Genomic DNA, 107415 nt, shown 5'->3' with positions numbered 1-107415 from the left:
AAAAACAATACAAGAAAAGGGACAACATTGTGTCAACCAGAAACACACACGTCCTGACAGCGCCAGGATTTTAAAGTGTAAGCGACAACAGAACAGACAGACAGCCAGACAGCCCGACAAATCAATTGTGAATCCTCACACACAGCCAGGAGTAAGAACGAGCGGACACATGGGAAATGATGTGGATGCGTTGGAGCTGGGTTAAGGATGATGAGAATGTGGCATGATGCGGCAAGAGTTTTGTGTTTTGGCATGCGGGCAGAGCAAAATGAAAACATTTTTCTAATTTCCTGTCATCAATATCAAATGAAATGTTATGAACACCACACGTCAAAATAAATACCCCTCCCCCAACCCACCGATTGAGCTGTCACATTTTATATACATATATAGATAGATAGACAATTCCTTTTATTGCAAGTGTGTAAAAATAAACAACAACAAATGTCGGTTAACAAGAGTTTTAGCGTCCGCCTACAATCTTAGTCGTCGGATGGCGCGATAATGATAGCCATCGTCGAGAAGGGCAGCTGATTCCTCGCTTTGTGGCACCTCGGCCACGACCACCTCATTGTCATCGAGTGGCGGCAGATATGCCTCAACCGGAGACGCAGCTGGCGCCAAATCAGGTATAATCTCTGGTGTGGCATAATGATAGCCATCGGCTTGCAGCACGCCCGATGGCTCAGCGAGCTCTTCGTGTGTTTGCAACTCAACGGGTGCTTCGGTTTCCAGCTCGGCGGGCTCAATGGTGGTGGTGATGGGAATGGGGGTGGTGGTTGTGGTTGGTGCCGGCTCCTCAGTTGTGGTTATGTCTTCCTCCTCGTCTGGTGGCAGGTATTCGTTGCTCACTTTCAGCTGCTCGGCGGGTTCCACTGCAGGCAGGTAATCACGTGGCGGTTCCAGAACCTGTGGCAAGCTCGCGGCATGCTGCTCCACGGGTGGCAAATACTCGCGACTAGGTATCGGTGGCAACGCCACAGGTGGCAAATATTCCAGCGGCAAATGCGAGACATCGCGTCGTTGCAGCTGACGCACGGTGCCAGCAGACACATGTTCAACTGCCACAAGCAGCATCCATCCAGAGACGAGGGACTTCAAATTCAACTGCTTAGAGTTGCATAAAAAGCTGGTTGTTCAATTTGTCACAAAAGTCAAAGTCGCAATGAAATCTTACCATTTTTTCTTTAGTGTTTAGTGTTAACTGAGCTGTTGCTGTTGCTGTGCTGTTGAAGCGTTGCGTTATGTTTTGACTGTTGAAATATCATTTGCTATTTATACGAAAAATTAGCAAGAGATTGCAAGAAGCGACGCGTTCGATGCGAACACGAACACAAATCAGTCAACAGCAACAAAAACACCAACAACAACAACAGCAACTACCAACGAACTATAATCTCAATTTCACACATCGATTTAGTTGCACTCTGACGTTGGGCTTGATTTCTCTGACGTTGGGCTAATTTGGACAAGTCGAAGTTTACATACCCTTTGCAGAAATTGATTCCATCTATCAATTACCACCAATTATAGTAGACATTTCTAAAAATTAGAAATGCTAACTGAAATCGTAAGTTTTTCCAATTAAGTTAAATGAATTTCTAAACTATGTAAAATGTTTGCATATGTGAAATCTTAAAACACAAATATGTATTAATAATAGAAGTAACTAACTAACTAAATAACTAGTAAATGAAGTCATCAATAGAAAACCACAACCCGGAAATTATACATATTATTTCTAAATTTAAAAAAACTCCACTCCTATTTATAGAAAATCTCAACCATAAATTTTAGAAATTTACTTGGGGCGATTTGTTTTTCTGGGTGTACTCTTAGTTTAGCTTAGAAGCTGACAGATAGTTCATGAATATATATAATCATACTTTGTAAGTTTGATAAGTCATAAATAAATAAATAAACAATCACAAATTACCTAAACACTTAACGCCAGCATCTTCCGCAACGTTAACAAAGTTCAAACCTGTTGCAACCAGTTCGCCAGCTGCACAGATCAATCGGATCAATAATTGTTCGATGTTCGATGTTCGATTGGTGTTCGAACTCCTAATCGGCTGCTTGGTTGCTGTGAGGCTTTCAATGGCACAATGGTCATTGGCATCTTGTTGTGTGTAGTTGATAGCCACTTCATGGCATGGCAGTCTATGTTTGTCTATTTACCTTTGAGCTCTGTTTTTGTGTGTTTGTTTATGTTTGCACGAGAGCTGAAGAATATCTATTTCGCACTCAATTTAAAATATACGTCAATATTGAATTTTGTGCGGCATTCACACAATAGCGCCGGGCGCACAGAGACGAACATTCTACAAACAAAATGTGCTGTTTGAAGACCGCATCGAACTTAAGACAGTTTCAATGTCCCGCAAACAACACACAAATCATAATAATATCATTTTCAAGGTCAAATGTAATTCGTTGTCTCTTTCAAGGCTTCATCAATACAATTACAAGTTCAATGATGATGCAGCACTTCTCTCTGTCTAGCCGGGATGGAAGAGACAGTGGGTCAGAATTGTCACGACACGCTGTTGCAACATGACGAGGCAATTCAACGCTTATCACACATGCGCCACTCTGTCTGGCGCTAAGCGGCTTAAAGTAGCACCACCACAATTCAAATTCAAAAAGATGACAGCAACATACACATAAAATTAGCAATTGTTTCAAGAATGAGACAATGCAGCACATTTCAATCAAATGCAATAAACCAAGCTAAGCCGTCACGAAATCCGTTTTGCTCATCAAAATATTATTTCAGAGCACACTACCTTAAATACGCACACACACACCCACACACACACACATATATAAATCTATAAAGCGTTTTATCTGATTTCCGCAATTTTCAGCGCGTGGCAAACAAACAAACGCAAAGAAAAAATCCACAAAAAAAAGCGAAGCAAAAAAGAAAAATGAAAGCATATACCATTTTTTCAGTGCTCCAATAGCTATCCAAGCTCTTGAGTCCCAACCCACCGCCTGCCACACCCAGCACTCCCGCCTCCCTTTTCCCCCAGAGTTCCCAACATGCTCAAATTCAATGTAATTTCTTCCATTTCTTTTTTGGTTCGGTTTTTTTTTTTGCTGGATTAGCAGAAATTGAAAACGAAACTCGAGTCGAATGCGGCTTTTATTTGATGCTGCGCTAAATACAAATCATAAAAAATATTTAGTTGAGCATTTTTAACTAAACAAGCACAGCCACAAATTGATAAGGGGAGCGAAGGGCACGGGGAGAGGCAGCAGTGAATTGGGACAACAGCGAATTGGAGGCAATGTTGATTTCCAATCGAAACGAAACGAAATGAATTTTACAATAAAAATCCGGGCACAAAAATGTTTGCGCCATTGCAACTGTGACCGCGAGGATAAGCAAAAATAAAACCTATCAAAATATATACACATATATATCATATATATATACACATGCAATCAGGAGGGGGAGGCGGTTGGCGGTGATTGGAGTGGAAAGCTCAACAACGCGTGCTGTGCGCGTTGCTGGCGAAAAACTAAAAAAATTTAAATAGAAAAACAACCAACAAAATATTTTCAACAGATGGTCAACAGATAAGACTCGAAATAAAACAATCTATATATATTCATATGCAATTAAAATAAATAGTTGAGTAAACTTCAACACCTTTAATTGGTGAAACCCACAAACAAGGTGTGAAACCGGAATGGGAAACGAAATTGAATCGGAATCAACAACTAATTCAATATTTGCTTGTCGCTTAAATACCGCAACTCGAGTGTCAACCGTGAATTGGAATAGAAATTGGAACTGCATTTTTACCGATTGAAATTCAACACTAGAATTGAAAGCAAAAAAAAACAGCAGGCCTACAATAAAATGGTTTCATTTGTTGCTCAAATAACAATTTCCCAGTTCCCAAGTTCCGCAAAAAATCGTTCTCAAATTTCTAATTCATTTATCTCCATCAAAACTGCAGCGATTTTTGAATTAAGGCATGTTTTGTCATTCAATTTAATATGTCATTTATATTCAAATGTTAAATTGTTCGAATTTATTGCGAAATTCCATTTGTAGAACCCAAAAACCAAAGAAATGCAATTACTCGAGTAATTGCAGCTGGTAATTAGAATTCCAGCAGCGATTCTTTCACCAAATCGAAAATTGCTCCCTGCTGCCTTTGCCTTGTAGTCCATTTACTGCCTTTCTCATACTGAATTTTGATTTGTGTTGATTTCAGAGCATCCCATTTGCATGCAGCCCTCGTATGTTTCTAGTTGCCACACACAAGCACACGCACGCAACTGTGTGGAAATACAGTTCACAGCAAATGCTTTTCAGTTCATGCAATATGCAACAGTTGTGGGGCAACAAACAACAAACAACAACAAACAAGACCAGGCAACAAACCAGCAGCAAATTAGACGCAGTTCACGTGACTGTCACTTTAACACATTACGCTCCAATTACGAAGGTAGGCAATGGTAAGAAGGGAAGGAGGGGTGGACGGTTAGGGGCATGTGGTACGGCTTAAAGTTGCGTGTGTGTAGCGCTTTCTGCATAATAAAATCAGTCGCAGTTTGTCCTGCTGTCTTCCTCAAAGCCTTGCCACAAAGGCACACAAAATGCAATGCATACTAAGCAGAGGCACGCAGAACTTGTGTCTTCACTTATGCAACAGGCAACAGCAACAACTTGCTGCAGGACACAAAAACACACACACAAACGCACACATATGCGTAGCATCATCAACTTAGGCAAAGCAATTTACGTGCCACAGCCAGCAAGTCAAAACTTAACTCAAAAGCTAGCTACCAAATGAAAATTTAATTACAACTTAAAGGGTTTCGGGTTCTACCAAAAAAGGCAGTAAGTCTGCTCTAGTCGAGAGTGCTCGACGAGGAGATATCCTGAACACAATACAGGAAATACAATGAAAAATTATGAAAATGTAATTTGTTTCTGTGTTTCTAAATTAATATCGTGTTTAAGTTTAGAAAGATATTGCTTTAAAATTGTGCTCTTATTTTATACACATGTTGAGAACAGATTCCGATTGTGCATTTCAATCGGAAAACTTGCGGCTTCGATTCTGGTTCCCTTTCCGGCTTGACGGCCTGGTTATTGATCAAATCAAATAAAGTTGATCGATTAGAAGACTTAGATTTCAAGTTGAAAGTCTGCGACTCTTAAAGTCTTAGATATCACCGCTCTCATCCTGAAAGAAGATGGACAGACAGAATAGATCAAGTCGAGATCAAGTATATAATACTTATGGGATCGGCGCTGCTTGCTGCTGCGCCTCAATATGCTGTGCCAACACTTCCTTATACCCTTTTGACACATTTTCAATGGCTTCAGGTCATAGGAGAAAGGACTCGCCCAGCTATCCTGTGCCAAGGATTATTTATTATATTTCAGTTGCGCTGCTGATTTGCGGTGCTTCCCTTTTTTGGCCGGCCTTCGCCCATTGTCAGAGTCAATTTAATTGTCTCAATTACGCGCTAAACGCTGTCGACAAGTTTTCAGCGCACAGCCGACCAAGGACCCTAACCCAAATCAAGCCAAGGTCATTTAAGGTGGGAGCGGGGAAGTGGAGGGGCAGTAGGTGTCTCCATTGTGACATTCCGCCAAGCGCCTTTTTGGCGACTTAATAATCAAGTGACTTGGCGAAAAAGTTAACGCAATTTTGTGGCAGCTTCAAAAGTTTCCAGCAACTCTTTGGCCACCCACAGCTTGGGTGAGGCGTTGCTCATTGTTGTTGCTGTTGTTGTTGCTATTGTTGTTGCCACGAGACTCCCTAAAGCATTTACACGCACAGTTGAATGCACTTTTGTGGCGCTCATTTGAGGGCATCTTGGGAAAATTAGAAAAGCGGCGTGAAATTTTAGCCAGGTGCTGTTGCTCCCACAAACAAAGAACAAAATAAAAAACTGTAAAAATGGAATTTTGTGTAGACTTAATGTGCTGCTCTTAAATTTGAGCAAACGCATTAACTGCTCTGCTCTGCTCTACTCTGCTCTACTCTGCTACGATGTTCTATGCGGCGTATACGCAATTTACCTGCTAAATAATTAAAAAGGAAAATTTTGCAATTTTTATGCCTAGTTGAGCAGAATATTTTCACAACGCCAGATAATCAAAAGTTTCCACCTTAACCCAAGAATTGAGCAGCGCATGTAAATTTTACAGTGCTGAAGGGTTAATAGGGTTAAGGGGGGAAGGGGGGAGTTGTGCGGCTAAACAACAGCCAATTCTGTTGTGCAAATATGTGGAAACTACACAAATATTGAACGGAAATATCCTGCGGCTTCTGACTGCCCCACGCTTGACGCGCTTCACAACCAGCCAGCAACTGAGCGGACGTGTTGGGGTTTTTGGGGAGGTGAAATCGTGACCAAAATGCCATACGGAATATCAGGTTACCTATAATACCCTACATTTTGTGTGGCCACGGAATTCGCTCATTTGACTCCTTTAAGCGTGTCAAAGCATCATGGTCGAGTGGGTGTATGAGTGTGTGTTGTGGGTGTCTGTGTGCCTATGTGTGTAGGTGTGTGCTTGTGTGTGTGTATGCGTTTGTATATTAATGCTGCCAGTTGACATTTATAATTTTACACCGAAACTAATTACATTAACTTAAGAGGCAGCAACAACGCTCAATAGAATCAGTTTATGTAATGCATATGTAAGTGCTCTCAGGGTGTGCGTGTGTATGTGAGTGTGCGTGTGTGCGTGTGTATGTGTGTATGTATATTTGCCTTTGTTGCTGTATAATAACAAGAATGGCACTTGGATTGTAATTTCCAATTAAGCTCAATTTAATGCGCAGCGAGGAGAACGCAAACAAATGAAACTGAAAATGTAACTGTAACTGTAACTGGACGCGAATATAATGAAAACGAAGGAGGAGCAAATAGAAGTAGAGGGGAGCAGAGAGGAGTAGAGAGGAGCACAGAGGACAAGTGAAGCACAGGCAGCCCAAGTAGAGGAAGAGCGTCAGCAATATGGCAAAACTACAAGAAAACGGCAAGCAGCGACTTGCAATTGTCAGTCACTGCCATTTATCTATGGTATATGAGTATTTATTGTAATGTTCTTGGTCGTGTGTGTGTGTGTGTGTGTGTGTGTGTGAGTGTATGTATGTGTACGTGCGAAATAAAATATAATTACACTGCACAAATGGAGCAAGGTCAAACAGGCAATTGAAGTTGGTGCTCAAGCAGCCTGTGTGTCAGAGAGCAAACACCCCTCTTGTTATACCCTAACAGAGGGTATTTCAATATTGTTAAACCATTTTTAACAATTTGAAGAAGATTTCTTCGACTCCATAAAGTATATATACGCTTGATAAGCCTCACTAGCCTATCTGTTTCTATGCAAGGGTATATAATATTCGGCGCGCCTAAGTTTTAACTTAAATTTTATTGTAAATTACACTTGAGAGAAGCTGAACGTTTGGCAGCTGTTGGTGCTGTAGCACCCTGTGCGAGTAAACAATTATGCTGTGCGAGTCAGTAAACACCCTGTGCGAGTCAGTTGCGGAAGTTCAACGACAATAGCAGAATATATTTGTAGAAGCAGAAACAATATATATATTTCAAGTAGGAGGTTAATTAACAATGGAATGGCCTAACTACGAACGAAGAAAATAAGGAATTCCAAGTATCAAGACTAAAGTGACACTCAACTAAATTACAATTCTGATAAAGTCGACAAATCTCTCAATTTTAGGCAGTCTCAGACTGAGATAACAGACTCAAATATTACATGCTCCACACACATTCCTCACAACCACATCCTACAGGCAATTATTCAATTGAAGTGGAAAGCTGACCACTTGATTTTAAAAGGAAGACCCTTAGGCAGATAGTTGCTGAGGCGAAAGCAATTAGGCAGTTGCAGCAGTCGGGCTGACGCACCCTGTTGCTTGAGAAGTACACCCTGTAGGCAGCTATTTATTGGCATACGTCAGTTGGGAAACTAATTAAAATGACAACTGCTGCTGCTAGGCTACAGTTTTAATTGAAAGCCATTTGGCTTCTAACAACTACAACAACAAGAGCAACAACATCATCACAGAAACAAACAAATAAACAACAAACACACACAGAGTCGTCGAGTCGTGCTCCTTTCGACACTCGAAAGTCCTCTCTGTGTTTGTGTGTGTGTTGTGTCTGTGTGTTTGTTGTGCTTCTCTCTGTTTGCCATTCAAATTGAATTCGAGTCAACGCCGCACAAAACTCACTTAAGCGACAATTGTTGTTGCTGTTGTTGTTGTTATTTCATATTATACATTAAAAAGTTGCACGGCAAACGCAAAACAAATGCCGAATAATTAAAAGTAATTGAAGATGAAATAAAACTTGAAATTGAAGACGCGTCGATTTACGGCAAAAAGGAAATCCAATTAAAAAGCATAAATCGTTCAAGTTTAATCCTCCTTCCTCCTTCTCAACTCCTCCTCAGCTGCTGCTCATCTCTCATTTGATCTAATTGAAGCGGAGTCATTATCCTGTCTGTGTTCTGTTCAATGAACCCAAAAGAAAAATCGAATAAAAACAGATGGAAAACTTCTGGTGCAGCTGCAACTCGCTAAGAATTCAAATGTAAATTAAATAGTCAACCTGCCAACCTCCTCCACCCTTCAAAAGGCAACCTTCTCCACAGTTTTGCACGCAAATTGCCATTCAGCGTAAACAGGACAAAACAAACAGGCAGACAAACAAACAAACCAACAAACTGACTAAAAGCAAACAAAAATCAAATTGTTATTGTTGCTCCTTGTGGTTCCTTGTTGACCCTTGTTGGCCTGCGACCATCTTTGATTCCCGTTTCGTGTTTTATTTGTCTTTACTTATTTTCATTTTCATTTGGTTTTGGTTTCTTAGAGGCTGCAACAGCGCGTTGCAAGGTGTCTGGGGAAATTAACAGTGCCTCAGGTGCGCCACAAGACCCCTCACCCCACACCCCGCACTCCACCCCCTCCATTTCTTTTAACCTACATGCTGTCTGATTTTTAATGAAATATGACTTTGTAGCAGGGCGACACCTCGCACCTCATCCCTCTCTTCCCGTCCAGGGAGAGCCATCAAAGTCAACCGCAAGAGGAGAATATTGCGCATACGCAACGTTGAGCACAGGCAGAGTGTAGACCAAGTTAATTATAACAACTGACTGCTCAGCTAATTGGGAGTACTCTGTAAACTCTACAATGTGCCTCACAAAGGACAAGCAACCTCTGTTAGCTGTATATCTCTATATATATATATATATATATCACAAAGGATAAGCATCCTTTTTGGTTCAACATCCTTTGGGCTGTGCACTTGGCTCCTGATTTGTACGCTTAGCAATTTTAATACTCTGATAGGAAAGGTGCAGGGGTGTATTGGTTTTGTGCAACGTCCACTGGGAGTCAATAAAATCAATAATCGCCAATCGATAAGGCCTAATATAGCAAAAGCCTACATATTCAGCATTTTAAGAGGCAAAGTTATCAAACTTTAAAGGCAGATTAGAAGAAACTACCTTCAAGGATCGGTATTTTACCCACCCCGTTCTGTGGCACCTGGTAATACTTTCTATGATGTCAGAGTATTTCGCAGTCAGATAAGGCCAACTGCAACATTCTCGCTTGTTTTTTGTATGCGCTTTGAAGCTGGGTTTCACCGAAAACTGTGTATAAATAGATTAATTATTATATTGCTTATAAGCATTACATATAATTATGCACAGGACATGGCCCGTTTTTCTGGTGTCCTGCTAAGTATCCTGCCTGCCTCTAATTGCTAAGCATTCGATTTTCGTTGGGTTTTTATTTAACACGCTTGAATCTAAATTGAATTTTAAATATGCATAGACAAGAACACTTCAACTTGGGGCAGGTGGCAGGTGGCAGATGGCAGTGGCAACGAACACCTGGCAGCCGAATCAGAGGGCATGACCCCACAACAAACAAGAAACCTGAGCACTGCCATCGATTTTTGGGCCCTTCGACTCGTTGCGGCGTCTTTAAAGTTTATAAATATTTATTGCTATATTTTTGGCAGTTTACTTTTGTTGTTCCTTTTTTTTGCGGCTTCCACACTTTGCTTTCCACAGCTAAATGTGTGCTTAAGGGAGTGGGTGGGGTTGGGGTCGCACAGCTGAAGATGCATTATAAATGGTGTTTGTATTTTCAAGTGGCACTTTTCATTTACAACTAAGTTTTGGCTATTTTGCTTGCAGCTTGCTATAAAACAAATTGTAGACCGAATTTTGATAGCAACAGGAAACTTCTACGTAACCATTAACTATATATATATAGTTAATCAGCATCAACAGAAACAACGATTTAACCATGCCAGGCTGTCATTCTGCAGCTGATCGCAGAGTCAGTAAGAGCTAAAGACTTCAATTAAGGCATAAAGAAAAATTAAATAAATATCTTTCTAATTAGATGTGCATCGCAATCATCAATATTATGCGCTGTAAGAATTTCAGAAAAATCTGTTGAGTTGCACAGAAGAAAATCTGGAAGTGAATATTTCCCAGTCGAGCCCTCTCGACTCGAACATTCTTACATTTGAAGCTGTGGATTTTCTAAGATTTCCGCCATAAACCAAATTTCGTAAACATTTTTGTAAAGTGCGAAAAACCAGAAACGATTGCCGTCCTATGACATTTTTACTTTGTCAATCACATTACGCTTTAACTGACAGCTGCTGAAATGGCTTATGGATTTATGTGTCATAATGTCACTAGATGTTTGTTATGTGTATTTGTGTGTGTGTGTGGGTGTGTGTTCTCATTGCTCATTCTAGCAGCTCATCAATTTTTCAATGGCTCTGTCAAAATAAAGTGATGTCTGCCACATTAGCTGTCCGTCTGTCCATCTGATTTGAGATGTGTGTTAACAAGCCATGGCTTAATTAGAATTCCTTATTGAGGACTTTAAACGCTTGTGAGCTTAACTGTCTGACTGTTAAGTTTAATGTCCAATTAATAAACATAAGGAGCAAACGCTACATATGCGCAACGCCTGAAGTGATTGATGACAAATAAGTAAGCGTGTCCTCGTGTTCGTGTCCTTGTCGCAGCAATTTGTTGGCCTAAAAAGGATTCTCATGTCTTGCTTTGCGGCAGCTGTAAAGAAGCAATTTAAATTTCGTGAATAGATTTGCCGAATCGATATGTGGCCAAACGAAAATAAACCCTTTTCTTTCGCTGCTGCTGCGGCTGCTGCTGGTCTTCCTTTTTGCAGCCTGCCTGCCAGCCTAAAATATATAAATATTTTAACTTAATAAATGCGGCATCAAGTCGCTGGCCGACAGCAGCCTGCGGTTGCTATCTTCTACAACTCGGACAAGTGCTGAGCACACAAGCATCGACAACATTTACATAAACCGGTCCACGACGAAGGACGAAGGACTAAGCACCAAGGACGATGAGCCTTTTGTTTGGCTCGTTGCCCTTTTCTCGTTGGCGCGCCAATATTTTCAAGTTTTTGCAATGCTCGCGGCTGGTCCTCAGTCTCGGCTACTGCTTGCTATGGAAGGTGGGTGCAGGATCTCAGGTTAACCTTAAAGCAGCTAATGGTCGATGAGCCGCTGGGAGCTCCTCTAAGCTGGTGCCCTTTTATCGCCACAGAAACTACAGCAACCGCAACCTGACAAACACACAGTCAAGCGGAAAGTTTCTCTACGGGTTTGGGGAGGGCAGTTAAATGCCAAGCAAAATAGACATAAAAATCGCTTTTAAATAAAATCACAAGTCAAGAGTGGCACACAACAAAAATCAATGAGGCACACAGAATTTATAGCACAACAAATTCGAGCTGTTGTTGCTGCCTTTGCATCAGATACCCTGTAAACGAGTAGACTGGGGAAGGGTAGTAGAAATGGTTTTGGATAAGGGTATTGAAAAGTAAAAGAAGAAGTATAAATGGTCGTAAGATAAACAAAAGTGAAAGTAGAAATAGCCGAAAAAGATGTAGAAGATGTGAAGAAAGTATAAAAAGGCATTGAAGTAATTAAAAGTAGAAGTAGAAGTGGATGCAAAAGTGCCAAAAGTAAATGGAAAATGGAAGCACAATTGGGAGAAGAATAAACAGAAAAAAAGTACAAAAAGCGAAGTGTTGATTTTACAAAACAAGGAAAAGAAAAATATGAAATGTCAAAGGTTAAAGTATGCAACAGTTATTTATCGACTTTTTGAACTCTTGAACATAAACCCACATTTTAGTTATATATTTATTTTATCATTTATTGATTTGAAGCATTTCAGATATATATCTTTTGCCTTTTTCTTGCTTGGTTAATATTCCATAATCCATATTTAAAAAGGGTCCTTCGAAGGAGAAGTGGTAAGAGAAAGTAAAAGTCGAAATGGCTTTGAAACTAGCAAAAGTAAGTAAAAACAGAAGCAGAAGTGGAAGTGGAAATAGAATTGGCAGAAAAAACAGTACAAAAAACTTTGAGTTTACAAAACAAGTTGGAGAAATGGATGAAAAAGAACACTTTAAACTATGCAGAAGATAATATTGAATTCGAAGACTTGAAATTAACTAAGTTTGTTGATAGGGATATAAAATATTATACATATCAGACAGACTCTCTCTATCTATCTTTATCTACTTTACTCTATTTTTCCCTGCCTCAAATTCCATGTCTAGCAAATGTAACTTTTAAAAGTAAGTAGATGTAATCAAGAAATATGACAAAAAGCCCTCCTTCTTTGAAAAAAGGATGAAAATTATAAATTTAATCTATGCAGAAGATATTTTAGACTTATTGAACTCATAGCCTCTCTCTTTATCTCTATCTCTATATATAACGTTTATTTTCCCATTTCTCTCTCTCTCTCTCTCTTAAACTATTTCGCTTTGCATACTCATAACACCTTTCTGAAGGATATTTCCAAGTCGAGCACTCTCTGTTTGTGAACCTAGTGCAATAAATTATGCTCCTTCCCACCAAGCAACACCAATCACACAGAAACACCATACACAAGCGAGAAGGAACATAAAACACGGCACATGAGTGGTTTTCTAGGCAAAGAAAGCAGCATAAGAAATGAACAAATCTGCTCCAGGCAGGCTGCCTCCTTCGCCTGCTTTCGACTTGGCCAGCAACAAGTTGGGGTAAAAAAATGTTGCTGCTGCTGCCTTTTAGGCGCCAGTGTGCGTAGCATGTGGCAAGTTGTAGCCGCCTTTTAAGCAGCAAAGAACAGCTAACGAATGATTTAGTTGTTAGGGGCAAAATGAAATAGGTAGCTGTCAGTAATTTTAAAGATCTGTATGTTTAAAATACAGTCAAATTTTCGTTTCTTTTGTTAGCATAATTTGCATGCGTCAAATAATAGACAGTTGCAGCTGCCACGCCCAACAGCCACGCCCGTTGCCACAGCCTTGACCAAATAGTTAATTAACAATTCCAGTTTCAGTTTTCACTTTTCGAATTCAGTTTGAAATTTATAAAATTACGTATACGCCGCATTGTCTGTGTGTGTGTGTTTTAATTATATTTATGACTATTTAATGACTATGGCACGGTATTTAAATTCAGATTTCGACAGGCAGCCAGCCGCCATCATAATAAATTTAATCAATAAATAATTTCCGCAACAAGTCTCTGATTGCAATTTGATAGCTGCCCAAAGACAGGCGCAGCGCACACACAGGACTCATGAAGGATTCGAAATGCATATTTAATATATTATAATTTGTTTTCATCTCCAATGCGACAGCCGTTGACAGTTGTTGACGTGAAGCGGTGAAGTGGTGAAGGGGGAAACATACCCAACGCCAGGCCAAGCGCCCACTTCAGTTTTTTGAGTAGAGCTCTTCAGTCTCATATATATATTGCGAGGCCTATAAATAACTGAAGTACTTCCGCACAGCTTCACGTGACGCCAAAAATTAACACCTCAACGGAAAAGAAAACAGTAAGAAGGCTATAGTCGAGAGAGCTCGACTGGGAGATACCCTGGCCTCAAGTCTTTACCTATTCATAATGGAACCGATGCTTCTGAACCGATGTAGCTTTAACTTATACAGATGATCGATTTGCGACTCTCTGTTAGGGTATAAATATGTGAATTCAGCAAAATACTCTCACTCCTACTACAATACAGGCAGTTAGACCGGTAGAAGTACATGCATTATACGCATTCAAGATACCCTCTTACTACTTGGCATGCAGAGTACAGCCTGTTGGAAAGGTCAAGTAGGCCAACACTCTGCTCTACTTGACATTGCAGGCAGAAGAGAAAACAAGTGCAAGGCAAAGGCAAAGACAAAGCCAAAGAAAAAGCCAAAGCCAAAGTCAAAGACCAATTCAAATACTCGAATTAGAGGCATGAAGACAGACTCAACAGCTGACGATGAGGCCAAAGCTGTTGCTGTAAAAGACCTGACCACGCAGTTTAATCTCAAGTGGCACTCAACGCGAATAGAAAAAATAGACGCAACAGTAACAAAATAAACTAGAAACACAGAGAAAAAGCTAAAAGTGCCTTTTTTGAAGATTTTTAATTAAGCTGAAGCTAAAACTGAAGCTGACGAAGACGAAGCGTGAGCCAAAAGCTAAGGCTGAAAAAGTTTTTTGGCTATAAATTCGACGGCGGACTACAGCAAAGCCATCAAACAGTCGCAGCAACTTTTAATTGCCAGACGCCGTTAACCCAAATCCGTTAAGCAAAAAAATGGTCCGACTTCAGCGAGGATTATGGGATATATATATACATGCATTAACCTTTGTGCTCTCTACTTATTTTACCTATTTCCAGAAAATCTTCTCGCTCAGCAGTGTTTTCACCCTGTCCGCTGTGGCCAGCGTTGCTTTGGCTGCACCCCAGGATTCGTCGCAGCTGCGTCTGCGTCGCGATGTCTCCGAGCTGCTCTCGATGGATGCCAGCGTTCCCTTGGAGTATGTGCCGCCGGCAATGGATTCGCTGCTGCCAGTGGATGGAGAAGTGGAGGAGCCGAGTGCAGTGCGCGGCGAACAGGGATACGAATATCGCACTGTGCGTCGCCTGAAGCTGCGTCATCGCAATCGTCGCGATGTTTCCCATCTGCCTGCTACCCAATATCTGCCGCCGCCAAGCAACAAGTATCTGCCGCCAGGAGCAGAGGGAGCCCCAGCTACAGCTCCAGCTGCTGCTCCTGCTCCCATCGATGATACCGAGGAGGTTGTCGCTGCCGCTCTGCCCAAGGTGGCACGTGACTATCTGCCGCCAGTCAGCACTGAGGCAGCGCCCCAGCTGGAAACTGAAGCGCCAGTCGTCGTCGAGGAGGAGGAACAGCCTCAGGCAGATGTGCCCACAGCTGAGCTGCGCGACGATGGCTATCACTACAAGCAACCCATGGAGGACATGCAGTTGCAGCTCAAGCAGGCCGCTCCAGAGTATCTGCCACCCCTTGGAGATGAGGTCGTAGTCGACGGACCCGTCGATGGCGAGAGCGCTGTCCTCAACAGCGATGGCTATCAATATCGCGCCATTCGCCGTTTCAGATTCTAAACTTGGCAAACTTGGAAATCGCTTTGGTTTTGTCATTCTTTTTTGTTGAAGTTTTGTTCCTTGAATAAAGCGCATCTTTTATTGCAGCCAACAAGTTGTTTTCATTTTAAAGCTGCTCGCTTTTATATCTTCAGCACTTTATGTCCCTTTTCTATTGAAGTAGATTGTGTGGTTCAAGTTGCGTATACGCAACAATCTTTTACTTATTTTACTTTACTGCTCGGTCCACTTGTTGCACAGCTTTCCTTACAGCTTACTACACTCAGAAAGAAGTCGACCCAAATTTTAGAGAGGCTTGCCCTAAATCAACAATCCCAAAATTATGGCAATTTCTTTATATTTTTTTAATATTCTCTATTATTCATTTTAAATACGTATAAATACAAACCACTATTTTTAGAAGAATATAAGTTTATTTCATAATCTATTCTAAATTTTGCAAAAACTTACAGCGAGTGTTTTTCGTGTGTATATTCACAGCCTATGCTCACGTTGCGTATACGCAATTCGTGCAATAGGCGAATAGAGGCGTAATTTTAGTTTAGTATTTATTTTACTTACTTCGCCAACTTGTTGCTTGGTCTTATCCTATCATAAAAGGACTCTTTATTGTAGACCCAATTAGTGAAAGTTATATACGACTCTTGGCTTGATAGCTGATAGCCTTTCTACCCCATTTGTAATCCAGTAGGAAAATCGTGTTGAGCCATTTAAGTTTATTTTATATGCATATTAATGCCAACGCTAAGAGTTCGTTGCCATGGCTGCCTTTAAGGCTTAATTAATGCACTTGCGCGTTAATTCGACTCAACGGCAACAGCAACAGCAACGGCAACAACAACCACAGCAACAACCACAACAACAGCAACAACAACAGCCACAACAACAACCACAACAACAGCAACATGAAACATTAAGTGAGCACTCAAGATAAATTACTTTGGCTGATATCTCTTGCGCTTTCTATCTCTCTCTCTCTCTCTATCTCGCTCTAGCTCCTTCTGCTGCAGCTGCTAATGACAGTAAATGCTTTAAATTTCTTCGCACTATTTTAATTATGAATTCAATTGCGAGAAATTGAATTAAATTTAAAATTAAAATGCGCCGCAAGCTAAAGAGCGAAATCAATGCGAGCAATTCAATTAAACTTGCTTGTTTGCAGATTGGGAATCTCGCAACTCAATTTGTAAGCAATAAGAGCCACAAAAAGTAAATATTTATACAATCAGAAAAAGAAATAGAAGATCAAATAAAATATTTACATTGATAAAAATGCTCAGGCGTCAGAAGTGGTTTATAAGAAAAATAGTAAATGATTTTGGCAGTGAAGAGTGTCTCTGACAGCACCACTTATTGCATATTAAATAACGTGTAACATAAATTGTCAGAAAATAATAGAAATCAAAGAAACAACAAGCAGCAAAATGCAACAAGCAACAATAACAGCAATCAGACAAACATTTTTGAGCACTAGCCGGAAGGACATTTGCCAAAGCAACGACAATCTATCTGTCTGTCTGTGTGTCTGTCTGTGAGTCTGTCCGGGTGCCAGTCTGGCTGTCTGTGTTTGTCTTTAAGTGACTGCAATATTGTAAATACAAATTTAATAACATACAAGAGTCAAATGTTAACAAAATAGTGTTGTACTCAAAGAAATATTTTGAATATTAAGTAAGGACTTGCATCGCATACAATTTGATTGGAATTTATGTAAAAGTCCTTTTGGTGAACAAACTTTCTTTGACAGCTCAGCCTGAAATGTTATATGAGAAACTGCTGCATATTTGTGAAATTTAATTTCTGCATCACAGCCTCTGCTGTCACACACACACACACACACACACTCAACACACACACTCAACACACACACACAAATGTAGTACTTGAAATGAGCAAAAATCACTGCAGGCGTTAAGCACACACATTCACACACATACACATTCACACACACACACACACACACACACACACACACACACACACACACACACACACACACACACACACACACATACATATACACATACACATATACATATGCATATCTGCATGTGTGTAAGTGTTTGCTCGTCATTCAACTCATTTAAATACCCTCGCAGCGTGCAATAAAAAGAGATTTTGCAGGCACTCCCAGCTGAGCACACATCCTATATGCTTATCTCGTGACTCTCACAGCTTTCCAGTTATTTATCCGCTGGAACATCGCCTTACTATAATACTATAAGTACCATACAAATACAGCAAAGCAGATATTCTTTAAGTTGAGCTGACTACAGGATAAGAGTATTTAATCTACTGTCTGTCCAAAAAATTAAGCCAAACATTTGTGTGTATGTGTGTGTGTATGTCAGTTTGGTGAGGTCGCTTTAGAGCTCTATAAGCCATATATTTTGGAGCCAAAATATATATGATGGCTCATACAAGCTTTGTGCTTTAAAATGCGTTTACGAGACACTTCAGTGTCGCCTTTGATGGTAGTCCTTTAATCAATGTGGCATGCATACGAATGGAATACTCCTACTCCTGCACCCCTCCTCCACCTCCCTCTCCTTCTCTTCTACCTCCACCGCCTCCTCCCCCTCAGCAATCATTGCACTGTCTTTGCATGTCCTGGAATTTGGTTTTTGTCCAGCTAATTGAACGCTAAAAATACCAGCAAAATTTGTATGTTTATGAAAAGAAAAATATTTTCCATAAAACTTGAGCATTTTCCTTTCTTCCTGTTTGCTTTTAATTTTTGTGCCAGCTACAAAACTGTCAAAATTAAGCAGCTTAAATTGTTGAATTTTCAAATGGACAAAAAGTGCCGAGATAAATTTAGATTATAAATTGTATCGTGCAAATAGGAAAAACCAAAATAAATACTTTGTTGCTGTTGCTTTGTGTGTCAACAAACATTTGAAGCTAATTAAAGTGAGACACGTGTACAAAAATATGTTAGTGGCAACTAATATGTTTCATTTGGTTGGCATAGCTGACCCACAAATTGGTCAAATCCAACACCTACATAGGCAGGTACACTTAGCGAAAAGTAGTTGAGATATGAGCAGCATATTGCTGGGAAAACTATTTACTCTAGTGTCAAATCGAATCGTATTTCATTTCCGGTTGTAGTTCAGTGCAAAGGTTTCGGTTTAGCTTAGACATTGGCTCCAAATGTTTATAGTAACAAATAATTTTCTCTCAGTGTTGGTGCTGTTGCACAAGTACATAGCCCAAGTCCAACTAAAATTACACAATTTTGTGGTCATGTTAAATGAAGACTTCTGCTTTAAGGCTATTTTACCTGTAAATGAGCCGAAATCAAAAATTATTTGATTTGTTGTTGCCACTTACACACACACATGTATGTGTGTGTGTGTGTGTTTCATGAGAAAAGTTATTATTCCTGGATTTGATTGAAAATGTCTCCAACAGCTTTTGGTATTATGTGGTCACTAAAATGGCATAGCCTTACTATAATTGTGCTCCTTTAATTCGTGTAAATCTTTTCAATTTTCAGTTATGCAATTAGGTAACTGGATAACCAGGCCAGTAAGCCAAAATATTTGCTGTTCTCTTGGCTAACTTACAGTCCAGCTGACTTGGCCGAGAATGGAAGCCCAATAATTAACCAATTAGCTGAGCTGAGCAGTTCAAAGCCAAAAACTCAGATCCGGTTTACACAAGGTTCTGCGAATACAGCTCAACTTACTTCTACCTGTTTGCCGCCCTTTCGACCTTTTTCCTTTTTTATGGGCGGTGGGGGAGAGGAGTTGTGGTCTGCAGCATCCCGGAGTTATGTTTCCAAACTCCTCCCCGGAAAAAAATTGCTTATTCATAGCTGACTGCGGCCCAAATGAGCGACCATTAACTTAACTACGCCAAAACTATCCCTAAATTTTGTGTAGCTCAATGAACTTAACTCACACGACCATCTAGGTACACTGAGAGAAAAATGTAAATAGAAAAAAAAAGTGAGATAATTTTCCAATATGTTTTAATTAAATAACTTTCTGAGTCGAAACCTTAAAAAAATCTATACTATTCACATTATTCAAAAACATTCAATGTAAATCCTAACGTAAAAACAACTTTAAATATGGTTTCAGAAAAGAATTCTCTTTAGGTAAGTTTATTTGATATGATTTAGACAACATTTTCTTGGTCAAGTGTATGAGTCTGCCACAGACAGCATTCAGCGTTTGCCTATTTCAACAGTTTGATACACTTGAGAATTACAAAGTTTTGTGTAAATTTGCGCGAATCTAAATTTTTGCTGCTGATTTATGCACTGGTTTCTAGTCGGGCTGTTATTTGGGCTAATGAAAAACGCTGTCCACAAAATGGTAGCCAAAGATACAAATCTGCTTTGGGGCATATATAAACATGAACACACACAGACTCCCCCAGCACCCACGCAAACACACACAGACAGCTCTCTCCAGCTGACGTCTAAGTAACTATAAAGCACTTTGGCTTCACCCACACAGACAAGTTTAGACAGGAGGGGGGGAAAGACAACGCTCACGTGGACAGGGGAAGATAGTAGAAAGGACAAGGATGATTTTCCATCCGTCCGTTGATCCCTCTGTCCGTTTGGTTGCCAGGACAGCGCGCAGTGTTCAACTAACAACAACTGGAGAAATGAAGAGAAATAAAAAACGCATATTGCGTAAAATTCGGTGTCAAAGTTGAAGGCTGGAAGCAGGTGGAAGTCAGGTGTGTGTGTGTCTGTGTGTGCGTGTGTTGTGCGGCACTTATGAGTGGCACTTAGTCTGGTCTAATACGCATCATTAGAACATTTAACAGGAAGCACGTGACGGCTCAAAAAAAAACCAAAAAAAAGAAGAAAATTGTTGTCGTCGCGCCCCAAAAGAGAATACACGTAGTTGCCATTTTTCTGGGACACAAAAAGGATTTGTCTTGTTTCACTTTAAAGTTGAAGCAAAAACACACAGACCATAACAATTTGATAAGCTGATTAAAACTGCACTTGAGTAATCCTCTTATGGTTAACAAAGAAAAACCCTTTTCATTTTTTTTGTTGCCAATTATATTCTATTCACAAGCCATTAACAATATTCAACAGGTATTTGTTATGTTTATATATAGCCGAAAAGTTAAACGAATCAATTCTGCTTGTTATACCCTTTCAATCGTTTTGAATATGCGCGCAACCACTCTGCAGCGTTGCCACCTCTCAAACAGAGCTGCTTGACATTCACAGCGACGCTACGCCAGCGATAACAATAACAAACCGATAGCTCTGCAGCCAAAATCAAATTTGAATATAAATTTCAAACAGTTTGCTTCAATAAATAAATGCACATAATTCTTAAAATCGTTTAATTACATAGTTTATATAAAGCTAACTGTTACATCTGTATTTAGTTGTCATAAGCGGGAGTTTAATAATTAATTTATTAATTAAAGAAAGATATTTGTGTGTATGTGTGTGTTTATGTTTGTGTATTTTATATTTTTTGTTGTGACTAACCAAAATGTTCCGTGTCAGAGATGTGCTCGTTAAAAGGTAGAAAATTTACGCATTAAATCGAAGAAATACTATTGAATGTCTCCCGGCGCACCCGAAGCGAATCTCCTCGCAATCTGTGTGTCGCTTCCATTGATTTTTGGTACGAACTTTGTACATTTGAAGTTAATAAACTAAACAAGATTATCTAGTGCATTAAGTAGACAATGGCAGCGATCAAAGCGGTAAACAGCAACGAGGCACGTCCAGCCATTGCCCCCGACCGGCAATAGTACTCATCACAGTTGGCCTCCGAGATGGTTTTGTAATGCTCCAGGACCTGCGACCAATCGCACAGACCCACGTTGCACCAGTCCAGCTCCACGGCATTCTGATTGAGGAAGAAGACAACCTTCTCCTTCTCCAGCGCCTCTGTGCACTCATATTTGACGGCCACAAAATTGCCAGCAAATGGACCCAGCAAACTGGTCTTCCAACGACGACTTGTCATCGAATTGTAATTATCTGCACGCAGTGCAACATCATCCTTATTGATGCCCAGCGCCGTGAGCAGCGTCTGCAAACCCGTCGAGTGCGCAAAATAGGCGATCACATGCGGGGAGACGGGACTGCTCAGTCTTGTCAGCATATCCTGCACGGCACGACAATTGAATTTTGTGTTCTCCTCGAAGCCATAGCCCGATCCGTAATAGTATTTCAGATCCTCGGCGTATTCCAGCACAGTCACCTGCTCCGGCAGAAAGGCGCCGCACCAGACACTGGTGCGATCCACCTGCCAGGCCTGCTCATAGCGGCACATATCGTACATAAGCTCAATATCTTCCTCAGCCAAAAACGTGAAACTAAAAAAAAGAAAATGTTAAAATTACTTTGAGCTTGGTTAAATATAATCACAGTGCTGATCTCAAAATTAAACCAGTTTTCAAATGCTATGCCTTTTTCATTAAGGTTTGAGCTCTAGCTTAATTCATAATTGGAAACGGTATTCTGGCTTAAAATTCAATTTGGAATTTGCTGCTCAAAAAGTGATTGAAAGAAAAGAATGAGTTGATTTTCAGAAACCACGAAATTTGAGCCAAAAATGAGCATAGTTTGATCTCTAGATTAATGCAAAATTCAAAGCAGTAACTGACTAATACCCACCCAAGTCTTTTCGTAATATCATCCACGGTGCGATTCCAAATGGCGCTCGTGCGATACTTTTGATACTCGGAACCCTCGCCCTTGTAGTTCTTGTCCTTGAAGTCATTGCAGTAATCGTAGGGCCGCAACAGCAAATCCTGCTCGGGAATATCCGCAGCAGTTGCCACTGTGTTGTCTCCAAACAGACCCTCCGTGAAGCCTTTAAAGCTCTCTGTGGTGCGCTGGGTATCCGTGTGACGGAACTAATAGGAAGAAGAAAGTATTAATGGATCCAAGTGGAATGAGGATTAGCTTAGCAGGCTTACCAGGTAGTAGGAATCGTTGTATCTGGTGGGCAGCACTGTGGGATAGTAGTGCTGATAGACTTTGGCAGTGCCGCGCAGATCCTCGTAGCCTTGGGTGGTCAGATGCTCCTCGATATCGACTGTGATACTTGTGTTCCACTTCCACATCTGGATGGCTATCAAATCAGTCGAGCACAAAGCATTCGTCTCTGGCTTTGTGCGCAGCACACGATAGTTTTTCACAATTTGATCCCTTAGCTATAAAAAAAAGTCTATTAATATAGGCAAAATATTCAAGGATTACAGGAAGACTTACGTCCTCCAATCGAGGTGCTGCCCGGATGGTGTTTGGTGTTGGCAGTCGAGTGCCGTGCCTGTGAAAGATCCACATCTTTTTGGGCTCACAGCCGGGCACCTGGTACTGTTTGTCCATGTTGGTGCCCTTGACAATCTGATAGGCTGTCTTTGAGGTGAAGTGACGCGTCTGCTCCCGCTCCGCATCCTTGCCAAAGCAATAATCCTCCTGGCCACCAACCAGCTGCAACGCCAGCAGCGCCGTCAACAGGAGCAACAGACGCATAACTGCAAATGTGCGAAGAAAAACTTGAATATTTATATGCAAAAGGAAAGCGCATGAAAATTAAGTGGCCCAGCCCTTTATCGATATCCTTGAACTGCCATCCAAAACCAGCCGCAACGAGTGTCATATGTGGCTCGTGTTGGGATTGGGACTGGCACCGAATAGAGCGGGGAATAGGGCGGGGGAGGGAAGAGGGAGGAGGGAGACACGTGTATCGTCCAAAAAGGTGTGGCATTTAAATTGCTCGCCTGGCGTCTGCCAAGGAGTTGACTTGAGTTGACTTCAGTCAAGACAAAAGGGTGGGGCCATCAGCACTAGCGAGATTCTAGCGAAATTTTAGTCAAAGCAAATGGCAACACTCACGCACACACACACACACACACACACACACACACACACACACATATGCTATCTTGAAATTAGGCTAATGATTTTGCGACTGACAAATTGCTGCAGTTTTTCACCATTGCCCACCTATCCTTTCCTGTCTTTATTCATCATAAACGCCATCAGCCCAAATGGATCAAGATATATATGTGGCCATATAGTCGGTGTAAAGGGGGTGGAGTTGTGTTTGTTGTTTGTTGTTGCTATTTGTCATAAAAACCCATGTAATGTTTCAATTTGTAGCGCTGTTTACACGACCCGGTTCCATTCACTTTAAGACCCGCATCTAAATTGATTTATCATCAATGAGAGCAGCCCCTTTCCTCCTCCCCACCCTACTCCTCTCCCTACACCCTCACGTATTACAATCTTAATAGTGACACAATGCCAGAGACTTAATTGACAGCAACTTTTTTATGTGTAGTTTGGCATAGGTTTGTATCAGCAGGCGACGCCTTTAGCTCTTCTATCATAGCTTGTAGTTTATTCAACTCGACATTTACAACGATTTAAGAAAATGAATTTTAAGAAATTATTGGAAACTCTAAAGCCGACCAAAGGTCAAATGGAGTTGGCCAAAGCTTTGTAAGTACTTGGTCTACACTACTCTAATCATTAAATACTCCTAACTTGGCTATAATGAAATTGGGCCAAAGAACGTATCAGAAAGAAGCATCATCGATTCCATGGGCTATACATATTCATGATCAGCGTCGACAACAGAGAAGATCATAATTAGATAGATAATTCTTACTTGTTAAAACTATTTAAACTATTATGTTGACACACCCACAGCATACCCTCAGCTGCAATATTTGGTATGGCTGGTGGGTTAGGTATTATCTACTTCACCGATTGGCGAGTTATTACCGACTATATACCACTATATAACACAAAGTATCCCAAGCCGGAGAAGTCCTCGAAGTAGGCAACAGGAACAGGTGAGCTACTCTTCACAAGTTATATACCCTGTAATGTCCTATATTGAAACTGAAGTGATTTACTTGCAACGGATTTCCCCAGATGAGCGCCCCACTTTTTGTTTTAATGTTTCCTACATTTTGGCTGCTGCTGAAGGTCTTCCAAGTAGTTAAATAAACAGACGAGGAAATAAAAAAAATAATCATATCGCTGAACATGTTTCTGTATGCATTTTGGGCCCACAATGCAAAGTAAATAAATTGATGCCAATCAAAATACACAGCAACTAAAGAAACAAGACAGCAACAACGACTAAAATACAACAACTAAAATGTTGTAGCTACCAAAAATAGAAATAGAAATGATCAGATTATCTTTAGTGTGTGCAAGACTTAATACACTGTAAAGAATACTTGTGCCTCACATGGATAATGCAATTTTCTAAATCAAGAATATATATGTTATACTCTATTTATAGTTTATTTGGGGAGCGAAGGACGTAAGACGGCATAGAACACTTTTTCCATACTTAGCAAAGAAATACTTAATGCACTGCAAAGAATACCATCCCCTAACTAAGCCAACAAAAGTCTCTCGATCAAGAAATCATAGGGTATACTATATTTATACTTTATACTTTAGCTTCGGATTACCTTTGGTATGAACAAGATTAAATACACTGTAAAGAATATATAGCTAAGAGAAAATGTACATTTTATGCTATATCTACTTTAGCTGCGTATTCTCTTTGTGAAAGAAAATATTTAATGCACTATAAAAAGTCATTTTGGCAAACTAAGCCAACGAAAATCTCTAAATCAAGAATTTATGGGTTATACTATATTTATACTTTGGCAAAGGAAAGACTTAACACTCTATAAAGAATACAAATTCTCAACGAAAATCTTTTAATCATGAATATACATTGTAATTGCTATATTTATGCTTTCTGCATCAGCTGCTTTGCTTAAAATGTTTATTTGTGATTGAAAATGATTGTTGCGCCGTGTTGTGTTGCATGTTCCTCAGCAAAGCCAATAATACCCTTTGCTAAAAGTGTGAAACATCTGCTGGGCCTGCAGCCTCCTGTTGCCTGTCAGCGCAATGTTTACAAACAGTTTGCATCATCAGCTATGCTGCAATACTCTAATGGGCAACTAATAGCGCCAGTGACGTCAGCAGGGATGCTGCTCGGGCTAAGTGCTCGGCGCTGCTCAGATCTGATCTGCCTGGCAAACGCAATTAGCTATTGGCAATTACAATCGACAATCAACAGGCGGCTGTTTAACCAGCCCTTGCCATATATATATATATATATATATATATATATAGTTTTTTTTGCTACTCAAGGCCAGAGATCTATGAAGATCTCTAAAGCGATAAAGAGAGTGAGGGAGAGGCTCTTTTCAAGTGCAGCTGGAGTGGAGTGGGGCGTGCTTTGCTGCTGCTGTGTAATTGCCAATGTAATATTCGCACGCCCCAAACCCTCCCACACACCCACCCCCTCCTCAAACCCCCCTTAAGCGATTCAAGTCACGCAATTGAATGCGTCGCCTTTGTTTCTCCATGCGAAATTAAATTTCCAAATTGACTACCGCGCATTTGCTTAGCTCACTTTATGAACTACACACACACATACACATTGTGTATATATGCATTGCTATAGTTATCAAGCAAACCCACAGCCTCCATTCGCCCCTCCCCTCCACTCCCCCCTTTCGACAAGCGAGCAGCGTTCTTCCCCCTTGGACCCATTTCTTGTCACATCTATAAATCGTGTTTATTTGTATTAAAATAGCCATCGGCTGAATTTTATTGTATTTGTATACACTAGAAGCGAGTATTACGGCATGACACATACATTGTGACAGACATTATTAATTTGTTTTTATGGAATTTGGTTTAATAATAATACCTTTTCGCCTAGCTTACAGTTGTACCATATATTTAAACCAGTTTGTCAAACCGAAATGAATTTGAAATTCAGGTAAAGATTGTGAGCTGTTACAACCTGTAACAAGTTCTTTAATACGTGCTTATTTTTTCGTTTTAAGTTCCGCCTCAGAATTTCAATCACTAAAGTTGCGGAATTCTTTGAATTTTGGTTCCGGCTTAGGGTTTTAAACTAATCAGTAAAGCTTTGCAGTTCCGGAACTTATGTAAAATATCGAAAAATTCTACTGGAATAAATTACTTATTTAGCAAGATACAACTGAGATCAGATATGTTAAACATAAAATCTAATCAATATATTGGTTAGAGTATTTCATCTTCGATATTGTGTAAATAAATATGGCATTTTCGTGTCTTCTCATTGTATCCAACTAAAAGTCTGGTCAAAAACAGCTTCTGGCTTTTCGTTGATTTATGATTTAATTTATGTTTTTATTAATGCGTACGTGACATTTGCTAATTTTTCTCTTTGTTTTTGCTTAGATTTCCACTGAAAATTGTTGGCGAAAAATGCCCTCGTGCCGATTTTGCATGCGTGTGTTTTCGAGCGGAACACAAATCAAACACAGATTTTTCAACTTGGTATTTTGAAGAGGGGGGACACAGCAGTAATAGAACTAGAACTGGAACTGGAACTGCCCACTGTCCGAAAAATCCAAAAATAGAAGCAATCATAACTTAATTGATTTGTTATGGCCACACAGATTGCCCCTATTTCACTAACTCTCTCTCTCTCTCTCTCTGTCTCTGTCTCTGTCTCTCTCTCTCTCTCTCTAGAGAGAACGTTGAACTCTCGTGTTTTGTATCTGTGAAACATTACGTAAGACTTCATACAGTTAAAAGATAAGCAATTCAAGCAATTTAGCTGCCAAAAGGTGAATTGATAAACACGCGAGCAGCTGTCGGGCGTTTCAAGAGCGTTTCCATTGCGTTTTTAAACGCCAAGTGCAAAATGATCGCTGTTTAATTTACGACTGCTTGTCAAAATCATTTTAGCTAACTAAAAGCCACACAAAAAGTATGGCTTTAACTTTAACATTTTGCAGCTGAGCGCAGTGCACATTAATTAGCGGAAATATGCAAATGGATCAGGTGGCAAAAAAGGAGGGTTACTTAAAACTTACCAAAGCCCTCAATTAGCACAATGATGCCTAATATTAAATCGCGTAACTACTTACACACTTGGCAAATGATGCTATTACAAATTGAAAGCCAATCGCAATTGAATTTGTAATTGGCATACAACAATTTCGACCTAAAGTCACGTTTTTAACATAAAATACAATATTAATCTTGCTCTTGAAAATCGGCTAAGTTTTGACAGACTTATAACTAGGGCAACGTTAGACACTTCCCAGAGAATCTTTTGAGGTAATAGTCTTAACTTTAATTTAGTATTAATGTAGTATTGATCGAGAGGTAAAACCATATTCAAAACACCCTTGAAAATCTGTTGACTTTTGACTAGATTTGACTAGTTTCAGCCAATTTTATGGAGTCTTAAAAATGTACTCGAAATCAGAATGTGGACAACGATTACACTCAGGTATAAGAAGTCTGTATTATTTTGTCAAGTGCTCGTATCAATATACATCCTGATATCATAAAACCCACTGCTTTGGCATTCATCTCAAGCCAGAGACACGCGGCCGGAACAAACTTAATCGTTTTGGGTACGAGCAAAACAAATAAAATTTGTGTTAATATCGTATGCAAGACACATTGTCTCATACAGACATATAGAAGGCTGAGAAACCCTTTTAATCAACGACTGTTTGGGGAATTCTCGCGTCTCTCGCATTTTAAATTAGACAGTCGCTGGATGAGTGTCGAGACATTTTCCAACTGATCGGTTTGATCTTCGGGTCTGGCGGCATTAGACATTTAATTTATTACTTGTACACTCGTCTGCATTTATATTGATATGGGCCCCCATGAAGAAGAAGACGAATACGAAGACGAAGCAGACCCCCTCATCTCTCTCTCTCCTTCTCATTCTCTCAATCTATCTCTATCTGGCTGGCTGTCTCTGTCTATTTTAAATTATGTGAATAGCGTTGACCTTAAGGGGAATAGCCACAGATAGATAAGTAGTAGGGGCAAGGGAGGGGACGGGGAGGGGTGCAAAACACATTTCCTCACACATTTTTTGAGTGCCGCTTTGGAATTTTGTAAGAGTTCGTTTAGACACAACGGAATTTTCGTATTCATATTAAGACTACAACTTGAAATACTTTTTGGCAAACCAGCGGCGAGCGTGTGGAAAACTTAAAAAAGAAAATTCTTTAGGGAGGGGCGGCCTGAGCTTGTGCTTTTCATATTGGTTTATTTTCGAACTGCGTATTAAGTAATTTGCATTAAAAACGCCTGAAAATCGAAAGCACTACTGAAAATATTTGACATCAAACGCTATTTTTGGCATTATTCGAAAAATAAATGAAAAACTACAAAGGGGGCTGGGGCTGGGGCAGTGGCAGGCGGTACGGTTTTGGTTAAGGTTAAGTGCAGATACTGCCACTAGCGTCTAATGCCAAAATCGTTTTTGGCAGCCTCGCCAACAAAGCAACCACAAAGAAGAAGCATCCCCACGATATATTGAATAGTTTTTGACAAATTTTTCAAATCTATTTGCAACGCCTGCGTTGTGGAATATTCAAAAATTGACAAATAGGAAAACTAAGGAAACTGTTGACACATTTCCAAATAGGAAGGGAGGGTGTTAAACAAAAAATAAGAAACATATTCAAACCGGTTTCTCTTGTTGTTGAGCACCTTTCATGGCTGCAGTTGCAGTTGCAGTTGTTGGCCCAAATTCGAGTCGCGATCAGGTAGCTGAAACGCGAAGCGTTAACAACAAGCAAACACACACACACACACACACACACACATGCAAAGAGCCAGGTGTGTGTTGTGTCACATTCTTGTAGCGGTTTGCTTTCATACACATTATAATACATAGTTGAGGCTTCAATACTAGAACACTCCCACTTGTTTGTGTTTGATGTTGCCATACGACATTATTTAATGAGCCACAAAATAAACAGAAATGCGCCGAGAACTAAGAACTGAGCGTGTTTAATTAGTTAAGCTGCCCTCTATCTAAATCTTTGGGCTTGAAGTCGCGTGCGCCTCTTGGTCATTAATCTCGGCACATCTCGCACAAGTGTGGGCAACATTTCTGTCCACTATCTACCTCAGTCCCGAGTCTTGTTAACGCGATTTGTTTAATGTACTGCTTAACTTATCTGGCCCGCAAACAAAATCTATTTAATTGCTCGGAATTGTATCATGAACATTGCTGTTGACTTGTTTCTCCTATTTTTTATATTTTTCGTGGTTTGATGACATGTCACCATTGTGAATTTGTTAATTTATTTGAGTGCGAGCTAATTATTTTTATTGTGACTTTCGAGTGGCGCGTTTTAAAACGCGTGCAAAACGCGCTCGTCACAATCTGCATGTTTACCTCAGATAATTGACTCAGACAGCAGGTGGTGGTGGAGGGGGAATGGGAGACTCAAACAGCAGCTGTCATTACGTCAACCGTCAAAATAAGCGTAGCTATTCTGGCCCAATTGTCTTGGCAGATCACTGAACCCGTTAGCAGCGAATACTTTCTTGCTGGGCACAAAGTAAAAGGGTCACACGCTGTGTGGCTCAGCAAACCACAAAAGAGAAGAAAATAGATAAAGAAATATGCACGTTCCCAACTGATTAATGTTAGGCGCATTAAATTTCAGCGCTTTTCATTCATATGCAAAAAGTTGGACGCCGTCGAAAATTAGCCGGGAATTTCGCTTGAGTATTTTGTTGAGCTCATCACAAAACAACATTTTGTTGTTGTTGTTCTTTGTGTTGCTGTTTTAACGTTGTTGGTCAAATCAAATGTCGTGTCAATACGATTCTAAGGCGTATCATGTTAATTATATAACCAAAAGTATTAGAAACAGGTTTTCTCACACATTATTTGTGATTGCCGCAAAGCAATTTATTATTATTTAAAAATAAACAAAAGTTGTTGTTTGCTTTTCAGTAACAATTACAATATACAATTCCTAAGCAGTTTAATAGTTGCCTCATGGAATTATTAGACAATTAAGTGAGATATATATTCACATGTATATATATCTTAAAGATTACGACACAATTATGAACTGTTGCCAAATACTTAATTGACATATTATGTTAATGGGACATTTAAAGCGCCATAAAATCAAACACGAGTAAGTATAAACCCACACAGACCTAAATTTGATTATTTGAAATGCACTCGGGAGACGCAATGGATTTCTTAACCGATTCGCACAAGCTGCTAACGGTCAACAAGTCAAACAGGAGGCAGCGAGTCAAACAGAACCGCACGCGAACGCGTCTAAAATGAAACTGAAACAGCGAGCGGAATCCACGAACGTTTATAGCAAACGAAGAGCGGCGAGTGTGCTATACCCGTTCTACCCGCTCTACCCGCTTTGCCCGGTCTGCCTGCTCACAGGTAAAACCGAATCCGATAAAAGACGCGAGCGGTTAAGCGGTTGATAGCGGTTGTTAGCGGTTGTCACCGCAAGAGCATGTCAAAACTTTTCCAGATCCTAATAGGAGGGCAATTACATACATATAATATAATATACGCATTAATTATAATTCTTTGAGCTGATAAGTAAATAAACAATGAGGGACTTTGATGACAGTTTAGCCATACAATTAATCAGAAAGATTATTTTAGAGCCTGTCAGTTAAAACTTTCATTTGATTCCACTTAAAGAAATCAGATAACAATTCTCCGTTTCATTGTGTTATTTCTGGACGTTGAAGGACCGAATAACATCACATTCCGAGAACAAAATGGTTAATTATTATTGTAATTCGCTTGAATCAATTTAACCACTTAGTTTGACGATCAGCAAGATAATGGGAAAGTCTACTACTATAAGTAGGTAAGCTATTATTAGTATTCCAGCTAAGATCCTTTGTGGTAAATGGCATACATTGTTTTGATAAAACTTGTAATTAGAAGATCATATAAAATATCTATATTCGAGAATAGGACGCACTTGTAAAAAATAAGGAGTCTTAAGTAAGGGATCGTTAAGAGCTTGTGACCTGAGACAAATGTTGCACACACCCCGTTTAATTGGGATTTCCAACTCAAGAAGTTCTTAGAAATGGAAAATGTCAAATACTTGACAGTCTTATATAAAAATAAAAAACTTTATCGGTACTAATGACGCAAGCAACACTTAAAATGCTGAGGGCTGCTTTATTACGTAAATTATCAAAGAAACCATTATCAAATATAACTAAGAACTGATTTGTGATTTCTTCAAGTGGCTGCAAATCAAAGTGTCAACTGACAGACCCAAAAATAATCTAAATGATTAGTTGTTAGGCTCTCACATTCAATTGTTCATTTATCAGCCTAAAGAATGATAATTTATGTATGCTTTATCATATGTACATATGTAATTGACTTCCTATAAAGATCTAGACAAGATTTGACATATTTTTGCAATGGCAAGTTGCCAACCGCTTAACCGCTCGCTCGGTTTTACCTGTGAGAAGGCAGAGTGGGTTAAGCGGGTTAAAGCGCACTCGTCGCTCTTCGTTTGCTGTAAACTGTCGTCGCTTCAGTTTCATTTTAGACTCGTTCGCGTGCGGTTCTGTTTGACCCGCTGCCTCCTGTTTGACTTGTTGACCGTTGTTGACCATTAGCAGCTTGTGCGAATCGGTTAAGAAATCCATTGCTTCTCCCGAGTGCATTTCAAATAATCTAATTTAGGTCGGTGTGGGTTTATACTTACTCGTGTTTAATTTTATGTCCCATTAATAATATATATGTCAAGATAAGATATACATTTGATACATATATACATACATATACATTTGAATATATTGCTCATTTAATCGTCTAATAATTCCATGAGGCAACTATTAAACTGAATAGGACTTATGTATTTATTTATGGTACATTCGTACTTAATTGTTCTGTAATTTTAAAGAAAACCAAACAACTTTTGTTTATTTTTAAATACTTTATTTTTACTTTTGGTTATATAATTAACATGATACGCCTTAGAATCGTTTTGACACGACATTTGATTTGACCAACAACGTTAAAACAGCAACACAAAGAACAACAACAACAAAATGTTGTTTTGTGATGAGCTCAACAAAATACTCAAGCGAAATTCCCGACTAATTTTCGACGGCGTCCAACTTTTTGCATATGAATGAAAAGCGCTGAAATTTAATGCGCCTAACATTAATCAGTTGGGAACATGCATATTTCTTTATCTATTTTCTTCTCTTTTGTGGTTTGCTGAGCTACACAGCGTGTGACCCTTTTACTTTGTGCCCAGCAAGAAAGTATTCGCTGCTAACGGGTTCAGTGATCTGCCAAGACAATTGGGCCAGAATAGCTACGCTTATTTTGACGGTTGACGTAATGACAGCTGCTGTTTGAGTCTCCCATTCCCCCTCCACCACCACCTGCTGTCTGAGTCAATTATCTGAGGTAAACATGCAGATTGTGACGAGCGCGTTTTGCACGCGTTTTAAAACGCGCCACTCGAAAGTCACAATAAAAATAATTAGCTCGCACTCAAATAAATTAACAAATTCACAATGGTGACATGTCATCAAACCACGAAAAATATAAAAAATAGGAGAAACAAGTCAACAGCAATGTTCATGATACAATTCCGAGCAATTAAATAGATTTTGTTTGCGGGCCAGATAAGTTAAGCAGTACATTAAACAAATCGCGTTAACAAGACTCGGGACTGAGGTAGATAGTGGACAGAAATGTTGCCCACACTTGTGCGAGATGTGCCGAGATTAATGACCAAGAGGCGCACGCGACTTCAAGCCCAAAGATTTAGATAGAGTGCAGCTTAACTAATTAAACACGCTCAGTTCTTAGTTCTCGGCGCATTTCTGTTTATTTTGTGGCTCATTAAATAATGTCGTATGGCAACATCAAACACAAACAAGTGGGAGTGTTCTAGTATTGAAGCCTCAACTATGTATTATAATGTGTATGAAAGCAAACCGCTACAAGAATGTGACACAACACACACCTGGCTCTTTGCATGTGTGTGTGTGTGTGTGTGTGTGTGTTTGCTTGTTGTTAACGCTTCGCGTTTCAGCTACCTGATCGCGACTCGAATTTGGGCCAACAACTGCAACTGCAACTGCAGCCATGAAAAGTGCTCAACAACAAGAAGTTTTACACTATACGAACGCATAGCTGCAAAATTGCGAATTGAATATTTATATGCAAAAGGAAAGCGCACGAAAATTAAGTGGCCCAGCCCTTTATCGATATCCTTGAACTGCCATCCAAAACCAGCCGCAACGAGTGTCATATGTGGCTCGTGTTGGGATTGAGACTGACACTGACTAGAGGGGAAAGTGGGATGGGGCGAAGGAGGGAAGAGGGAGAGACGTGTAGCGTCCAAAAAGGAGTGGCATTTAAATTGCTCGCCTGGCGTCTGCCAAGGAGTTGACTTGAGTTGAGTTTGGTCAAGTCAATAAGAGGGTGGAGCCTCCAACCGAGATTCTGATGAAATTTTAGTCAAGGAAAATGGCAACACTTACGCACACAAACATATACACACACATTAATATATGTAGAGGCTGCCTCGAAGTTAGGCTAATGATTTTGTGACCGACAAATTGCTGCAGTTTTCCACCATATTTGAAATCAAATTTCAAATAATTCTAAGGCACATCATATTTATTATATAATCAAAAGTATTAGAGAACAATAATTGGCAAACGTCGGAAACAGGTTTACTCACACAGTATTTGACATTTAAAAACAATTAAAAGGTGCTAATATTTAACTAAATAAATTTTCATATTGAATTTAATGGAATTTTAAGGTAATTAAATGAGATTTATGTATATACGACACAATTGTGAACTGCTGCCAAATACTTAATTGATAAATTATGTTAATGCGACATTTAAAACGCCACAAAATCAAACACAAGTAAGTTAAAATCCGGGCAGATCTATATAGTTGATAGTTTGAAATGCGTTCGAGAGAAGCAATGGATTTCTTAACCGATTCGCACAAACCGTTAACGGCAAACAAGAGTCAGTGAGTAGAATAGAACCACACGCGAACGCTTCGAAAATGAACTAAATGAATGAAATGAAAACACATTTTATTATGCTCAGCAGAAGACGGTAAAATTCTTAAGAAAAGCAAGAGCTTGTTATTTGGATATGTGGAAACTTGTGTGAATCATAGAATAGGAGAGAGACTTACACAATCCTAAAGCCTTACTACTAATCACGATGATTATTTGAATTACTGTTGATTCCAATTCACAAATTATTGAAAATTAAATTCTTTTTTTATGCGGCTAGATACAGAACAGACAACAGTACAAGGCCAGTTGCAACGAGATGAAGTTACCTTCTTAAGCTTTTAGAGAAACGCATCATCTGGCAATTCGTTGGCGGACTCCATGGCTAAGAAGTGCTCGATTGCGAGTTTGAAATCCCAGTTGGCTTCCTCTTGGACGACACGCGTGCACCATTTGGGACGCAGTCCAGTTAACTCCTTGAATATGTGCAGCTTGTGCTCCTTGCCATCGACTGAGCTGTCTTCTTTGGATTGTAGTTGTGTTGGTTCAGCGACCACCTGGAACTTAAAGGCATCTCTCAGTTGCTTCTTGGCGGGATTCATAATGTTAAAACTCTCATTGACGATCCTCATGCGACGCGCTCGCTTTCCAACGCCCTGTTGAATGAGAGAATAAAAGACTAATAAACTTTAGCATGGAATGCGATTTAGACAAGCTACCTATCAATCTATATTACCAAGCCTACAGCATCCACTTTGAGCACAAACTGCCTGCTAAAAGCGAGCAACAATTCCGGCTCATCGCGCAGCACACCATTCACATAGATCACAGCCATATTGGGGTCATAGTGGAGCACATTCGTCTGCAGTGATACATAATCATGGGTAACCACTGGCAACTGCATGAGGACCTCCATAATATCCTGTGCACCCACATTGATGCGGCACGTGTCGCGAGAGTTTTTCAACAGATTTCTGCTATGATAATTGTATTTGTTGATGCGTTTAAACAGCTCATTCGATGGTCGGGCGCAGCGTGTAATATCATAACTGCAAGTCAATGTGAATATGGATTTATCCGAGTAGAATCTTCTCAAATGAATGCGCTTATCCAGCTGCTCGAATTCACGCAGAAAAGGATACAAGAAGAGCTCCCCGGTTAGTTCATAGGCAGCTGTATCGCATAGGTAATCTTTTTGGGGCGCCAAACCCGACCGACTGCTCAGATCCACATCATCCAGCGTGAGCAGACCCGAACATATTTCCTTCACAGCCTTGATGTACGCACTGGGCAGAGGATATTTGCGGCACATGGGATTACCATGGAGACGCAACGATTTCAACGGCACTTCTCGCAGCACATCAATATCTGCTAAATCATGGATCCAATTGTAGCCCAGATCCAGCGCCTGTAGACTGCCCAGTAGCGATAATGTGCGCAAACTATTCAGACTTATAATCCCATTACTGCCCAGTCGCAGATCCTGACAACTGCCCAGAAACTTGCGTGCCGCCATCCTCAGTATGCTTTGCAGGATCTTTGGTGAGCTGAGGAGTACAATCACATTCTCCAGGCCATCGGCCTTTTGGAACTGTTCCAAGTTGAGCACACGATTGATGGCACTGTAGCGTTTCTGCATTGCCAGCTCAATGCATTTCTTGGGCTCCACTTGGCCCTGTCTAAAGACGCAGACGCCCATCCGCAGATAGTAGGGTATCCGACGACTATGACTTAGGACGTGCTCCTCGCCATCTGCCACCAGTTGAGGTATTTCCATCATCAGATTGCAGCTGTGCACCAGATACTCAATCTGATCGTAGCAGCAACGTACCAGAAATTTATGCTCGCCATCAATATACTAAAAACATAATGATATATATGCTATTTTAATTATGTATAGACTCTTCGAAGAGTAATCTAAATGTGTCTTAATTGCATTATAATGTATAGATAGTTAAACAAGCTTAATCCAGCTCACCCTATAGTAGCAGGGATAAAATTCGCTCAATTCTGGCGACACCGAAATAAAGAAAAAGTTGAAAAAAGCCTCCTTCAAAAACTCGTGTTCCGGATCAGGTATCTACAATAGTTTGGTACAAATCATAATTATTCATATTGTTGCAAAAGAACCCAGGAGTGACGCGTACCAAAAATGCATGCCAATCATCGCTGTCTTTAAATTGGGCCAAATTGGATTTGCATCTGGCATCAACTCGGACGCCATCCGACTCCGTATCGATCTCATAGTCGAGTGGCGTGTACAACTTTCCCAGCCTCTCAAATGGAACGCCATCCTGCAAAGACTTATTAGTAGTAAAGAGTGTTCATTACTAGCAACCACAGTTTAGCTTACCACAATCTCAAAATTGCCAATTAATGGCCTCAGGCAGTTAGGATAGTTGGCCAATCGGGTTAGGGGATTTTGAGCCAGATTTATTTGCTTGGCTCGAAAACGGGCCAAGTCGGCACAAAGACGCTTTGAGGAATGTAACTGTAATTGTAACAGAGGCATTGAAATGGAGAAAAGTTTGCAGTTTTAAATAGGTGATGAACCCTCACCATATTGCCGCTGAGATCGAGCAGGCCATAGTCGACATCGCCAAAGAGTTTCAGCGGTCCCAGATCGCTAATCTGATTATTGGCCAGATTAAAGCCATTAATCGATCGACGGCGATCATCGTTGTTGTAAATGGTTGTGCACACCAGCTGCAACGTGGCCAAATTGGACAATCTGACCACAAAATTACTGAAATACGGATTTGTACCGAAATTGCTCAGATTCAGCACTCGCTGCACGCCCTGGTAATTCTCCAGATTGTCCAACAGGTGGTCAATTACCTGTTTAAAAGATTTTATTTAATAGCAAAAATAAATCTTTTAAAAATGATCTCGTCTATTATTATAATGAGCAGGCGTTACGCCCGTTGCTTTGAAATCCCGCTAATCAGTCTTAATCGTTTTGTCAGGCAGCGAAAAGAGATAACAACACTTGTATTGCTGTGAGTTTCTTGCGAAAATAAAGCAACGAAAAGAATATAGGCCACCAATCGAGTTCGTTGACGGGTGTGCTCGCTAGCTATCTCACTTGATCGCACGCGCCGAAAAGAGTTGAAGATACAGTGTCTCACATCTCAATAGGTCCAGTGTCTAGCTAGATGAGCCCAAATTCAACATTTTTGGCTTAGACGGCGGAATTATGTGTGGCGACAGTCCAATACTGAGCTGAATCCCAAAATTTTAAATAACATTTAAATCTGGAGACTGGGCCGGTGGAATTATCATGTGGGGGCAGTTCCAGATATGCCAGGACTGAACTAATCCGGACTTATGCTTGGTTGTTGTCCTGGTCGTGGTCCTGGTAGAACCGGAAAGTACGTCGGATTCCTAGCTTCTCGGCACTTTGGAGTTAATTTTCCTTTAATATATTGATATACACATTCTTGTCTATTGTTGTTTCAATGAACACCAAATTTTTGACGCCGGCTTCCGAGATAGATGCCCATACCATGACACTTCCTCCGCCGTGCTTCACTGTTGCATTTAGGTGTTTCGGATTCATCTCAGTATTGGACTGTCGCCACGCATAATTCCGTCCGTCTGAGCCAAAAATGTTGAATTTGGACTCATCTTCAAATATGAATGTGTTCCAGAACTCCAAATCCTTGTCCAAGTGGGTTTTGGCGAACGTCATCCTAGTCCCTTTATTTTTTGCGCTTATAAAGGGCTTCTTCCGTGGTACTCGGGCATTAAAGTCATGGTTGCGCAGAACCCGGCGCACAGTTTCCACACTGCACTTTTTCCCCATTTCATCCTGCACCTGTTGAGTCAGTTTTGGAGCCGATAGCTTGTGATTTTCCCTTATTTTCCTGATGATCCTCCGCTCCTCCTGTTCGGTGAAAATCTTGTTTGATGCATTTCTGCCCTTGTCCTCTATCCGATTTCCGTCGACGAAGCGCCGAAAGACGTTGAATACAGTTGTGGTGCTTAGATTTACCATTTTAGCTATTTGGCGATGTGAATATCCAATCTTGAAGTGTTCCAGGATGAGATTCCGTTGCTCAATGATAGTCCGTTTGTCCATAGTCCTTGTTGGCTGCTGGCACCCGAAATGCATGATATAACTAAACTGACTACGAAGGATAGGTCTATTTATACCGAAAATAATCAACCTGACGTAAAAAATCCGGGTTTTATGGCACCCAGGTGTCCAAAACGCCCCTGGTCCAAATTCTATGTGACCAAAAATTAAGGTACTTTTTACATAACGCGACCTAGCAAGTGGGGAAACCCCAGTTTATGGGGGTCATATAGTCATTTAGGTGGTTAATATATGTACCTACCATCGGTCTTTGGAATTTTTGAAAAATGTTGGATAATTAGTTTATGGCAAGCAATTACATTTTTTGCTAGGCGCTGTTCCAGTTTAACTGAGAGACACTGTATATGCACGTGTTTGTTGTCAGTCAGCTAGGATCAGATCGGGCTTGTGAATAAAAACATGCGCTGCTCGTTTTTTTCACTCTTCATTGCCTGGGCTTGCCATAAGAAATGAGTGCACTTGCAGATCTTATTATTATTATAGGGAAATTTGCCAATAGTTTTAGAATATATTTAACAGCTCACTCGAGTACAGCACTCTTACTTGTTTGTATTTAATTCTCTTTGATGCGGTCAAATGGTGCGTGTGCAAAGCGATCGAGTTTCGTTCGTGTCTTTGTCTTTAACGGTGCGTACTGTTTTTCTACTCCGGTTATACTGCTCATTCTGAGCGCGTGTGTGAGTGAATTACCGTTCGATGGATGTTTTTTTATGTGCAGAAATAGCTGCATTTCTAACACAGATTTAAGTATGTGTGTGAAGATAGCAGCAACACTCTCGCCTTGTTATTGACAGTCGATTTTTGCGCTCTAACCTTTGGCACAGGTCTTGGGTATTTTAACTTTTGACCAGTTTTGTGACCAACTTCATAAAAACTTCAAATTTTACCTGTGAAATTATAACAATCGGTAAAATCTGTTGCGAATTGTATTCGGCCACATTGAACCAGACGGTCAAATAAACCTTGGCACCGGTGGAGACCTGAATGCACAAGCCGCGCTTAAACAGATTGTCTACGGCAGGTGTGCAGGAGCGAGCGAGAAAGCTGTCCACAAGGTGTCCGCACTGCAAAATTCAGCATAAAATGAACAGCAAATTAACAGAGATCTCTAACAGATTAGAGAAGTCAAGTTGAACACCCACCTTATAATTGACTGGTATAAATTGTTGACCTTCGACAGCATCGAAGATGGCGTTGAGAATCAGCTGATGCGGATTCGCCGTAAAATTGAGAACACCCTCGTGATTCACACGAATCTCGAGCCAGTTGATGCCCGGACTATTTTGATAACTTTTACATTTGTAGTATTTTCGGGCATTCTGATAAAGCACTAAAATCGGTTTACAGCGATCGCCCAGCTGAATAATGCGATCCGCTGCTGCAAGCGAATAATTATTTATTATTTGTTTTTATAATTTAATGCAAACCTTACGCAGATTTCGACTCGCCGGCATTTTGGCTGTCAAACGATAACCGATCAAAACAATGAACACTGGATTAAATTATCGAGAACGATAATTTATCGAAGTGAACAAAATGTATGCTCGAATTTTGTATATTCTTAATGTATATCTTTCTTAATGGCTACAACAGAGTCTTGCTCTCTACAGCAAGTGAAAACATTTTCATTTATTTCTTTGCTGTCTTCTTCTTGGCACTGCTCTCCTTCCTGCCCTGATAGAGTCCCGTATAATACCCGGACATGTACCAAGCGGTGAGCATGGCAACAAAATCCTGTTCTGGTTCACCATCGATGCCACCGCCTGGTGTAAACATTGGCGGCACCAGTGGCATTGGTGGCATCACCAAACCCGGCGAAGGACCTGCCAAATGTCCCCGATTTGTCTGCTTTCCTTTGCCCGTCGACTTCTTGGAGGTCTTTGCACGTTGTTGCTCCTGCTCCAGCTGCTGATGCTCCTCTCCGCCTTCTGCTTGCTTGGCGCTTAAGATTTGCTCGCTACGCGCTTTGTTGCCCCAGCTGGGCAGCAGGAGCGAGAGTGGCACTTCCTGTTCATTCTCATAGCCCACGTAGCGCAGTACGCATTTCTGTGTCTGCTCATCGATGGACAGCACAGTGGCCTCGTAGTCCAGGCCATCTGTGTAAGTGGCCCTGGCAAAGTCGCCGACTTGGAACACATTCTCCTGATTCGGTTCCGATTCCGCCGCGGTTTTGCTGTTGTCCTCGCGTCGATTGGTCGCATCGGCTATGCGACGAGCGAGCGTTTCACGGGCCAAATTTACAGAATCATCGTATGCCTTAATCAGTAGGCTATCATCCCAAACATTCTTGTCCTCTGACATTTTTAAAGCCGGTTTTCGTTTCGAAATTTGCGAAAATGTCAAAAAATGTGTCGGCGTCTTCTACAGCTATCGATACTATTGCTTCACATATCGACAAGAAAACAAGAGTTGTCACCTGAGTAGATATTGTGTCGCGCGGTGAATGGCAATAAAAGAGGTAAAGGAAGAAGCAGAGCAAAAGCGAAAATCATTCTCCGCACGCAAATTGTGTTTTGCTTTAAAAATTATTAAATAACTATATTAAAATGGCTACAGTGGAGTCTCTTTACAAGGAGCTTACGGCTGAATGGACAAAGAAACCGCCAAATACGCCGAAATGTGGGCAGCTGTTGGATCAGCTGAAAGTGGCGCTGGTAAAATTGGCTTTTCTGCCCACAGATGGCAACGATGCCCAAAACTCAAAGCGACAACTTTTGCTGGCCCGCTCCGTGTTGGAGGTGGCCGTGGAGCACAGTGTGCTCAGCAAGGATCTGCTCGCCTTCGAACGGTACATGTCTCAGCTGAAGTGCTACTACTACGACTATGCCAAAATCATCGGCGAATCGGATAACAAATACAAATTACTTGGCCTCAATTTGCTGTATTTGTTGTCCGGGAATCGTGTCTCTGATTTCCACACCGAGCTGGAACTGCTCTCGGTTGACATCATTCAGCATAATCAGTACATCCGACCCATTTTGGCACTGGAACAGTACATCATGGAGGGACGCTACAATAAGATTTTCCAAGCAAATTCTTCAATGCCCGCCGAGATCTACAATTATTTCATGGATCTGCTGGTGGAGACCGTGCGTGATGAGATTGGTGCCTGCATTGAAATGTCCTACGAGAAAATCTCTGCCAAGGATGCCGCAAAGCGACTCAATCTTCGTGTGCCGGACGAGATCAAAGCCTTTGGCGAGAAACGCCAGTGGAAACTGGAAGGCAATGGAAATTACAGTTTCACCGATCGAAGCATCAAGCCCAAGGAGCTGCTGCCATCGGAAGAACTGGCGGAACAGGTGCTCAGCTATGCGCGTGATTTGGAGATGATAGTCTAACATCATTGTAACTATAATAAATACTTCAATAATACATTAAATAAAGTAAAAATTAAATTGTAATAGTAAAGTGTGGCCGTACAACTAATGTATCGATCACTTTATAACTGAAGTACATCGATTTTTGAAAGAGTGGAAAAAATTCTTTGCTGCGATTAATTGTTATAGAATTTGGTGGAAAACTTATTGAATATGGCCTCCAATGCAATGAAGTCTAGTTTGAAATCATTGTCTATATAGTAAATATTTCAACATTAAAATTGTAGTTCAGTGTGGCCGCACAACTCATATATCGATGAACACATCGATAGTTTGGCACTCGGTGCACATCGATAGTTTGGCACTCGGTGCACATCGCTAATTTGTAGCAACGAACGGGTGTGGGAAAAATAGTCGTCGCTCGCTGCGATTAATTGTTAAGTAAAAATTTGTTAGCAAATTTGTTGAATAACCAACGCAATGGCCTGCAACGCAAGCAAGACGCATCTCTTGCGCTCAATCGCTGTAAGTCATTGGGGCTTGTCAACCCGCCAAACTTAACCAACAAAAAAGAAAAAACTTCCAATTGGTCAAAATCGTGTTACGTAAAACTTCAAGAAAAATGTTTGCAATTTGTAATTGTTATTGTTTTTGTTGACTAGAAACGCGGTTATGCCACCTGCCCACGTCTCGTTGGCGACACTTCCGCCATCAATGTGAACGTTCTGGAGAACAAACTGGTTGTGGCCACAGCCGATGCCTCCGTTCCCGTTGCCCGTGTCTCGATTGTGTTGCGGTAAGTTTATCGCCTCATTGGAGCTGCTTCCTCTCAAGCTGTAAGACTCTTTGCAGTGCCGGATCCCGTAATGAGGCCTATGACACACAGGGCGCTTCCCACATGCTGCGCCTCGCCGGGCTGATGAGCACCCAGAGATCGAGTGCATTTGCCATACAGCGCAACATTCAGCAGGTGGGTGGCACTTTGACCACCTGGGGAGATCGGGAAATCGTGGGGTATACCGTGGAGACGACAGCGGATAATGTGGAGACAGGTCTGCGTTATATGCAGGATCTGCTGCAGCCAGCTTTCAAGCCATGGGAGATTAAGGATAATGCCAAAACACTGCACAATCAACTGGATGCGGTCACCACAGAGGTAAGCTAATAAATAATACGCAAATATAAATAAATATATAGATAAAATCATATACATAAATATAAATTATAAATACAAATTTCACAAATTGAAATATAAATAATAATCAATTGCCACTCCCATTTTAAATATTGTTAGTGAAGAATAAATCTGAACTTTGATCTTTTGCAGGAGCGCGCCATTGAGCTGGTCCACAAGGCCGCCTTCCGTCGTGGTCTGGGCAACTCCATCTACATGCCCCGCTTCCAGCTGGGCAAACTGTCCCCGGAGAGTCTGCTGCACTATGTGGCCAGCACTTTCTCCGCTGGCAGCGCTGCTGTTGTCGGTGTCGGTGTCGAGAATAATCTGCTTTCCGGCTTTGCCCAGAACTTAAGCTTTCCCAGTGGCGGCGGCAGCGCTGCCCAGAGCTCGTCCAGCTACTACGGAGGTGATGCACGCAAAGATACAGCAGGACACCGGGCCGTAGTCGCAGTGGCTGGCGAGGGTGGAGCTGCCAGCAATCAGAAGGAGGCTTTGGCATTTGCCATCTTGTCGCAGGCTGTTGGCGCCGGTGCTGCCACCAAACGTGGCAAGGCAGCGGGTGCCTTTGGCGAGGCTGTCAACTGTGCTGGCGGAGATGCGCCCATCTCTTTCCGTGCACTCAACAGGAGCTACTCGGATGCAGGCCTCTTTGGCTTTGTGGCTGCCGCCGATGGCAAGGATATTGGCAAAGCTGTTGATTTTCTTGTGCGCGCTCTGAAAGCGGGTTCCATTTCCGACAAGGATGTGGCTCGCGGCAAGGCACTGCTGAAGGCACGCACCATCGCCAAGTACTCCTCGGACGGTGGCCTGATCAAGGTGATTGGTCGCCAGGCGGCGCTCAACAGAACCGTTCTGGAAGCCGACGCCTTGGTGGCTGCCATCGATGGCATCTCGCTGCAACAGGTGCAAGCCGCAGCCAAAAAGGTGGCCAGCTCTAAGCTGTCCGTCGGCGCCATCGGCCACCTGGCCAATGTGCCCTACGCCTCCGAATTGGCTTAAGTCTCTAGTTAATCGATCACCCCATGTAAAACCGTAAATGTAATTTAAATCCGTGCTGCAAATAAACCTGTTGGAAACCAAAACGAAAACGATTCAAGAGCTGATCTTACTATATAGTTGGATATAACTGGAGATGAGCCAAGCAGACAGCGAATGAGTTTATTGATAGATAAATAAATATTGTGAAAAACTACATTTATTAGAAAATAAACTTGGAAAATAGCTATCGCATTTTTCAATCCGTGCTGGAAACGAACCGAAAACGATTCTGATCTTAGTCTGTAAAAAATATCTGGAGATGAGGGCAGATCATGATTGAAATTAGATATTGAGATAAACTAATGAATATTGTGTGCTTATTTAAAAAAATGGTATCATATAAAGAAGCATCTTGAAACTCGAGTTGGGATCAGATGATGAATGAATTCATTGACAGTTAAGCAAATAATAATCTTATTGAAGAGTATTTGATTTATTAGAAAATCGCTATCGATGCCATTTGAAATTCTTATTTCTTAAAACACTTTTAATGACCGACTGCTGTTTATAAATAATCTTTAAAGTAAACCTTTTTTTAACTTTATTACAAACAATTTATAGCAAAATATAACTTTCAAAATTATTGTAAAAGGATCTGGTGAAATTAAAAACAGTTTTAGGAAATATCTTTGAGTTACTTAAAAAACTGAGTGGATTTTGGAATAGTTGATGTGTAAACATAATTAAAATTACCCACAGTAAAGGCATACTTATATCGGCTATAGAATATCATATAGATATTCGATCTTTATATATATATGCTGTATATATTTATGTTTATTTATATGTATTTTTTGATTTGTTTGATTTACCATCCATGAAAAATGCTTGGAATTTGCAGGCGTTTGCAGATAACATAAAATATGGGTTGTATCTATATATATGTATATACATAGATATTTGTATGTATATGTAACAATTGGATAAGTGGACACATTCGCCAGTTAACTAGACAAAGATGACGACAATGATGGCCACGAAGAGTGAAATGATCAGCAGCCAATAGCACCAGGTGCTGTCGCGTCTGTTCACCTGGCTGATGTTGCGCGTCTCCTGTTGCACGCCCAGCTCGACGCGACCCATCGTATTGGACAGATTGTCCAGCAGATCGTTCTGATCCTCGACCTCTTGGCCCAGTTGTGTGGCAAGGCTGCGTTGACGCGATATTGTCGCTGACAGCGCCTCCAGGCCACGATTCTGATGATCCAGAATCTCAGCCTGGCGCTGCTGCAGCGAGACAACATCGTGGGGAGGAGGTGGATGGGGAGGAGCAGGTGCATCATTGCTGCCAGCTGCCTGCCAAAACGAGCCGCTTGTCGTTGTCTGCGCCAACTGATTGGCGCGTGTGCTGCTCGTGAAGATCGCATCGATTTCCCGCAACTGCGACTCCAACTTGTCCCAGTTGATGCGACGCTGTTGCAACTCGTGCTGGGGACTCGTCTCCCAGGTGATGGCATTGTCCAGCATCACGCGCAGATGCTTCAAATCCTTGCGTAGTTGCTCAATGCCTATCTGTATGCTGTCCGTTAGCTGAACATATTCCCTGGAGTTGACCAACAGCTGGCGGCGATCGTTCAACTGCCCCAAAATCTTGCGACGCAAACGTTCGCAGCCCTCATGCTCGATATCCCTGCAGCAATAGAGTCAAACATTTAGTAACTGATAAATAATAATTATTGTGCTCACCATGAGTCATGATCCACCAGCGACATGTTCACTTAACGCATTTGTAAGCGTTCCTCTTTATGCGTCGTTTTTTATTGTTCGTTTTCCAATGTTATTTTTGTGCAACGCGCTCAGCTGTTTGATTAACAGCATTGGGCATTGTACTAAAATGGTACTGTTATAAACAGCTGCGAGTGGCGCGCATTTTTTAATTTTACAACAAAATAAATCTGTGTTAGTTTAAATCTGCGTTTTTAATGAAATCAAGCAAGAAATTAAGTTTTTATCTGAAAATTGCATTTTGACAAACTGCTAACAGGCTTGAAAACCAATGCAGAAGTCAAATGTCATTAACATAACCCAGGGCTGCATAAGCAAGCAAAATACAACAGCAGACAGCTGTTTGCTGTTTGAGAAAATTGCAGTGAGCTTCAGCTAAGTCTATCTGTTGATTAAACACGGCTTGCACTGAAAGAATAGCAAAAATCTATGAGACATTGCTTATTTTAATAAATATTTTACATTGCACTTCTTAGCTAGCATGTGCTGTGTATTAACAACATACTGCGCTTAACATCGCCATTTAACAGCCAGATAACAGCTTTTAGCAACACTCACCCGCACCGTTGAGTCAACCTACCAACACTGACAACCAAATCATTATTTACGTTAAAAATAATTGCGTGCTGTGTGTGCCGTGTGTTCGGATCATTGTTGCCTCTTCGCCCGATTTCGAACCGAAAAACACCGTTATATGTTTTCAAAGCGCAGCCAGTGACCAGTTAAATGATTTAAATCCAATTCGTATACATTGAAAATTAACCAAAATTGTTACGTCACATGAAAATTTCGGTGTGCGGGAAAAGTGGTGTTGTTGTTGTTGATGATATTCCCCACAAGTAGCAGCAACCTTTTTATAGACAACGCCAGCGCTGCACATGCAGCAGCATCAGCAGTAACAACAACAACAAAAACTATTTGTATTTGTGTGTGTGTTGTGTGTAACGTATTAAATACTGCTACATAAGGACATAGAGTAGTCGTTGCGTTAAAATTCATGTTTACGTTGAACTGTCGTTATTTTTTTCGGCTCTCCGATATTCACTTGTAATTGTGATTCCTAGGCAGTAAGGTCTCTAATAGTGTAAAATAGAAGTAAAATAAAAAATAGTGTAATTCAACATTGAAATCGGAACCCCGCAAAACACAAGGAAAACATAAAACAAAACAAGAAAAAACCACCAATTAATCAATTAACCGTTTTACCGTTTTTAACTGTCATCGTGCATCCGTTAAACCTGCGCAACGTTCTTTCGTATTGAGTAATAACGTTCACGTTCACGTTACGTCGCAACTAACAACTAACCAAAAAAAGAAACGTTGGCGTCCCTCCTGCTCCTGCTCCTCCTCCCTCTACAATTTGTTGCGTGTCTGCGTGTGTGCGTGCGAGTGCGAGTGCAACAGCAATAGCCAAACCAAGAGTCTCTTCAAGCGACGCTTCGGGAATAACGGTGAGTGCGGGGGGCCATATTGTTCTTATTGTTTTTTTTTATGTGTTGGCATATTTAATGCAATTGGCGGGCGAAAATTCTGATCTGCTGCATGCAACTCGTTTTTCTAAACACACGCATTTATGTGCATGTGTGTGAGTGTGTGCATTAAGCGGAAAACGTGTATTTGTTGTAAGAAAAACCAGAAAATCGAAACCGGGAATTGGGTCAGTGTGTCAAATGCGAACGGGGAAAAGGTTCTTTTTTGCTTTTGCTTTGCCTGCTGCTAAAAAAAAAATTAAAACAAGTCTTGGCTGCTGGCCGATTTGTTCTTTGCATTTAGTCAACACTTGACGCTAGGCGAACCGCTGGCTGCCAACAGTGTTGATCAGTGTACACCAGAAAAGGCTAGTTTTTGTTGGGAAATAGTCGTTCAAATATCTTAAACAAATTCTTAGCTTTTATTTTATTTCTCTTTTTGTCTTGGCAGCTTTAGCAAAAAAGAAAATAGCTTTTAAAAGGTGTTTAGCTTCTTTTTTTAATAGCAGCTTTAGCGAAAATTGTATCAGTTATACTCAACAAATAGAAAAACTTTCAAGAAGTTAGAAAAAGGCCAGTTGTTGCTGGGAAATGGCGTAAAATAGCTAAACAAGCCTGAACTTATATTTTGAAAAGGCGAGTTTTGGCTACAATGAGCTGTAAATAATTGTTAGCACTGGTAAGCATCCAAATGGGCATTTCTGCATGCGTCTGTGTGTGTGTGCGTGTGTGTCAATCGCGCATGGTGTTTCTTTTGCTTGGCATTTAGGTGCGCTCTCTCTCCCTCTCTCGCTCACTCTCTCTGATTTTCTAGCGTGCTCGTTTTTCGGCCACTCGGCTTCACTTGATCTTGCACTCTGTTGACGCCGACGTCGACTGCAGCTACGACGCATTTACCTTGAGCGGCCTGCACTTGTCGCGCATTCTCACTCTCTCGCTCTCGCTTGCACTGCCGTTCGCTGTTTGTGTTACGTTTTCTTATTGGATTTGTTAAAAACTTCCAAAGTGGAGCCAAAACACACCTTTCAAAATTACCAATTGGTGCTTGCCAGTGTTGCTGTTGCTGAGGCCGCTTTTCGTGTTTGCTAATAAAATTATTACAATTTATTCGACTGTTGCTAATGCGTTTTAAGGTCGTACTCCCAGTTAGACAGCAAACAGACAGACAAATGGGCAGACGGACCCACTGCTGACCCATTAAAACGTCGTATTTCACATGATATGCGCCGCTTACATTTCGCGGTCCATTTAACAGCTGTTGTTGAGGTTATGTTTGACTTTGTGTGATTTATTAGGCGGCGACTAAGCAGAATCCAGTTGGAGTGAGTTGAGTTAAGGCAAAGTGCTCAGCAAATCAGAGGTGCTCTTAATTTATAATGATATTTGTATTTATATATGCTTAAATATATATATATATATATATAAATATACTTATTTTATTTAGCCTTAATAAGCATTTCACATAAATTCGAAATCGCATTTATTTATACAGTTATTTATTTAATTAGAGCTTGCTACACTTTATTACAACCTTTCCAGCCTGAATAAACAAGCTGAAAGAGTGAACAGGCCAGCATAGGAGTAGGAGTGAGGGAGAGGGAGAGCGAGAGAGGCAATAACATAACACGCAACGGTGACGTTTGCTCTATTTAAGGCTGCGCTGCTTTTACGCTAGTTCCAACTAGGAAACTGTTTCCTGTGTCGCCCACGCACTCTCTCCCTCTCTCTTTTACTCGTCCACTCTCGTTTTGATTCTCTTAACAGCCGACAGGCTTCGTTCGGCTTTGTTTAAGAGAGCGCGCCATGCTGCTGCTGCTTCGGGGTTGGCTGCTGCTGATGATTTTTGCACTTAAGAGCAAAAAGTGGCTTTGATTTTTCGTGATTAAATTGCTGTTGTTGTTGTTGTGTGGGGCGGGCGGGTTTGTGAAGAGAGCGCGTGTGAGCAACTTCGGCCCACATTTGCATGTCGCTCTCTCGCTCTGGCAAGCATGCGGGATACCAAGCGCCAATGTTAACCTATATAATTTTTTTTTCTGCTTGTTTTTTTTCGCTAATACAACAAAAACAAACGAGAACCCCCAAACCCAACCCCATAAGCGACAGCGATGTCTTCTGCGCTGGCAGTTGAAGGTTCTTTTTATAATTTAAAACATTTTTTCTTTTCCTTTTTGAGGCGACGACGTGCTCGTTGAGAGCGCAGCGACAGCAGCAGAGGAAGCTGCTTTTGTTGCCTTTGCTTTTGAATTTAATGTTAAGTATACGCATCAGTGAACTCAATTTAATTATCATGATTGTTTTTCCCCACTGTCTTTGCTCTCTCTCTGTGCTGAAATGCTGAAAAATTCAAATTTTCCAACTTCACATACACACACACACACCTACGTCCGGCTGTTTCATGTTCCCAGGCAGATTTCCATCGCTTATGTAATCGAGAGCTTTACTAAAAAATAAAGGAAAACAATCAAAAAAACGAAAATAAAAACTACGTAAGGTTGATAAAAGCGCTGGCCATAATTACGTCTATCTGTGTGTGATTAAGTGTGTGTGTGTGTGTGCACGCCCTTCGCCCAGTTTTTATCAGCGCCGTTATTTATGCGCCTCCGCCATGACAGATAGAACGACAGCCGCAGCAGCAGAGGGAGCAGCAGCAGCAGAGGGAGCACCAACAGCGTCGGCAGCAGCAGCAACAACAATAAGCATTTGAAGTGCAGCGTAGCGCAAAGAGAAAATAAAAACTGGCAGTTGCTGCTCTTATTGTTATTGCTGCTGCTACTCTTGTTGTTGTTGCTGCTGCTGCTGTTATAGAAGCCAAAAGCCCAAACGAAAAGCAATTAAGTCGCCATGGCTCATTGCACAATAAGCAAAGAATCAAAAAAACTCACGCAGCAGCTGCGGCGACGTCGGCAGCGGCAAACATAACTGTGTTTGCTTGGCCATCCATAGCACAGCAGCAGCAACAGCGATTTCAACGTCAAAAACTCTAATCGCGAGAGAGCGATAGCGACAGCGAGAGAGAGCGAGAGCGAGAGTGGTTGTGGGAGTTCAGTTGTTGCTACTATTGCTGCCTGCTTAATAAATAGGCCAAATATGTAATATCGCTAAAATGTGTTTATTGTAATCTTTTTCACACACACACACACATAGACACACACACAAGGCACGCTCTCGCACGTGCATTGCATCCCTCGCCCGAAAACAAAAAGAGCGCCAAAAAGCAAAGGGAGCGCAAGAGAACGAGAGAGCCGAGCCCGCAGAGAGAGCCGAACGCCAAGCAAATGCCGAATGCTCAGCCGAAATGCAAACGTAGCTGCTTGCGTCGCTGTTGACGTTGACGTCAGCGTCACTGCTACTGCTTGCTGCTGCTGCTAGCTGCCTTGTTGGGGGCCCAAGTTGGTCGCGTTGCGTTCGTCGTGTGTTGTTGGCTGAGTCGTTGTTCTACCGTCGTGATTGCAACACTTCTGCTTCTGCCACACACACACACTCTCTTGCCGTCGCCAAGTCGTCGTCGTCGCGCACACAAAACGTTTTTCACGTTTTTTTCGGTTTTCACACACTCACAAAAATATACATATATATACATATAAATATATATATATATATATACAAGTTATAAGTGAAACGACGTCGACGTCGCAGTCAACAGCAGCAGCAAAACTCGTACGTTAGACGACATTTTAGTAGCGTGCACACGCTTGTCTTTCTATATGTGTGTGTGTGCGTATGTGTGTTTATATAGCTCTGTGTGTGTGCCAGTTTTCGTGCGTTCTTCTGTACTGCAATAACAACAGCAACAACAGTTAACAACGAACGCGTCGTGTTTAAAAATATAAACTGCGTTTTTTTCGCCAAAAAAGCCATAAAAAGTATAATTCGTTTTTTTTTGTGTAGACCCGGCCAGACAAAAATTCAACGAAATTAAAATTACTATTTCGGCCAAGTGAGCCCAGGCAGCCAGGCGAAAAACGACAAAAACAGAAATCAGCGGCGGCCACAAATACATATATACATCTTATACATATATACAAACATATATATATATATATACATATATATATATATATATAAATGTCTGTATGTGTGTGTGTGTATATAAAACACATATAAGTTAGCATTGTGTGTGAACGTACTTGATTTTTGGCTCTGTAGATTTTATTGTTGCTGTTGTTGTTATTCTGTTGGCGATTTTCAGCGGAAAAAAAACAGTAACAACAGCAATAATGCCGCGGCAAGTGTCAGCCCCAATGAGAGAGCAAGGAGTTTATATTTTATGCGTGACACAGAAATTTCCGTTGTTTTCGTTGTTGTTTTTGTTGTTGAGAATTGAAACAATTTTTGTGTATACGCCAAGCTTGGAAAAGCAAGCAACGCCTCCCTCTCCCTTTCCCAGTGCCTCTACTCTGCCTCTTTCCCCCTCCATCGCACAGCAAATAGTCACAGAGTCATCGACGGCTCTCTCTCTCTCTCACTCTCTCTATAGCTGTCCTTTCATTACGTAGCGTCGTCCCTTGTGTGTTGCCATTTGCACACGCTGCGTATACGTAACAACGTAGTGTGGCCATAAACAACAACAACAAATACACTGCACGTATAGACGCTCGCACGCACACTGACAACTCGATAACCGTTATGTCCTTACGTTCTCTCTCACCCCCTCCCCTGCTCCGCTCTGTGCCTCCACTCTTGCATAGAAATTTGCTTTTATATATTCACGTTGGCATTTTGACTGCCCTTTGATGAGTTGATAAACCTACCAGATTAGACCCCCGCTCCCCTCCCACCCCCTCTCTCGACCTGCTGTCTCGCTCGCACACACACACGCACGCACATGTACTAAAGTTTTTTTTTCATAAAAAATGTGATAAAATATGAGAAATGTTTTGTATTTTAATGCCAAAATAAATATTTAAAGCGCACGCGTTCCGGTACAACAACAACCAAAGCCACAGCCACAAAAATAATAACAAATAACAAAAATAAGCAAACAGCAAATAATAATAAATAAATAAATTAAAAAGGTGCTAATATATTTTGCTAAGCAGCCCATAAAAGATTTGGGCTCAAATCAAGCACAAAACAACAAAAAAAAAAAAAATCATTAACAAAGTTGAATAAAAATCGAATCAAGGAAATCAGCGAGTGGAAATTTTTCACTGCACAGCAACAAAGTAGCAGTCAACAAAAAGAAGAAAAAAAAAATAGAAAAAAAAGAGGTAAAACAAGAAAATGCGCTCTAAAAATATATTTATTGTAGTTGCATTTCAAATCTCAAAAAAAAAAAGAAAACAAAAACAAAAATGTCGCATTAAATAAATGTGTGAACATTTGGGCGACAAATGCCAACCGATTCGAAAAACCAAAAAAAAAAAAAAAAAATAACCCACGCGACGCTTTCAGCAGAGCGGAGCAGAACTGAGCAGCAGCAGAATCATCAGCCAAATCGAAGTCTTGTCGACTGCGACTAGGAAACGTGTCGCCAGGGACCAAAAAAAAAATAGTCAGCAGCAGCACTCACTTAGGAGACTCTGTTGATGTCTCGCACACACACACACACACACGTATAAGAGAGGGGGAGGCGGATAGGGATAAGGGGTGCTCCCCAATGATCGCTCTCAGCATGCTTTTCCAATTCATTAGCATTCTGTGATGGGGCACTCTTGGAGCAAAGTGATTTGCTGTTGCCTCCTTAAGATATATGCACGCAAGAAGGACACACCGAGACGACCAAATTTTAATGGGGACTTACAAAATTTGGGTTTAAATGAACCATTAAACTAGAGATCAAACCATAATTAAAATGCCCCAGATTTTCTTAGAGTAGAATTTGTACACGAATTTCGAGTCAGAATAACGTTTCCAACTTTGAATGTAGTATTTCGAACCATAATCAATTAGTCCTGGTTTTTCAAGACCTGATGATTTTTGAGCAAGTTATAACTGCTTTCCTTTTGGTTATATAGAATACATTTTACGTAAATTTGGTAAATTTATTCAATAATTCAAGTTTATGAATCTTGTGTGTTGCTTTTGTTTGTTAGTTTACAGATGTTTGTAAAGCATTTAAGGGGACTTCTTCGACTCCGCAAGGTGTTTATATATATTATTCATCAGCACAACTGAAAATGTCGATGAATAATGAAGTCAGGTTTTTCTGTCTATGTTTCTGTGCGAACTAGAATAATCGGTAGAAAAACGAATGTTTGCATGAGGAACTTTCTTGCTTTCAATTTCATTCATATTTGATTGGCACTTTCTAGACGTCAAAATGCCGCCAATTAACTTTTACATCCTAGAAACAACATTTTTTTCGCTTTAATCTCAGTGGAGCGTAGATACGCATATAAAAAAATCAAAATTCTCGTTTTTATTGTCGCTTCGAAAGTGTTTGCACAAAGTTAATGGACACAAACAGAACGTGAAGAGCCTGCTTGGCTGGTGGAAAAGCTACCTTTTCCGATGACTTTTTTGGGACTGAAAAGGGATTACGTTTAAATCAAATCCTGTTGTGTTAGGCATTTTGCCACCTGCTGCCAGCCAGATTTTGAGTAGCAGCCAGCAGCAGCTAGAATCGCACCCTGTATAAATAAATCTAAAATTAAATGCGCCGCGCTGCGGTTGTCTTTCGAATTTTCATTGCTGCTTTTGCATCTTCTGTATGTCGCTAGAAATCTGTGTTACTTTAGAGATTTTCCTTAGACTAAATACACACACTGTGCTAAAGTACTTTGTGTGTGAGTTTCTGAGTGTATGTGTGTGTGTGTGCATATATGTTTTCATTTAATTTTGAGCCAAAAAGATACTTTTTGTGTTTTTGCGTTTCGTGCCAAAAAATAAGTCGTTTACCGTTGAGAGAGTTTTTGTCGCCGACATTGGCGACAGCTGTTTTCCTTAGCCGGGAGCGAAATGACGGAGGAGGGGGTGCGGTATGGAGGGGGTGGGGTGCAGGGAGGCGTAGTGACTGTCACGCCCCGGGCTTGTAGCTTTTGCTGTCGTTGTTGCTGCTCATAAAAATAAAATGCCTTCGAGCTGTTATCGAACCGCTTTTCCTTCGTCTTATTTTTTCGGGGTCTATATTTTGAGAACTGCTACGCATATAAAACTTATGCATTGGATGGATGGGGAGGTGTGGTGGATATTAAGAAAATCTGTGTGCTGCAGCCCAAAAGGAAAACACCATAAAATAAAGTAAATACCCTAAAGCACTGAGAGAGAGAGAGAGAGAGGAGAGGGGGTTTTGGTTGTAACAACTTTGACTTTCAGCTGGCAGCGTTCCAAGATCTCTGAAAGCTCTCTGAACTTCAGTCAGAGGCAGCAGCTGCTGCTGCTCTGCCCCCACATGCAAAACAATATATGGAGAATATGAACAATCGACCAACTGACCCGACTTCCATTTGCACTCTAGCGTGCAGGTAGACCCCAAAGTCTGCCCATCTGCCCTTGCCAGCGCCCGCCAACGACCTAATCTCTAACTAACTGAGTCGAGCTGCGTGTGGCCTTTAATGCTCAGCTGCACTTAAAGAAAATAAGCTCAACTCAAAAACTTTTGAAAAACAAAACCATATGAACAGAGTTATGAGCGCTGAAAATTGAGTATTTTTTTATATTAATAGATCGAAGAAGTCATGAAAAACTATGATTTTATTTTATTGATAAGTTTACTTAATTGGATTAGAAGTACTCGAATACCAGATCAAGTTTAGTGGATGATATGCAAAGTGCCACCTTTTTAAATATATTTAGCCTTCTAATTGTATTTCAAATATATCTTACGCTTATTATTGATAGATATTATTTAACAGCTGTACGGGCTGCCTCAGCTAATACGTTGCTACATCTTTAACCTCGTTTTTCGCTAAGTGTAGTTGCTTTCAGATCACGGCCCGTGCACCATTGAACGCACAGTGCTAGTTTTATTTTTCTTCTCTTTTTTTTGGCTCTGCTGCGGGCATTTTTTATGATGGCCAACTGTATATGGCCAATTATTGGCCGTCGGCGCTTAGTTGCTGCCAACAGGCAGGCAGCTCACAATTTCCATACAATTTCATTCAGCTAACGAAGCGCTGAGTTTGCCTTTTATTTTACTACTACACAACTCAACTCAGCACACACAACACAATACACACAACCAACACACTCACACACAGAGACACATTACACACCAACACACTTTGAGCCATGCTTCATTCATGCATTCAAACAAAAAGTTAATATTAGTTATCTGCATATTTTCACGGTTTCGGAATCGCACTGCCCACTGGCGGATATGCACACACTCACATTACACACACACATACAGATTACACACACACACAGATTACACACACACAGACATTACACTTACAGACACACGCACAGCAAGACAAGTATCTGTTGTGCTTTTGAGAACTGTGGCAAAAGCCACCTGACGAAATTTTCAACAATGCTTCAAAAAAGATACGTTCGTTGAGATTAACACTTTGTTGTATTTCTATGAATGCGACCATGGATTATCGTGTGTAGCAGCAAATTTTCCTATTATGCCGTAAATTGTGGAAAATCATATATATATTTTCTGTACTTAAAGAAAATCATTAAAGAACTGCAGCAGTTAAATGTGTCTGCGTATTTTCTAATTATTCTTAAAGGGCCGCAACTGTTAATGTTATTGTCAGTAATTTGTCAACGTATTTTCTTTAATTTTCCAACGAATTTCCGAGAATTGGTTGACGAGAAAAACAAACAATTCTGAGAAATATATTTAATAGCATAAATAAAACGACTCTTTAACTCAATAACAATTTTCAGATAATGTTTCCAGCCAATTTAATAATGATTGCTGATTTGACTGCTTATAATCAAACTAATTTTACTACAATTTAGGCTCCGTTACTGATTATGTTACGCAAAGTGTTTAAGACTCTGGCAAAGATTATGCTTTTTCCCATATTATTTTCGGTATTCGTAATAATAATATATTATTATTAGTATCAGTTCTGCTTACTGGTTCTTAAAGTTGAATTTCCTTTCAAAAACCCCTTTTCCGTTCAATGAATTAATTTCTGTTAACACTTTCGGCTTGACACCATTTTAATAGCAGTTGAGTTTCGATTCCGGTTCTAAGTCGGAATGATTTAGAATAATCCAATTTAAATACCATCCAATTATGTTGTGCAACATATTTCCCAAAGAATCGCCCACGGATATCCATATCTATATATCTAAACAGATATCTATAGAGAAAAGTACCCATTTCCGTGCGTTTTTCTCATTTGCATAGAATACTAAAGTGAATCAACTGAATATTCAGATCGCATCTTATAAACACTGCCCTCCCCCTAACCTCCCCGCGTGGCTTTCTCGCCCAGTTTCCGGTTAGTCGATGCGATAATTGAGTTATTTTTTCTGGCTTTATTGTTCTCGATATTAACCAGCTGTGCTAATGACAGAAATTGGTCTTCCAATACTCATTATGAAATTCAATGAAATTTGCGCGTAATTAACTCATTTTCATATTTTTTTTTGTTTATTTGACTTGTCAGCAGCATTTGCCATGTTATTGACTGCTCGGTTTGTTTTCCAGCAATGCACATTTATAAATGATATTTGCTTCTATTTAATGGTGGGATTTACAATGTTTTATGCTAGTTTTTACAACTTTAAACTTATCAAATTGTTTTTGTGGTTACATAGTATATCTACCTTTCTCTCTCTCGCGCTCTTTCTCTTTCTCTATCTTTTTCTGTATTTATGTAAGCCATGTAACAGGCAGTGAGACGCATCTCCAACACTACAAAGTATATATATTTATATTTCTGATGAGCAATATCAAACGATTCGATATAGTCGTGTTCGGCCGCTAAAAGAATTGATTTGGCATATAATTTCTCGTATCTTTTATCTTTATAGCCTTCCACGTTGCTTAAATATTGATAATCTCGAAATTCTCCTTCTCTCTCTCAACGGTTTTATTTTCCTTATTACTAGTTTTTTTGAATTATTATTAAAGTTAATTCAAATTCAAAAATGTTTACAATTTCATTCAAAATCTCGCACTTCAATTCTCACTAGAAATTAATACAATTTTCTAGTCAATTTTGGCTGTGAGAAATGTTGTTGGTTAGCTCAAAAAACTGGGCCACAGGCCGCACTCGCAATGACAGACAAATAACTTGCTAAATAGTTGAGCCAAAAAACAAATGAAACAAAAAACGAATCGAAACGAAAACCATTTTTTTCTTCTTGTTGTTGTCGCCAAACAAAAGCGAAAATGTTGGCCGCGCATTTTGTCTAAAATGCTGTTCGCAGGTGAATTTCAAGTGGTTAAGCGACAAGAGGCAGGGCATGTGCTGAGCACGAGGGGAGGGGGTGTGTGTGTGTGTGTGTGCCTGGGTAGAGGCTGCTGTGTGTGGACGTGTCTGTACAAGAACGAGCTAGTTGCAAATGCAGTCAGCAGAGAAAAAAAAAAAAACAACAAAAAAGCTGAGAAGAAGAGCAACAGCAATGGCAACTATAAAGGCAGCCAGGCTAGAGACGCTTTTGATGACGTGCTCTCAGCTGCGCTTTTTTCACTTTTACGACACACACACACACATACACTCGCACACACACAGTGACACCCACATCTTTGCACCGCCATTGTCTGCGCACATTTTCTTTTTGCATTTTAATTTGATGCCTTGGCCCAAGGAATGAAAGTCAAAAAAAGAAGAAAAAAAAAGCGGGCACATTCAAAGGCAGCTGGGTCTACAAAAATAGTTGGCAGCACAGCACCCTACAAAACAGGCAGGCAACACCCACAACACCCCTAATCCTCCTGTCCCTCTCGGCGTAGGTTCTTTGCTTAGCCAAGTCATACTTTTAGGCCATTTCTTTTGCACTTTACACGTTTTTTTGTTGGCTTGGTTTGCCTTGTTGGTGTTAGCTTTCTCGTGATTGCATTTGAATTTGCTTTTTGTACTTCTGCTTTGGCAATAAATTTGCATATGCCCACATTACGTATACGCAATGCATGAAAAGTAGAACAAAACAAGAAAAAATAATAATAAATCGAAAACAAAATCGTTTTTTAATGACTTAATTTGTCTGAGCATTTAATAATAGATGTTGCTCTCGTTCGCTTGTCCCCTGGCTATATCAAATGCCACTTAAATCCTTTGGGGGGCATAAGCTGACACAGGAGGAGGCAAAAGATATATCCCGCCTAGGCATCATCTATCGCTCATACGCAGCGTTGTCGCAGCCGCAGCTTCCTTCTGCTCTGATGTTGGCAATAAATCATTTGCAAAATGCTTGGCAAACTTTTTGAGAAACCACACACACACACACTCGCACACACAGTGGGTGGGCTGTGTTGGGCTGCCTCGGTAAAGTTTTTGTGTGTACATTTTGCTGAGGGAAAATTGATTCAAATCGAGAGCTGTGCGACAAGTTTTTTTTTTGTTTTTCGGGAAGCCGTCTTAAAGTTTACTGCGCAAATATTGGAAACCAGAAATCCAATACAAATACAAAGCAATATTAGACACAGTGTGTGTGTGCGGGTGTTCGAGTGTGCGTGTGTGTGTGCTTTGGAGGGTTACACACACATCAAACAATTTAACGCTGCTTCTGCAAAGTTTCATTGTTTCGCACAACTTTTGCCTTGGCTTTTCACACACACCCCCCACCCATAAATATTTTTTTTGTTTCATATACTATTCACAGTGGTTGCTAGCAAACAAAATTAAAAACTTTGGCTTCAAGAGGTGCTTGGAATTAGAGAATAGCGAATACAGCTTCTGGTAGTTCCATTTTTCGACACAGAAAGTGCAAAGCTGATAATTATAATGTCCTTTTGTCGAGCAGCCTTCAAAATTGGATATTGGATTCAAAAAGATTTCTTTAAATATTAACACTCAAACAAATGCAAAAGCTAAAGTGAAGCAGAAGGTGAATTATACTCGTGAATTGAGGTGTCAAATCGGGGTGTCAAATCGATTGCTGCATTTCGCATTGGCTCTAAATTATTTGCGATATTCGGTTCCGTTGTGGAATAGACTATATAGACTACTAATATCGGCTCCTAACACCTAACTGGTTTTAACTGGCGTTTGCAGTTGATTTTTATTGAGCAATTTTAAAAAATTCGATATTTAAAGCCCTTAAATAACTTTAATGCACCACAAAAGCAGCATTTATTTTCTCTAAGTTGCAAATATTAAATATAATGAATCTATTATAATACCACCAACATTAAAATGAAGCTTAATATTAAAATAGAATTTAATTTGTCAACAGCTCAGCTTTGCCATATCTTCCTGTCTTTTATCATACTGTTTTTGACAAAACTTAATTAAACTGAAAGATTAAAATCAAGTGCTTGGCTTTAAAAGAGCACAAATATTTCCGAGATAATTCTCAAATTGAAGCGACCACTGTACATATATTTATATATATATACATACATATATTTATATATATAAATATATGTGTCTGTGTGTGTGTGTATCTTTGTTAGTATTTTATATTTGTTCTGGCTCGCGCTTTGTAGTTTGTCGTTTTTAGTCTTACTGTCGCTGGTCGCTGCTGCTCAGAGGATTATGGATTTTTGTGTGCCACATACACAGACACACACGCACACACATTAGAGAGCAGCAGGGTTTGGCAACGTGGCAGGCCATCAATTTTGTTGCTGCCACTGCTGCTGAGGCAAAGTCTCCTCGCCTGCTACTCAACGGGACCCGTCCTCATCATGATGATGATGTTCGTCTGTTGGTATGTCTGCCACAGCTACCTTCTATGTGTGTATGTGTGTGTGCGTGTGTGTGTGTGTGTTGGCTACAATTTCCTTTCACTTGACTGACATCCAAAGCAGCAGCAGCAATGTCCTCGTCCTCGTCCGAGTTCTCGTGTGCCACCCCCCACCCCAACGCCCCTCCTTCATCACGTCATCCACACACTCAAGGATTGTGTAACATGTTTCAGGTCCTTTTTTCGTTACGTTTTTGTTGTTGTTGCTGTTGCTGGTGTGGGACGCGTTAGGTGAAATGGCAGCCACTTCCGGCGCGCTGTCAGTCAGAGCATCTGTGTGCGAGAGTGTGTGTGTATTGGTGTGTGTATATGTGTCAGTGTGTGTGTGCCATTTTTGCGCTTTCTCGCATTACACTTGACTTGGCTGCTTTTGCTGCTGCTGCTGCTGCTGCTGTCTGCTTTTGGCCGCAACTTGAATTGACCTTTGACTGAGTGCACTGCAGGCAGTCGCCTGTCTTAACTCTTGGCCTGGCTTATAGACAACACCACCCAGCAGCGCCAGTATTTTTTGGCAAACTTATTCGGCGGCACGCACACGCAGCCAAAAAAAACCAAATTTGCTGAACTTGTGTGTTTGCTATTCGGATTTTGGAAGAGTTAAACCTCTTGAGCTTTTGGCTAATTGTCCTTGTGTGACTTACATACGCTTATCAGCTCGTCGTCAAGCTTGCCCCACTAAACTGCCCCCTCCCCTCCCCCTCTCCTTCCTGTTCTGTCGAGGCGCTGCTGACTTCCTTTTCGTTTTGCTTCCTGTTCGTTGCTCTTATCTATGACTATCGCTTGCCTTCGTTTTTTACCTTCAGCTCCTGCACACCTCCTCACACACACACACACACACACACTCTCTCTCTCGCTCTCTCTCTCTCTTTCTGTCTTTCTCTATCTCCTTCTGTATAGCATTTTTGTTGTATTTCGGCAAGGACACGCCAACGGCGCTTAGGTGAACATTTTACTATTTTTATCTAGCAACTTTTTGTGTGTGCATCTCGTTTGGGCTGTTTCATTTACAGTCCCCTTGGGGCGGCTTCACTCGCTCCACCTTCCCCTCTCACTCTCACTCTCTTTTCTACTTTTTTATAGGTCAAATGTCGACTTTAAACTGCTCGACACACCCTCTCCCTCTCGCTCCCTCTCTTTCTTTCTCTTTGTTTGCCGTCTGGTTATTCAATAGTTTGGCGCTTCCTAATTGCATTTGCACTAATTGCCCAAGTTGCGGTTGAAATGTGCCAAAATAAAAACTCGAAAGGAAAAGCAACATTTAAAAAAAAGTGAAAAAAATGGGGAAAAGCGTTGAACGTTAACAGGAATGTCTGAAATGTTGTTTTTGGGGCAGCAGCAACAGCAGCTAATTGTTAAATTGTTGCATGGCTGCATCTGATTCGGAATCTGGTATTGCCCTGCAGCCAATCAAATGTCTTCACATCAAGGCTAATACATGAAATATTGCTCTCTCTCTTTATCTCTCTCTCTCTCGTTCTCTCTCTACACACTCTCTCTCTCTCTCTCTCTCTCTATCTTTATGTGTCTGTGTGTATAAGTCTCAAGTCCATTTGCAGTTGTGAAATACATTTTTGATGAGTACATCAGCACACACAGGATTTGTCCGAAGATTTGCTAATTGAAAGTAGAACATTTCGCAATAATAAATTATGACTCACTGTAGCTTGTCAGAAGTTTCTTCGACAAGACATTTGTTATCAATAACATATATACATTCATTTATTATTGATTAATATGCTTCTCAACTGTAGATTATAAATCAAATTATGTTCGTCTTATATATTGAAGCAGAAAACTATCGTTTGCTTCATGCTCTAATCGAAAAAATATTAATCTCTGCAAATTAGAGCTTTATAAATTAAATCAACAATGCTTATCATAGCAGGCTACTATTATATATATTATATAGATAATGGATATTACTGACTATCGAAACTATATTTATGTTTAACAAAGGTAATCGGTTAAACAATGCTCAACATTTGTGATCAGCTATCGTTTATCGATGTCACAGGTAATCGATCACTCTATTATAGAGTAGCGCATAGTTGAGTATGGGAAAATCGTAGAAAAACCCGTGTTATGTGAGTTGTTATTATTAAATTCTTCGGTGATTCGTTCCCATTGGCATTACGCGTGCAATTTTCGCATGTGGAATTTGTGCAATTTGGTCGAGTGGTTGCTTCTAGCCACACACACAGCAAATTGGCTGTTATGAAAAGGGAAGGGGGAGGGAGGTGGTTGCTGAGTTGAGGGGGTGGTAGTTGTGGGAGTATTTTCTCTTGTTGGCGGCTGCTGTTGATTAAATTCCGCTGATAGCGTTAATGTTGTCATGTCGCCGTGATTTTCCGGTTGACCTCTGTCGCCGCTCGCTGCTCGCAAAGCTGACTCTGTCATATTTTCATGGCCTCAATTCTGATGGGAACTTTAATAATGCAGCAGTTGCTCATACAATTTAACGACACTTCTCTACCAAGTCAAATATATATTGGGTATCTTTTCGTGTATTGGCCAGGCCCAAATGAAGTGCGCATGTAAATAATTAAGAACACAAAATTTGAAATTGGTCGAAGAAGAGGCTGCTGAAGATGAGGAGGAGCAGCTGTACATGATTTATGTCAGGGGCACTTTGGGCCATCCACGGATACATCCGTTGGGCATAATCTTTCAGTGCATAGCTTTTAGTTTTCACAATTTTCAACAAAAACAAGCAAGTTGGGTGTGCGTATATATATATATATATATATATATATATATATATATATATATATATATATATATATGTATGTGTGACAGAACTGCTTGAGATGTTTTCAGCGTCACGGCAGCAAAAAAATAAAGCAAAAAAAAACAAACGGAAAACTAAAAAACCAATTTATATTTGCTTTTATATTTTTCGTGCTAAAAATACACAGTTTTTCGTGTAGAAATGATTTTGGAAATGTGACGCGATTTAATGAGTGAAAAATCGTTTGCATATAACTATATCTGTAGCATATATCTATCTCACATTTATATTTAGTTTTTATCTTTTACATATATGTTTCATGGTAATTTATTAGCGTTGATTTATGAGCACAAGAGTTGGCACAGAAATATTGAAGACAACAGTGAGCAATAATCACGTGTAGATATAATCATTAGAGCTGACCAGCACACACCTACTTATAATATGCATATATATATATTTATATAGATATCGAAAATGCTACTCAATTTGGACTTATAGATTGTTAATGAAATTATAATTATGTTTTTATTGGTGTATGTGATACACGAGTTGCCGATAAGCAAACAACACACAAATATTGTTGCTAGCCGGTGGAAAGGCGGAGGGGGTACGAGCAGGGGCAATGTGTGCGAGTGTGTGTTGTGTGTGTGTGCACAACATGTAAATAGTGCATGTATGACATGTATTATATTCACTCGATACGAGTTTAGATACTCCAGTTTCCTTGGGCAAACAGTATTGAAGGTAGCTTTAATTATTACCTGTTACCAAGTACAGTGCACACTCGAATATGAGAATAAATAAGATATATGATTGCCATACGAATGGTATCAAACGGGAACCGATTCACCCGGAACCAGAACATTTTTGACGAAACTGTCAATAACTGGAAGAGATATTATTTTTAACATTAATATCACAATCTTTACCGGAACTCGAATTCGGTTGATAGCGTCGTTATAAGTTTTAATATAATGTCTATCAAACTATATATATATATTTATATGGAACAGTTTAAAGTTCAAAACTTACTCAAAATGAGAATTTCGTAATCAATTATCCATCAATGATTGTATATCTATTTATATAGATCCATATAATATTTTGAAAGTGTTTCCGTGGTTCTCAAAATAAGAATTTCATAATTATTGATCAATCAATGCTTGTGGTATACACATTTGTATAGACTATTTCGAAGCATGTCTGTAAGTGTTTCTTTACGAGCGAGCACTGTGCTCAATGAGATTTAAGTTATAGTCTAATTTGCTTGGGCAAACATGCTAAAGGTGGGCTCCAAATTGAACTCTGCCTCTGTATAATTTATGTATATGTCGCTATATGCTATATATTGTATATGTATCTATGTATCTATGTGTCTGTGCATCTTCTAGATACATTATTTTGGCCATTTCATTATTGCCGCCGCCGCCGCTGTTGATAGTCAACTTTGTGTGTATTTTGTTTTTCTGCTACTGCTGCTGCTGATGCTTTGGCTTGGCTGCTGTTGTTAAATTTAAATTCTCTGCGCTATTTTGTTGCCGCTGCCGCCGCCGCCTGAAGGTGAATTTATAGCTTACACATGTGTCGCCGCTAGAGTCTCTCGAGCAGAGGCTGCCTCTGCTGCTGCTGCTGCTGCTACCTCAGCAATGTGTGCTCTCTATCTCTCCCTCTCTCTCCATGTCTCTCTGTCTCTCTCGGGAGCAGTCTCGGGCCGTCTCTCGTGTGACATATGTCGGCGCTGCTTGTGCCAAAAATAGATGCATTTCGAAATGTAGGGGGGCAATTTTGTCAGAGAAACACAAACAGACGACGACAAGATCAGCGGGCTCTGTCTTCTGTGTACTCTACCTATATCAGCTCTCTATAACAATTGCCTAGACATTTAACTCACACCCCTCTCTCTCTCTCTCTGTTTTTCTATCTCATTCTCTTTACAGATTTGGATCTAGCAAACATAGCATTTCTTTCATCAAAACACTCGGAAAATATAATAAAAGTGAAGCTGAACAATAATTGGGACAAAAAAGCAATAAGAGAATAATACATGGACGTGACGTTCTAGCCATAAAAAAGAAATACCCAAATAGAACAAGAAATAAACCAGTTGTATGTACGTGCTGCATAACTGATCCTTGCGCAGAAGAGAGCGAGAGAGAGAGCGAGAGCCTGAGAGAGAGACAGAGAGAAGAACGCTAAGCAGCGTTTTCTATTGGATTATTTCACACGCCCCACGTTAACAAAGAACAGCCTCAAGATTCTGCCCTTCGGCGCCAACTTTCGTCTGGAGACGACACCAGCCGAGATGCACAAAATCTCGGCTGCACCGACAGCGGCCACAGCGCCCACGGCTGGACTGGAGGCGCCACTGGCAGCACCCAAATATGGCACACTCATACCCAATCGCATCTTTGTGGGCGGCATTAGGTAAGCTCTTTGCCACATCGATCTCTTTCTTAATCCTTGATTAATCTTCAACTGGTCCGTGTATCCTTTAGCGGCGACACCACCGAAGCGGATCTGACGCGCGTGTTCAGCGCCTATGGCACCGTGAAGAGTACAAAGATCATTGTGGATCGTGCTGGGGTTAGCAAGGGCTACGGATTTGTCACATTTGAGACGGAACAGGAGGCGCAAAGACTGCAGGCGGAGGTGAGTTCAAAGTTCATATGCTAATCTTGCTAATGACGCCTGTGTTAATTTCTATCGATTAATTATCGATTATGATTTTACAATTTCTGATGCTTTTTGTGTACCGGGAGGAGTCACACACACCACAAACACACACTCCACACATACACACACACACTCCACACACACACTCCACACATACACACACACACAACAAAAATAAGTATGAACTGTTATAATGTGACTCCGATCTTTTAGGGCATTACCTGACCCACAGACACCACCACGCACACACACACTACGTATACCACTAAGTACAAGCAGCAGCTGTTCCTCCTGCCTCCCACCCACACACACAACACTCTGTGCGTGTGTGTGTGCGTGTGCGCGTGTGTGTGTGTGTGTGCGTGTGTGCGTGTTTTGTGCAACACACAGCGACGCCGCCGCCGTCCACAGCCACTGAGCGTGTGCCTACTTTGAGTCAAGATCAAGATCCAAGATCAGATCGTACAGATCGCGCGTATATGCCAACGATATTTATCGATGATTTATCGATTGTGTATCGACGACGGTACGGACACACGGCACTCTTGTAATTCTTATGTATTTCTGTATTTTCTTCTAATTGCGTTTTTTGTTGAGTTACGTTTCCGAGTTACGTTTCCGTTGCGTTACGTTACATTTACATTTACATTCATATATGCAACACACACACACACACACACATAAACATATATACTACATCTACACCTTTAACATAGTTATAGAACAACACGTGAAAGATTAGCTAGCTTCGGTGTGCCGAAGTCTATAAAAAATACCCTTGCAGACATATTTTAACGCCTAGATCATCTTATCTATGGTCCGACTGTTCCTGTGGAAGAAATACTTTATACAGTTATATAAAAAGTTAAAAAGTCTGTGGCTTTTGTTCAGATATCTTCATAAACAAAAGTTGGTCATACAAAATGTCGTCATTCTGTTTACCCATATCGATAACTTTCTGTCCAAAAGGAAAATAGTATTCTCTGCAAGGGTATACGAAAATTTGCATATGTTAGCTCGTTAGCGACGGTTGTCCGTCCCCGTTCATTTCTTGTGTTCTCACCGTACAGTTGTGTCCGATAACAACACATATTTGTTATCGATAACCCAAGCAAAATGAATTGTGTTGCCAAGTTGCGAGTTGGAGTTGCAGTTGAAGTTGAGTTCGTTGCACCGTTTGTTCTATTTATACATTGTTTTTTTCATTCAATTATTTCTTTTTACCTATTTTGCGCAAATTAATCAATTAAACAATTAGCTACAAATTGCCTACGCCTCTCGGTCTTGTTTATATATAGAGAGTAGACCTTATATACATATAGACCTAGACCCTAGAGCGTTCGTTGCATATATATAATTTCTGCTGTTTGTTTGTCACCTATGTAAATATATATTTGATCTGAATTTGATTTCGATTTCAACTTGTTTTGATTTCACCTAATTATAATTTCTCGCATCCAAATGCAGCCCGTGCAGGGCAAACTCAGAGCGAAAGAGAGAGTGAGAGAGAGTGAGAAAGGGAAAGAGTGTCAACCATAAAAGTTCATTGGACGCGCCTGCTGGGAACAATCCCACGCGAGGCAGTTTCCCTAAGCCGAGAAACCCGACCACGTCTAGTCTATAAACAAGTTATCCAAGCTGTTGCTGTGTTTTGCCTAAATAAAGCCAAGTTCTGGGCTGGGTTCAGCTGTGCTGACTTAAAATGAGTGGAACCTTATTTGAAATTGACGCATTTCGATTAGAGAGTGAGTTGCATAACACGCAGCTGTCGATGCTACACTCGAAGAAATGTTTTTGAGGGTCTAGCTATCATTTGGATTTCGAGCTGGAATCAATTTAGTTTTGATTGTGGAAATTTCGACTAGTAGTATGTAGTAGTAGAAATGTAATTAAAAAGCCCTGGTTTTCTGGGTTAGACAAAGTTGTGACTGCAAAAAGGACTTTTCCTTCCTTCCAGCACTTTCGCAGAAGCACTTCTTGAGAATATAATTTTGCAATTGGCCTTTTAACTTTGAATGCAGTATTATTCTACAGGTCGCATCATGAATAAAAAAAACACTGGTTATTTCGAAATCACTTAAGTTTGGACAAAGTTAAGACTTAAAAGTTTTGAGCCATTTTTTGACAAACTTTTTGACAAGTATGAATTGTAGATTGAATGTTAAGAACAAAACTTGAGCAATTCTATTCCAATTTTCTCCGGGTGTATTCACACTCCTACAACCCCTCCCTAACCCTCACTCTCTCTCTCTCTCTGTGTACGTCTTCTTTTGTGTGTGTGTGTGTGTGTGTGTGACATACATTAAGTGAAAAAGTTTTCCACTTGTCATTAAATGTGCATTGTTTTTGCGCTGCTAGCGCTTTGCACATTTTCAGTGATGCACAATCAAGGAGAGCAGCATATCTGTGTGTGTGTGTGTGTGTTTGTGTTTGTGTTTCATCTGCTGTATGTGTGTCCTTGTATGCTTACATGCTCTAACAACAGATACTCTCTATCCCTGCTGGTTTCCCCCCAGGCAGCAACAACCAGAACAACAATAATAACAACAACAACAATGTGTACTTTATGCACAATAGGGGGCTGCCGTGGCAACGTTTAACGAGGTTTTAATACTAGCATACACTCAGACACACACACACACACACAACACACACACATCACACACACACACATACAAATAACCCAGACAGAAGCATTCACTTGCACTAATTTAATTTCGCTTAACCAAAAAAATTCATTTTGTGTTCGAATTAAAGCTACCAAAATGCCCCAAAATATAGTCGAAGCCTGTTGTAGCCAATTAGATTGAACTCTCTGCCCCACAACAAACAACACCTTGTAGTTAATTACAGAGTGCCCTTACACTCACACCCATACACACACATACAAACACACCTCCACTTAAACACACACACACCCATCCCTTGGCATTTACTAACTTTTGTGTATATGTTTTTGATGGCGCACTAAATCCACACATTGGTATACATAATTACACACCCACACCCTCAACACACACACACACAGACACTCATACACATCGCACATTTGGGGGAACCGCTTGAAGTCCTTTGGGGGACATCACTTCAAAGCGCTTTCGTTACCACAATTGAAATGTTACATTCAAGCCCGAAAATTTTGAATGCGTTTATTAATGCGCATCTCAAATGTATGAGAACTGACCAGAAAGTGTCCTGAGATTGTGGGCGGAGAAGGGAGCAGCTTTCGCCTTTGTCTTGGGCACTTTATAAATGTTTAAGGCACTGGACCGAGAGCACTCTCTCTCTGCCTCTGTTGTTGTCCTTTTCATGTGGCAGCCACAGAAAGAGAGAGGGCGAGGAGGAGGAGGAGTAAGCACACAAAAGAGGCCCAGCATTGAAGCCCCGACTAAGAGGGTTCTTAATTAAATTCGCCCAAGACAAAAGTGGGTCGTTCTTCGTCCTGCATACGAGATAAGGGGGAGGAGCGGCGACTGTTGCAGGGGCAACTCTTTCTTTTATATATATATATGTATATATATATATAACTGTGGCTCGGCCTTTTGTGTTATGGACACTTATCCTTGTGTCGCCTGACGTATTTTATTCTGTTGAGCGACTGTTTGTCCTGCGGCGGTCAAAGGATACGGTTGAAAAATAAGAAGAAGCAAAGAAATAAAGCCTCGAGTCGTTTAAAAACTTTAAGGAAGCAAAAACAGCAGCAACATTTGCTTAGGACTCGACAACGGTTCCTTGAGTGGGTTTTGTAGGCTACGTGGTTGGGTGGTTTGGCATGGGTTTGGGCTTGGGCTTGGTTGCCTGTTGGCTGCCCCATTATGAGGGCTTTTCATGCATTTCAAGTGCAAATTGCTGCGGCTATCAGCGCCTAATTGCCAATTAAAGATAACCCGACCCGCGTTACCAACAGGTCCCCTGGACAGTGAACCGGAAATTGAATGGATATCGACTGCAACTGAACAACTCCTCTTATCCATAGCATTTTGAACACTCAATAGCTTTCCATTTAGGTGGCAACACCTCAGAGAACTTGTCTTGTATTCCACATTTGAATGATATCGACTGCAACTAATCAATTGCTACGTGTTATCGATAGCATTTTAAGTGTGTTGAATCAGTGGGAACCGATAGCTTTCTGACCGTATTTTGATTCTGTTTATGAATAAGTTTCAGTATCCTGTTCCGTTGTGGCATTATATACACTAGTAATATTAATTTCTGTTACTGTGAATTTCAGGATTTGAAATACTATCGATAATAGTATGAACAGAAATCTATAACTAATCCAGATTCATAAATTCCTAGGCGTATTTGAGGTTAGCTTTTGAGAGCTGTTTTACACACGTAACTTATGTTTTTTAACTGTATTATAATAATTTTATAAAATTTGGTGTTGGTGTTAATTAATTAAAAGCAATTATGATTCTAGTTCGTTATTTGAATTGATTGTTGCGGGTGTTTGACGGCTGAAATGGATGATTGAATTGAATTGATGATAGCTTAAATTTTATATAAAAACGCTTTTATTTTTTATGTGTTTTCTTTTAATTATTATTATTATTATATACGTTTGTTATTTTCAAGATGAGTTGATGTTGTTTCCTTTGATTTATTTGTGCCGCGCAGCAAAGAACAAAAGCAAAATCAAAAAATCAAAAAACAAAAAACAAAATAAATAAAAAGCCAAAATTCGAAATTGCATAATTTAACCAAGCAAATTCCAATACGAGTTGTTACAGTACATGACATTTTGTAATAATAAAACATGCCTAAAAACTATATACTATCTTAAACTATATATACAATACACACACACACAATAATCTTAATTTTTGGTAATGGTATTTTTCATATTTGGCTTGGCACGTGTTTTTCTTCAATCTTTTGGCCACATTTTTGGGCCGCTGCCGCTGCCACCCGAAAGCAAAAAAAAAAAAAAAAAAAAAAAAAAAAAAAAAAGAATTAAAAACCAAAATCAAAATGAAAATGGAAAAGAAAAAGAAAAAGAGCTGACACAAAAGTTCAAGTCAATTTTTGTGTTCTAAAGTTCAAAGAGACAAAAGCGATGCGCCTTTTATTTAATTTTCTTTACACATATATTTTTTCTTTATCTTTGAGAACTTTTTTGATGCTGCTGCGTTCGATTTGAATTTGAATTTGAATTTCCAATTTGAATTTCGTTTGGCTGTTGTCTGTGTTGATGATGATGCCACAAACAACACACACACACACCCAACAAGTTATTTCTTACCACAAAAACTCTAATCCATTTTGCCACACTACAAATTGCTTTCTCTCTCTTTCTCTCTCTCTCTGTCTCTATCTCTTCCCCGCTCTGTCTACGCCTATTTGTCTCTCTCAGGGCGAGTGCGTTGTGCTGCGTGACCGTAAGCTGAACATTGCGCCGGCTATCAAGAAGCAGGTTAGTTGGGTATGAGAATATAATATATTGACCTATATATGTATGTCCAATAATTGAGCCAACCCCTTCTGCTGCAGCCCAATCCTCTGCAGTCGATTGTGGCCACCAATGGAGCTGTCTATTACACAACCACGCCGCCAGCACCGATGAGCAATATACCGATGGATCAGTTTGCCACTGCCGTCTATCCGCCAGGTGAGCTAACGTTAGATGAGATGCATTTCGATTATATATATATATATATAGTGTCTTTAAGTTTCACTTATCGAGTTCTTTCAGTTTTAAAACGATAATTTTCTTTTTTATATTCCATTTTTTTACTCTATATCTTCTCAACAACACTACAACAACAACAACTATAACTACAACATCTATAACTACAACAAACAATGTTACGCCGGACATTTTAACCAAAACTAGTTACTGACTTTACAGCCGCTGGCGTGCCAGCCATCTACCCACCTTCAGCCATGCAATATCAGCCATTCTATCAGTACTACAGCGTGCCAATGGTAAGTTAACATAATATTCCAATACTCCTCAATATAAGCCGCCTAAGGGAAATAGTAAATTAGGCTTTAAGTAAATTAGGCTTTGAGCTAAATTATATATTGTGTCCATAATACAAGATCTGAAAGAACGTCAAGATATCACTCATAAACTCCATGTCCGTCTGTTTCAATTTGTATATATGTCAAAGACGACCAGATCGTATACCTATATCCTATAGCTCACCTAGGAGCAATCGGTATGAGAAATTTTATTGTTTACCAAGTTATCCCAATTATGAGTCTTATTATGCTGGCATCAAAATCAGATCACTATATTAAATGGTTTTCTTGGTCAGTTTTTGAATTTATTGTTGGCAAGCTTACTTCCATCTGAAAGGGTATATAGTCTCTGCATACTAATGCCTATTATATATATTTGATATCTAATCGACAATTAGTTATGCATTTTAGGCAGAAACACAGTAAAAACTTCCGTAAACCTCTCACTAAAACGATTAGTGCTCTTAGAAAGTCACTTTCCCAAATCAATATGAATATACGAAACATAGACAAACGAATCGAAATATTCCCTTCAGTTTGATAGCCAGTGCCATACTTGTAATGCTTGTGTTGTACAAATTGTAATTTAAATTTACATCTCAAATAAAATATATTTTCTTCTTCTTCCTTTGCAGAATGTACCCACCATTTGGCCTCAGAACTATCAAGGTAAATAAAGTGCAGTGCTCTTTCTCGCTCGCTCGCTCTCTCTCTTAGTTGGGCGAGCTAACTATATCACTCTGTCACGCTTCCACTGCCTGCCTACCTCTCTCTCTCTGTCTCGCTCTCCACACTGCTCGTGAATTTCACATTTGTCCTGAACTGAACGCTTGCTCAGCTAGCTGTAAACTATATATATTTGTCGTATTATTGCTGTAGTATTTTGACACAACACCTATTTGAGTATACGCTTTGTTTTCTTACTTTCTTTCATTCTTTCTTTCGGTTCTTGCTGCACAACCAACAACCAACCATCCAATGCCGTTAAAAGGTTAAAATAAAACCAAAACTACAACAACAACAACCAGAACAACAACAACAAACAAAATTTTCGTAGTCGCCACAATTTTACGTTGAGAGCTGCCCGAACAACAACAATAACAACAACAACAACCACCACCACAACAAGAACTATCATCATAAGCAGATGCAACAACAACAACAACAACAATAGCCACTAGAACAACAACAACAAGAACTACAACAACAACAACAAAACAACTGATGCTGCTCTCCCCCCGCACTCCACCACAGAACTCTCTGTCGTTGTCAACTACAACAAATTGTTTGCTTTAATTTAAATTGCTAACTTAATTTAGTTGATATATTTTATTTTTTATTCTTTTCTTTTAGTTTAACACACATATTCGCTCTAGGCGTTAATTATTAGTTAAATGCCACGCCCCCCGCCCAAACACTGTATTGTATTGCTCTGGGGCGCAGTAGGAGAACTAGCCAAAAAGAAACAACAACAAACAAACAAAAAAAAACATCACAAAAAGAAACGAAACTGAAATTTTTGTTTTCGTTTTTCTTGATTTAGTGGTAGAAACTGCGTCATTTAATTGATTAATTATTTGTTTTTGTTGTATGCTTGTTGTGCATATATATATATATAGCTTAAATATATATTATACATATATACATACACATGTAGTGGTCAGCACACACATAAACACTCATACACACACACACAGACCCAGTTATTGTAGACGAATGTGTTTGAAATATGCAAAATGTTCTTCGACTATTTCTTGTAGGCATTTATCCCTGTTAACTTTGAGGATGCAGCAAGCAAGCAAGCAACAACAACAACTACAACAACAACAAACTACAAATACTGATGCTACTAACTACAACAACAATAGCAACAATAACAACAACAACAACTACAACTACAACAAAGCATTAATAGAATTTATATAAACAGCAGCAGCTGCAAAAGCAATAATAAATTTATAGATACATAGTTTGAAAATCCACCAAGGACACCAATACACACCCACACACACACCACACCACACACACACTGAAATAGAGAGGGTGCTGTAGAATAAGCAGCTTATGTTTTCAGTTGATAGAACAGGATAAAGTAGCAGAAATGTGGGTGGAACTGAAGCACTTAATAATGTGCAATTAGTGAAGATGGGCAACTGAAGCTGACAGGTTGAGAGGAGGCTGATTAAGTGGAGGAGGGGAGGTGGGGTGGGTGACGAATGGAAATCTTGAGGGGAACTCGTAGTGTGGTGAGAGGAAGCGTTGGAGGGGAGTGGAGGGGAGGGTAGGGGACAAATGCAAAGCAGCAGCTGCTAAATAAAAAGACAGAAATAGGCAAACAGAAAAAGCAGCGAAATGTAGAATAAATATAATTTTGAAATATTTAGCACAAATAAAACAGAAAACACACACAGACACGAGAGAGAGTCAAGTCAGCTAGCATATAATTTATTAAAGAACAAACTACATCAATTATATATTGCAAGGGTAAAGAGGGGGTAAACAGGAGGAGGGGCAGAAGGGGTAGAGAATGGAAAGCAGCTGCACAAAACGGGCAGCAAAACGAAAATTAAAGACATAAATTATGCATAAATATTAATTTATATAAAATACACACACAAACAAAACATACACACACACACACACACACATATATATATATATATGTACATATATATATTATATAAACACACATAAATGTAACTGTAACTGTAAATGAGATAACGTTAACTGTTATACACATACAGCGATACAAAGCAAAAAGCAAAAAAGTAACTAAATACTAAGATTAAAAGAAAATGCAAAAACAACAAAAAAATAATGAATAAAAACCGCAGCACAAAGCATGCGCGCAAGCTAAAAGATACACACACACAAACATACACACACACACACTAACAAACACAACACACATACTAATATATAAATATATATATCTATATATACACATATATATAAACATACATACATACATCTACCTAAAGGTTATATAGAATGTATTTGTAAGCCAAGCAAACCAGCAAACTGAACGAAATTGTAAGAGAAATAAAACGAATTAAAATACTAAAAAAAAAAAAAAACAACAGAATAGAGAAGAAAAGAAAAGAGGATAAACTAGCGTAAGAGATGCAAAAAACAAACCTATACAATAAAGATATTCAAAATATATGCTAGCTAAAAAAAAGCAAAATGAAAAATGAGCAACAAAGTATGAAAAGTATATATACACACATATACCGTATACATATATAAATATATATATACATACATATATATATTATATACTAATTATATGCCTAGTACATAGCCAGAAAAAAAAAACAACAAGAGTAAATAAAAAGAAATAACTAAAGCAATACATAGACACTCAGTAAGTGCGTGTAACACGAGTATTTAGCTAAAAGAAAAAAAACATAATGCAATAAAAAAAATACTGAACTAAAAAACCTAAGTGTAAGAAAACGCGGAGAAGAAGAAGAAAATCTCGTCAAAAAACGTTGTTTTTCCATTTGTACGAAATGCATATTGAAATCTTTTTTGTTACGGATCTAATTGTTAACTCTTGGCATAAAACTAAATTAAATGAAAATTATTTAAAAGAAAGGGCTGGGCTAACTCAACAGCGGCGGCGGCGACGATTCCAAATTCCAAGAATATTGAAAAACAACAAATTGGTGCATAATTTGGCTAAGAACAAATTATTTATATGTATATTTTATGAAGGTCACATTTGCCTTAACAACAACAACAAAAATAACAACCAAATTATTTGCCCACACACATACACACACATATACACACACCAAAAACAAAATCGAACCCAGAGGTTTCACAAATTACCTGCAAATTGAAGCAGTCGCCACCACAACCCACCCCACACCACACCACACCCCCTTCCTCCACCCACTTCCCCGTCGCCGCAGTCGCCTGCCTGCCTGACTGCCCCGCAGATCCCTTAAAAACTTGTTGACAAATTTGTAACGTTTAAAACTCAATTGTTGCATAGTTTAATACATACAAAAAAAAACAAAAAAAAAAATCTAAAAAAAAAAAAAACATTTTTAAAATCGAATCGTAACAATAATTAGAAATGGCAAAAAGAAAAGAAAACAAAACCAAACGAAAATAAAAGCAATAATTGAATAATTGATATGCTCTAGTTGAAAACTACATCCACCAGATAAGCCCCAACACAACACACACACACACACATCACTCACACCCACACACACACACACGTGGAGTGTACTTAAAGCCAGTCGAGCGTTTTTTCAGCACTCACAAAAATGCGAAATAGATTTAGGTTATGAATTTTTGTTAAAGGGACAGACTTAGTTTTAGCTAAATGTCCTATTAGCACTGGCATACCCAACACACACACACCCAGACACACACACACACATAGCCAGACAGACACAGACACATGAACCGCAACTAATAAATCCAAGGCATAACTTAAGATATATACGTGATATTTTGAAAAACAAAAAGCAAAAATTCATAAATAAATGGTTTAGGTTTAAAACAATATTAAATATATATATATATATATATATATACATATATACAAATGGCATAATTATTATGAACATTTTTGCTGACATACATACAAAAACAAAAAAAGAAAACAAAACAAAAAGAAGAATAAGATTTAAAAAAAAACTGTTTGTAACTCAATTTATTGTCTGACTCGAGGGAAGAGAAGAAGCAGCAAGAAGAGGTTCTTAAGTTTTTACTGTAAGCAGTAAGCAGATTGTGTCCCATCGTCAAAAAAATCTATTAAGTTTATACATGCATATATATATATATATATATAAATATATATATATATATATTAATAATAGTGAATATTTATATTGTATACTACATATACATACATAACGTACATAAAAATGCATATAAATATATACATATATATATATTAAATATATATATACTATATATATATATTTAAAAAGAAAAAATACAAAAAAAAAACACAAATTAGTCAAAGCAAAAAGGCAAGAAAAGTGAAAAAAAATTATATATATCATAGCAAAAGGCATAAACAGTAAACAATAAGTAAAAGAAGTAAAAGAAAACATTATATATATATATATATATATATATAATATTATATATATATGTGTATTTTAAAGAAAATCAACTGATTAAAAGTGTAGCTCAAGTTGGGAGCAGACGGAGAAGAAACGTTTTTAGTACTAAGTAACAACCTACCTAAATGAATTCAGCAATTATAGAAAACGCAAAAAAAAGAAATAAGAAAATAAAAATTAACTAATAATTATACGTGCAGCTCTAGCTCGATATAGAGTATATATATATACATACTATATATAATATATATACATATACAAATCAAGTGGAAAAGCGACATGATCATCACAATTATTTAACAACTATATAAGAGTCACACTCACACACACACACACTCACACTCAAAACACCCACATCTATTCGAAAAGAGCGCCACGAAAAAAGGCTAAAAAGAGAAAGAACTAAAAGAGTAAAACAAAACAATAAAGCAACAGCTACTTAGTAATTTTTAGCAAAATGCAAAAAAAAAAAAACACAGAAACAAACCTGTTATTATTATTATTTATATGTTTTTGTTGCTTACAGTATTTAGTTTGTTTATTTGTTTGTATCTCTCATCGTACCTAATCCGATTTCCTATCAGACACCCAGACACAAATGCCGCAACAGAGTCCTCAACTTGCCGCTTGGGATTTCGATGATGGCAGCAACAGCAACAATAATCGCAACGTTAGCAGAGCCAATAACATCTCGGTGAACAACTGGCGCATGGCCATGTAGTCCCCACAGAAAGAACTCTCTCTAAAGCTCCAGCATTATAATTTTTAAAAAGAAAAAAGAACACTTTTAGCAACAAAAAAACATCCGAAAAACGTACAAAATCAGCTGCTCCTCCAGTGCGTAAAACTGAACAAGACAAAGGAATGCCGACAAAGATAATGCAGTGCAACATTGAAGGCGCCAACACTACAAAAAAAAAAACAAAAACAAACACAGAAAAAAACAGTTTCTTGTTATTTGTTCATTTTGTTCAATAGTTTGTTTATTGCGTTACTATGACAAACATCAAAAACGAAGCAACAACAACAGCAGCAGGATATTAGCAAGCTTCAACGTCGTTTCCCCATAAATAATAACTAGTGGAGGCCCATTTGAGACCGAAGCATATCCAAAATTCTTCAAGAATTTATTCCAAACCACGAAAATCAACTCAATACAAGTCTCAATGTGTTTAGCCTTGCTAGCACTTTGCGGCAAGTACAGAACCCGATAACTGTAAATCGAATACTACAACCAGCAACATTTATCGTTGCGGCCAATGCAAAATTTCGGGCTCAGTCTTTGGCGTTCCGATTAGGAGTTTCTTTTTTGTATTTCACTGTGGCTAGATTTCACCAAATTTTAACGTTTTCTACTGCATTCAATAATTATCGATACTTATCGATTTTGTCATCTTCCTTTTTGGACTGCTTGTAAACCAAAATTTGTTTATCTTTGTGTATAGAAGTTGTTTTCTAAATTTAAAATGTTCAAATTCACAATTGACAATTGTTAAGCAAATAAATGATGCGAGCCCGAAACGAGATACAAACTTCGAATTCTTTTATTCATGTTTGTTATGATTTATAATTTAATATGATTTTAATTTGTTTAACATTCGCTGCACACACATCGTGGCGTGTACGTAATGTGAATTATGTCCACAATAAAACTGTAGCCTACTTTCAGGATGCGCATTAAAAACTGAAATTCGCAAAACGTGCAACGAATCGTTTTATTTTGAGTTTCAACTATTTAACAAGAGATAAACGACGAGCCCGAAACACGAGAGATACGAACTTCCTTTAGTTATTTGTTACATTTAATTTTCATTTGCTTAACATTCACAACACACACACACACACGCCGTGGCGTATACGTAATGAGAAATTATGCCCACATGCTGCCCGCAATAAATCTGTAGCATACTTTTAGGGTGCGCCTTAAGAAGTGAATTTCGCAAAATGTGCAACGAATCATTTTATTTGTGAGGGGCAACTATTTAAAGTCGTCGTGTTGTAGATTCAGTGAATTAAACGATTTAATAGTTGAATTAAACGGTTGTGTCAAATTAGCTCTAATCAATTGCAATGATAAAAACAGTTAAATCAAGATTATATCTTCGGTCTGCCGAAGTCCAAATACCCTTGAAAGGCTTTAGTCTGCTCGTTCCCATTAGATAAACACAGTGATCAAATGCAATTACTGCCTTGAAATAAAAGCAAAACGTTTTATGGAAAGGGGAAAACTAGAACATAGAAGCAGTAGGGAAAATACCCCTTGCAAGGGTATATGTATATCAAACGCAGTCGAGCGCCTACTAAGCATATATACATACTCGTATATGAAAAAAAAACAACAGCTTCTATATAATCTAAATGTAGTTCAATTATTAATGATTTGCTAACAACAAAAAACTCTTGTCTCTCACAAATCTTCCCGTGCGGCCTGCGGGCTATACAAATATAGATAAATCATATATATATCTATAAGTACTTACAATATATACATATATATATATAAATATGAGTGTACAAGAACAATATCTCGATGGCGTCTTTACAGATAACAAATATTTATATTACGATTAATTCAACTAAAAACAAGTAAAATCGTTTTTACATAAGAAAAATGCATTTTTTAAAAAAACGTCTACATGTGAATTGAATAAAAACCTTATATAAACTATACATATGTATATATGTACACGTTTTATTAAATATATATATATATATATACAAATAAGGTATACATATGTGTATGTATATGTATATATATACAAGTCGAAAAGCAACATTTTTTATAAATATGCAGAGCGCGTCCGGCTTTTGGCTAGAAGATGTACCCCCCAACTATCCCCTACCCCCCTTTGCTATGCACCCACCCTGCTGAGAGCGTACGCGTGTGTGTGTGTGTGTGTGTGTAGGTGTGTAGGCGCGTCAACGCCTGTGTGTGTGCGTTAAAATGTTTTTGAAGTAAAATTTAATTTACAAAAGACTGACGCTAAAAAAAACAAATAACTAAAAAATATATATTTAAAAACAAAGTGTTTACGAATTTTTCAAATGCGGCACACAGGTGTCGCTGTATGGTAAGTGGGGTGTGTAGTGTGCAAAACGGTAGGGAGGAGGGGGTAGGGGTGAGGACTCGGTAATGGGGACAGTGTTGGAAATTTGATTTAGTCGCGAGCGCGTTTTATATATGGTTATATTATATTGTATTTAATAAATGGAAAACCTGAGATATATATTATATATATTTATATTTACAAACAAAAACAAAAACCAAAAAAAAAAAAAAAACAAACGTAAATTATTAACAAAATGGTAAAGAACAAAATATACAGTGTTATTTTTATGATATTGTACTTATTAGTCAAGTCGCAAGTAAAAAATAATTATAAAACAAAACTGGGCATTAGGAAAGCAGCATAAATTACAATTAATAAATAACGAGTAACACAATATAATAGAGAGCAATATTAAAATAATTAAAACACTCACACATACACACTCACACACACACACACATACAGAATGAAAATGTGATTGACACGCAGACACAGACAGTCACACACACATAGATACAGTCAGTCGCAAGCCAATATGGTTGATTGGTTCGAGAAAGGAGCGAGCAATGTATAATTATCATATAAGTGTATAATGAATTGAATACTAATTGAATCATTCGGTATGCATATGAATACTATAGTGAATACAGTTTATCAGACTGCGCCCCAACACACACAGACCCACACACAAAATACAATAAACAATGCAACGAACTCGAAATGAGAGAAATAACCCAAAAACCCACACATAGGTGCATTATATATATATATATATCTATATATATATATATAGAGAGAAAAATGAAGAAGAGGAGAGCGAAATAGCTAAATTGGTGAGAGTGGGCGTGGTGGATATTCCAAACGCCCCCACTGTTAAAGATGGCTTGGCATCGTGCGATATCATGTATTAGACAAACCCCTATAGTTGATGGCTTGGCATCGTATTATATCATATATTAGCAATATATAGTTAGTCACAGTCAGTTGTTAGTTTAGTTGGAAACCCCCATAACTTTTCAACTCCTTTTTTATATACAAGACATTTTTTAGATCATGTTATTGTCAGCAAAGCATTTTTGAGAACTTTCCATACAATATATACATATATATATATATATAAATATACAAGACAATTTGAATATCGTATCAAGGCTCAAGCTTGAGGCAACAACATCAACAACTACAACAAACATATGGCAAATGGTGAAAAAGCAACGAAGAAAGTGAACTCAATGATAGAATGTTGCAAAAATGATATTTTCCTTTCATGTTGTGGCGAATGCGTAGAAATATTTAACGATATATAAGATATATGATATATATACAACCAAAAAATAAATGAAAACAAAACGAAAAACAAAACATATTTAAATTGTAGCTAAAATGGTTTCAAGTAAATGAAAATTGTTGTTGAGTATTTTTAGTCGAGACACACACATATGAGAAATACTTATATACAAAGAAAAAATATTGAATGAATTTATGAAAAACACTTATTGTAATATTTCTTTGCCAACGGCATGCAAAAGTCTCTAAAGCTGAATAAAACCAAAAAACTGTGCTGCCGTTGCTATTTATATTTTATATATCAATTTGTGTGCAATTTCCGTTTTGCCTTCTGCTGACAAATTAAGTACGACTTATATTTTAACTAAATTCGTTCGACTTTCATTCTTGTTTTCAGTTTTCTCATCTATCAACTGAAATTACTTCCCTTTTGCGTTTTGTGTATTTAAACAAATTGAAACAAAACGAAGCTGAAGCAAATTTGCAAACCAAACAACAGATTAAATAAATAGCTGAAGATCTAGATACACCCACACACACACACACACACACACACCCACACACAGACATCAAAATCAATGTTAAGCGCCCAGTAAAAAAAAAAGAAAACTATGGTATAAATAGCAAAGATTAGCAATGAAACTTCTAGATAAATTATAACTTTTAGCTAAAAACAAAACAAAAATAAAAACAAATAAGGAAAACAAGAACACGCGATTAACGACAAAAACGAAATGTATCCAAATTCTTCCGTACGACAGAAAGCTCTAGCTAAAAATTTACCACACGATTAAGAGTCTATATATACAAGATACATACGAGATACATAAGATATTTACTATGTAGTATTACAATACTGAAGCAGCATAAAGTAGCGTCATCAAATACGTAAAACATATGAGAAAATCAACCCAACACTTAAATACAATAATACCAACAAACAAACAAACAAACAGATCAAGTTCAGGTTAAGCTACTGCATTATAAGGATATCTAGATCAGTCGAGAAAAAAGCACACACACACTCTAAGAAATATCAGAACTAGCATAGAATTGAGACGGGGAAAAGAGACAAGAACAACCACAACTGATCTCAACTGGGTTCTATGCTAGGGGTAGTCAATACATCTGTATAAATGAACTAGCGAAGTAAAAGGTATATATATAATAACTATAATAATAATAATAATAATAAACGTATGACAAAAGTATTACAATTTTGAGCTGCAATATTTTTTAATCGAAAACCAAAAATGATATATATATATATGTATTATGAATAATGAAAACAAAAAAAAAAAAACAAATATTAAAGATAATAATTAATATATATTTTTCTCTTTTGAGATCAAAACGAAATGCAACTGTTTTCGATGTGTGAATTGAGTTAGGCAAAAATAATGTGGCATAGAAAAATACAAATACAAATACAAATACAAAAACAAAAACATATTCCAAGCATTCAAAAACCAAAGAAAAACAAATCTATTACAAAGAAAACAGAGAAAAACGTCACAAATTTTGTGTGTACTTTTTTTCTTGGGTTTTTACGTGTACAACTCAAAAACTTCCGTGTGCAAAAATTAAAAATAAAATACAAAAATAAAAACAATGGAAAAACTACACTACACTACACAAACAAAAGCAAAGCCAGACACTAAGCCCAACTGAAATTGTCAAATATGAAATCTATATGAATATATATTTAGATAACTATTATATATATATACATATATATATATATATATATATATTATATACATGTGTGCAAATTATTCAAATACATCAAATACGATGCAGAAAAAGATAAAAAAAAAGAAACACAAAAAGGTCTCTATATATCTATATTTAGTAACAATTAAAAAGAAAGGCAAAAGAGGATACGTAGTACAACGGCAAGCGAAATAAGAAGTATAAAGCAAAACATATTAAATTACAAAGAAAAACGAAAAACCAGAAAAAAAAAACGAGAAAAAAAAACGAAGGAAGGAAAGGCGAAAAAAATAATTATTTATAAAGGCTGTAATTTTAAGATTAAATTACGATACTTAAAGACGAGAAATAATTAAAAAAAAAACAAAAAAAAAAACAACAAAAAAACAACAAATAAACAAACGTAAAACACATTTCACCCACGACGAGAAGAATTATATTAACTAAATGCTAAATACTATACAAATTAAGTACGATCGATATCTAAAACGAAATTATAAACCTAAACATAAAGGCAAACATGAAAACATGCAAAGAACACACACAAACACAAACAAACAAACAAACAAAGCGTATATACATCAAGATAAATACATACATACAAACATACATACATACAAAAATAAACCATAAATACGAAAAACCGACAAACATAAATAAATGATATATATGAGAAGAACTCAATGTATGTAATAAATATAAAACTAAATAAAATACATAAATAATTAAAAAAAAACTGATGCAAGAAAAGTTTTATTTCGTAGTACTTTACTTAGTCTGTTCCAGAAAGAGCAGAGTTATCATCTCTGGGATTTTATTCTTCTCCACTTCTCTTTTGGTATTGAGGTAAGAATTAAAACACGATTCTTGTCCTATAGATCCCATAGCATTTTTGGGAACCGTTTTTATACTCTTGTATTGTGTTTTTCAGGAAACGCCTCCAACTGTTTCAATATAGCCATGTCCAACTATTTGTCTATTTTAATGAGAGTTAGTTCCTCTGTTTTGTTGCAGGATGAATCGGATCCCCATATAACAAAGCTATACCCTTAGCAACGATTGATTGAAAGTTGCTGTGTCAATTTGCTCGTCCAACAATTCGACATTGGACTATGACATCATATTGTAGTAAAACGTAGATGTCAGCAAGGATGATTACTCAGATACCTTTAAATATACGAGTATATGCCAACAAAGTCATACTGTGAGAGAGCACATCTCTTGCAATCTCAGCTTACTCTATCCAGGCGTGACTCATTTGTAAGTAAATTACATGTGATAGACATGCTTTCAATTCATGCTCAGACATTGAATGGATGACGCACAAGACCTGCGCTTATCGCGGTTCCCATTGAAAATATCACTTGGTTTACTTTGTTTGCACTAAAAACTACAGACTCGTCATTTATTTCGCTGCCTGTGGAGGTGACTTCGTCGGATACAATAAATACACACTAAAAGATACGTATAGATAGGAACTATATAGGGGTTTGTTGGTGTGGCAGCTGTGGCAGCTACTCCTTGTTGATGAAGGTGCGATTATAATTCTGCATGCGCACACTCTGCGGCGCCTGCTGATTCCTATCGAACTCACAGGTCCTTTTCGTCTTCAGCATGCGAGGATTGGGTCCCGACGAGGTGCGCCAGTAAACAGTCTGGACAGCATTGCGTCCGGCTATAAACCGCGATGTGGCTCCAACCAAATAATTCACTTTATTCGCCGCCGTCATTGTGTTGAAATTGTTGTTAAGTACTTTAGTCTGCTACTGGTACTAATATCACAGGTATTACTATAGAGCTGGCTCTATAATATTGTTATTTGATGTGTTTTTCTGTAGTCGCTGCTTCAAGCATTTGTCACGTTTGACCAACGAAATGTTTCTGTGAATTGACTTTACACAAGCAGCCGCTTTTATAGCTGCAGCAATCAGCGGTTCCACTGAGTAGCTGCTAGCTGCTTATCTTCTCCTATTTATTGTAAGTGCTTGAATTGTAGTTGTAGCTGTTCACAAGCACATTGATAAGTTTATGTCGTTATTATTATTTTGTGTGGAACTGCGACACAAACCTTTGTTTACATGTGCCAAACTGGTGTGGACTCCTCAGGTGATTGCACAGGCACAACTTCCATGTACGCAACTCAAAGTGCAAAGTCGTCATCGTATAGCATATATATGTATACTATATGCTTAATGCTGATATTCAGATTTAATATATATGCTAAATTTGACGTCGATCGTGCACATTTCACATATCATTTACGCAAATTCATTCTGACAACTGATCACTTTAATCCTTATCTCCCTATGCCAAGCTTAAGCCTGTCTCTGGCAAATTAGTAATCACATCCGGTTTTTAAATTCACTCTCGATAGAATACACGATACTCCATAAGCAAATGTCATATCTGAGATAGCCAAACTAATACCTCTCCATTTAGAAACACATCCCATAGCGTGATTCCTCCACATCCAGATCCAAATCCAGGCCCCATAGCAGCTGATTGCAGCGTGTTCAGGCCCTTAGAGGGGGTATAAAACAGAACTGCCTACGTGTGGCACTGTCTTGGTGATTATTTGCTTGGCTTATCTACAAGTGCAATATAAGCGGAACAGACTGATAAGCCAATTTTCAAAACAAAAACAAACCGTCTAAAAACTGCAGTTACAACGTTGTAAATTTAAGCGTGCGCCGTAAAGCCATTGTAAAATAAATAATAATTATATAATAATTATAACAATGACATCAAAAGCCAATTAGTAAACAAAAACAGCCTTAGCACGGCACTTCAAGATCAAGGTCGCCCTTTGTGGCGGGGTTTGCATTTGCAGATGATAAGAATTCAACACGTTTTATGCTGGTGATCAATGTATAATCGAATCAGCAATATCAACTTAAAACCTTCCATAATATTTTCGACAAAAACTTTCCACATTCGGCTCTCGGATCTTTTGATGGAAAGTAGACCAAAAAATGGTTTGCTGATAAGCCGATGAAGTCAGGGAACCTTTCCGCCAAAAACAAAAAACAATATTATCAAAATGTTTAAATGTTTAAATGAAAACAAATGGAGAACTCGCCAGACAAACAGCATACATTCGCGTGCTTCCCAGCGATAAGATAAATTAACCCAAAGACTCATTTCGATAAGATTGAAATCTAAAAGAAAACACTATAATTACCGGCCAGACTTGTTGCCATGGCAAGCATTAATCCCACTTTGCTGCGGAGTAGTCTGAAAACTGCTTAGGCATATTCCACACATCATCGATTTCAATAATAAAAAATGTAAATCTAAACATTTGTAAATTTTCTCGACCCCTTTTGCCGATGATAACATAGCTGAACACGTCAAAAATACTGAAATTCTACACTATTTTCCATAGACAGATTTACGTCACTGGGATGCGATTAGAATAATCTCAAAAGTGCTTGGGCATATTCCCTAATTCGAATTCGTTTAAAATTTGCTGAATAGAAAGGAAATTGGCTTCAAATGAGGAATGCTATTTAAGCTTTGGGTTATATAAAAGACAAGTTGCTAGTTAGTCTAATCATAAAACTCAAATATCTCTGAAAATCTAACTGGTCTAAGAGCATCGGTTAGCGTGGGAATTACGAATCCAAATAAGTGAAACATAGAAACGATGTTTGTCAAGAAAGTTTATAATTGAATTAAAAGCGCACTTAACGCCTACATATATTATTTAGACTTAGCTACGACAGTCAGACAGTCGGACAGATAGGATGATGAGGGGAGTTGGGGGAACTGGTTACAAAACTAATTGAGTTTAATTAACAGCGACAAGAGCAATTAAGGCACCGAAACTAGATGGTTTTTGGTTAGCAGTTAGCTGCAATTGTATTCCGAGCGTTAAATGCTTAAGTAAGTCGATTATGCATAAATTAACAAATAGAATATGGCTGGAATGCGGTTCCTCTACAGCAAGATGCCACTTTCTCTCTCGCTCTTGCTCTTTCTCTTTCTCAGTGGCATCGCCCCCAGGCGGCAAGTAGCAGCAGCGACAGCAGCGAGAGCAAACCGCCGCCTACATTTGGAGCCCCACTGCAAACCTTGCGTATGGTTTCCGAGTAGAGGCCACGGCGGGAAAGCATGCTGCGTATGCTGCGCAGCTCCTGCAAGAGAGAGAGAGAGAGAGAGAGAGAGATAGAGAGTGAGATAGGAAGTAATAAGCGTAATTAATCACAGTAAATAGCTGTTACAAGAATCAGTTCACTCAAAAACTAGACATATTCTAGATTCTAGAGCAAATATATTATTTTTTTGCGTGTCTATCAGTTGCAACTTACATCTGTGCTGAGGCCGAGCCGATTGCGTGTTAGCACCACCGTATAAATGGAGCTCTTGACATCGTTGCCGCAAAAGGTCAAAACCAAATGATCGTTGACCGCTTTGACCACCTGCACAGTGCCCGTGAACTGGGTGTACGAGTTCAGCTGGACCAGGGAACCCCTCTGATCACCAATGTTCGACCATTGGCCGGGCGCATCAGCCGTATAGTTGAAGGTGTACTCCAGATTGTTGTCCCGTTCGCTCCACACCAGACGCAGATACTTTGTGCGTGGCGGCTGACGCACATGATCATCGTTATCTAGATAATATTGGGGCGTCGTCGAAATGTGCCCGTAATTGTTTTGATTACGATTGTTGTAGTTTGTGTTGTAGCCACGATTGTTGTTGTAGTTGTTGTTGTTGCGCACCTAAACACGCCAAATTGTACTTGAATTGCTTTTAGAAAGTTTGATTCTGGCTTAGACTCACCTGCTGTGTGACATCGGTCAGGTGAATGATAACACACGAATCGTACTCGTAGACGCCGGGAAAGTCTTGGCTATGCATTATTATCTCGCTACCATACCAGAGGCCCATTATCTATATATGATTAAGCAGATGTATACAACTAAACAATAACAAGAGTGCTGTAGTCGAGTGATCTCAACTACGATTTGCCCTGAACCCAGTTGTTAAATATATTTCATTTTTATTGGCGAATTTCCCTTTAAAAATTGTACAGCAAAATCGAAGTCCATTCTGCCGACAAACCCGTTAATATTCCTACATACACACATACATATATACGTACACGCAATCGTAACAGCGAAACGTGACTCTGTAGAATTCATATATTGACAGACATATTGACGCTCGTGTCATCTCTTTCTCACAAATCCGCTCGCATTTTTATGCACTCAGGAAATGCAGGCAGACAGGCAAGCATGGCTATATCGACTCGGTTGTTGACCCTGATCAAGAATATATACACTTTAAGGGTCGGCCTGTTACATACATTTGCACAAAACCATAATATAAAAAGGAATCGCATAAATTTTAGATATAGAACTAGAACTGGTGAACAGGTATCGTGCTTAAGAATCTGTTCAGTTGCAAAGTTAAAGCAAACTAAGGATCTGGACAATATTGATCCGTATCTACTTGTATATATATTATTAAGCTCAATTAAAGATCTTGAAAGAATATTTCTAATTGTCTGTCCATCAATTAACATTAAGCATCTTAATTTTATTTGCATTTAAAACTAATCTTAATTGGTTATTGGCATTCCCAATTTGAGTGTCAACTTGAGTCGTAGTTGTCGACCTATTCAACTGTGTTAAAATTCAAATAATGATGAATATATGTAAGTACATATATACACACGTACATAGTGCTTGATAATTTGAGCAATGGCGATTTGCATGCGAGTTGCGGGAATGGGTCAATTAGCTGCCCGCATACAAAGAGTCTGACTAACTGACTAACTGTCTGTCTGTTGTCTGTCTGTCTGTTGTCTGTAGAAACGACCGACCCATCAATGTGACATACGGCCTTAAGCCGAAAGGGTTAATTAGCACAAATCAAGTGTAATTGGATTATTTAACAACTGAGCACATTCCACAATGATGTTTTTCATGTACTCATTTTTGTATCTTAATCTCACCTGCTCCAGATCGACAGAGTTCTGTGGATTAACGTTAACGCAACGCATGGCGGCGTTGATGCGCTCGGTGCTGGTGGTGCCATCCATTGAGCCATAGTTATAATGATCCAGATTGTTGGCCGCACAAATGTCGACTATCACACAGAATACAACGAACTTAATAAACATATTGATGCACGATCTATCCAGCTATCAGTTATCAGTTGCGGCTGATAAGCGTTTGGCCCTAAAACGTTAACGGAGTCTGAGCTTGAACTGCACCAAATGAAATGCCAGAGGCAACTGCCATCATAATTCGAGCAAAAACCAGCGACTCAGCCAAAGAGAGAGAGAGAGAGAGAGAGAGGGAAAGAGCACAATTGAGCGGATTGAGCGAAAGAGCGGTGAACAATTGAGAAAAAAAGGAGAGAAACCAATGGGGATGAGGGAATTGTATTCTTTTTTTGTACACTAAATATTGCGTAGAGTTGAGCGTTGATCATTAGTTAATTAATTTAATTGTTGAGCCTCTGTTGATCCCATCGTGCGCACAACGCCCGCACAATGGCACCGCACACCTCGCAACCACCCCTTGCCAAGTCATGTCAATTGAGTGCGATTGCATATACATATATATATATACATATATGTGTGAATAGGTGTTTATGTATTTGCTTGAGCTGACAATTTAAATTGCTTGAGCCACAAACAGAAAGCAGAGCACATTTCTGAAAGGGGCAAGCAGAGCCGAGGTGGATAGATGGAATGTGGTTGAAATGAGTCAAAATGCCATCACTTGTGAATTAAAGTCAGTCCGCATTGTTCTTGTTGTTCTTGTTATTCTTGTTGTTATTGTGTGTTTTTATTAGCATTGATTATGTGCTTAATCTGCGCGCCTGTTTGTTTTCCCCCTCGCGAAATAAATCAAAAAGAAGCTGAGCGCAATTTTTATTGCCTACTTTTAGGCGCTGCCATGAAATTTAACTGCTGAGGGCGATGGTTTAAAAGTGGCGCAAACTTTGATTGATCTTCTCGTAGATCCAATCGATATAGTGACAGACGCGCACATAAACGCCAGGACGATTCCGATAGCCGCAATGCTGTCCCCAGGATATAATGCCATATAGGGTCTCACCATCTGCAAGCGAAGCGAAACATTTAGCTCAATAAAATAAAAGTTACGCTTTATTTTTATGACTTACCCTCATCGGAGCAGACAAGTGGGCCACCTGAATCACCCTCACAGGCATCAACGCTCTCATCCATGGAGCCCGCGCAGAACATGCCTGAAAAATGCCACAAAAAGTGGTACACTCAATCAATCATTGAATTATACAGCACTTACCCTTCGTCATGGCATCTCCGTACACATTCATCTGCTTGCACGTGTCCTCCGGCAAAATTGGCAGCTGTGCAGCTCTTAACTCCTGGGATGGAGCTGCAATTGTAAAGAGTTTATAGATTTAAAGTATATATATTTACGGAATATTAGTTTACTTACTGGACATGCCTGATTTGATGGAGCCCCAGCCGGAGATGGTACAAGTACGATTCTCAAGGAGCGGTGCATCGAGGTCCGGCAAACAAATCGGCTGCACATAGTCGTTGAATTTCAGTGGTGTCTTTAGCACCACAACGGCAATGTCATTGTTCATGTGTGTGGGCTGTCGGAACTGTTCGTGTGTATACCACCTCTCGATGAACGAGTCCACCTCGGAATGTTCCGCGATGTCGGCATAGTGATCTCCGACGCGCACAAAGAATCCACCCTTCAGTTGACCGTAGAGACAGTGGGCGGCAGTCAGGAGATGCCGCTTCGAGATGACCACAGCGCCACACCAATGACTCGAGATGCTTGCGCGTCCCCTCTTACGGATTGTTGCCTGCCACGGATGACGGCCACGACGCGCCACATTGCCCTTGATGACACGCTGCTCCGGATGCGCAAACTCATCAAACAGGTCGTCCTTGAAGATGCCACAGCGTCGTGGCGTGTGCAACGCCTTACTCGATCTCTCCCATAGTCCAATGTCGGAGAGACTAACACCTTTTCCACCTTTTCCAGCTGCAGTTTGATTCTTGCTCACCACCTCCAACCTGGTGCGTTGTCGCGACGTACGTGGTGGGGGTCCTGCCGTACAGCGTAGTCCCAAATCCTCAGTGTGATTACAGTTGTGCTCACCCCAGTTCCAGTGGCGGCACTGGTCAATGCTCGTCTCGTTGCCCACGCACATGACCTGATCCAGCCAGATGGGTCCGTTGCCCGGTCCAAAGATGTTCTTCTCGATTTTCTGAATAGACAAGAAAATCCTTAATATCGATCGAGAGAAACACACTTTTATAGAGGCACCACTTACTGCTGGTCCATAGTAGCCCAGCGCATTGCAGGCCACCTGCGCCGACTTGAGATTGAAATCATCATCGCAAACGCTGCCCCAGACGTCATGATACTTGACCTCCAATCGTCCCTCGTTGGAGCTGCGACCACCCTCCAGGCGGTACTCAATGGGTGCCTGCAAGCGAAGAGATTAGTCAGAAACCTTATGCCTTAACCTGGGTAACTACGCACCTTGCAAACGGCATTACTCTCGTCCGACTTATCCGCACAATCCTCGGTGTTGTCGCAGACAAAAGCGGGCGGAATGCATTCCTTGGAGGTCTTACAGAGCCAGAAGTTGTTGGGGCACTTCAATACGGGCACTTTGCAAACGACACCGACAACCTCATCGACGCCACAGTTGTGGACACCCCAGCCCTTGAAGTCGCAATCCTTTAAATGCGTCTCATTGCCCCGACACTCGATCTCATCCATGACATAGTTGAAGTTACGCTCCGGTGGCTCATAGTAGGAGTTGCCACGCACCTCAGAGGCGCCCATTTTGTGCCCCAGCTCCCGGCAAACAACATCCGCGTCAGGCAATCCGAACTTGTCATCGCAAACATAGCCCCACTTACCATTGACTGGAAAAGTAGACGGGGATTAGGGTGTCATTTCTAGTTTTGTGTATTTCCAACTCACCCTTAACCTCAACGCGTCCCATGTGTGGACTTTCGCCACCCGTCAGACGCACCTGGTAGCCCAGATGATCGCACTGGCTTTCATCCTTGCGATTGCCACAGTTGTTGACACCATCGCAGACTTCCAAGTGTTTCACACACTTGCCACCGCCGCAGTCGAATTCACAGGTGACATCGAAGCCGCTGCGAAAATCTACTTTAGGTGTGTGTGGAGTGGTTGCTTCTGCATTTGGATTGGGCAGATAATCGGGATCAAACTCCTCAAACTCTTGTTGGGGCTGCTCATCAAAAAATGGCTGCGGTTGCACCTCTTTTGGTTGGTCAAATGGATTGGGCAACTCGGGATGTAGTTTGTGGTAGTGTGGGCTGTGTTGGTGGCGATGATGTGGATGATGGTGGTTGTGGTGTTGTTGTGGCTTATCGAATGGATCGGGCAGATTTGGATGACGCTGGTGGAACTCACGATTGTGAACCCGCGTGTGCCAATTGTTCGTTGATTGGATTGGTGTTTGATTCGTATTTGAATTGGTTGTGGTGTCTATGTCCACTCGACGAGTACCACGTTGGAAGTCAGTCGTGTCGTGGCCGGAGGCGTACGTCGTTGGATTTAGGGTCTGCTCAGTGCGCGCCGTCTCAACCGCACCTGGAACAACAGACTCATTGTCAGTATCGTCCAGGCTCTCCTGTTCGCCAGCCATAATCAGTTCGGCGTCATCGTCCAGTGTCTGTCGGCCACGATTCGGGCTTCTACTCGTCGTGGTCGTCGTCGTCGGGGTGGTGGTGCGTGTCGGGTGTTTAGATGAAGTGGGTGGTTTGCTTATAGCTGTGGCAATGGCCGATTCAGCACGTTGGGCTAGAGACTCCTCGGCATTGCCGCTATGATTGAAATAGGGACGCAACATCAGACGCAGTGCCTCGCCAAGCGCCACCTTTGATGGTTGCGTGGCAGCGGCTTGTGTTGGATTGTAAAACTTATGGTCGAAGGGCGGTGGCCTTAAGTTGCTTGGTTCTGTAGTGGTGGTGGTCACCGAATCATCATCATCATTGTCAGCTTCGACGTAATCCTCTGGCGCATTGAATGGATCGTGTGCAGGTGCCGGTGGCACCTTCTGCCAGGTAGCATTATACGAGTGCGCAACTCCCGAATAGGATGGACTATAGTGTGGGTTATTGGGTGTATGAGGAGGCGTGGCATTGAATACGGGCGGGTAAATGGGATACGTGCGCAAATTAGTCGAGCTGGTGGAGGGAACTGGTGTAGTCTGGGATGGTGCTGAGGGTGGTGGGGGCGGCTGCAAGCCACCGTACAAATTAGACTCATTTGTCACAGGCTTGGGATCACGATACGTGGGTCTGTGATTAGCAGGCACGGGGGAAACGGGAGTGTAAGATGGATGAGGCTGAGCATGAGGTTGCTGGCTGTCCGTGTCGGGATTATAGTCAAGGTCTAAAGGTCGCTGTCCTGTAGGGAGGGCATGAGGATTCTGTTTTGGCCGAATAGGAGATAAGGGAGAATTAGGTGGTAGCGGCGGCGGTTGCAATCCACCATAAAGATTTGATTCATCAGACCGAGAATGTGGTTGAGCATGAAAACTTGGCTGCTGATCACCACTTGCAGCCGGTCGTGGCTCCTGATCATCATAATCGGGCTGATAATCAATGTCTAAAGGTCGCTGACCTGTCGGAGTAGCAGCATGAGGATTATGTTTTGGATGAACGGGAATAAAAGGTGAATTAGGTGGTGGCGGCGGTGGTTTCAATCCACCATAAAGATTTGACTCATCAGACGGAGAATGCGGTTGAGCATGAAAAGTGGGTCTGTGGTTAGCAGGCACCTTCGGAAGAGATGTCTGAAAATGATCCCGAGGCTGCAGTTGCGATGCGCTAGGCTGCTGATCGTGAGCCGAACGGGGCTGCTGATCATCCTCATCGGGCTGATAGTCAAGGTCTAGAGGTCGCTGTCCAGTCGAGGATTGAGGATTGAAGGGTCTGCGTGAAGCCTGACGCGGCTGCTGATCATCTTCATCGGGTTGATAGTCAAGGTCTAGAGGTCGCTGTCCAGTCGAGGATTGAGGATTGAAGGGTCTGCGTGAAGCCTGACGCGGCTGCTGATCATCTTCATCGGGCTGATAGTCAAGTTCTAGAGGTCGCTGTCCATTCGAGGAATGGGAATTGAAGGGTCTGCGTGATGTTTGCCAGTTGTTTGTCTGGGCGCGACCAAAGTCAGAGCGTGATGAGGCGCCAGTTTCCTTTACGGGCTGGGCATAGTAAATGTTACTAGTCGGAGTGGTCGCCATGGGAGCCAGCGCTGCCTTATAGATTGTATTTGTGGCAGAGTGTTGAGGATAATTACGATTTGGCTGGAGTGAGCCCTCCACATAGAGCACGCTCTGAGTGGGCGCCTGGTGACTGTAGGCGCTTCCTTGACCAGACCAGCCACTGGCCTGGGAGTGCTGTGTGCTCGCCCCATCATGACCAAAGCCAATGCCTGCTGGACGCGGCATATTCATGCTGGTCCAGCGATCGCCAGTTCGAACGACGGTCGTTTTAATGCCGCCGGATCCGCTGCCGTATTGATCAGAGCTGCCATATTGAGTGTGTGAGCCGTAGGCTTTTGGAGTACGTCCATCTGCAAGTATTGAAGAGCATTTTAGTAAAGTAAATAAAGTGTGTGTTGGAGTGCTCAGAGTGTTAGTAACCGTGACGCAGATCTATCCAACCGTAGGAGTCCTCTGCGTTGTAATCGCATCGATCGTATGTGGGCACCTGGTTGCCTGGCATACAAACACGTCGGGAGACACTGAAAATCTGATCGCTATCGCAGTTGCGGATCTGTGCCGGAGCTTGTGGTGCAGTGCAAGCGATATACTTGCTGGGCAACGTGGGATGTTGATAGTTGCCAATCAGACCGGGGGGACACAGAATGCTAACAGTGACTCCTTGACGCTGGAGCTGCTGCCACCACTCGAAGAATGTGTGCAGCTCACTGCTCAAGTGGATGCGATCGTTGCGCTGCACTTGTTCCGGCAACTGACAGCTGTGCAGCGAAAGGCTAAAGTGTTGTCCATTTGGGCAACTCTGGAGCCGAGTGACGCCCGCCTCACAGCTCAAGTACTTTGTGCAATCGAAGGGATACGCATGATAGCCCACAGCATCCCGAGGACAACTCACAACTGCAATGCAAAAGGGGTTCAAGTCAGAGATTTCGTTGAACGTTGAACCTCAAATTGCCTACTCACAGTCCACCTGCTGTAGGCCAGCCTCCTGTACATAGCCCATCATGGACACACGATCCGTCGCAGAGACAAGCTGTTCCGAAAGACAATAGCCTCGACTGATGCTAAAGTATTCAGTGGGCAGGCACTGCCTGATCGAGGTGTATCCCTGCACGCAATACAAATAGCTCCGGGCATCAAAGGGATGTGCGAACATGCCATAGACATTCTCAGGGCAAGTCAAATGATAGGAAGCACCAATCACAGTGCTAGTGAACTGTACAGCAGTCTGGACTGCGCTCCTACTCCTTCCTGTACAATCGACTTGGTCGGCGTGTTCACATATGCCCTTTGCGCTGTTGAAGGCTGAACCGGGTCTACATTCCTGCATAAGGATCTGTCTATTGGCGCAATTCAGGTACTTGGTGCAATCGTAGGGATGAGGATGAAGTCTACTAGCACCAGGCGGGCAAGTTATCTCTACTTTCAGGGAATGCTCAGTGGGATATAGCTGACGACCATTAGCATTATCACTACCCTGGTAGAACTCATGCTGCATTTCCGTTGGATACTCCACGCGATCGTAGGCGGCCACCAATTGATCCCTGTTCACGCAAAGTCGTTGGGAGATGCTAAAAACCTTACCCCGTTCACAACTCTCGATGTAGGTCTGCTGATTGCGACAGTTTAAATACTTGGTGCAATCAAAGGGATGAAGATAGTAACCCTGAGCATTGGGAGGACACTTAACTGTGGTAAGATCCTGCACAAGATTAGCTAAGGGTTCGAAGGTCAATCAGAATCAATTACGACAGTTATTTTATAGATCCGCTTACTGGAAGGCTGGCTATTTATATAGGAATAGTCCAAGTAGTCATGAGACGAGAGCTGTTGTCGATTGGAACACTTGTGCAAGGAGATACTGTAAACATATCCAGCTGGGCAGGACTCCACTTGCAGCACACCATTTTCGCAGATGACATAGTGACTGGCAAGGAATGGATGGGCGTATTTGCCCTGTCCACCCTGTGGACAGGATGGCAATAAAGATTGCAATTCATGACTATGCGAATTGCCGGAGCTGCCAGTGAAACTGAGCTCGACGATAAACTTGACGCGTTCTTCTCTCGATACTTGATGCGTCGGACGGCAAGTGCGTTGAGTAAAACTATAAGCCATATTCTCTCCACAGCTAATAATGGACATAACTCCTCCAGCACAGCGGACATATTTGGCAGCATCATAAGGATAGAAATGATGGCCATCGGTACCAGAGGGGCAACGGGAGAACATCATAGCTGAAGGGGGAGAAACTCTAAAACTATGAAGAACCAAAAATGGCAAACCACTTACAATACTCGTGGCTGATCTCTGAAACAGCATAATTCACATAGTCAGTGGACACCAATTGAGACTTTGGCTGGCAGTAATTTTTGGATAAACAAAAGACGTGGCCAGGAATACAGCTTTGAACGGCTACTTTTCCTGCCTTGCAGTTAAAGAACTTGGTTTGATCAAATGGATGAGCAAACAAACCCTCGACTCCTTCTGGGCAGAGGAGAGTACTCAGCTGGGCGGCAGCTAAGAGTATTCGTTAGAGTTACACAATAAGTAAGCAAAGAACTAACTGAAAGCGCATGAAGAGCAAGAGATGATATATAATAATCCCAAAATGAGAAGCAAATGGACAAGGCAAAGCTGGAATTTAAAATGTAAGTTAACTTACAGGAGGTAGGGGTTTGGATAGTGAAGTCTCCAGTAGAAACACATGTCAAACTATGGGCATCGAATATCTCTCCTGGATTACACTGCTCCACACGTGTCTCTACGCCGATTCCACACTTGAGATACTTATGAGGGTCGTTGGGAATGGGAAATAGCCCACGTGCACCGTGTGGGCAACTTGCCCCGCTGACGGATCCACTTATGTGACCCGATGATCCACCATAAGAGCTAGAGCCCCATCCGCTTGAGCTCGATGAGCCTGCCTCACCAATTGGATACTGCGAGGGAGTATGCCAATGATGATCTCTTGTCACCTGATTGCCCTGGTAGAACTCGTTTGCCGTTTCTGTTAAATACTCGACGCGATCGTAGGTGGCAGCTAACTGATCCGTTGGCACGCAAAGTCGTTGGGAGATGCTAAAAACCTTACCCCGTTCACAACTCTCGATGTAGGTCTGCTGATTGCGACAGTTTAAATACTTGGTGCAATCAAAGGGATGAAGATAGTAACCCTGAGCATTGGGAGGACACTTAACAGTGGTAAGATCCTGCACAAGATTAGCTAAGGGTTCGAAGGTCAATCAGAATCAATTACGACAGTTATTTTATAGATCTGCTTACTGGAGAGGTGATTATTTATGTAAGAATAGTCCAAGTAGTCATGAGACGATAGCTGTTGTCGATTGGAACACTTGTGCAAGGAGATACTGTAAACATATCCAGTTGGACAGGACTCCACTTGCAGCACACCATTTTGGCAGATGACATAGTGACTGGCAAGGAATGGGTGAACATATTTGCCCTGTAGACTATGTGGACAGGACGCCAATGAAGATTGGAAGGCCTGACTACCCGTATTGCCGGAGCTGCCATGGAAACTGAGCTCGACGATAAACTTGACGCGTTCTTCTCTAGATATTTGGTGCGTCGGACGGCATGTGCGTTGAGTAAAACTATAAGCCATATTCTCTCCACAGCTAATAATGGACATAACTCCTCCAGAACAGTGGACATATTTGGCAGCATCGTAGGGATAGAGATGAAGGCCATCAGTGCCAGCAGGACAACTAGTGAGCATCATAGCTAGAGGGAGAACACATCGTCATAAGTGGTATGAGGGGTCGAAGAGGGGAAGAGTTCACTTACAATACTCGTGGTTGATCTCTGAGACAAAATAAGCGACATAGTCAATTGACACCAATTGAGACTTGGGCTGGCAGTAATTTCTGGATAAACTAAAGACCTGACTGGGAGGACAGCTCTGAACGGCAACTTGGCCTGCCTTGCAGTCGAAGAACTTGGTTTGATCAAATGGATGAGCAAACAAACCCTCGACTCCTTCTGGGCAAAGGAGATTACTCAGCTTGGAGGCAGCTAAGAATATGCATTAGGGTTACAGAACAAGTAAACATGAACTGAAAGCGCATGAAGAGCAAAAGATGAGGTCAGAAACCCAAGCGAGAAGCAAATGGAACAAGCAAATCAAGGCTGGAATATGAAATGGAAATTAACTTACAGGAAGAAATGGTTGGGCCTGGAGAGTACGCAGGGCGAACACATGACAAACTGTGGGCATCGAAAATCTGTCCTGGATTACATTGCTCCACAATTGGCTGAACTCCGATTCCACACTTGAGATAGCTCTGAGGATCGCTGGGAATAGGGAATAGTCCACGAGCACCTGCTGGGCAGCCTGCCCCGTTGAAGGCTCCACTTATGTGACCCGATGATCCACCGTATCCCGATCCGCTTGGACTCGGTGATCCTCTCCCGCCCTGATAGAACTCGTGCGGGGTTTCTGATAAATACTCCACGCGATCGTAGGTGGCAGCTAACTGATCCGTTGCCACGCAAAGTCGTTGGGAGATGCTAAAAACCTTACCCCGTTCACAACTCTCGATGTAGGTCTGCTGATTGCGACAGTTTAAATACTTAGTGCAATCAAAGGGATGAAGATAGTAACCCTGACCATCTGCGGGACACTTAACACTGGCAATGTCTTGCAAGAAATTCGCTACAGAAGCGAGGAAATAAATAAGCATCACTGAAGACAAGAACATTTAACGAAGAGCTTACTGGAGAGGTGATTATTTATGTAAGAATAGTCCAAATATTCATGCGACGAGAGCTGTTGGCGTGCCGAACACCTACGTTTAGATATACTGTAAACATATCCAGCTGGACAGGATTCCACTCTCAGCACACCATTTTGGCAGATGATATAATGACTCGCATGAAATGGGTGAGCGTATTTGCCCTGTAAACTATGTGGACATAACGTCAATGAAGATTGGAAGGCCTGACTACCCGTATTGCCGGAGCTGCCATGGAAACTGAGCTCGACGATAAACTTGACGCGTTCTTCTCTAGATATTTGGTGCGTCGGACGGCATGTGCGTTGAGTAAAACTATAAGCCATATTCTCTCCACAGCTGATAATGGACATAACTCCTCCAGAACAGTGGACATATTTGGCAGCATCGTAGGGATAGAGATGAAGGCCATCAGTGCCAGCAGGACAACTAGTGAGCATCATAGCTAGAGGGAGAACACATCGTCATAAGTGGTATGAGGGGTCGAAGAGGGGAAGAGTTCACTTACAATACTCGTGGTTGATCTCTGAGACAAAATAAGCGACATAGTCAATTGACACCAATTGAGACTTGGGCTGGCAGTAATTTCTGGATAAACTAAAGACCTGACTGGGAGGACAGCTCTGAACGGCAACTTGGCCTGCCTTGCAGTCGAAGAACTTGGTTTGATCAAATGGATGAGCAAACAAACCCTCGACTCCTTCTGGGCAGAGGAGATTACTCAGCTTGGCGGCGGCTAAGAATATGCATTAGGATTACAGAACAAGTAAACATGAACTGAAAGCGCATGAAGAGCAAAAGATGAGGTCAGAAACCCAAGCGAGAAGCAAATGGAACAAGCAAATCAAGGCTGGAATATGAAATGGAAATTAACTTACAGGAAGGAGGGGTTGGGCCTGGAGAGTACGCAGGGCGAACACATGACAAACTGTGGGCATCGAAAATCTGTCCAGGATTACATTGCTCCACAATTGGCTGAACTCCGATTCCACACTTGAGATAGCTCTGAGGATCGCTGGGAATAGGGAATAGTCCACGAGCACCTGCTGGGCATCCTGCCCCGTTGAAGGAGCCGTGTCCCAATCCACCATGTCCGCTAAAGCCCGATCCGCTTGAGCTTGCTGAACCTCCGTGGGATGTAGCAGTGTTGCCAGTGAAGGAGTGCCTCTCGCAATCCACATTGTCCTTAAAATCACAGGACAGCAAAGATACACTGAAAGCTGTTCCAGGTCCACAGTCCATAACAAAAGTTTGTCCGTTGGCACAATTTAGGTATTTTGTGCAGTCGTGGGGGTGCGGATGAAGACCACTAACACCTGAGGGGCATACTACCTCTCTATTTGCATTCTGTGTAGTATGCAACTGATGACCCTCAGCGACCTGATTGCCCTGGTAGAACTCGTTCGGCGTTTCTGTTAAATACTCCACGCGATCGTTGTTGCCAGCCAATTGATCCGTTGCCACGCAAAGTCTTTGCGAAATGCTGAAAACTTTTCCCTTGTCACAGCTCTCAATTGAAGTCTGCTGATCGCGACAGTTCAAATACTTCGTACAGTCGAAGGGATGTAGATAGTATCCCTGAGCACTGGCCGGACACGTAACAGTGGTCAGATCTTGCATCGTTGTCGCTATGGAAGCGAGCAAATAAATGAGGATAACTGAAGACAAGTTGACTTAGCGATTATCTTACTGGGGAGCTGGATATTTATATAAGAGTAGTCCAAATACTCATGAGACGAGAGCTGTTGACGTGCCACGCACCTTCGAGTGGAGAGACTGAAAAAAGTTCCGCCTGGACAGGACTCCACCTGCAACAGTCCATTTTGACAGAGCACATAGCGACTGGCAACGAAGGGATATGCGTAGTTGCCATGTAGACTAAGTGGGCAGGATGTCAATGAAGATTGGAATGCCTGACTATCCGTATAACTGTAATGGGACCTGCTAATGGAACTCAGCTCATAAAAGAACCAGACTCGTTCTTCTCTAGTCAAATGATAAGTCAAACGACAAGCGCGCTTGATAAAACTATAAGCCATATTCTCTCCACAGCTAATGATAGACAGCACTCCTCCAGCGCATCGGACATACTTGGCAGCATCATAGGGATAGAGATGAAGGCCATCAGTGCCCGGGGGACAGCTAGTGAGCATCATAGCTGAAGGGAGAACACATCGTCACTAAGATTATGAGGAGCCTCAGAGGAGAAGACTTCACTTACAATAGTCGTGGCTTATCCCAGACACAATATAAGACACATAGTCAGTGTAGACAGATTGTGCCTTAAATTGGCAACCACTCTTTGATATACTAAAGATCTGATTGGGAGGACAGCTCTGGACGGCTACATTGCCGGCCTTACAGTTGAGGAATTTGGTCTGATCGAAGGGATGAGTAAACAAACCCTCGACTCCTTCTGGACAGTGTAGACCACTCAGGCTGGCAGCAGCTAAGATGATTCATTCGGGTTACAAACTAAGCAAGCAAAGAAACCACTGAAAGCGCATGAAGAGCAAATGATGAGATCAATTAACACCAAAATGAGAAGCAAATGGAACAAGCAAAGCAAATCGAAGGCGGATTACAGTTCAACTTACAGGAGACATGGGTTTGGGCAGAGGAGGAGCCAACGAAAATGCAGGTCAATTTGTGGATATCGAATATCTCACCCGGATCACATTGCTCCAAGCGTGGCTTCACGCCAATCCCACATACGATATACTTAATGGGATCATTGGCATACGGAAAATTACCGCGTGCGCCCGCTGGGCAATGAAGGCCATCCGTAGAGCCTTGCGATCCTTCTGGGTGTGTGTTAGTTAAGGATATTTCGTGTATATAAATGATTGCTACTTACCGTGAGCTGCTCCGCCTGCGCTAAAGCGACCATCGCCGCAATCCACTTTGTCCTTGTAGTCACAAGTCATGAGGGATGGACTGAAGGCGGTGCCGGGTCCACAACTCTGCACAAAAGTCCGACCGTTGGCGCAATTAAGGAACTTGGTGCAATCGTAGGGATGCACCTCTAAACCACTCTTGCCAGGCGAGCACTTGGGCTCCCCACTCCGCTGCTGCAGACGGGCAGAGCGACTGACTGGACCCTCACAGGACACCTTGGACTGTTGGTCACAGGTGCGCTTCTCGGAATTGAAAGCTGTGCCCGATTCACAGGTTTGGATAGCAGGTCGTCCCTCGGCGCAGTTAATAAACCGATGGCAGTCATAAGGATACGGCATTAGTCCTCGAAATTGTGCCGGGCAGCCCGAATCCCGTTCGTAGATCGGCTGCTCTTCAGCATACGTAGAATGCGCTGCTGATAACCCGGACTGTCCATCATGGTGACCGCCAGGCTGATAAGCAGCCCCCTATCAAAGTCGCAATTACGAAAATTGTGTAAATTATAGATTGACCAGATCAATAGAGCACACTTCCTGTTTATCAGGAATTGTGTGTCAGTCTAAGTAAATTGATATCAATTGAAATACTCACGACCAGCACAAAAAGGAGTGCCAGTCCAAGGCATAAAACCCTATATATCATTGACTCTATATACACTTTCTATGTATATATATATATATTATTATTATTAATAATTTTCACTCAAAACTGATAGCGTTTGCACGAAAGTAATTCGATGGGGAAACGCGCGCGGATTCTAATTCAAGCTGTTCTTTCACTGAGCTTCAGGCCTCGACTGAGGCAGCTTCTCGAATCTCAATTGGGCTGTTGTCGCAGTAGCGACAGATAGTCGCTTGGATCATGTTGCAGCGTAGCGCCAATTGAATGTCGCCTTATCGCTCGTGGCAATCTCCAAGACCTTTTCTCTCTCTTTCTCGCTGGTCGCTTATCATTTTGTTTTAGTCCCACTTATTGACACTAAATTTGTAGTGTGGGGTTTTCCACATACATTTTATTCATATGTAAGATGAGTCTTCATGATGATTTACAATAGGAGCAGTCGTGTGGATTTGTGTACTAAATATATATTTACAAACATGACAGTTAAACATTCTAATTAACAAATATTGGACTAGCTGCATATGCAGTGGCTTGTGTAATTAGAACTTTTGTGGTATTACATTCATTCAAAACTTTTAAACTTTAAGCCAGGTGAATTAAATATTTACATTTTACTTTTAAGAATAATTTGACCATAGTTTGTAGTAATTTTTAAAAATAGAAATAAGGAAATTTAAAATAAATTACACACAAATGTAACTTATAATTGTGAAACTGTAAAACTGAATCATTTTCATTTCCAAGCACTCACTGTGCTCATATAAAAGTGTCACTTGCTATCCGACTTATCCGCAGAAGATTCATCCAATAATTTCGAACGCTTTTGTATCTTAAGCCAAAGCTGATCATAAGGCGCCTCCAGTTCCGTTTTGGTTTTAGGTATACCCACTGCACGACGCATTTCCGGCGAGAGCAATAGCAGATTTTGCGCCAGGCCAAAGCTGCTGGAGGCCACCCAATATACGCACAGCGCCGAGGGCACTGTGCAGGCAATAGGCACCATCACCACACTCAATCCTCGAAAGACATTATTGAAAATGTTCTGAAGACGCGTTGGAGGACGCGTGCGTGTCATAGCCTGCACCTCGATGATGGCCAGATTGATGAGACCCAGTGTCACAGGCAGAATATAGGAACTATCCACTACACTAAGATTTGGTATCCAACCAAAGCCTCCTATTGTCAGCTCGGTGGCAATGATTTGTGCTTTGAGTGTCGTTGGATCCGGCAGCATATAGACCAGATTGCGCAAGGCAACCGACTGGAATATCCACAAAGGTATTTGACCCCATAGCACAATGAGAGTCTTCATAGGATGACAGTTATCACGCACAATCAGATTTTGCCACTGTTTCTTGATCTGCAAGGGAATATATGATAAAATTGGGTTTTTACTAAAGAGAAGTTGATACTAACTGAACGGCTGTAAACAATTTGTGTTTGCTTGTCGCTCCATTTGAACTTGTGCTTGGCCATGGCCGCCTCTCTTTTCAGTTCCTCCACTATGGCCGGCATTTCCAGTGCTATCTGCTCAATGCGTGCCGTAATCTTGTGCTGGTAAATGGTCAATGGCAGGGTGACAACGCTGCGAAACAGGAACGTTGACAACACTATCGCTGCCCACCAGGGCAGCCCACTATAGTCGTGTATTTGCGTTAGTGCGTCCTGCATGTAGGCCACAGGAGTGCTATTCGAGAGCGTCTGCCAGAAGCCAATCATGCCGCTGGCATTGGCCAGCTGAGTGGTTGCTGCTGCTGCCGCAGCTTCTGTTGAGGCCTGGCGTCGCTCATGCCCGCTAAAATTTGCTGGCGCTGCTCGCAAATATCCTAACCGACAAACTGTAAACAGCTGTTGCCGCCTGACGGCGACCAGGAGCAGTGACATTATTTAAAAACATCAAGCAGACGATTACCACACTGCGATCAGTGTGACCGCAAACGCATTACGTATGAAATACCGAAAAAAAATACCAGCAGAATGTTAGTTAACACTCGCTGCGCCTGTAAGCGAGTAGCAGTTGTTAACAGTGCTGTATCTTAATTGGTCGATGTTGCGTCGCACTGTTCGGTCGCACAAAAAAAAGTCAAATTCACAAGTTCAATAAAGTAAAGAAACGGATTTATTTGGGATTTAAATAGTTATAGTTATGAATATACCCCAATGGCATACAATACCAGCGGTGGCACTAAATCAAATATACGACTATCTCGAATCGCGAGATCGCAGCGCAGCAGCCAATTGTTGTTGGGCATGGAGGCAACCTTTTTTTCAAAGACGGTGAGTCCACAAGAATTCCCCATGTACACATACATATTTATATGCACACACATGCATATATGTGTTTGTGTATATAAGGCACGTATATAAATTTGTATGCAATTGATGTGTTTGGGGCGATTTTCGCTTTTGCGTCTCAAACAAACAAAAGTGATGCTGCTGCTACTGCTGCCATGGGTGACGCACAGCTGTTCCTCATCTGGCCAAGCAGCGGGTTGAGCTAAAAGAGGGGCGAGTTTTCTGTTTTCTTTTTTTGGCAGGCCTTGAAAGACACAACAAAGCATTTATTAATACGTGTAATAATAAACAAAGCACAGCCACTCACACACACACACACACACAGAAACACAAAACGAAAATGTTGCTATACCAACACAAACATAATCGCTTAGACACACACAGATGGCCAAACACACAGCTGATGTTAATGTCGCTGTTACAGCGAGCGAGAAAAGTTATCGCACTGATTTTAACAAGTGCAAAATTTATGTGCTGCAAATTGAAAATAATTCTCAGTGCTATGGTATAAAACTACTGTGATTGTGATTAATTTGTTTTAATTTTATAATATTGCGAACTGCAAACATTCTGCCTGTGCCTGCAAACTTTTCTAGCCCACTGTAGATTACGTTGAGCGCGTTGAAACAGTTTTTTCTTTTGTTTGTTAATAGCTCTGTGTCTCTCTGACCATTTTGTTTACTTTCGCCACGGCAACAGCTACTTTAGGAACTTTCGCTTTCACATTGACGTGGCACAGGATGCGAAACTGTCGTTCTTCCATCGTACCATGGCCAATCTGGCCAAGGAGCTGGTCATCGTCTTCGATTTTCACAATGCCTTTCACATTCAAAAGATGCGACGGCTACTGTACAAGTAAGTGCTCAAAATTTGCATATTATATATGTAATATATTTCTAATCTGTTTACCATTCCTTAGAGTGGCACGCTGTGATAACATTCGATCCTTGCGTTTCCAAACCAACAACGTGGGTCTTGTCGCCGCTGGAAATATGCACAGCGAACATCTAATCGCCATAGAACAGTAGGATAAATATGAATTAATATTTGATCCCTTATTAAACGAGAGATTTCAATTTTCAACAACAGATGCTTTGTGGAACCGCTGAAGATGATTTTAAATCGCAAGAGCCAAGCGTGTCAGGTATTGGATCTGGGTGCCATCGAAGCGCTTACCTACTATGGCCAGGACTTTCTCAAGGCAATGGGCAAACCGCAGGAGCTGTTGCAGCTAACGCTGGCCAGCATTAAATACGATCCTAGTCACTATCCTATCCTCGGGCTGGACACAACGCTGCTCCAGAAATGCGCAGCATTGCAGGTGCTCTCCCTGGACTATGATACGCTCAACGATGAGCTGTTGCACACCATACAGGTGCTGCCGTTGCGCAAACTGCTCATTGTAGTCCACGGTCTGGACCGGGAAGAGCATGCCGGTGTCTCTGAGGCAGCCTGGGCCAACTTTGCAACGCATTTCACGGGCATCAAACTGGTGTTGACGCTCGTCTATGCCTATGAGGCCGTTGAATTGCTCCAGTTGCGCATCCTGCGTCGCCATATGCCCATCACGCACATACGCATGCTGTTCTGTGAGTTCATGAACCATGAGGCCATCGACTGGATGTCCGTGCACAATAGCGACACGTTGCGCAGCATCTACTACATTGATTCGGTGAGCAAGCATTCCAATCGCATGGACTATATGCGGCATACGCGTCGCCAGGATCCCTTTGTCATGTTGTCCTGGCGCTGTAAGCAGCTCGAAGAGTTCGTTGTCCATGGCTACAACATGGATCCGCATTTACTTCTGGGCATTGCACGGCTACGCGGTCGACAGCTGCGTCGTTTCGAAGTCTCCCAAATCGATTGGCATCTCAACAGCGTTCCGAAATCCCTCTTCAATGAGGTGAGTATTTTGAGAGATTTATCTGTTTGTTGCATAAGTCATCCTCGACTACCTCGTTGCTTGCAGGAAATGTGCACGCTGTTGGGTCAGCACTGGTCGCTGATTGAGCCCGAGCAGCTGCCGAGCGAAGGTTATGGTCCTGTGGACTACGATGTGCGTGATAAGTTCGTTTATGAGTTGCTGCGCCAGGATTTGAGCCATTAAAAAAAAGCACACAAAAAGCAGCCAAAACAAAAGAAAAGCAACAACAGAACAGAACACACAAAAACATTAACAAACATAACAACAAAACAACATGACACGTGATCAAATCGAGCGCATAGAAATTTGTAGCGTTTAGTAAACATTTACGTAGGCAACTAAAAAACCACAAAAAACAAAACAAAAATCAAAAAGCAAAGAAAATCCCTAAAGCGAAAAGCGATCAATTGACTTTTCTGTTAAGCTATAAAAACATTTTGATATATATGGTTACAAACGAAAAACAAAAACAAAACAAGAAACTCTTATATAATTGGCAAGCCTTTATACAACTTACAATTTCTTTCGTATGTTTAAACTAAGTAAACTAAAATTTTTTACATTTTGTTCGGCCACACAGCAAAGAATGTAAGAGCAACCACAAGAAGAAAAACAAAAAGACTTGAGCACTTCAAATGCAAAAAGATAAATATGAAAACGAGCAGTTTATTGTCAAAGAACAAGTAGAACAACAATCAGCGACAACAAAATATGTAAGTGAGGAAGCGGAAGTTAAAACATCATTATATAGGAAACAACAACTGTGATTTAAAACAAAATGCAAGCAAGCGAAAGTGAAGCCAGTTACAGCAGCAGCAGCAGCAGCGACAACAACAACAACCAATTGTTAAGCAAATTGTCTAGTTAGCTAAGTAAAAATATTAAAAAAAAAAACAAAAACAAAAAACATGTATAAAGAAAAGTGTTGAAAATGTTTGTAAACCAAAAAACAAAAAAAAATGACCAATGTCTTAAAAATTGTTAGCTCAATCGATTGGCAGAGAGACAAACAGAAACAAACAAAAATTGTTAACTTTTGTAGTAATGTGAGAATATGTAATGTGAAGATTGGCGCTCAATTGTGATAATACAACAAACACACAACAAATGTAACAACAACAGCAAACAAACAAATAACAACAAGCGCCGCCATTTGTGTAGTTTTCAAAGTGATATTAGCAGCTTATGTAAAGCAACTAAAAACAAAAACAAAAGCATATTGTAAACAACACACGTCTGTCT

The 107415-nt window shown here is 40.5% G+C and overlaps 15 protein-coding genes across 27 annotated transcripts; 6 read left to right on the top strand and 9 right to left on the bottom strand.

The window, feature by feature from the left end:
* Positions 1–413: 413 nt before the first annotated feature.
* Positions 414–1102, bottom strand: LOC6558789 (diacylglycerol kinase kappa). The gene has a single exon (XM_001983402.3). It carries the CDS (start codon positions 1075–1077, stop codon positions 475–477), a length of 603 nt encoding a protein of 200 aa, XP_001983438.1. The 5' UTR covers positions 1078–1102; the 3' UTR covers positions 414–474.
* A 13232-nt stretch (positions 1103–14334) lies between these two features.
* On the top strand, positions 14335–15496 carry LOC6558655. The gene is made up of 2 exons (XM_032743092.1): positions 14335–14448; positions 14765–15496. Exons 1-2 carry the CDS (start codon positions 14335–14337, stop codon positions 15494–15496), a joined length of 846 nt encoding a protein of 281 aa, XP_032598983.1.
* A 5311-nt stretch (positions 15497–20807) lies between these two features.
* LOC6558734 (multiple inositol polyphosphate phosphatase 1) lies at positions 20808–30620 on the bottom strand. The gene is made up of 5 exons (XM_032738234.2): positions 30486–30620; positions 22716–22981; positions 22421–22657; positions 22116–22357; positions 20808–21814 (listed from the first exon to the last, which is right to left on the bottom strand). The coding sequence occupies exons 2-5, from the start codon at positions 22977–22979 to the stop codon at positions 21160–21162; spliced, it is 1398 nt and encodes a 465-aa protein (XP_032594125.1). The 5' UTR covers positions 22980–22981; positions 30486–30620; the 3' UTR covers positions 20808–21159.
* On the top strand, positions 23867–24333 carry LOC122322591 (cytochrome b-c1 complex subunit 10). Its single transcript, XM_043215427.1, has 2 exons — positions 23867–23951; positions 24162–24333. Exons 1-2 carry the CDS (start codon positions 23884–23886, stop codon positions 24292–24294), a joined length of 201 nt encoding a protein of 66 aa, XP_043071362.1. The 5' UTR covers positions 23867–23883; the 3' UTR covers positions 24295–24333.
* Positions 30621–34394: 3774 nt separating the features above from the next.
* On the bottom strand, positions 34395–39889 carry LOC116806542 (nuclear RNA export factor 2). Of its 3 annotated transcripts, none has more exons than XM_032743526.1 (9): positions 39868–39889; positions 39578–39813; positions 39323–39499; positions 36896–37174; positions 36690–36827; positions 36484–36630; positions 36315–36416; positions 35073–36194; positions 34395–34992 (listed from the first exon to the last, which is right to left on the bottom strand). In XM_032743526.1, exons 1-9 carry the CDS (start codon positions 39887–39889, stop codon positions 34678–34680), a joined length of 2538 nt encoding a protein of 845 aa, XP_032599417.1. In that variant the 3' UTR covers positions 34395–34677. The 3 variants fall into 3 exon arrangements, with proteins under 3 accessions (XP_032599417.1, XP_032599418.1, XP_032599419.1); XM_032743527.1 differs by having other exon boundaries at positions 39578–39810; XM_032743528.1 differs by having other exon boundaries at positions 34926–34992; positions 35056–36194.
* Positions 39890–39984: 95 nt separating this feature from the next.
* LOC6558140 (survival motor neuron protein) lies at positions 39985–40815 on the bottom strand. Its single transcript, XM_001983405.3, has one exon. The coding sequence runs from the start codon at positions 40734–40736 to the stop codon at positions 40065–40067; it is 672 nt and encodes a 223-aa protein (XP_001983441.1). The 5' UTR covers positions 40737–40815; the 3' UTR covers positions 39985–40064.
* A 76-nt stretch (positions 40816–40891) lies between these two features.
* LOC6557231 (26S proteasome non-ATPase regulatory subunit 8) lies at positions 40892–41839 on the top strand. Its single transcript, XM_001983406.2, has one exon. The coding sequence runs from the start codon at positions 40982–40984 to the stop codon at positions 41774–41776; it is 795 nt and encodes a 264-aa protein (XP_001983442.1). The 5' UTR covers positions 40892–40981; the 3' UTR covers positions 41777–41839.
* A 235-nt stretch (positions 41840–42074) lies between these two features.
* Positions 42075–44023, top strand: LOC6558205 (cytochrome b-c1 complex subunit 2, mitochondrial). Its single transcript, XM_001983407.2, has 4 exons — positions 42075–42280; positions 42418–42551; positions 42608–42911; positions 43083–44023. The coding sequence occupies exons 1-4, from the start codon at positions 42236–42238 to the stop codon at positions 43929–43931; spliced, it is 1332 nt and encodes a 443-aa protein (XP_001983443.1). The 5' UTR covers positions 42075–42235; the 3' UTR covers positions 43932–44023.
* A 361-nt stretch (positions 44024–44384) lies between these two features.
* Positions 44385–45771, bottom strand: LOC6557162 (probable syntaxin-8B). Its single transcript, XM_001983408.2, has 2 exons — positions 45657–45771; positions 44385–45600 (listed from the first exon to the last, which is right to left on the bottom strand). Exons 1-2 carry the CDS (start codon positions 45680–45682, stop codon positions 44919–44921), a joined length of 708 nt encoding a protein of 235 aa, XP_001983444.1. The 5' UTR covers positions 45683–45771; the 3' UTR covers positions 44385–44918.
* A 553-nt stretch (positions 45772–46324) lies between these two features.
* Positions 46325–77920, top strand: LOC6558652 (protein boule). Of its 9 annotated transcripts, none has more exons than XM_032743365.2 (8): positions 46325–47146; positions 64595–65081; positions 65153–65306; positions 70690–70758; positions 70827–70944; positions 71185–71261; positions 71936–71969; positions 76978–77920. In XM_032743365.2, the coding sequence occupies exons 2-8, from the start codon at positions 64960–64962 to the stop codon at positions 77112–77114; spliced, it is 711 nt and encodes a 236-aa protein (XP_032599256.1). In that variant the 5' UTR covers positions 46325–47146; positions 64595–64959; the 3' UTR covers positions 77115–77920. The 9 variants fall into 9 exon arrangements, with proteins under 9 accessions (XP_032599256.1, XP_001983445.1, XP_032599255.1 ...); XM_001983409.3 differs by having other exon boundaries at positions 70690–70749; positions 76978–77909; XM_032743364.2 differs by having other exon boundaries at positions 70690–70749; positions 71170–71261; positions 76978–77835.
* Positions 77921–83811: 5891 nt separating this feature from the next.
* Positions 83812–84383, bottom strand: LOC6557167. The gene has a single exon (XM_001983410.2). The coding sequence runs from the start codon at positions 84171–84173 to the stop codon at positions 83958–83960; it is 216 nt and encodes a 71-aa protein (XP_001983446.1). The 5' UTR covers positions 84174–84383; the 3' UTR covers positions 83812–83957.
* Positions 84384–86275: 1892 nt separating this feature from the next.
* Positions 86276–88750, bottom strand: LOC6557219 (kinesin-related protein 10). Its single transcript, XM_001983411.3, has 4 exons — positions 88403–88750; positions 87226–87336; positions 86754–87164; positions 86276–86579 (listed from the first exon to the last, which is right to left on the bottom strand). Exons 1-4 carry the CDS (start codon positions 88568–88570, stop codon positions 86430–86432), a joined length of 840 nt encoding a protein of 279 aa, XP_001983447.1. The 5' UTR covers positions 88571–88750; the 3' UTR covers positions 86276–86429.
* Positions 88751–89209: 459 nt separating this feature from the next.
* LOC6557200 lies at positions 89210–102105 on the bottom strand. 2 transcript variants are annotated; one of them, XM_032739264.2, is made up of 23 exons: positions 101922–102105; positions 101290–101797; positions 101030–101236; positions 100654–100881; positions 100123–100590; positions 99311–100060; positions 98941–99168; positions 98416–98877; positions 97856–98353; positions 97486–97713; positions 96961–97422; positions 96341–96901; positions 95968–96195; positions 95451–95912; positions 94639–95391; positions 94099–94572; positions 91401–94028; positions 90951–91342; positions 90739–90894; positions 89883–90672; positions 89727–89819; positions 89584–89667; positions 89210–89519 (listed from the first exon to the last, which is right to left on the bottom strand). In XM_032739264.2, exons 1-23 carry the CDS (start codon positions 101970–101972, stop codon positions 89383–89385), a joined length of 10848 nt encoding a protein of 3615 aa, XP_032595155.1. In that variant the 5' UTR covers positions 101973–102105; the 3' UTR covers positions 89210–89382. The 2 variants fall into 2 exon arrangements, with proteins under 2 accessions (XP_032595155.1, XP_032595151.1); XM_032739260.2 differs by lacking the exons at positions 94099–94572; positions 94639–95391; positions 95451–95912; ... (9 more) ...; positions 100654–100881; positions 101030–101236 and having other exon boundaries at positions 101922–102083.
* Positions 102106–102313: 208 nt separating this feature from the next.
* LOC6557197 (cytochrome c oxidase assembly protein COX18, mitochondrial) lies at positions 102314–103875 on the bottom strand. Its single transcript, XM_001983413.2, has 2 exons — positions 103368–103875; positions 102314–103311 (listed from the first exon to the last, which is right to left on the bottom strand). The coding sequence occupies exons 1-2, from the start codon at positions 103833–103835 to the stop codon at positions 102721–102723; spliced, it is 1059 nt and encodes a 352-aa protein (XP_001983449.1). The 5' UTR covers positions 103836–103875; the 3' UTR covers positions 102314–102720.
* A 98-nt stretch (positions 103876–103973) lies between these two features.
* LOC6557209 lies at positions 103974–107072 on the top strand. Of its 2 annotated transcripts, XM_032738460.2 has the most exons (6): positions 104045–104228; positions 104946–105101; positions 105166–105270; positions 105336–106152; positions 106219–106305; positions 106754–107072. In XM_032738460.2, exons 1-6 carry the CDS (start codon positions 104098–104100, stop codon positions 106763–106765), a joined length of 1308 nt encoding a protein of 435 aa, XP_032594351.1. In that variant the 5' UTR covers positions 104045–104097; the 3' UTR covers positions 106766–107072. The 2 variants fall into 2 exon arrangements, with proteins under 2 accessions (XP_001983450.1, XP_032594351.1); XM_001983414.2 differs by having other exon boundaries at positions 103974–104228; positions 106219–107072.
* Positions 107073–107415: the final 343 nt, after the last annotated feature.

Source organism: Drosophila grimshawi, unplaced genomic scaffold (genome assembly GCF_018153295.1).
Source record: "Drosophila grimshawi isolate 15287-2541.00 unplaced genomic scaffold, ASM1815329v1 contig_44, whole genome shotgun sequence".
Lineage (NCBI taxonomy): Eukaryota > Metazoa > Arthropoda > Insecta > Diptera > Drosophilidae > Drosophila > Drosophila grimshawi.
Note: the sequence above shows the minus strand (reverse complement) of the source record. Positions and strands in the feature narration are given on the sequence as shown.

Excerpts from the sequence above, each read along its gene's own strand:
- LOC6558789 (XM_001983402.3), bottom strand. The coding sequence starts at position 1,077 with ATGCTGCTTGTGGCAGTTGAACATGTGTCTGCTGGCACCGTGCGTCAG.
- LOC6558655 (XM_032743092.1), top strand. The coding sequence starts at position 14,335 with ATGAAGACAGACTCAACAGCTGACGATGAGGCCAAAGCTGTTGCTGTA. Across the intron at positions 14,449-14,764 it reads TAGAAAAAATAGACGCAACA|AAAATCTTCTCGCTCAGCAG; the intron begins GTAACAAAATAA and ends ACCTATTTCCAG.
- LOC6558734 (XM_032738234.2), bottom strand. The coding sequence starts at position 22,979 with ATGCGTCTGTTGCTCCTGTTGACGGCGCTGCTGGCGTTGCAGCTGGTT. Across the intron at positions 22,358-22,420 it reads ACAACGATTCCTACTACCTG|TTCCGTCACACGGATACCCA; the intron begins GTAAGCCTGCTA and ends TCTTCCTATTAG. Across the intron at positions 21,815-22,115 it reads GATATTACGAAAAGACTTGG|TTTCACGTTTTTGGCTGAGG; the intron begins GTGGGTATTAGT and ends TCTTTTTTTTAG.
- LOC122322591 (XM_043215427.1), top strand. The coding sequence starts at position 23,884 with ATGAATTTTAAGAAATTATTGGAAACTCTAAAGCCGACCAAAGGTCAA. Across the intron at positions 23,952-24,161 it reads ATGGAGTTGGCCAAAGCTTT|CATACCCTCAGCTGCAATAT; the intron begins GTAAGTACTTGG and ends ACACACCCACAG.
- LOC116806542 (XM_032743526.1), bottom strand. The coding sequence starts at position 39,889 with ATGCCGGCGAGTCGAAATCTGC. Across the intron at positions 39,500-39,577 it reads TTATACCAGTCAATTATAAG|TGCGGACACCTTGTGGACAG; the intron begins GTGGGTGTTCAA and ends TGAATTTTGCAG. Across the intron at positions 34,993-35,072 it reads AAGTGGATGCTGTAGGCTTG|GGCGTTGGAAAGCGAGCGCG; the intron begins GTAATATAGATT and ends CTCATTCAACAG.
- LOC6558140 (XM_001983405.3), bottom strand. The coding sequence starts at position 40,736 with ATGTCAGAGGACAAGAATGTTTGGGATGATAGCCTACTGATTAAGGCA.
- LOC6557231 (XM_001983406.2), top strand. The coding sequence starts at position 40,982 with ATGGCTACAGTGGAGTCTCTTTACAAGGAGCTTACGGCTGAATGGACA.
- LOC6558205 (XM_001983407.2), top strand. The coding sequence starts at position 42,236 with ATGGCCTGCAACGCAAGCAAGACGCATCTCTTGCGCTCAATCGCT. Across the intron at positions 42,552-42,607 it reads CGTGTCTCGATTGTGTTGCG|TGCCGGATCCCGTAATGAGG; the intron begins GTAAGTTTATCG and ends GACTCTTTGCAG. Across the intron at positions 42,912-43,082 it reads TGGATGCGGTCACCACAGAG|GAGCGCGCCATTGAGCTGGT; the intron begins GTAAGCTAATAA and ends GATCTTTTGCAG.
- LOC6557162 (XM_001983408.2), bottom strand. The coding sequence starts at position 45,682 with ATGTCGCTGGTGGATCATGACTCATG. Across the intron at positions 45,601-45,656 it reads CTGGTGGATCATGACTCATG|GGATATCGAGCATGAGGGCT; the intron begins GTGAGCACAATA and ends CTATTGCTGCAG.
- LOC6558652 (XM_032743363.2), top strand. The coding sequence starts at position 64,960 with ATGCACAAAATCTCGGCTGCACCGACAGCGGCCACAGCGCCCACGGCT. Across the intron at positions 65,082-65,152 it reads ATCTTTGTGGGCGGCATTAG|CGGCGACACCACCGAAGCGG; the intron begins GTAAGCTCTTTG and ends TGTATCCTTTAG. Across the intron at positions 70,945-71,169 it reads CACTGCCGTCTATCCGCCAG|TTACTGACTTTACAGCCGCT; the intron begins GTGAGCTAACGT and ends AACCAAAACTAG.
- LOC6557167 (XM_001983410.2), bottom strand. The coding sequence starts at position 84,173 with ATGACGGCGGCGAATAAAGTGAATTATTTGGTTGGAGCCACATCGCGG.
- LOC6557219 (XM_001983411.3), bottom strand. The coding sequence starts at position 88,570 with ATGTTTATTAAGTTCGTTGTATTCTGTGTGATAGTCGACATTTGTGCG. Across the intron at positions 87,337-88,402 it reads ACTCTGTCGATCTGGAGCAG|ATAATGGGCCTCTGGTATGG; the intron begins GTGAGATTAAGA and ends AATCATATATAG. Across the intron at positions 87,165-87,225 it reads TGACCGATGTCACACAGCAG|GTGCGCAACAACAACAACTA; the intron begins GTGAGTCTAAGC and ends TGGCGTGTTTAG.
- LOC6557200 (XM_032739264.2), bottom strand. The coding sequence starts at position 101,972 with ATGATATATAGGGTTTTATGCCTTGGACTGGCACTCCTTTTTGTGCTG. Across the intron at positions 99,169-99,310 it reads AGGCCCAACCCCTCCTTCCT|CCGCCGCCAAGCTGAGTAAT; the intron begins GTAAGTTAATTT and ends GCATATTCTTAG. Across the intron at positions 96,196-96,340 it reads TATCCAAACCCCTACCTCCT|CTGCCGCCCAGCTGAGTACT; the intron begins GTAAGTTAACTT and ends GAATACTCTTAG.
- LOC6557197 (XM_001983413.2), bottom strand. The coding sequence starts at position 103,835 with ATGTCACTGCTCCTGGTCGCCGTCAGGCGGCAACAGCTGTTTACAGTT. Across the intron at positions 103,312-103,367 it reads AAATTGTTTACAGCCGTTCA|ATCAAGAAACAGTGGCAAAA; the intron begins GTTAGTATCAAC and ends ATTCCCTTGCAG.
- LOC6557209 (XM_001983414.2), top strand. The coding sequence starts at position 104,098 with ATGAATATACCCCAATGGCATACAATACCAGCGGTGGCACTAAATCAA. Across the intron at positions 104,229-104,945 it reads CAACCTTTTTTTCAAAGACG|CTACTTTAGGAACTTTCGCT; the intron begins GTGAGTCCACAA and ends CCACGGCAACAG. Across the intron at positions 105,102-105,165 it reads ATGCGACGGCTACTGTACAA|AGTGGCACGCTGTGATAACA; the intron begins GTAAGTGCTCAA and ends ACCATTCCTTAG.